Source organism: Brachypodium distachyon, chromosome 4 (assembly GCF_000005505.3).
Source record: "Brachypodium distachyon strain Bd21 chromosome 4, Brachypodium_distachyon_v3.0, whole genome shotgun sequence".
NCBI lineage: Eukaryota > Viridiplantae > Streptophyta > Magnoliopsida > Poales > Poaceae > Brachypodium > Brachypodium distachyon.
The window spans coordinates 9,156,271-9,276,447 of record NC_016134.3 but is presented as its reverse complement, the minus strand read 5'-3'; the positions used below and the strand labels follow the sequence as shown (position 1 = coordinate 9,276,447).

The following is a 120,177-nucleotide window of genomic DNA, read 5'->3' as shown; positions in this document are numbered from 1 at the left end:
CCGCATTGCCGCCTAGCTTGATTTTGTCCGCCTGCGCAGTCGATTTGGACATGGGACGAAGTGGGTACACTGACGACGGCGCGCGCGTCAATGATGTCGTGGCTCCTGGATTCGGTGTCATGCAGCTCGCTGTCGATGGAGAAGGTAACCAACTACTGTTGCCTGCGAAACCCTAGCCGGATCTTCTTTGCTATGCAAGTGTGTTTGGTAGTCCGGTGGTTTTGAGTTTGAATTTCTTCATTTGCGATGCAGTACAAGCATGCGTTCGAGGCTGAAGATTATTTACTGTATTTGGAGGGGAAGGAAGGCAATGTAGGTGAAGGTCAAGGTCAGATGGAGTCCAATTTTGTTGTGCCTGTATGTGACCTGGAAGCACAGATTTATCAGAGAGTGAGCAAGAACAGAGACTCAAACTGGAGTTTGAATTGGCATATCAAGACCAGGTGATAGAGGAATTGGAAGCCAAGATTGAAGTCGAAACGAAGAAGACAGATGAGATGAAACTGCAAGCAGAAGAGAACAAAAAGAAGCTGGAGGAGCTTAGAAGTTTAGTCGTAACTTCATTCAGTGTTGCTGTGACGTTAGGAGCAGTATTCTTTTGTCTGTATGACAAGATGTAAGCTGCTGTTGTATCCAGATATGTAAAACTGCAATATGTATCCCTTGTTTATCTGAAATGGCAGCATGGTTCAGTTTGCATTTTGAGTACTGAGCAACACCAGAATAAAACACAGCATTGCATATAAGGTTCAGAAGTGCATTTCATATAAGGTTCAGAATACCACTTCAGATTACATGTCTCAGAGAAGTACCAAAATATAGAGTTATGTCTCAGAGAACTACCACTTCAGATTACATGTCTCGTAGAAGTACCACATCACACTTCATAACAGTTAAAATTAAAACAGAAAAATAACTTAACATGGACATCTTTCAGTCACTCAGCATTTGCACCCCTTGAGGCTGTGAAGTACTGCATAAATTCATCTAAAGACGATGGATAGCGCGCGATGTGAAAACTTGTTTCTTCTACCCGATCGAAATAAGGAAGAATGTTAACCTGGGTATGCTACTGATGACAATCTTTTGGATAGCACTTGACCGGGCACGCTACTGATGATAATCTGAACCTTTTTCAGTGCCACATTGCACTCCAGCATAGATTACAAGGGATCCCTAAATACAGCTACTATCTCACGACCGTTCATCTACTCGATCAGACTATAAACTTCATCCTCCACAAGCGGCCCGTGGCAAATTCCCCGTCTCATCGTCCACCCTTCTACCCTTCGCAACTGCTAGTCCGCCTCACAGGCTCCCTGTAGATATAGGATCTGGGGAGTCATCGCCCTCTTTTCGTCTCCCATGCTCCTCTCGAATGTGCTCATGCTCCAACAGCGAGCAAGAAGACCTCAAGAAAGCCATATGAGCAGATCATTCTATTGTCGTGACGAAAACGCTCAATGTTTCGCCATTACCTTCGATACCACCTGTGCTGGCCAAGGACAGAAAAAAAAATGTCAAGTTCTTCGCACCGATCTGCCAATGGATGATACAAAACAAACAAAATGCTACTCCCTCCGATCCTAAATTGTTGTCAAAATATTCCATGTATGATGTATCTAGAAGCTTTTTAAGAATAGATACATACATATTTGGGCAAATTTGAGTCAAGAATTTAGGATCAGAGGGAGTACATCACAGTATAGCACGCACCATATGAAGGTGACTGTCATTGCAGCGGCTTCTTATCGACGAGAACTAGTAAGCTGAATATGCGTTTGGTTCACTGCAGTCGAGGAAAAACAGAATGAGGAACAAATCGCAAGGACATACCAAGGTGATCGAGGGACTACAAAGAGACATTAATGTCCAATGTACTCACGAGAGTGCACGATGCAGTTCAAGAATTTTATCTGGCACGGCATTGCTACAATAGCACTGGGGCAGTTGAAACTGCAGCGACCAGACAGCACCATTCCTCTGTGGCTGCCAACTCAAGTTTTTTGCTTCCAAGGAGATTGATCTACAAATCTAAGCAAAATCACAATTGAGATTAGCTACCAACAGTATATGCCTGACTGAATAAGGAAAAGATCAATAAGAGGGATGCACTTGCAGTTTCATCAATCATCACTGGTCAGGCAAGTTTCGCACCTAAAACAGCTGAGCAGCAGCTAAATCCTCACCAGAATTGACGTCCTGGTATAGCTTTTGCTGATCAGAACAAATTGCACTACTCTGTATTGGAAAAGAAAATGAGAAATAAATAAGTAAATCACAGAACTTGGTATAAAGATACAGAAGTAGTGCTGCGAAGATGAATATCTTACTTAAAGCAAGATACACTGCCTTGTATTAGGGAATAAAACCATTTTCGGCAGTTTTTACTAGAGTGAGTAAAGAATAATGACAAACTTAACAGAGGCAATTTCCATGCGAGGAAAGAACAATGACAAACCAATAATAAAGATAGTGCTGATTATTAGTAGGTTCTGAAAATTGCACACAGCCTACTACCTCAACTATAATTTGAACAACCTTCAGACCTGCTACTACTATGTTGTGTAATTCTGAATGTACCACATGCTATGCTACAGTCATCAAGCCGTCGAAGAATCTTAGATGAGTCAGAGAAACGACACCAATCAATCATACAACTATATTCCAAACAGATGACAAGAGAGAACAACTGGGCCTAACTTTTCCCAGTGATAACCTGAGATTATGACAGGTGAAGGCGCCTTCGATGGGCAGTAACATTCTCATGTGGCTGCTGCAGTGGCAGAAGGCTGCCTGAATAAACAACACCTTTGGCCAACAGTTTATCTGTGGCCACATGAGGCTCCCAAGGAGATGATCTACAAACTAGAATAACATAGCAATTGAAATTGAGATTCCTACAGTATATGCATATTTCAAATAGGAAAGATTAAAATGAGTGAACACTGAAAACCGTTATAGCTTTTTTTTAGATAATGAAAACTGTTATAGCTTAAAACTAGAAATAAGTAGAATATTCTGAAGTCCTGGTCAGTTCAGTAGCTTACTAAGCAATAATATGATAAGTTCCACATGATTTCAAATGCAAATCATCCCCAAGACTGCATGGCAATTTTTACAGATTGACAAAAATCTGCAGTTAGCACGGAATTTGACAAACTGCAAACATTAATATGAAGTAGTAAAACACTGAAAAGTCCTTTTATTACCATATTTATGCATGATGATCTTTTGATCCTCAAATCACAAATTTCTAGGAACAAAACCAAGTCTTCATGTGTGGCGACCAAATGTAAACCCAAAGTATGTAGAAGCCTACCAGAACAAACATAAAGAGCACCTGCACAATAAGCCAAGAGAAATGGTGAATGCAAGAACACCTGGTATATCTACCAGTGCATAAGAAAACTGCAAACCTTTAATATCAATAGTGAAACACTGAAGTCTTGTCTATTCCACAATCACCAGCCCAAATTTAAATGCAAAGTATGTAGAAGCCAATGAGAACAAACAGAAGAATACCTGCAGCACGAGCCAAGAAAATGGTGAGTAACGCCCACAGAAAGACACCTTGATATCAGTAGAAAAAAACTGAAGGCTGGTTTATTCCACAATCATTCAGTGGTGATACTTTGATCCTCAAACTCGAATTAGCAATGCACGTACACCAGTGGGTCTTGATGAGTAACGCCCACCGAAATTCAAATGCAAAGTATGAAGAAGCCTACCAGAATGAGAACTGTGTATGATGCAAAGGGAGAACATGTTGAACATGCAAGAACACCTTTTAACGGTAGTAATGTCGCATTGTGTTATCCCACAATGATCTACAACACCGAATCTTCACGAATGGTGTCCAAAATGTAAACACAAGTTGCTAAAAGCCTACCAGAACAAACACAAGAACACCGGCACAACAAATTAACATAAATGATGAATTCAGGAACAGCTGGTAACCATAGCGATGTAGCAGTCTGTGGAAGAAATTGCAAACCTTAATATTAGTAGATTAACACCAACGTCCTCATTTATTCCATTCTTAGGCCATGGTGAAATTTTGATCCTCCCACCTGAACTACAAAAGTACATCACCGAGTCTTGATGAATCATGACCCCTCGATTTCAAATGAAAGGGATGTAGAAGCGTATGAGAACAAACATAAGAATGCCTGCACAGAAATCGAAAGTAAATGGTGAATACATGACAGATTTCAGAAATTTTGTCCAGGAAGAGAAACAGATGAACAATCAAAAGGCATTGACTAATAATTACATTGGTTTTCTCTACAAGGGGCATGGAGAAACATATCTTAAACAATATTTAGCAGGAAAACTATTTTCCAATTGAGAAGAAAACTGGAAACCTGACATGCAGCGAGTATAATAGAAGTTATTTACTGAGCAGAAGTTCCAAGTTAGATATACTTACAAGATTTATGTACAGGAATGAAGCTGGACAACAGGTCATGCATATGTAAGCGAGCCTGCATGTAAAGAGTTGAGCTCTACAAGGCTAGAAGAATGTACAAAGGGAACTCCAAGGCAGAGGCCTGTATAGTAAATGGAAACAAACACTGGTGTCAGATTATTATGCAGGAAAATAGCAAGGTAATGGTGGGGTCTGGGGATGTGATGTGAACAAACAAGTAGTTGTCGTTACCTTGGGTCAGCTTCCAAGTTACAGCAAGACTTTTGGGATGGTTCCCACCAACCCCCTGGACTGCTGTTTTAGCTCCTCATTGGCACAGTCGCTGACATCTAGCACTTGCAGTGATTTGGGGAGGCCATCCTCGGGCAGCGAGACGACCGGACACCGCCAGACCATTAATTTCTTGAGGTTGGTAATCTTGTGCAGCCCTGCAGGGAGGTGCTGAAGCTTGTGGAAATCCCAAAACTCGAGTTCCTGGAGGGAGGCAAGGAGGCGAAGGGCGTCCTCTTGCTCCTTGCTGAAGCGCTCCATCTCGGTGAAGGTCCCATAAAGTATCAGGTTGGTTAGGGAGGAAGACAGGAGGCTGCAGATGGGCTCAGCAAAGAGTCCCTCTGCATCATCCGTCAGGAGCTCCTGCAGTTTGGATGAACTCCTGCATCCTGCAGCACCCGTCTGGGATTGGGAGACCATCCAGCAAAGAATCTGGAGCCGCCCCAGGCCACGGTAAAATTGCTGAGTTGCCCCCCTGTGGTAAGGAGCGGCCCCAGGCCCTCGCATCTCAGATTCTCTCCATAGTTCCACAAAATTAAACTGGTGAGAGGTGAGGTTTGAGAGGGGCTCCAGCGTCTGCATGCCTTCCAAATCCCGGAGTTCGAGGGATTGCAGGGAGGATGGGAAAAGGTGAACGGAAGGCAGGTAGGCGGATAGGAACATGGGGCAGCGCCTAATCTGAAATCTCTGAAGGGAGCACAGGGCTTGGAGCCCTCCTCTTCTTGTCTCTGTCTTGTTGTTGCTGCTGTGAGGAACACAAGTTGATTGGTCCACCAGGACCAGCTCTGGGCAATCACGGATGACCAACTCTTGCAGTGATGCAGAGAGATGGGGTGGAAGGAGCAGCAACTCATCTTCTTCTTTCTCCTGCTCCACCTTCGAAGCTCCTGACCTTGTTTCCTGCAAATCGAGCCCCACTGCCAGCCGTGTTATATTTTTACACCATCGGATTTTCAGTTTGGAGAGCCTTGGGAGGTGGATGAGGAGTTGTGTCAATTCTTTTCCACTGGCGCCACGTAATTCCTCAACCACAAGATGCTCAACAGGGAGCTGCAATTCCACATCACCGTGACCTTCTAATGGACCAACAAGAGCATCTGAACTCTCGACAACCAATTTCTTCAATGACGTCAACATCAGAAGGTGCTTCAACTCCAGAGGTGGGCATTTCTCAAGTATCAGGTTCTCAAGACCTGTTTCTTTATTGAACACTAACACATCGTCTAAGCTATGAAGATTTTCCTTCCCAACAATATTCAGTAATATTCCATCAGATGAATTTGAATACTCAAATTTCTCCAGAAGCTTTACATCTTCTATTTTCACAGAACACAAACTTCTGGTCCAAGAGATAGGAATCACTGACAAGAATTCCGGACAGTTCAATATCTCGAGCTCTTGTAGTTTGGGAAACCAATCTATGTTCCATTTTTATCTGGCAACTCCGTGAGTTTAGGGCAATTTCTGATAATCAGTACTTGTAAAACAGGAAAAAGATGAGCGGCACCTTTTACCCATTTTTCAAAACTACCCAAGTTAACAAATTTTAGCCTTGTTAACCTAGAAAAGCTTTGCTCTATAACAAATTCTTCTATTGTGGCAATATGCTTCAGTACTAGTTTGCGAAGATCCCATGCCTTCCCTAAAGAAGGGAAAGTTTTCCAAGAAACACCAATGAGATGAAAAGATTGTAGTGTTTCAACAGCAAGATCATCACCCAACAGCCATGTCGGACAAGAAGGTCCTCTGTTCCCTCTAATGGACAAAACTTGAAGATTTCTAGGTGGTTGAAGATTCTCAAGAACTACCGCTTCTAATTCAGGCTCAATATTTAGGCACTCACTATCCCAATTCAATGTTAACCTCTCCAAATAGCTTTTCTCTATCAGTTTTGTTGCGGCTGCATCTTCTTTTGTGTGTATGTTCTCAAGGTTATAGATACCAACCTCCCTTAGCTGGGTCAAATCCTCCAGTTGCTTTGGCTCATATCCTTCATTTTCTTTATTGACTTTAAATACCTTCAACTCTTCTAAGAGTACAAGTTGTCCCACATTACAAATATCAGAATGCAGCTCATCTCTTGGGACAATAAAATGACGCAATTTTGCAAGGTTGCTCATGTCTTTGGGCAAAACACAATCACCATGCCACGACTCAATATCTAGAATCCTCAGATGATAAAATCTAGAAATATCAAGTGGTAAATCCAGCTTGCTTGAATAAGAGTTCCCTAGACATAAGTAACGTAGGTGGACAAGTGCTGAAAAGTTGTGTAACATGGAATCCACAGGGTATTGCGTGATGGGCAAATGAATAACACGGAGAGCATTTGCTTCCCTAAACAAATCACCAAAAATACAGCCAAAGCTTTCATCAAATCCTCCAAATAACATCAAAGTCTGCAAGTGTTCAACTTTCAATCTCGTCTTCAGTTTTCTCAATTCACTCCTAAAGTTTTCAGCTGTATTATCATCACCTACATCACCTATGATTATAGACAAGTGGCGGATGGATGGCTCAATTTCTATGGATCCCACATTATTGCGATGCAAAGAAAGACATTCATGAGATGCAACCTTCAATGCTAAATCATGTAGCAGGTCATGCATGACATAATGCATACTACCATTAGTTTCCTCTTCTCTGAAAAACCCATGTGTGACCAAATCATTTAAATTGCTCAAACCTATATCTTCCATTCTTTTGTTCTGACCAACAGGTTTTAAAATATCTAGTCCTAGCCACAAGTTGATTAGCTGGCTGCTAGTGTACTCGTAATCTTCTGGAAATAATGCAGAATAGGAGAAACATTGTTGTTGCTGAAAAGGGAGATAGTCATAGCTAAGCTTCAAGGCAGGCATGATGTCATTGATACCATTCTCGCCCTCCCATTTTTTACTTTCCAAGACCCTTCTCCAATGACGCAAACTAAGATCCTTTCTCAGTAACCTGCCAACAGTTTTTGCTGCAAGAGGGGAGCCCTTTAGTTTTTCCATAATCTTATCTCCCGTTTCAAGCAAAAAATGGTGATCACTTCTAAAGGGTTCATCACCAAAGACATATGAGAGGAATAACTTCCTAAACTCTTCAGTTTCTAGACCTTCTATGTTTATTGAACAGTTGGTTGTTTCAACCATTAGTGCTATTGCTTGAAACCGTGTTGTGACTAGCACCATGCTACCAGTTTCTTGTGTTGTTTTGAGTGGCTGCAATAACCTTTTCCAGTCATCCTCATTACTACATTCCCATATATCATCCAACACAAGCAAAAACCTTTTAGATTTTAATCTTTGTTCAATCAACTCTTCAGTTGTACCTTCCTTTTCCCCTACGACTGGAGGGATACGTGTTTGAATCTCTTCGAGCAGCTTATCCAGATTGAAACTAAGCGAGACGCACACCCAAATCACAACATCAAAATGATTTTGCACTTCTTGGTTGTGATATATGTGTTGTATCAGTGTTGTTTTCCCAATCCCCCCTGGACCAACAATCGGAAGCACAGTTAGATCATTGCTAGAATAGTTGCCCTTGGTGATGCCATGTATGATGAAATTCATGATATGGTCCCTCCCGTACAATTTTGGTTCTATACTTCGATCTCTGGTGGTTGGACGACTCTGGAGAAAGGTTGGGGCTGTGTTAGGGCTACAAGTCTGCAGAATGGCCGTGACATCTTTACGCACAGGCTGCAGTTCCTTTATAATGCAATCCATCCTTTCAGAGAAATGAACCCGATTAAACCCCAGCTCTGGTGGATGAGCATGTGGGGAAGATGAGAAAGGAAGGAGTTTACCGAGATTGGGCATGCATCCTCTGACCTCCTCGTCAGCCTGATTGGAGTTTGGAGCTGAGGAACTGCCACGTGCCCTGTGCTTTGCACGCAACCAAGCAAAACAGCGGGCCCGTTCTCTTGCATTTTCTTGTGCAGGATCAGCAGGCCAGCACGTGGACAAACATGCCGGTTTGCCAAAAGCTTTCATGGTGTGGCGTGCATTGAGGGCGACGTTGTGCATGCCGCCCTTGGCGTGCTCATCAGCAGCGTCGTACGTTCCGTGGAGCTGGTCGTGGATGCGGACGTAGTCCAACTCATCCAGCAAGTCCTCAGCACTGTGTGCACAGTCGCGAAGCTTCTGCAGCAGCTCCTCCATGGCTGGGCCATTGAGCTTCTTCCCGCTGGCGGTTTCCAGCGTGGCCTGCACCAGAAGCAGCTCCATCTTGAGGGCCTCAATGTTGAGTCCCAAGTTCTTGCTGGCCACCCAAGACTCCAGCACGCCATCAACGACGGGGGCCAGCGCCTTGCCCACCATCCATTGCACTGCGCTGAGGGCCACGTCCATCCTAACACGCAGAAGAGGAATTGAGAGGACCTGCATCCATGAATTAATCAAGAGGAATTCATGCGTAAATATATGTAGCTGGCGTAGCAAATCACGGAGCAGCAGTAAGTAGTGTAGAGGAAATTAATTACTTGTAAAGCTGTTGTCTAGCTACAAGCACGAGAGAGATTAATACGTACGTTGACGACGGCAAAGGGCCTGCTGGTGTTGGCACGCGTGGAGCTGATGCCGGCGAGGGACACCGATTACCGGAGAAGATATTGTGTTGGTTTGAGTTGCGAGGGCAAACTAACCATTGACTGCCACATCTGATCTGGAACTGATGTAAACTGTAGGCTAGTAGTTGTTGGGCTGCACCCATCACGCAGATAAGAAAACGAAGGGGTTGGCAGGCCAACCGGCACCTCATTGTCGTCAGCGAGGAACATGATAGGCCATGACAAAATCAAGCAAGCTAGCTTGAATGAAATATTGTTTTCTAGCCGCCAGCCGGTTCTCACATGGTTACCTTTCACAGCCTCAATGTGCAGCTGCAGCATCCTTTGACAACCTACTACTTTTCTGATAAAAAATAATAACTCAACTGTTGGGTTTCCGGGCGAGGGTGTCGTACCAGGCAAATTGAGCTGGCATGGCTTCCTCTGTTGTTATGTATATCACTCAATTTGATGGCAATTGTACTTAACCAGCTGGATAAATTCTCAAACAGCATGTTATTCTTTATCTTAAAAAATATATAGACCTGATCACTGGCTGCCAATTGGTGCTCCCAATGGATGAGATGCAGTAAATTAACCACGTGCCAGCAGTGCATCCCATGGAGCAAAATTATAAAAACGAGACTCGGCTTAAGAACTCATGCTGGTTGCTTCGTGGCCTTCACGGCACTGGCGCAACGAAATGTCATGTGAATGGATGTGAAAACTTATAAGTGCCCGTGGCGTATTTAAAAGGACGCTAGAGTTTCAAGTCTCGGCCGGCTGCTTACTTTACCCTCCCTGTCTCTTTCTCGTGGTTGAAATTGCCTCGAGGGGAATAAGAAATGACAACCAATGGATGGTGACAATGGAAAGGCAACAGGAAGCTCAAGCATGGAAAGGCAACAGGAAGCTCAAGCATGGAAAGGCAACAGGAAGCTCAACCATGGAGGCATGGGATAACTAGCCACTACATACATAGCTATCTATATTTCATATTGAACTGCCGGCATTGATTGTCTTTTTGCTGTTCCACCCATGAATGAATATACATATATAAGCATACCTAATTTCCTACACGCTCCCATCACCTAATACAATGACAACATTCTGTTTAAAATATGGTTCATTCTCTACCCAAGTTGACAGCATATATATACATAATAAGAGAAAAAGGTTAAATAGCAAAAGATAAGTTGGGTACCAAGACTTGGTATGGAGTCTTCCTATTCTATTGCAGTCACCCACCTCAACTACACTACACATTGTTCCATAGGAATAAGAGGAACTTGTTCCTATTGCCTACAAAAAAAATGCTAGACAAGCCGGCATCTTCGTACTAGCTTCTTGCTATCTGCGAAATTGCTCACAGCTGCTGCTAAGCGCTATCTTTTCTTTCTGTTTTCTGCACGAAATTCCACAGAAACAAACAAAGCGACACGAAGCAGGCCCTAATTGCAGCGAAAAGAAAATAAAAAAACCCGCTCACAACTGCAGTTGCACGAACCCTTGAGCGGTAACAGAGGAACAGAGGATGGGTACCTGCGGCGGCTTCGTGCAGGCCGACGGGGGAGGGAAGCCGGGGGGCGGTCGCCGGCGGCGGAGATCCCAGCGGTTCCGTCATAAGTGCAGCAAAAATAAAGTTAAAACCAAATTGTTCGCAGCAGCGCTTGCTCTTGAGGACTAGCAGAACGGCGGCAGGGGATGGGTGCCTGCGGCTGCCGCGAGCAGGGCGACGGGGAAGGATCCCAGCGGTGGCGGACCATGGCCCGCCTTCTGGGCCGCCGGAGTTGGTGGGCGGCGGCGGGGTCAGGGTGGAGTCTCGGCGCGAACCCTGGTTTTTCGTTTCCAGATTTCTCTCTCTTCTACTGCGTGGTTTGTACCCCATTCTTGTGCGAAAAAACAAAACATGGATCCTACTGTACACTAGGCAAGTAAAGTTCAGTCACAAGCTGCTTTCGTTTCCCTAATCTGATTCACTTCACATAATATCACAGGTCAAGAAAAAGCCACATCATGCCAGAAGTTTTTCTGGACATTATCAACACCGGTAATTACTGCTGAATTTTGATTTGGTCCTTAATTACAGCATGCGAAGAAGAGCTATTATATGTGGTGTGCCAAAAGAGCATCAGGCCGAGCAGTGGAGAGAAATTTCTGAATGCAGCAAAAAAGTACACAGCCATGGCCGTGAATGCTAGTCTTGTTCTTGTCGCACTACCGTTAGCACGTACAGTATGGTAGTATGTGGGGAAACAAACCACACAGTAACAACTTCAGCTTAGTAATTCACTACCGCCATTCCGACAAACATACTACAGTAGCATCTCAGACCAGGGACTACACTGCGAACCGTGCCAGCCATATGAAGGTAAAAAAGGGACTGGCCTGGTTGTTGCCAGTGGGATGAGCCAGTGTAAAACTTAACACCTGTCCGGTTCAATGCATCCAAGGAAGGAAACAATGGGGAAGAACAAGTTATTAAGGGTGTCACCATAAGGTCAGGGGCTTCAAAATGATCCTGAGGAATACAAATCAGGCGTGCATCAAGCCAACTAACTAACGACTTTTCCCTCCATAAAAAAGATCTCAAAATCCGCCATTCCGACAATGAGGGACTTGTACCTCACCGTGCCAGCATGCGTGATTGCGCGACTTTCTCTTATTCCTCCACCCTCAAACTGGTTCCCTTCCTGACGCAAGGTAACGTCAACTTTACTGCCCTGCCACAGCAACAATGGGGGCTTCTGTATCAGCTGATCCTTCCTCTGCATTCACCACTACGTGGTTCGGGGATCAGCGACCACCGTTGACCGTACGACCTCGCTCCTCGTCTTCTGTCCTCGACTGCAACTTCTCGGCCATGCTGTTTTCCAACAGCAAGCGGTAGCTTCCACATGTGCTGGATAGCAAAGGGGCCAAAAAGAGTAAAAAACAAATAGTACTTGTGCCACCATTCCGTCAGGGCATGATGCATTGATGCCACTGTATGAACAGAAAAACTGATCGTATAGTATAGTACCTCACACCATTATGATTTATGAAGGCAAAAAAGGACCGGCCTGCTTCTTGCAGCAATTTCCGCTTAACACGGTCCGGTTCGCTGCATCCAAGGATGAATACAGTTAAGAATACGTTGGTAAGGATGTCACAATAAAGAGACGTTATAAGATCCATGTATACTTACAGATTCAATATTTGTGTGTGAGCCCACTGCCAGGCATCTCCCTCTGCATCCACCACGGAACCTGCTTCCCAGGGGATGATACCATCACACCAACCTGCTTTTTTTTTCAGTTCTTCTTTTAATTCGAAACTACTGTGTTTAAGTGTTTTCCATCATACTGCTAAATTATCTCATAACTTCTCCGAGATGAATTATCTGGTCGATATACTATATAGATCAAAGTTTACATAAGAAGTTGAAAAGAAAAATCACAAAATTATCTGGTAATCACGAATCAAGGTTTCAGGGCAGAAATTTGAGATGAACCACCTTCGAAAAGCAGCAGTTTCAGGGCAGTCAGCTGGAAAGTTTTGAAGGCCGACGACAAGATGTGATATTCTGCAAACTGTAAGCAATTCAGTAGAGATCTGACCAAGATGTCTAACCTATCTGTTGACCTCTCTGAAGAAAGGAAGAAGAAAACATGCCAAACTAGAGTAAAATGATACACTTGGGAACATTCACGAACCCTGAACTTCTTCAGTGCCACTCCCAACAAAAATTACAAGGGATCACTAAATACAATAACTGTCTCAGGTTTCAACGGTCTCCTCCGTCAGTCGCCTTTATCCTGCGCAAGTTTGCCTCCTTGTCCACCACCCACAGCCAGAGCAACCGCCACCTCCACACCTCTACCCTTTGCAACTGCCAATCACCAGCCTCGCTCCCTTTACATACAAGATTTGGTGGGGGAGTTGTCACCCTCTTCATCAGTCTTCCATGCTCCACCAACCCATTTCGATCATGTTCGATATGATTGTGCCCAATCTTTCACGGCGATCGTAGTTGTAGCACCAAGGATAAGTCAATTCAGTGAGAACCCAAATTGCCAAACCCTAGTTCTCAGGCGTTGAGTTGATCAAGATCCACTCCACGCCCAACAGCGATCAAGATCCTTTTGGATCAGCAAGCAATCATAGATTTTGATGCTCCCCTGACATGGGAACCTTTTCTATTAATCTCATGGGTTTTTTCCCTTCAACCCTAGATCAACGACCCCCTTATATAGGTGGCCAAAAAACCTGTTCGGTGGGACAAGACCCCAATCCAAAAAACACTTAAACTCTCCTAACAAAAATAATAATTAACAACAAGTCTATCTGGACCTAACTCAAACATAAAAATAAAAACACAAGACTAAAACGCAAGACCCATACCTTTAAATGTCCTTGGCCGTGCTCCCTTGGCCAAATTGAAATATACATGGAGGTGTCCTGAAATTGGGATTCACTTCACCTCAATAATAAAAGAACCAAGTTTAAGCATATGAGAAGATGGGGCTGCCGTGTCCTCATCATCCCCCCCCCCCCCCCCCAACTTGAACTGAAACCGTCCTCGGTTTTGTCTTGGTCTTCACCTTCATTGTCAACACAGGAACGTCCACTTTGATATCTTTGTCAAGCATAGAGTGCAGCACATGTCTTCTCCCCTTATGCCACAAAGAATAAACATTGGATTTGCCTTCATGCGTGCAACGCCGATCAAATTGCCACGGTCGTCCTAGCAGCACATGTCATGCATCCATACGAAGAACATCGCAGACCACCGTGTCCGCATAATTGCCCACGGCAAAATGCAAGCGTACCTTATGTGTGACCTTCAACTTCCCTGAATTATATAACCATTGCACACAATGGGGCTGTGGATGTGGCCATGTAGGCAAGGAGAGAGAGTCGACCAAACCCTTGCTGACAATATTAGTGTAGCTGCCACCATCAATAATTGGCCTGCACGTGGTGTCCTGAATGGTGCACTGGGTCTGAAAAATATTCCAATGCTGCCCTTGCCTAGCTATGCGATCACCCGGTACGCGTTGCACCATTAAATTAGGGTAATTGGCAGCAGAAGCATGCCCATCCACCAGTTGGACAGTGTCGTCAGTCTCCTCAACCAATGGATCTTCAACCTTCTCCTCATCACTAGCAGAAACATATCCATCCTGAGTAAGCAGCACGGGCACTCACGCCTCATATGCCCTCGGCCTCCACAAGTAAAACACTCCATATTAGCAGTAGAGCGAGGACAAGATACATCCCTGGACACTCCTGAAGGGGGCACCTCACTCTGAACAGCCAGAGGAGAGCGTGTAGAAGATACCTACTGGGCACTAGAACTAGAAACCTCGTTGCTTGAACGACGCCATGTGGATGGAGAAGCTGGAACTTGGAATCGTTTAATTTGCTGCTCCGCCCGCTCAGCCTGATGCACAAGATCCTGCAAATTATAGTAGACCACCATCTCCACACGATCCTGCACCTCAAGATTCAGCCCATTAAAGAAACGAGACATAGTAGCCTCCGGATCCTCGGTTGTGCCTGGACGTATCATCAACAACACCATCTCCTTATAATACTCATCAAGAGACATAATCCCTTGAGTGAGTCGTTGCAATTTATTGTACATCTCTCTCTTGTAATGTTCAGGCACAAAACAACGTCACATGAGTTCTTTCATACTTCTCCATGATGTAGGACGATTGCGCAAACGCAGAATTTGGCTCCACCAAATAAGTACATAACCAGAGAACTCAAGTGCAACAAGTTGAAGCTTCTTTTCCTCGATGTAATGGTGAGCGGCAAAAATATGATCAACACGCATCTCCCACTCCAAATATACATCAGGGGCACCTGTACCAGAGAACGGTGGTATGGAAATTTTAACGCAACCAATACCTTCATCCAATGGAATACGTGCAGCGCGACCATGAGGCTCAACACGAGCAGCATGAGCAGGTCGGCCAGCATGGTGTGGTTGCCATGGGACATAGCCAAGATCCTCCTCATACTCATCCTCAAAGCCGCCAATGTCAGGTGCGGCCGGACGACGAACATGAGCAGCAGCATGTCCAACAGCATGTGGGGGCTCCTCTTGTGCCGGCAGATTACAGAGAGTATCCGACAACGCATCAAGACGTGTGGTAATGGCCTGCAATGAAGCGTGAAGGCTGTCCGCCAAAGCATCGCAATAGTTCTTGATATAGCCACATGTATTGTCAAGGCCATCACGAACAGGAGGAGGGAGATTAGCTGCATACACCGGAAGGGCAATCTCTCTCCATGGAGGAACTACAACAGCCGAATTACCACCTTGATCAGACCTGGCCATGGTACCAGAGAGTTTGGCCAGGACGTGTGTGCCTCCAATCAGATCAGCCAAGCCAATCTATCCGTCCTCAAATCCAGCAGAAGTAACAGATCAAGAACGCCGCGATAAACCTGGGCTCTGATACCACATGATATGACTGTGCCCAATCTTTTACGGCGATCGTAGTTGTAGCACCAAGGATAATTCAATTCAGTGAGAACCCATATTGCCAAACCCCAATTCTCAGGCGTTGAGTTGATCAAGATCCACTCCACGCCCAACAACGATCAAGATCCTCTTGGATCAGCAAGCAATCACATATTTTGGTGCTCCCATGACATGAGAACCTTTTCTATTAATCTCATGGTTTTTTTCCCCTTCAACCCTAGATCAACGACACCCTTATATAGGTGGCCCAAAAACCTGTTCGGTGGGACAAGACCCAAATCCGAAAAACACTCAAACTCTCCTAACAAAAATAATAATTAAAAACAAGTCTATCTGGACCTAACTCAAACATAAAAACAAAAACACAAGTCTAAAATGCAAGAGCCATACTTTTAAATGTCCTTGGCCGTGCTCCCTTGGCCAAATCGAAATATACATGGAGGTGTCCTGAAATTGGGATTCACTCCATCCTTCTTGGGATCAACATAAGGCACCTCAATAATAAAAGAACCAAGCTTAAGCATATGAGAAGATGGGGCTGCCGTGTCCTCATCAATGTTCATGCTCCAACATCAAACTACAGGGCTTCAGGCAAGTCCATGAGCAACATTCTATATATCGATTGCGAAGAGAATGCTGACCAAATTGCTGCTACCTTCAGTAGTACATATGCTGGTAAAGGGACAGACAAGAATTGTAAGCACTTTGCCACCGATCCTCCAGGAGAAGATACAATATGAACAAAATGCCAGCACACAGGCTGTAACCACTTGTCATGCATGTGTGGAGAAAGTTGAGCCCTACAAGGATGGAAGAATGAACAAGGGGACTCCAAAGCCGACGCCTGTATGACAGATGGAGGCAAACACTGTTAGATTATTATGCAGGAAAAAGAAAGCAAGAGAACTGGTGGGAACAAACAAGGAATTATTTCTCTTACCTTGGATCAGTCTACATAGATTTCGGAAATGGTTCCCACTAAACCCCTGCATTGCTGTTTTAGCTCCTCATTGCCACAGATGCAGATATCTAACTTTCGCAGTGATTTGGGGAGGCCATCCGTTGGTAGTGACCGGACAGCTGGACACGAGCTGATCTCTAATATCTTGAGGTTAGTAAGCTTGTGCAGCCCTGCAGGGAGGTGCTGAAGCTTGTCAAAAATTATAAACTTGAGTTCCTGGAGAGAGGCGAGGAGGTGAAGGGCGTCCTCTTGCTCCTTGCTGAAGTGCTCCATCTCTTCAGTCCCACGAAGTTCCAGCTTGGTGAGGGAGGAAGACAGGAGGCTGCAGATCGGCGCAGCAAGGAGTCCTGTGACCTCATCTGTCTCGAGCTCCTGCAGTTTGGATGTACTTGGGGAGGAAACAAGCTGCAGCTGCTGCTCTTCTCTTCCTTCATCCTGCAGCACGACCTGCCTGGGGTTGGGATCCCAACCAGCAAAGAATCTGGGGCTGCCATGGACAATTAATTTGCTGAGCCGGCTCCCAGCGGTAAGGAGAGGCCCCAGGCCCTCACATCTCAGATCCTGTCCACAGTACTGCAAATCTAAACTGGTGAGAGAGGTGAGGTTTGAGAGTAGCTCCAGCGTCTCCATTCCTTCCACAAGAAAAAGCACGAGGGATTGCAGTGAGGAGGGGAAAATGTGAAGGGAAGGAGAGGAAGCCAAGTAGGCAGATAGGAACATGGGGCAGTCGCAAATCTCAAGTTCCTGCAGGGACCGCAGGGCTTGAAGCCCTCCTCTTCTTGTCTCTATCTTGTTGTTTCTGTTGGCAGCTCTCGGAGGAAGAAAAGTTGGTGGCTCCATCAGGACCAGCTCTTGGCAGAAAGAGATTTTCAACTTGCATAGTGAGTCAGAGAGATGGTCCGGGAAGAGCAGCAGCCCATTTTCTTCTTTCTCCTGCTCCACCTCTGAATCTGAATCATCTGATGCTATTGCTGACAATACTTGTTGCAGAGTCACCCCCACTGCCACTTGTGTTATGTTTCCACACCATTTGATTTCCAATGTGGAGAGCCTTGGGAGGCGGGTGAGAAGCTGTGTCAATTCCTTCCCACTAGCACCACCTAATTTCCGGACCACGAGATGTTCAGCAGAGAGCTGCGATTCCACCTCACCATGACCTCTTATTGGAACAAACAGACGATCAGTGCTATCATAAACCAATGTCTTCAATGAAAACACTTGGTCTAAGCTGTGCCGATCACCCTCTCCAGTAATTTCCAACCTCGCTTCATCGTCTGCATGTTTAAACCAATGTGTTACACGTACGAATTTCAAATGTCATTTTACAGTTCCATTATTTCAAACTACAGTGATGATCCACGGTTTGGACTATGTACATGAGATAACTTTCTTATTATTGAAAAGAATAATTGATGCGTTTTTCATTGAAACATAGCCATCAATTTGATTAGATTACTATAAAATCAAACAATACCTGTGATGGGAAGACGCGAGGACCCTGATGGCGCAGTAATCCTGATAACACAACGATTTAGCGCACAGGAAATTGGGCCGATATGTTTCTTCAAAAGAGATACGTACCCATTCGCAAAAAAAGAGATACGTACCCGATATCAGCTTGGCCGTGTTCATCTTCATCTTTTTTGGGGGGCAGATCTGGGGCTTCATCTTGAGTACCATAATATTGTTCATAATAGAGTTGGTCAACAAATTTTATGTTGACACTAACACTGTTTTCAGTGTTGATGGTGGCCATCATGTCAGACAAATATGTTGTCCTTTTGTCAGATTCATGGGCACCGATGCCCCCAAGTTTAATAGAGAGCTCCCTAAGGCTTGCCAAGTGCTTGAAGCCAAATGTTGTCCAGCTATGTTGCTTGATCCTGTTAGCATTGAAGCCTACCCTGAGCTTTTGGACATTGGGCATTGCTCCTCGCAGAAAGGACAGGCATGGTGCAGTGTACATGAACTTGAAGTACTTGAGAACTCGGAATCCCCTGTTATCAAAGATGATCCAGTCAACTCTCCGGGAAGAGAGTGAAAGAGCAGTGAGTGCAGGCAATCCTTGGAGGATATCAATATCATTCATCGAGAGCACCCGAACTGCAATCTTCAAAATGCATAGCGTTCTGAGTTCCCCAATCCTTCTGGGCAGGCTGGAGAATATGCAAATCCGCGGCAGCAACTCGAGTCTCTGAAGACGGGCTGGTGAAGGGAACGCGCTGATCAAGCCATCACAGGAAATGCTCATGCTTGAAGAGCCTGCAGCAAGTATCAGAGTTAAAGACTGCAAGTTGCCGAGTTTCTCAAGAATCGAGCCAAGGAGTTGCATATTATTTTCCACATTTTCAGTTGACTGTTCTGTAGAACAGGTGAGGTGAAGATCCTGGAGATTGGTCAGCTTGCAAAGATCTATCACATTGTCTTCTGAGTTACTGCCCAGATCAAAATACCCCAGAGTGCGAAGAGATGCCATGTGGCCAACCCCGTGAGGCAGAATACACTCGCTCGGAAGGCGGAGGTGCAATAACTTGTTCAAATGAACAATATCAGATGGAACAGCAGACAGTTTTGCATCTACTTGGAGTGTCTCCAAGTATTGTAGCCCTCGAATCTCATCTGGCAGATCAACGGTGATGATATCACATTCGATCTTCAGATATCTCAGTCGAAATAGTTCACAAATTCCAGTGAGATCGAAACTAGTCTCGTCTTGATCAGCCCAAATATGAAGAATAAGGACTCGAAGAAGTCTATAATCCAGAATCGCAGGCACACATTTGAAAAATCCACAAAATATAAGTGAACGAACTTGGGGCATTCTGATGTTTTCTGGTATCTTTGCACTTTTTGCACCTCCAAACTGGATGGACAATCGGCGAACTTTGTCAGGAAGTGCTGGAGCTGATTGAAAATAGTTCACAGTAATGACTAAATTCTCCTCCATGGATTTGTGCCTGATAAGATTCAGTACTATCTGGTGAACTGTACATGTCAACACTCTGCCATTATGATTGGTGTCCACAGCTTGGATCATTCCTCTGATGACAAGCTCATCAAAATAATCCCCTGCAATTTTCTCTGTGTCTTGCCCATCAACAGCACCGAGAAAACCTTCAGCTACCCATTGCTTCACCAACTCATCCTTCTTGATCACAGAGCCCTCTGGATACGTACTGAAATATAGCAAGCATGTCTTCAAACGAGATGGAAAATTATTGTAGATAAATCTAACAACTTCTTTCAACCCTTCGGAAGTGGAAGGTAAAGAATTTTGTATGTGCACCCATTTCTCAAGCTTAGGTTCTCTTGCTAACAGGCTGGCAATATGTAGAATTGCTAGCGGAAAACCACCACATTTCCTGATAATCCTATACGGAACTTCTTGAGAGTCTGGAGGACAAACACCTTCCGACCTAAAGATTACACTGAAGAACAGTTTTCGGGATTGATCATCATTAAGAAGTCTCATCTTGAATACATACTCTGACTGGAAACCACAGCATGCCAATGCTACATCCTCAAATTGTGTGGTAGTTATTATTCTGCTGAAAAAATCACCATGAGGAAAAGCACGGCTAATAACATCCCATGCAGATGTACTCCATAATTCATCAATTATGACGAAGAATCTGCAAAAACATATCTATATATGTTAGGTTAAGACATAAGCAACAAATAGAAAAAGTAATGAATCGACAAATGAATTTACTGCCTATCTACTGGTTATTGTAAAGACAGTAGAGAGATGGGATATCATGGCCTGATAGGATCAAGACAGTAAAAAAAATACAACAATCTTAGCATATTTTTTTTCGATTGCAGAATAAGCGACCGAGAGAAGAATCTCTCTCTCTCTCTCTCCCTATATATGTGTGTGTACCTTTTGCCTTGTAGATGTTTGATGATATTGTCAATAAGATGGTGCACATCCGAGAAGGCGGCATAATCCGGTGGTGCTTTAATTTGGGAAAGCACACCGGTGAGAAGTTTCCTCATATCTGGGTTCCGTGACATCCGCACAAAAGCCCAGCACTGGAACTTGCCTCGATACTTATCATACAAGGTTCTTGCAAGTGTGGACTTTCCGGCACCTGCAGGTCCAAAGATGGGTACCACCTTGAGTTGCTTCTCTTCCTCGAAAGCTAGCAAATCGATAAGACTGTTCATGGTGGGCTCCTCAAAACCAAATACTAAACTTCTCTGGCCGCCGCTGGCCGTGTTGATCTTCATATGGACAGGGTCATGGTCTGCAGGTTCGATGGTCTTCCAGGGAGCAAGCTGGAAGAACAGTTCCCGCTGCCTTTCGCTTGCATCCTCCACACGGGCCATTAGTTCTGAGAAAGTGATTGCAGTCTGGTATCGCCGCTTCAGATTTGTACTCCTTGTGGAGGTGTTGTTGAGTAATCTGATGAAGGCGCCGCCGCGTCGTCCTTGATCCTTTTCCCCAATCTGGGTGGGGCGCCACTGCAAGTTCTGCCTGCAAACACGGAAGCCTCCGAGACGACGAGCTGATCTTGGACGGGCACAGGCATCACCAGCACCGGAGTGATCGTCCAAGTAGTCTTCTGTGTCATAACAAAGTTCCCGAACTAGCTTCATCCACCACTTGGCCGTGAAACTGCTACCGTCTTCCTCATCTTCGGCCGTTAATTCTGACAGATTCTTGAGGGAGATGCATAGTTCCCCCAGGCCATCCTTAAGAAGCTGGATCTTAGCCACACTAACCCCCTTGGGCTGACTGTACTGGAGTTGCCGAAGAAGGGGGCCCATGCTGCCAAGGGAAGCAGTAACAGGAACATCCATCGTGCCGCCATGAAGTGAATCAGCAGAGTACTCTGGATCCGGATCCTCCATGCATATACACAAGAGGTTGATCAGTTTAATTTGTAGTCATCGATCTAGCTAGCCCCTCGCTATAGTTTGTAGCCATGCAAGAATGGAATGAAAATTAAGCACATGCAAGGCAACAATATGATCGATCGAGAGGATATATAGAGTTACCATATCAGAATCTCAATGGTGATGATGCGTAGGCGTACTATATACGTCAAGTTCTTAATTCTGAAGAGCACACAGCTCTTAACACACCCTTACTACTACTATATGAAGCCTGGCTAGGAGGGAGAGAGGGAGAGAGAGCTCCACCAGCATGCATGATCCACCTGTTGTCACCTTGGTTTTTTTGGGGGTAATAAAGAAAACAAATCAAAATTACCCACTTACAGCATAATGAATTAAATAAAACAAAATTAACCACTTGCAGTATAATAAATTAAACAAGACAAAATTACCAATACACACTTCCAGTATAATAAATAATAAATTAACCAACAAAGATGTTGCCCACTTGCAGTCTAATAAATGAAACAAAAAATGTTTACCCACTTGCAGTCTAATAAATGAAACAAAAAAATTTGCCCGCTTGCAGTGTAATAAATGAAATAAAAAAAATTACCCACTCGCAGTACAATAAATTAAACAAAATAACTTACCCACTTGCAGTGTGATAAATGAAACAAAAAACAACAACGGCAAACTGCCACTTGCCCCACTTACCCAGCAATCAATTTTATATTTGTTTCTTGACAGAACAAGTTTTTTCTTTTGATAGTACACAATATGTTCATATCAAGCTAGTACTAAGTACAATCTGCCCCCACAAAAATAGACTTTGGGATTGTTAGGACATGCACAATGTTATTATGTGTTCCACGCCATTTAGATAAAATAATAAAACATGCTATACAATAGGTTCTTTCTCAGTGTCATAATTTAAATATGATCTTTATTTTTAATAAGATAAAGATTCCAACTTTTTGCATGTTAATTATCCATCTGGCGGTACATTGGATCTATATTCTCTATTGCAGCTTGGAGCTGCAGGATTTCATGGACTATGGGTGCAACAATATGGGGATAGTTGCACGGGAGTTGTTCAACCTGTTTGATTGGCGTGGTAGCATCAGGCTATGTGGCGCATGACTTGTTGACTCTTGGGCTGGGGATTGCCTCTCCTTTTCGAAAACACACAAACACAGGAATGTAGCTACGATAAAGCAAAGCAAAAGACTATGCGATGTACTCGAAAGAGTCGAGGCAGGTATCAACCCCCAGTTCCCCAAGAGCTTGCCCAAATATGCATATCTAGCTAGCTAGGAATGAGAAGTAAATACCTCTATCTCTGCTCCCAGCTCCCTGATCCATGATATCAATCGAAGAGCTGCAAGTAGATTAATTAACAGGGACTATGGAGGTTCTAGCTTCTGTAGTCGGTGCGGTGGTGAGCACCACCGTGAAGAAGCTCTTGACGGTGATAGGCAAAGAATCAGGGAACCTGAAGCTTGATGCTGAATTCATTCAGTGGGAGCTTAGCTTGATCTATGCCACGGTTCGAGATCAGCCCCCGGATAGCACGAGAAGCAGCAATATCCGGAAAGAATGGATGGTACAACTCAGATGCTTAGCAGACGACATCGAAGACTGCATAGACAACTTCCACGTCAGGAAGAAGACCAACAGCAGCAAGAGGCAGTTTGCCCGACAGGTTGCCCAACTCAAGGACAGATCAAAGGAGATACGCAAGGAGTTTGCCACCATTGGAGATCGAACCACGGCCTCCAGTGAAGAAGTTCCTCCTCCGGCTGCTTCTTATCGCCGCATGAGGGATGCAGAGGCAGAACTTGTTGGCCTCGTGCAGAGCCAGTCAGAGGAAGGGAAGCTCAAGGTGATCGCCATTGCTGGCCTTGGTGGCTCAGGTATGACCCTTCTTGCCAAGCAAGTCTATGAGAGCGATGCCGGCCTGCAGTTCAGTCACCGGGCCTGGGTTAGTGCGGCAGGCAAGAATGCAGAGGAGATTCTCAGCGAGGTACTCAAGAAATTCCAGATCCAGAATAATGGTGCCAGTACCTCCAGCCAAGTTGAGGACAAGGGCAAGGATGATGTAGCACTCATCCAAGCTTGCCTAAACAATAAAAGGTGATCATTACATATCATTCCTTATCCTTTGTTTCTGAGTAATATTGGAGAGCAACAATATTTGGTTCGTTTCTGTTAAGCTGCTCGCACAAAAAACATAGCTTTGATTATAGTTGGTTGATTGATGAGCTTTGATTATACATCTTATTCTTGCTCACTAATTCCTTTCATTATTTTATAGGTATTTGATCGTAATTGATGATGTGAAGAAGAACGACTTGAAGGAATTAGTGTCTGTCTTCTCTTGGGCTGATGGTGTAGAAGGATGCAGAATTTTGGCGACAACAACTATTCAGCTGCCAGGAGTACCAACACGGTGCACTTGCGGTGACCGTTCGCCGCTTGCTCTAGACAGCACGGCCCATTTCTTAAAGATTGGGTTGCTGACAGAGAGTAGATTCGAGCAAGACTGCCACGAACTCGGAGCAAAGCTGAAAGCCGTGGTGGTGAGCGACTACGAGAGTCTGTGCAACCTCCTCCTCCAGGATTCGTTGCTATATTTCTGTATGTTCCCGAGTGACCATCCGGTGCGGAGGAATCCGCTGATAAGGAGATGGAGTGCCGAAGGGCTCTTGCTTGCGAATCCAGAGGATTTGATAGACCAGCAGGATGGCGGCGCCGCCGACAATCTCAAGACTCTCATCGAATGCAACATCATCCAGCCTGTGGTTGTGAGCAGCAATGGCAAGGTGAAGACATGCCAGCCTCCTTTAATGATGCTCGACTACATAGCCAAACAAGTCCATGCTCAAGCATTTCGTCACCTTGTTCTGTGGTCAGACTCAGACCAATGAAGCACAATTTGTCCGCCGCCTTTCACTCCATCCGGGCAGTGGCAGAAAGAAGGGGATGAAGAATTTGCCTGAGGATTTATCACGACTAAGGACTCTGGCGGTATTCCCTGCTGCCGCCAAAGTCTGCAGTTACAAAGATGAGTTGAGATTTGCAAAATATGATCTCCTGCGAGTGTTGGATCTCAAGGAATGTGCTGGTCTGAAGCAGAAGGATCTCAAAGGTGTCTGCGGCCTGTTGCTGCTGAGATATCTCAGCCTCGGGAATGCTATTGGCAAGGTTCCGAAGAAAATAAAGAAGCTGCAGCAGTTGGAGACCCTTGAGATGAGGAGAATCGAAGCCGTCGAGGTGCACCCGGACGTCTTTCAGCTACCCAAGTTGAAACACCTGCTTGGAAAATTCCAGTTTCTAAACGGCACTACAGATGGGAAGCTCTTGGCGGACGGTGACCAGCTGGTCCTGGAGACGCTCTCAGGATTCGTCACTGACAAATCCCAACGGTTTCCACAGCTGATGCTTCATCACATGGGGCAGCTGAAGAAGGTGAAAATATGGTGCCATCCCTCCACGAATCAAGCAGACTTTGCCCATGTTTCAGACGCCATCATGGCTTTCGTTAGTGACGGGAACCGCACGGTGATCAGCGATGATGATCGCTCCCTGTCCATTGACTTTGCAGACTGCACCACAGATTGTTCAGTGAGGCTCCTGGGCTCTCTGCAAACTCCGGGCAGACTTAATTCACTCAAATTGCATGGAGACATCCTGCAACATTGTTTGCACAACAAGTTTGTCACAAAGCTGAGGAGTGTCCAGGAGCTGTGCCTTTCAGCGACCAATCTAAGCGGAGATGCAATTCTAGACTGCACAAGTAATCTGCGTGTGCTGAAATATCTAAAGCTGATTGAACATAACCTGGGGCCCTTCAACATAAAGCAGGGGCACTTTCCAGGGCTGGAGCGGATATGCCTTGTGGGCGTGCAGGGGATAACAATCCAAGCTGGAGCTCTGTGTCGTCTCGTCTCGCTCCATATGCTCTCCGAAGCTCTACTTGCTCTTCCTGGGACTCCCGGCATCGAAATCGAACACATGGCAGTACTCAAGGAAGTAGGTCTCGATCCTCGAGTCAATGATGAGAAAAGAACTACATGGCAAGCAGCTGCAAGTGGCCACCCTAATAGGCCTGAGGTTCTGTTCATTCAAGGCCCCTGATAATGCAGGCTTAAATTAAATTAAACAGGGTCTCAGTTTTCTCTACTTCCGGCCGGTCTGCTGCTTCGCCATCTTCACCTGAAGTACTATCTTCAATTTATTAAAACCTACTCATTTTGACTGTAAATCGTTGCAACCACCTTCCACTTTGATTTCACCATGTTGCTCAAATTACCTTTACAGTTTACCGAGTACTTCCTACTGTTGAACTATTTTATTTTATTTGTTGAACGACAAGGATCCTTCCTGTTGTTGTATCTGTTATTATGATATATCTTGAGAGAAACTTTGCTATTTTCTATTGCTGTAAACTGCTTGCTTTTGCTTATTGTTAAGCTTTTTAGGCTGGCAACCGGTTAAGAGATCCTCTTTTGGAACCCGCCCTCCCTACTCTACCAATTTTTCAGCCATCACGAAAAATATGATTCTTGTTTTCATAATTGGAAGCTTTTTGGCATGCCAATAGTTTAATCAATTCTAGCTTTTTTTAGTCAACATTGGTCTACTAATGGGCAAGCATAGTCTTGTTGGTGGGACAAAGTTGTGAGATAAGACCAGACATACAAGTTCTTGGCTCCAGTTGGTTGGATTTTCTTTCTCTTACTTTTTCTTTGCTACTCTTCTCAGCTTGTACATTTCGCTACCTGCTATCCAATAAGAAGCCAGGAAGTGCAATCTCTTTCCAAATAAAACAAAACGTGCATTGTCGTCTGGGATGGGAGTGCAGCCGATGCCGGCCTCTGCTGCTGATGTCCCCCTGAGGATTGATGATGCTACCTGATTAGTTCTGCTGTAGTGCTTTGTCTTGCGGCCATTTTTGTGAGCTTGGCGTTTGCAGCTCTTATCCTTTTGGTTTTGTAGGAACTCCTGCTTGCTTCTTAGGTTTTGCCCCAAACTTGGTGTGCAGATTGCGGCACCGACAGTGGGTTTCCTACCACTGCTCAACCTGCTTTTCCGTCCTTTCCCTTCTAAAATTTCTGTAAGAGACTGAATATTTCTGTTTATAATGAATGGAAATGGGGTGAAGCCCGGTTGGAAAAAAGATTGGTGCTGTCCTTGCCGTTTGCAATCTTGTTTTATTTAACACTACACCTACGCAGATACAGAACAGAAAAGGGTAGGCCAGCCGGCACCTCCTTGTCGTCAGCTAGCTAGAAACATAAGATCAGTCGTGACAAAATTACATCAGCTAGTTTAAAATTTGTTCCTAGCTGCTAGCCGGTTGTAAAATGTCTCACTGATGAAGTAACCATACTATATATGATGGCTACCTTTCATAGCCTAATATGCAGCTGCAGCAACCTTTGGTGATTTTCAGCTTTTGTCATGAAAAATAATAACTCGATAGATGTAGCAGTCATTATCTGAAAAAAAAAACAGATGTAGTAGTGCTGGTTGCAATGCTTATATCTGTTGCATAACTACTCTATATGATCCTATCACCTAATGACATCATTTCTTTAACATATGGTCCATTATAACCAAGATGACCTAAAATCGCATTTCTAAGTTTTCAAAAAATCTGATATCCTTATATAGTGTAAACATAGATGAAAACTATATACCTACTCCCTCCGTCCCATATTATACGTATCTAACGTATTTTAGTATATAGATACATTCCTATTTAGAAAAATTTGAGCCACTTAATATGGGATGGAGGGTGTACAAATTTTTGTTAAGAAATACCTTAATCTGTGATCTGTACAAAAATCAAATAGATCTACATTTTACTATTTGAGATCTTCAAATTTGTTATTTTTGTACAAAGCACAAATCAAAGTATTTCTTAACGAAAATTTGTAGGTATATAGTTTTCATCAATGTTTACGCTGGAAACAAATTTTAGAAACATGATTTTCGTTTCCCCCAAAATAAAGGGATCCCAGGAGCCAAGATGACAGCATATATAATGACAGCAGATAAGGCAAAATGGAAAGAGGTGAACTAAAATATTTTACCAATATAAGACTGACACCTAACCTGGTGATTCCACCTTAATTGCACATGATTTATACCTAACCTGATGATTCCCGTTGCTATTTTACTATGTTCTACCCTTTTATGCAATATTTGGCTTAACATAGCTCTTGAGTGCAGTAGTACATTAATACTAACAGTTCGTATTCGGGTTGTACAATGATACGTTGAAGGTTTATTTCCTCAAGATCTTAAAACAGATGAAAGACAAACGGAAATAAGATTGACCAACAATGAAAGAAGTAGAAATGGAAATTCTAAGTGGAATTAGAAAATGTACAAAAACACCTCTTGTGATCTCCCACCAACAAAGTTCATCAAATCTAAAATCCATAGGGGGGCAGTGTATTTTGCCACTACGATCTATTCATAATACCCAACAGTAACTATTGACTACCACATCCACCTGGATCGGATTTGCACTGTAGTCTAATAGTGTTGGGCTGCACCTGTCACGCAGATAAAAAAACAGGGGTTGGCCGGCCAGCCGGCACCTCATTGTCATCAGCTAGAAACATAACCGGCTATGACAAAATCACGTCAGCTAGCTTGTATGAAATATTATTTGCTAGCCGCCAGCCGGTTCTCACATGTACCATCGATTAAGTAACCATACTTACTGTATATGATGGTTACCTTTGACAGCCTCAATGTCCAGCTAGCAAATGCTTTTATGAACAAGACTCGGCTTAAGACCTCATGCTGTGGCTTCGTGTTCTTCACGGCAGTGTCACAATTTTTTTCTGGTGCACAATAAGCGCTCATGGCAAATTTTAAAGGATGCCAGAGTTTCAAGTCTTGGCTGGCTGGTTACTTTACTCTCCCTCTCTCTTTCTCGTTGTTGCGGGGACAAAAGAAATCGTCTCGAGGGGAAGAAGAAAAGACAACCAATCGATGGTGACAATGGGAAGGGAACAGGAAGCTCAACCGTGGATGGGAAGCATGGAAGAACTAGCCACTTGGTTCCATCTTCAAGAAAGAGAAGGTTTATTAAAGTTGAATTTGGCTCTGTGCGCACATAGCTATCTACTATATTTCACATTGAACTGCCGGCATTCATTGGCTTTGCTGGTTGTCGCATGTATGAATAATTGAATACACATATATAAGCCTAATCTCTACATGGTCCCATCACCTGATGATATGGATCTGTTTAAAATATGGTCCACTCTACCCAAGTTGACAGCATACATACATAATAAAAGAAAAAGGTTAGTAAATAGCAAAAGATAAGTCGGGTACCAGTACACGGGGCCGAAGCACAATGGGCCTACCCTGATGCACAGGAATACAGGTGCAAAAAAAATCTAGTACAGGAAGACTTGTCATCAAGAAAAGGCCTACGCATCAGGTTGGGCCTGCAGGGGTGCATCAGGGCCCAGAGTTTCCAACCGCCTACACTAAGACAGCGCAGCTCGATCATCGATCTGCGGTGGGATGGATCGATCCAGATTCAGAAGAAAACGAATCGGGAGCAGAAAAACGAATAGGTTTCCTCTAAAAAAAGGAAAAAGAATCGGCAGGCCCTGCCAATCGGTTTCTTCTCTGTTCATCTTTTTCCCAATCCCCATGACGGGCATGCGATCATGCAAAAGGCAAGCGCATCGGCCTGCTCGCACAGGCACAGCCGAACGACGCAGGGGGCACAGTGGCACAGGCAGGGCAGACGGCGTCACGGCGACGTCTAACGGGGCCGACGCAGGCATCGAGTCCCTGTCCCGATGCCGACGTGCGCCCCTGCAGGCCGCGCCCTTGCCAAGGACGCAAAAATCGACCTCAATTGTACTCTTTTTACCGGTAGTGTTTCTAATCTTTGCAGTATATTTTTTTTTTTGCAAGGATTGTGGTTAGTACTTGTTTAAAAATATAAGTTTTGGCAAAACGTGAAACATTGGCCAAGGTTTATGTGATTGGTACAGTTCATTCTCTAAGGGCTTGGGCAAGTTTCCAAGTAAGTTAGTCATTTTTGAATCATTTCAGTAAGCATTTTCATTATTGATTGTCATTTCTTTGTGTTCATGCATCCTCTTCTATCATGTCCAATAAAACACACGTGTATTTAATATAGAGCCGTGACAGAGGAATAAAGGATGGGTACCTGCGGCTGCTTCGGGCGGGCCAGCGAGGAAGGGCGTGGGGGGAGTCCGCCGCCGGCGGAGATCCCACCGCCGGAGCTCGTGGTAGGCCGCGACGGCGGGGCCTCGGCTCGGCTCGGCTCGACCCGACCTTCATCCATGTATTTGAGCGCACTAAACAAACCAACCCTAGATCTATTCTCTTTCTTCTTCTTTTCCCCCAATTTCTTTCTCTTCCCGCCGCACTTAATTTTTAGATAGCAAATGAGAAAAGGATCCGTCCCCTCTCCTGCGCTAGTGTCTGAGGCGATTTCGAGGAAAGTCCCCTCCGTCGGCGGTCCGTCCCGGCTCAGGTGGCATCCTCCATGGCCTGTGGAGTCTGGAGAAAGAAGACGACCAAAAGGACTTTGTTGTAATTTGTTTTCTTTTGTAGGGTCGTTTTGCAATTCTCCCTCTACCAGCAGGAGCAGTTTTCAGAATTGCTGAAAAGCTCAACAGGATCAGTTCTCTGAACCAACAAGAACCGTCAGACAGGACCAATTCTCATGTGACATGCTTATAACATGATCGCTGCTCTCAACTAGTATGAATTGTCAGTCAGACAGGACCTTCCTCTTCCTGCATACAGAGATTAATGAGCTTCATTATATATGAACTTGATATGACCAGCACAAAAAATATTAATGTAGGAATTGAGAACTGCTGCAGGATTTCTTATGTGTCTTCAATTAACAACTACTTCGGTTCTTATGTGTCTTCAATCAATCGAAATGAAGAAAAGTAGTATGCAAGGTGATACCGTGAGATCCTAATTCGGTATAGATGAGTATGTAAGGTGGATGTAATTTCAAGACTCCAACTTCACTAATAAGATGATTTTCGTTTTATCATAGTAACCAGAGATGTTAATGGTCGAAATCATTTCAATCCAGGAACATCAAATTGTTGTCATCCTCCCTAATTCTTGTCTCATTATATCCCCAGGTCAACAACAGGAACAATCATAGGACGTTGGTTATTCCCATATATGCTCGGCATAAATAAAGATCAACAAAAGCAACAGTTTGTATGCAGTTGATGAACACTGCACGACTAAATATGTCAGGTGCAAATACCTTGGTGGCATGAGGGAACTTGGAGGGAAGAAAACTCTTGCGAAGACGACACTTTTCCTCGAGCGTGTCATCCTCAGCTCCCCCTTTAATGTAGGGATCAATTGACACTAGTGTCTCGGTATTCATATCAATGGTAACAACCGAAACCTTGTCGATGTCATCATCCATGGTCTCAGAGAAGAGAAAATGCAGCCGATCGGCATTCTCCATACTCACAAGAGGACATGTTAGAACATCTTCTGGGTCACACGCAAAGTTTGCGCAAATAGAAGGCCACACTTTATCTAATTTCATGGAAGCATCCTAACACCACACCATCTTCCCTCTCTCTGTTACTTTCAAAACATGGGAGGTTATGGTGAAACCAGTAGAGGATGTCACCGGGCCACCAAACTCGCCATCCTCAGGTCGACACAAACAAACTTGAGAAAATCACCGTCTCTGGTGACACACATGCTCCGGTACATCTCTACGTTTCGTTTGAAATCATATGAGTACTGATGCCGAGCACAGCTACGCAACTCAAGGTAAGAGACCTCAGGACTTTGTGCAAACACATCGAAGAATGAGATACCTCCGACGTAGTAATCAACCCAGCAGATGTAAGCCTTGAAGGGGAACACGGCGTCAGTCGCCCAACCACAGATATCCAAGTCTTCATGCTGAGGATGGAGGATCGGAAATCGCTTAACCTCCCACACGGCGGCACCATCAGCAGCAGCATCACAAGATGATACGCTGGCATGGAGCACAGAAATTTCAGCTTCCCTCATCGTCATCGAGGAATGAGGATGAACAGTCCTGACCAGTTCTGTATTCCAGATGCTTGGAAGCTGACAAATCCTGTCCAGATGCGCTACGGCGAAACAATCTTGTTTTCGTTCATCGCGGCCGCGCAAGATACCGGGATTTAGGATAAAACAGACGCTGCATAGTAACATCATGGCCATCATACTTGTCTTTGCCCACCAAGATCCGGTGGGTATATTCCGGAAGCCGTTTGAGGAACAGATGATGATCCGATGTGGCTACTCTGCAGAGGAAGTGGTCCTGGCAGCAGAGGCGGTCGTCGAAGGGGTCGCGGGGCTTGACCTCGTCGGTGACCCCGAAGAGGAGGAGGTCGCCGTGGGCCTCCAGGAGACTGCAGCCGATGCGGTCCGGATCCACGAGGGGTGGTGGGAAGTACGCGTAGAGGCGGGAGGTGGTTGGGGGATCGGCAAGGCGAAGAGCGATGCGGAATTGGATGCCCTGTGAGGTGGAGCTGGAGGCTGTCAATGGTGCGTCGTAGCCCTTGCTGGCCGGGAAGGGTGCGGCGGCGGCGGCGTTCCTGAGGAAGATGAAGCGGTCGAGGATCACCCAGTCCGGGAGCGCGGCGGCGGCGGCCATGAGTCCCATGAGTGGGGCCCGCTTTTGGATGTGGACCGATCAGAGACGAGCTTCTTGGCCGGAGAAGAGGGCGGGTGCTTGGTCGGAGAGCAGAGCAGCACGGCCGGATTGCTGTCGACGGCGGCGGCGAGCAGGAACCGCTCTTTGTTGTGTCTTCGCCGGCAGCCAATGGTTTGGGCTGTGGGCCGGCAAAGGAGTAGAGACGTGGGCATTTATTGCTTTGGGCTGGGCTTCAAACGTGGGCATCAACTTTTAAAATCAACTTTTATATTTTGATTTTTCAACTTTTGCTTTGATCAACTTTTAAAATTAACTTTGCAAAAAAAAATCACCTGTCCGGAGCTGGCTTTCTCCCGACGCCTTCCACGGAAGAGCGATCCACCCTCCGGATCTCGAACATCGGGTTTGGATCCGCCGGATCCCGTCGACAACAATGACCTCTGCGGCCCACGACATCAAACAGGGGAGGAGACGGTCGTCACGCGTGAATCAGGAAAGGAGGAGGCGCAGCAGCGGCTGCGGCGTATTCAGGAATAGGAGGAGGGAACGGGTGGGGAATAGAAGGAGTCACGATGTGAATGAAAACGAGTGACTAGGGAGAGAAAAATGAGTGAATACAGAAATTAACTATTACTCCCTCCGATTCGTAAAATGAGGTAGTACAATTTTTGTAGTTAAGTAAGCGACACTCTTATGAATTGGAGTAAGTACTCACTATAGTCTTCAAAGTACTCAGAAGTCCAACCAAACTAGCCGCAGGGTTTTCTTTGAGGTGAAAATTGGTGCAGGGGGCGTGCGTGGGCTGTTTGCGGTTTAGTTCGTTCTACTGTTGCCATCGACACTCCTCCTAACTAAGCAAACATCATCTTCAACTCATCAACTGCAAGCAAATTCGATCTTCACCCACGTCGATCGAATCCAACCCAACAACTAGCTACTACCCGTCTACGAATTAATCTATCTACCTACTATCCGTCTACAAATTAATCCTGCAAAAAAAAATCAACCAATTTAGAAAGAATCAATTACTAATTAATTATTTCTGTTTATGTGAATCAAATTAGTACTACCTAGACGTTGAAATCTGGTTAATGGAATCTAATCAGACATATATGCCATCTCATGTACGGAGTATATACAGTACTAACTCAATGAGTATGTTTAGTGTAATGTTATCACTTTTTTTGGTTTGAATTAGTTTCTTTGTTTATTTCTTGACAGTGGTTGGTGGTGGCTTAGATCCCATCTTCTAACCAACAACACAAGTCCTACTCCTTTGTATAAATCACTCTCCTCCTGCGCTACGTGCACCAAAGCTCGCCTACCAGCAACCAGCAAGCGCTCTCTCTGCAGAAGCTTCCAGAACCTTCCGGGAGCCCTGCCCTGCCGGAGCCAATGGCGCGCAAGAAGATCCGGGAGTACGACTCCAAACGCCTCCTCAGGGAGCATCTCAAGCGCCTCGCCGCCATCGACCTCCAAATCCTCTCCGCCCAGGTCTGTCCCTCATTGCGCAACCCTCTTCTCCCCCGATCTCAAATTTCGGAGTTTTTAAGTGATCCCTCGTTTGGATCTCTACATTTCATTTGCGTCCTGTGCTGTGCTGGGGGAGTGCTAGGATCCGGTTCTGACGACCGATGTGGCACTGAAGTGCAGGCTGCGGTTTATGAAGTGTAGGTCCTCGTTTTGGATGGGGATCTGGGCATCTTGCTCGAGATTTGTCTGGTGTTAGGCAACAGGCATTGGCAATTGGGAGATTTATCACTGGAATTTTCTTCGTTTAGGAGTAACCTGTAGCAATAAAGGTGCGATTTTGTCCATTTCAAGTATGTGAAGTGGATTGGTTGCTGCAGTGAGAAAAATGGTGGTTGCGTTAGGTGCGGCGGATCTTGCAAAACTGTTGCTTTGTTACTTAGATCCGAAGCTGTCTTGGACTGTATCTGAACTGTTTGTTGAGCTGAATTGTTTGTTGAGGTTGTTTGGTCGCCTGCATCCTTTAGGCAGGTGACAGTGACACTTGATTATTCAGCACTTCTTTCTTGTATTTCTTCTGGAGTCATCAAATAATAGGCGGGAACCAATCAACTGGTTTGAATTTTATAAGATTGTGCTATGAATCAGTCCAGTCTTAAATAATTGTTCTGAAATTTTGGTAGTTCTGATTTGAAGCAAGTGTCTCCATGTTTGCTACCTGACCAGATTGTGTTGCCTGAATTTTTTAACCTGCCACTGAATAGGTCACGCAATCAACAGACTTCGAGGAGCTAGTGAACCAGTATCCATGGCTGTCGACCATGAAGCTGGTTGTGAAGCCCGACATGCTGTTTGGGAAGCGTGGGAAGAGTGGCCTCGTGGCACTCAACCTGGACATTGTGCAAGTCAAGGAGTTTGTCAAGGAGCGGCTCGGAGTCGAGGTAACTGAAGGCCATTCTTATCCTTTGTGTGGTTGAGAACCAAGCCATTTCTGATCTGTGTACACATGATTGATTTTTTCAGGTAGAGATGGGTGGCTGCAAGGCTCCTATTACGACCTTCATAGTTGAGCCGTTTGTGCCACATGATCAAGAGTACTACCTTTCAATTGTGTCGGAGAGGTTGGGCAGCACCATTAGCTTCTCTGAATGTGGAGGAATTGAAATCGAGGAGAACTGGGACAAGGTTAAGACAGTCTTTCTTCCAACTGAGAAGCCAATGGCACCTGATGCCTATGCTCCCTTGATTGCAGCCCTTCCACTGGAGGTACCTATACTGTAACATTACTGGCCTCCATAAGTCGTGTGGTTGATTTCATTCCTTTGGCACATGTTCATAATTTCACTGTTTGTTTGGACATCAGGCACGTGGAAAGATCAGTGATTTCATTCAAGGAGTGTTTGCTGTGTTCCAAGGTACTGCAGATTTGGAGAGAGTCCACTAGTATTCCACTTGTCATTTGTAGTAATATTATTCATCAACAGCTTTCTTGGCATACCGTATTCACTATAAATCTACTCCTTTTTGCAGACTTGGATTTCTCATTTATTGAGATGAACCCATTCACCATGGTGAATGGGGAGCCATATCCGCTTGACATGAGAGGAGAACTGGATGACACTGCATCTTTCAAGAACTTCAAGAAGTGAGTTTCTTGCTTCGCAACGACATGATTCTCCATGTGGTTCTTGTATTAAATAGTTATGATGAATGTGCAGGTGGGGAAATGTAGAATTCCCTCTACCATTTGGCAGAGTTCTCAGCTCTACAGAAAGCTTTATCCATGACCTGGACGATAAGGTATTGAAATCTCGAATAATGCTTCTGTTTTTTCTTCCTTTTTCCACCTGAAGTATGAGTTACCAATATACTACTATCACTTAGGTTTTCACATGAATGTAAATACAAATACTTGCACTGAACTGTATGTTTCGTTTGGTTGTGCGCAAAGTGTGATATGTCATCTTCATTCTTTCAGACCAGTGCATCTCTGAAGTTTACAGTTTTGAACCCAAAGGGACGCATCTGGACAATGGTTGCAGGAGGTGGTGCCAGTGTCATATATGCTGACACAGTAAGCACAAGATCTTGCCTCATTTTAATTTAGCTGTCGAAGTATTCCATCTTAGCACCTGTTGACCAGAATTGGCCTGTATACATAACTAAGGTTTCCTGTTGCCCTACCAGGTTGGAGATTTGGGATATGCTTCAGAGTTAGGAAATTATGCAGAGTACAGTGGTGCTCCCAACGAGGAGGAGGTTCTGCAATATGCAAGAGTAGTACTAGATGTAAGCAATTAAGATAACCATTTATCGCACTGCTCTTCACGTCATGTAGGTTCATCTGTTAACAGTGTGATTAAATGCAGTGTGCAACTGCTGATCCTGATGGCCGTAAGAGAGCCCTTCTCATTGGAGGTGGTATAGCCAACTTCACTGATGTCGCTGCCACATTTAGTGGCATCATTCGGGCCTTAAGAGAGAAGGTATATAGGACCGGCCAATCTGGAATCCCCTTGGCACCACTGCCAGTCATCTAACTGTCACTTCTGCAATTTACATTCAGGAATCCAAGTTAAAGGCTTCCAGGATGCACCTCTATGTTCGACGAGGTGGACCAAATTACCGAACTGGACTGGCTAAAATGCGCAAGCTTGGTGCAGAAATTGGCGTTCCAATTGAGGTATGGTCTAGTTATTATCTTCTATGGCTACGAACCCTATACGAAAAGCTCATGTTGAGCTACTTCTATTTGCTATGGAAAATCTTTACCTGTTATTTTCAGAAAATGAAAAAAAACTTATTTCTCTGAAGAAAGTTAATGCAAAAGAGGGAATCCATCTGTTCATTGTTGGGGGTTCTGAGTCACTATCCCTGCATAGTTGAGCTGATTCTGTATTGAACAATTACTGCAGGTCTATGGACCCGAAGCGACAATGACCGGCATTTGCAAACAAGCAATTGAATGCATCATGGCTGCAGCATAAATCACAATGCAGTTGTGGTCTTGTGGAGTAGTTTGGCACCTGCAAACAAGAAACTGGAGGCGCCATGGCTGCGGCATAAATGGGAATGTAGTTGCAGTACCTCACCATTACGTGGTTGATTACCCTTTTTCTGAAGTTAATTAAACAAACACATAGAATGTTGTCCGAAAGCAGACACTATGGTTGCCATGCAGTAAATGAAAGGTTTAGCATTTTCTTTTTTGACCTGCTCATTGAGCTGCATTTTTTTTGGGGGTCTCACCACACTATAATGTGCTCATACACAAATAATGATGTTCCTGCCTTCTCTGGATAGCAAAACTGTATTTCCTGAACTTAGTTATCTTTTGAAGTTCAAGTGGTATGGACTTTGATATTTGTGTCAGTTTTTGCATCTTGGCACATGAGGGCTTATAATGTATTACCATAAGACTGGTAGGGATCTGTAGCAAGCATCAACTTGATTCAACTGCCTTATATCCCAATTGCTGTCTGGCACATTTAACGCTCAAAATTTATCGTTTGGATCGAACAAGAGTTCAGTGAATGAATAAAAAAAAGACCGCCGTGTTGAATTTTGACAAAAAAGCACTTCTGAGTTATATAAGAATCACGTGAGCAAAAAAGAAAATAGATAATGCTGTTGGATAGAGTTTGTACTATACAAAAAAGATAAACTCTTGCATTGCTCAATAATTTGGCCTTGAAATTAGTACAAAATTCTCAATCGGATTGGAATTAATACTGAATCACAAGATGCACCGACCCTTATATACATGTACCAGGCGCATGCTGTGAAGGCCTCCCCAACAGTTTCCAGTCAAAACAAGAACTGAGTGCAAATGAGATATGCAATGGATCACGGTTTGGTTTCCGTTGACACTGACTGTGAGCTCTAACCATTACCTACATATTAAAAGGCCTTATCAAAGTAAGCTTTGGTTGTTTACACAATGGATCCATCTAAGTGGCTATTGAGGACACCATACAAATCATTTGTGGTCATGTAGCTATTAGTTTTCCTCCAATACATCACAGATATATCGGAAAAATTGTACCGGGCATTCTTAATTTGCTTGTAGGCTAAGCTACCATGTCTCTTGGATGTTTACCTATGATCAGTATATATATGCACACTTGCAGAAAGTGGCCTTGCTGTTTGCCACATGCAACCGGTATGAACCTGATGGCCCTTTGTATAGTTGAGTCTGTTACGTACCATCCTATTTGTATGTATGGTCATGTACACTTGTCACAGTCTCTCAACACAACCAAATAAGCACGAAAGCACTTTTCTTCCTTGCGAAAGGAACCTGGTGCTTGAGGAAGAACGATGTAGATTAATTGCAGAAATTTTGAGGGCCAACTAGTTGTGCTCAACCAAAACGACAGACAATTTCTTGAAGTCTTAACCTGGTTTCTATATACCGGCCTTTCCTCAAACTGCTCTCCACCTTCTCGTAGTTACCACCAACAGTTCCTACGACTAACTATCTAGCCTTTGACAAAGCGGGACAACTCCAACAATGACGCTTCAAAGGAGCCGGTTCTAATATCTAGTTATTGGGTTGTCCTTAGTTTTTCTCCAATACCTCGTAGGTTCATACGGAGACACAGCTGGATGTTCGTGGAGATTAGGCAAAGCTTGCGATAGTTTCTCTTGCATGATCATTTCTCTTAACTGTAAGATTTTGACAAGTCCGGCCTTTGTTCCTGACGATGGGTCCGTTCCACGTCGGGAAAAAAGGCCAATTTTCGCACGAGAAAGTCCAAAAACTTTGCCCCGTAGACAGCGCGCGCAGCAGCTGAAATTCGTTCTTGACGGCCCAAAAATGTTCCTCACGGCCTATGTGCACAATCCTAACAGTTCAGCCAACCGTCACGAAGAAGTACAACGTTCCGCACAGTTGACCCTATTCTTGAAGGTTATATTGAGTTCCGTCAGGAATAATAAACAGCCGTGAAGGCAAGTCATCCACGTCGGGAAAACAAGTTATTTCCTGACGGCCCGCACGTCAGTCATGAATGTAAGTTGTCGTCAGTGATTTGTCCGTTTGGGGTGGCGGATCATCTGCGGCCAGTTATTTGGCATCTTGCGACCGTTTCTCTTCTTGCAATCTTGCCACACAAAGGGTTCTGTTACCATTCCACTTGTATGAATTACCTTGACAATTTTGCATCCGTACCACATTTTACCATGTCATGCACAATGTTTAACTACAATTATGTTCACCCTTTCAAGAAAACCCTACAATTGTGTTCTTGACTAATTAGACTGTCCTGTACAAAGGTATGTTTTGGCACCATGATTTGTGCTACTCAAGTGGCTCAATAAAATATGTGTTGCATGCATTTAGTTTCATATTCAGCAAGTTTGCACCACAATGGCATGATTCTAACCGAGATATTTTTTTTTTATGAAAAACAATAGGTCAAAGACCTACTGAAATTAAATTTTATAAATACAAAAGGTATATATGAAAACCAAGAGAATTCTGACACCGAGAGAACTGAATGATCATTATCCCTATATGTGAAAACCACTGATTTCACTGCTACTTTAACGCACACATACCGAAATAAACATCCGATCGAGCATTTTGCCGCTCTCCTAGGGTACCATCCATCCCGTTACTTCTTCGCTGCATGCTCCGGAGTAGTAAGTTTTAGTCTAACCACTGACCGACTCTAGAAGACCATGCCCGCCATAGTGGTTTTGACAATGTGTGGAGGTGTCTACATGTCAACAATACCATGTCTAAGAGTTCTTGCCCTGTTTCCTTTAGTTTTCCTCCAATACCTCACACAGATGACGAGAAGAGGGGATTCTACTATACGCGCTGAACTTTCATTGCAGCTGAGATAGGCAAATATGCTGCCGCAGTTATTGTTTCTCTCTGATGTGTTAGAGATAATCGGTCGATCGTCCATCGATCGGTATTTATATCTTCGGAATGAATAAAGCAGTCCGTACGTCGTGATGTTAGTTAATTTGCACATGCAACTGCTGTGAGCTTGATGGCAGTTTTTGCATTTCCTTGTCACACCAAATTAAAGGTGAACATTTCTGCCATCCACACACATGCTCATTCTGGTGGGCTCGCTCTCGCTCGATATCTCACTCTCTCACACACACATTTATAAAATGTTCTACATTTGTCGTGAAGTGTAATGGGCCAAGTGGCTAACAGAAAGAACTACTCCCTCCGATACATATTAGTTGTCAAAATATTACATGTATGTAGACGTTTTTTAGACACAGATACATCCATATTTGAGCAAATTTGAGACAATTAATATGAATTGGAGGGAGTAGTACATTGCTTTACAGGTGAGGAAAGATTGCAGCTGCTTGTTGACAACAGCACTAATTAAATTAGAGCTCTTCTACGGTATCCAAAAATTAATTTAAAGCGTCCATTTTTTTAATCTAACGGCTCAGATTAGTTGATACTCCCTAATACTCCAATTTAGATGTGTGGAGTATTAGAACGGAGTATTCCGAAGCAAGAGCAAAAACGTAATCCAACCCACGAAATAAAATAACCGATAATAAAAATAAGAAGGCACATCTTCTTCCTCCTCTGTCCCCCGCGCCCTCGCCTACGACGGCCAGCACCTCCCCATCCTCCTCCCTATCCGCAGCAACCTGTGAGCTCCTGGAGCACGAGCGCCTGGTGCTCGCCGGAGTGGTTGGCCTCGCGGGCGAGCGCCGGAGGTCGCGGGCTCTCGCCTCCACCAAACGAAGCCGCAGCGAGCGAGCCCGTGCGTGCTTTTCTTGCACGCCTCCACCGGCAAGCGTGGTCTCGTCGGGGTTCCGACCGGCGGCGTGGGAAACTCACGGACGCTCTGAGGCACATGCAGCGCCTCGCCCTCGCCGGCCTCTGATCCGTTCCCCATTGCCCGATGCAAAGCTCCGATTCTGAGCAGCATCTATAGTCCATCCATCAAGGAGCTCGCTGGCCACCGCCGGTTGGTATAAACAGAGGAGGAGACAAGGGTTGGCAACGCCTGGAGAGAGGACAGCGGCGGCCTGAGAAGACGAAGTCGGCGGCGCCGGCTGTCTGGCAGGGGGCGGCAGCGAGCTGGGAGAGGCGCGGCCTGAGGGATCGCCAGATCAGGAAAACAGGAAGAGAGAGGAATTTAATGTTTTCGTTTTTTATTAATGTAAAAATGTGAAAGGTCAGAAATACCCTTTCCTATTACTCCGTGTGGCCCAGATGGAGTTTTGGGTACGGTAGAAAACGCCTTGAATTATTTGTCAGATAGATCCGATCCAGTGTGATTGATATGCTGAGTAACCTCTGTATTATTTTACGTACGCAAAAATTGCATGCTAATTAACTTGAGATCTCTAGCTAGCTAGCTTGATACCAACTTCCCAAGTTGTACACAAATTAAACATGCATGCATAGACGTGAAGAATGGAGCCCGGCCGGTCAAGATGAATATCATATACGTGCATGAGCTAGCTGGCTACTCTCTTCTGGTCTCAACTTTTGTACGTAATTAACATGCATGCATGTGTTGCTTTGACATTAATTTCTCACCATGCATGGTTGCTTCATGCATGAACAATGCTAATTTGACTAGCACGAGCATTTTGCTGAAGCTCGAGCTTTCCTTTGTCGCGTGAGTCCACTTGAGCTAGCTGGGCCTCTATGGGCTATATTCCTCAGAACGATCTTGGAGCGTCTTCCTTCACAGGGCCATGGCCTGCTTCGCTAACCGTTCTTGTTAACTGTTCCCGGCCCAAGATCAGCAGCAAAGCTTATTCCGGCCTGGTTTTCTGGCCCAAATTATGGCAGTGTCAAGTCGGAGGACCCGCTGTGCCCAGATGCGGAAGAAACAACTGGCCGGATACTGTTTGCTATGCACCATTGGTCGCAGAATCATTAATTAGTCGAAGAGACAAAATTAATGAGGACGAAATACAGTACATTTTTGGTAGAATCCCATTGAATACACAACTAATCACTTCTCACAAGTCAGACTCCAAGTTTACATCCACGATTGTTTGACTCTCCGTCACAAAATGGATTACTGTGAGTTCACTTCTCACAAATTATCACAATCATCACACAAAACAAAGAATCTGAGTCTATATCTCATAAATTAACACAAACTTCACTAGGGCCGTATCTAGGAACTCATGAACACGGAATCAGGGGCGGAGGCAAGAAAATAATATAGGGAGGACCGGAATAGAAGATTGATTTATTAGGAAGGACCGAAGAATAAGAATATGAAGCTCATATGATAAAATTGCAAGGATTATACAAGAACTTAGGTAGAAATACGAAATCATAGGGAGGCGCCACTGCACGGAATTATCTTGGATTGCTGCGATGTGGATTTCTCGATTGTAGCGGAAGATGACTGCGGCGGGCTGGCGTGGCGGCAGTCGATGAAATCACGAAAAAATCAGTTAAATCAAATGATCATAAGCCATACTGATCTGGAGATAGGCCAATTGTTAAGACGTGTCATCGGCGGAACGTGATGAACACGTACAAGAAAAGCAGACCTGTTGCTTTTTGCATTTCTCCTTATGAGTCCTTTTCTTTTCTATTTAATTGGCCTAAAAATCTGCATGTATTATTAATTAAGGATAGCTAACTATAATTAACATCGAATTTGGGGCCCCTAGTTTTTGGAGGCCCTGAACAGTTGCCCACCCTGCACCTGACACTATACGGCCATGAACTTCACTGTGAAGACGGATGGTGCTGAGGCCTTAAGCCTTATCAATAACCCATCTGCTAAGCTCTCCATGTTTGGCAATAAGGTGAAACTCGTTGAAGAACTGCTGCAGCGGCGGCCTGGGATCTCGATTGTTAAGTGCTCGAGGAGCCAAAATGGTGTCAGCCATATTCTGGCGAATGTAGGAAGAACGAACCGTAACTCTACTTGCTGGTTAGGAGAGAAGCCTGATGTTGTAATGTGCGCGCTGCGCAATGACCGTGTACCTTTACATAATTAATAGATTTTCCTTCCTTGCAAAAAAAAGTGGATTCTCTAATGAAATATATGGTTACTTCAAAAAAGAAATCTGTCAAGTCCTCAGGACAGACAAATAGAAGTAGAGATGAAACCACGGGAAAACGTTGCCATGCATGGAAAAATCATGGGAACAGAAGTTTTGATTGATCCACGCCCGGCTAAAAAACCGGGGCATTGCGAAGTCCCTGACGTGCCGACCCAGAATAGAAATCCACATTTTTTGCCGTTAGCTTGGGGTAAAACTTCTGCCGCCGCTTCACTGCAGTCCCAGGGACAAGTTTTTCCCTAAGTAAAGTAATTGAGAGCCGACTGTAACATACTCGCTCTGGTTATTTACACAAGGTGCTCCGTCAGCTTACCGCTGATATTATTGTCTCTCGCATTGATGGTCCTATTTCCTTTAGTTTTCCTCCAATACCTCACAAAGCGTGCTTGACGAGCTAAGGTTAATTTAGACTGGTGTTCCTCTCTGATGCATTTGCCGATCGATCAGTAGTATTTATATGTTCAGAGAGGAAGTAACTTACGTTTTGCCGCATGCAACTAGCTCATGGCAATTTTGCATTCCCTTGTCACACCAAAGGCGAGATCATGTCTTTTGACGCACAATTGGTATGACTTTGGATGCTTTTGGATATGCACACAATTAATGACACAGCCAACATGCATGAATGCACGAAATGAGCAATGCACTACAGCCCTAAGTGTTGACGATCGATCTCTTTTGTGCTTTTTTAAGTCAGAGGATTTTGATAGAATTTTTTAGGGTATCAATGCTTAGAAAGTTTTCCTGTGTTGATCATTCGATCCGCAAGATTTGGATTCCTTAGAATTCTGGAGGAAAATTCTGTGTTATGTCAAACTCTCTTGATCAGCACACAGGAGAAAAACACTCATTGATCAGCACACAAGAGAAAAACACTCATTCATCAGCACACAAGAGAAAAACACATTGGGCTTGACCAAATAATTAGGCTGAGAGATACATGCCAATTTTTGTAGATTGGTATGCACATGTCGCTACGCCTTTATCCCTTCAGTTTTGTAATTGGATTGAAGACCGTGATTGTGTGCAGCTCCTCAATGTATAAAGGAGTACCGATCGATAATTAAATCCTGTACTGATCACCGGCTTTAGCAACGAGAAGTCTACTCTAGCTCAATTAAGTATCCTACTCGCTCCTGTTATTTACAATCGGCTGAGGCCTGCCCCGCGTAACAATACCGTATATGACATTGCTTTCCATGTTTCCATTAGTTTTCCTCCCGTACCTCACACGTGCATGAATGTTGACCTCTTCGCTGCGGCTACTCGTGTCTCCATTGGCGGCTAAGTTCTGGCACTCCAACTGGCTTGGCGGATGCCCCTCCGTCTGTCCTTCCCCCTGCTGTTTGCGCATGCACGACGCAAAGGGCGGACCGTCTCAGAGGTTCTCAATGGCTCCAAATGGGTGGATGACCTGCGCCATGACCTCTCCACCCAGCTCATTCTCGAGTTCGTCCAGGTATGGTCTATGCTCCAGCACGCTGACATCCTCCTCCTCCCTGCCGTGCCCGACACCATCTGCTGGATTATCACCGCCGATGGATGCTACTCCCCCGCTCTGCCTACAGACTGCACTTCGAGGGCCACGTCCGCTCGAACCACAAGCGCAACGTATGGCGTGCTTGGGCACCTCCAAAACTCAATTTTTTTGCTTGGCTTCTCCTCAACGATCGCCTCTGGTGCGCCGACCGTCTCCAACGCAGGGGCTGGCCCAACAACTACTTTTGCGCCCTTTGTCACCGCAACTTAGAAACCTCACATCACTTGTTCGTCAAGTGCCCCGGTGCCCGGCAGATCTGGTGCGAGGTGGCTCTCTGGCCCAACTGTTCTGGCATCGCCACCGCTATTTGCCATGCTTCGGCTTCCATTGACTCCTTCCACGAGAGGATGATCTCGGCCACTCAGTGCAAGCACCGCCAAGGGATCAAATCCATGTTCATCCTCACCTGTTGGGCCATATGGCGCGAGCGCAACTCCAGGGTGTTCAACGACAAGAAATTTTCGTTTTGCCAGATTTGTTGTTTCATTAAGGATGAGGCCCACGAGTGGGCTTTCGCGGGTGCTAAGGCCCTTAGGAAGTTACTTTGGCAACCACCTTGATTTTTTTGGCTTTTCCACGCCTCAGTTTTTCTTTCCTTTTTTCTTACTCTTTTGCCTTAGGGCAGCCTTGTAATTATTCCCTCTGCTAATACATCGAAAGGCAGAGTTTGCCGGACCTTTCAAAAAAACATTAACGAACCATGTCGGAAACTAAAGTACCCGTTGAAATACTTTTTGCCTAAAAAACGACAAAAATAGTGATTTTTGTCGACCGGCCAAAAGCAGTCCGAAACCGTGTACTGGGTGTCACGATCTTGAAAAATCATCCGAAAACCCCCAAACTATGGATTATAGCTTACGAAAATGGTCAGAACGGTTAATTTTGTCTTCTGGGCAAAAATGGTCCGGGACCATGTACCGAGGGTCACGGCATCTGAAAATCGACGAAAACCTAAAAAATATAGGCTATAGGGCACGAAAACGGCCAAAATGATGACCTTTGTCAACCGGCGAAAAGCAGCCCGGAACAGTGTACTAAGGGTCAAGATACCGGTAAATCGACCGAAAACCAATGTTATGCGTGTCGATGTCATGCAATGTTTGTGACATAAAATCTCAAAAATCTCAGTTACCTTCTATGGTCTGGACGTGGATCAGATTGTGGTAGCTAGGATATATTTTGGTACTTGTGGTGGCTTCTATTTTGCTAGCTCATGCATGTGAGTACATGGCCACATAACTTGATGTATGGATCGATATGAATTTTGAATTGTGGCTATTATTTAATTTGACTTAATTATGGTTCTTTTGTTTATGATGTCAATGCTTTTGAGGCAATTTAATATGTTGATATGATCCTGTATGTATGGTCATGCACATCTGCCAGAGTCTTCAATGAACAAAAAATGGCATAACCAAATAAGCATGTAAGGACTTTTCTTCTTCGAGAATGGCACCTGGTGCTTGAGGAAGAACAATTTAGATCAATTGCAGAAACGAATGTGAGAACAAAAACAGAGTGCAGTCGGATATAAGTATAACTATACACCCAGTGTCGATATGCCAAGGCTTCTGATATCGAGCATGGATATTAGTGCCATAGATTCTAGTTAAATCAGGAGGGAATCTTCTAATTATGTTCACTCATTGGTCATCTCCTGGCACTGCCACCGATTAGACCAGAAGAGATGCCGATCTAATTACTATCTCCTACAGCTAGGAAGCCTATATGCAAAATGCTAACTCTGAGCCATTTTCTTTACTATAAAATCTTTATCGGTTCATTCTTGAAAAAAAAAATCTTTATCGGTTGTTTCAGAAAAGGAAATTCTTTTATCTGTGAAGAATGGCCTACGGGAGAACGGAGTCAGCTACCGAACAGGTTTGCAACTCTGCTTTTGCCATACACAAACAGCGGATCGGCCGGCTGAAAAAGAGGCCATCCAAAAGCATGTGTGCCTTTTGGGTCTCCAATTCATATGCCACGACACAAGGGCTTTGACGGCCTCCAAAGAACATCTTGACGGCCTAAGGTCTACTTTTGAGTTTTGACTACTCCGAAGCCCATCGAAACCTCGCTGGTGTCGTCGTCGAGGTCTCCGGTCTCCCACACCATTGACTACGAGTGTAAGTGTCTCTGGAGCCATGCCAAGATCCTCATCACGGGCGAAGGCTCCACCTATGTTCTTGCTCTCACAACGAAACCTCCATCCTTAGCGCTGTCATCAAACAAATGAGAAGGATGTTCACACACGTTCTGAAAGTATTGCCATAGTTTCTACCCAGGTCGACGACTATTCCTCCTAACACATGTGCCACTATCTCTTCATTCCCACCTACGGTTACTACATCTAGCTATTTAGTTCTAATTTGCCGGGTTCACATCTGGCTTGGGACGACGTAGACACATTCCGACGGTATCGCTTCGATCGAGGGAGCCTTGCCCTCTGTCCATGTGACATATGTAACAAAGGTTACTGTGTTGCCCTTTGTTTTCCTCCAGTACCTCACAGATTGATGGGAAATGTTAGACTCTAGATCTATGTTCATTACGATTAGTAAATGCTAACACTCACGGTGTCTTTCCGGTGCTAGCCAATGCAATTCAGTGCCTATATATATTCACAGGAAGTGATCTTAATGTTTACTACATCGATGGATAGACTGCAAACTTACACAAAAGGTGATTCCTGCTATCATCCAATTGGTATGAAAGCACACAACCAAAAAAGCGTGTGAAAGCACTTTCTTGCTACACTATTGGCTTGAAAGCATGAGAAAGGTGTCGTAACACTCCAATAAATTTAGCAAGACTCTTCCATGTTTCAATCTCTGCGCACTACTAATCACTGCCTGTGTGCACCTGTGTTCAATCAAATAAAATGGGCCCCACCCACATGATGTTGGGTCAAACTTGTCATGCACTGCACTACTAATTAAAATGTCATGGTAAGTAGGCATCGATAAACTAGCAAGTAGGCACATTTAACTTGACAAGTAGACATTGTTAACTTGGCAAATATGCATAGTTAACCTGGGCAAGTATGTGTGGATAATCCGGTAGGAACACGTAATCTGGCAAGTAGGTGTTGGTAAATCGATGAGTAGACACAATTAAACCGAAAAGCAGACTTCGGTAAACTGACATGTCAGTAAATAGGCACAAATAAACCTTTGGCATGACTACATAGCATATGCAAAAGTGACAGTTGCTATTTTAGGTATTTGGATGTATTTCGATGAAACTGATTAAAATCGATGATGAAACATATAAGTGCAATTTTCGGAGAAGAAAAAGAAAAAAAAAAGGTAGAGCAAGATGGCTCAGAGGCCTTGGAATAAGTGTGCCACGCTGCTATATATACTGGACTGGGCTTGGGCTGCATGTGTTTGGGTGGCCCACACGGGTGCTTCAACTAAGCGTGGGCTGCACTGCACAGCTAGCCAGAGCTGAGGCGTGGGTGGCGAGCGAGAGGGAGCGTGCCTACGAACACCATCCGTGCAGAAACCGCGAATCCGAGAAGCTGGCGCGTGCTGCCCATGCTTACGTGGGGCACGCCGCCGTGGAGTCAGGTCCAAACAGTAAACAATCTGCAAGCAAACTGGTGCTCTCCTTTCAGTCGTTTGGCTGCCGGGGGCGTCTTCAATGGCGGCCAAAGTTTGCCGTTCGTGTGTTGCCTGTTTCAGAAAACAGCGACAAGAATTTACAAACGGATGAAATAGAAAAGATCATTACTTGCATGAATCTGTAGCAATCCTCCGGAATCTAGACTATGTGGTGTCCGGTGAAACTATGTGGCTGCGCGGTACAAAAATGGAGAAAAATGATCCTTATTTTCAGGAAAAAAAATTCTGGGTCTGGTGTGAAGGTTTTCTGGCCCAAATTACACAGTTTGGCTCTGTTAAGTCGGAGGACCCCGTGCCCAGATGCAAAGATGGAACAACTGACCTGATGCGTGTCTCCCAGAGATTGGAATAGCAAATGAGTAGAAAATCACGAACAGGCAAATAGAAGTAAAGATGAAGAACACATGAGGCACATAGTTTTGCATGTGAAAAAACTTTGCCAAGCAAAACCACGGGAACAGGGGTTTGGCCACATTGATTTAAGAAAATATACCTGTTCGCCCGGGTTGAAAACCAGAGTTTCTGTCATTGCTTCACTACACTTTCGGATAAACACCTCACATAGATATCCAACACTATTGCCGCTAGCTTGGGGTAAAACTTATGCCGCCGTTTCGTTGCACCGGACAAGTTCTGTTGGAATTTAGGATAATGCAAACGCCTAAACTAAATTAAATTCCTAGAAAATCTCAAAATCCCATTCATCGAGTCGGTCGGTACGGATCGTTGCTTATTCTTTTGGCAGTTGGCATATGTTGCGGACACGTAACAAATCCCGATAATTGCGGAGTCGATTTTGGTTTCCTAAACCGAAGGTTTCCTAAATCAACGTCCGTTGGTTTCCTAAATCGAAGGTTTACTAAATCAACGTCGGTATGTCTCCTAAATTGATGGTTTTCTAAACCGACGTCCGCATGCGTGCCTATATAATAAGACGTTCCCGGCCTCAGAACGAATACGCCAAAAATCCGTCGTTGCACCCACGATCCAATCTCGTTGTTCGCTGCCTTCTGCTACTCTATCCCGCTGGCTACGTGCACAGCTCGCTGGGAGAGCAGGCCTCCGGAACCCCGACCTTCGAGATCCTGTCCGGGAGACGGTCGATAAGGTTTTTGGGGAGCGTTCTTACGCGACTGCTTGCTTCATCACGTCCCTTCCTCGTCGGCTTCTTCGTCACCATGGTCAATAATGGTGATCCTGCGGCTCAGGCTGCCGCTCAGGCTGCTCAACTCCAAGCACAGCAGCAGATCGAACAACGGGCAACTGCTGCTGCCCAGATGCAAGCACAGACGCTCGCAGCTGCCCAGGAGGTTGCCAGGTCGGCTGCTGCAGCCGGCGTGAACATCGACGCCGCTGGACTCGTCACCGACTTCAACAAATTCATCAACAAGGAACCAACTCAGGAGAAGGCACCTTACCGTACGTAATCTGTTTTTTTTGTTGATTTTATTCAATAGTTATATTATGCATGCTGTGGAATTAGACGAGTTTTATCGCTTTGCGTTGCCGTTTAGTTTGTCTAGTTTGCATGACATAATATGCTACATGTTTTTAGCCATGATTTTCTGGATTAAATATTCATCGAAAATACCTAATTTTTCAACAATCCAAACACCTTATATGTGTAGGCAATTTTCGATGTCTCAATTTGCTGCTACTTTGAAACCACCTATGTTTGCTGGACTGCACTTTAAGAGGTGGCGGTATAAATGTCACATGTGGCTTGTACAACACGGTAAGACTCAAACGGTTGCTCCTGAGCAGCTGTATAAAGAGGCTTGTGTTGTAGTCGTCGGCTCGATCCTAAGTGTGCTAGGAGATAAGCTCGTTCAGGATGCCAAAGAGCTGTGGGATGCGCGACGCAAAATTCAGCACATCGATGCTGGCAGTGAGCTGTACGTCGTGGAGCGGTTCTTTAACTATAAGATGGTTGCAAACCGATCTGTAGTCGAACAAGCTCATGAGCTACTGACTATGGCTAAGGAATTTGAGCAATTCAAGTGTCCACTACCCGATAAATTTGTTGCCGGGGGCATCATCGCCAAGCTTCCTCCCTCGTGGAGGGACTTTGCTACTTTTCTAAAACACAAGAGACAGGAAATCTCTGTGGAGAACCTGATTGGGACTCTTGATGTTGAGGAGAAGGCGAGAGCAAAAGATGCTGGCCCCAAAGGCAATCCCGTGTAGGTACGTCCACTGCCAACATGGTTCAGAGGAACAACCATAACCACAACAACAGTAACAACAAGGAAAAGGAAAAAGGATTCAGCATGCCTGGTCCCAAGAACACTACCACTTTCAAGAAGAAGAAGAAAGGAAACAACAAGGACAAGGATCCTTGCTTTGTGTGCGGAGGACTCAGCCATTGGGCGAGTAACTGCAAAGAGCGCAAAGGAGGACAGATACGGCAAAAGTTTGCCAATCTGATTATTGGCAACAATGAAAATGCAGGCGGGTATGGTAATTCATTTACTGTATTTTCTGTATGTCAATCCACCGATTGGTGGGTTGATACAGGTGCAACTATTCATGTGTGTGCTGATATTTCCTTGTTTTTTTCATATCAGGCCATCAGGTCCTCAGTGACGATGGGGAACGACGCTCATGCTTCTGTTCATGGTGTTGGTTCGGTGGATCTAAAGTTTACTTCAGAGAAGATCGTGCAGCTGGGAACGTGCAGCATGTGCCCTCCATTCAGAAGAATCTTGTTAGTGGATCCCTCCTTTGCAAGGACGGATTTAAGTTAGTGTTTGCGTCCAATAAAGTTATTGTGTCTAAATATGGACAATTTATTGGTAAAGGTTATGAGTGCGGAGGCTTGTTCCGCTTATCCCTTTCGGATTTTTGTAATAAGGTCGTGAACAACGTCAATTCTGTTAACAATGAGTCTAACGTTTGGCATTCACGACTTTGTCACATTAATTTTGGTTGCATGACACGGTTAGCAAATCTGAATTTAATCCCTAAAATCACCGTGGCTAAAAGTTCGAAGTGCCAAGCTTGTGTGCAAGCGAAGCAGCCTCGCAAGCCTCACAAGGCTGCGGAGGAGAGGAACCTAACATCTTTAGAGGTCATACATTCTGATCTTTGTGAGATGAACAATGTATTAACCAAAGGTGGAAAACGTTACTTTATGACTTTCATTGATGATGTGACAAGATTTTGCTATGTGTATTTATTAAACTCAAAAGATGAAGCATTACATTATTTTAAGATCTCTAAAGCTGAAGTCGAGAATCAATTTGAGAAGAAAATCAAACAGTTGCGGTCTGACTGCGGTGGAGAATATTTCTCCAGTGAGTTTAATTCATTATGTGAGGAACATGGCATCGTCCATGAGAGGACGCCTCCCTATTGGCCTCAATCAAACGGGGTTGCTCAGAGGAAAAACCGCACGCTGACTGACTTGGTTAACGCCATGTTAGACACTACGGGTTTATCCAAGGCATGGTGGGGGGAGGCTCTATTGACTTCATGTCATGTCCTAAATCGTGTTCCCATAAAAGATAAAGAGATTACACCATACGAGTTATGGGAAAAGAAGAGACTCACACTTTCTTACTTACGGACTTGGGGTTGTTTGGTGAAAGTCAATGTGCCAATTATCAAGAAACGTAAGCTTGGACCCAAAACTGTTGATTGTGTCTTTCTTGGTTACGCTCCTAGGAGTGTCGGCTATAAATTCTTGGTTGTAAATTCTGGAGTACCCGACATGAGCGTCGGTACAATTATGGAGTCCAGGGATGCTACATTTTTTGAGAACATATTTCCCATGAGAGATATGCATAGCACATCTAGAGAGGATCATGATATACCTGCTGAACCCGACAGTTCTAAGGAACATCAAGATCATGATGTAGCTCCTGAACCCGCCATCCCAATTGAAAATTTTGAACAAATACTTGCTGAGATTCCTGAGGAGGCTGACGAAAGCTCCTACGAGGAGTAAGCGACAAAGGATTGCAAAATCCTTTGGTAATGATTTCATTGTGTACCTTGTGGAAGACACTCCTAAAACCATTAATGAGGCCTTTGCATCTCCGGATGCAGACTATTGGAAGGAAGCCATTTGTAGTGAGATGGATTCCATCATGGCTAATGGTACTTGGGAGGTCGTTGACCGTCCGTACGGGTGCAAACCCGCAGGATGCAAGTGGATATTTAAGAAAAAACTTAGGCCCGATGGTACTATTGAGAAGTACAAAGCGCGGCTTGTGGCCAAGAGTTTTACCTAGAAAGAAGGTGATGATTTCTTTGATACTTACTCACCAGTAGCTCGATTGACCACAATCAGAGTATTACTGTCACTGGCTGCCTCATATGGTCTGGTCGTCCATCAAATGGACATCAAGACAATTTTCCTTAATGGAGAGTTGGACGAGGAAATTAACATGAAACAACCTGATGGATTTGTAATAAAGGGTCATGAAGGCAAAGTGTGTAAGTTATTAAAGTCTCTATATGGCCTGAAACAAGCTCCTAAGCAATGGCATGAGAAGTTTGACAAAACTTTGACATCTGCCGGCTTTGTTGTTAACGAAGCTGACAAATGTGTATACTACCGCCATGGTGGGGGTGAGGGAGTTATACTCTGCTTGTATGTCGATGACATACTAATATTTGGGACTGACCTCGAAGTGATTGAAGAGGTTAAGGCTTTTTTGTCGAAGTGTTTTGACATGAAAGATCTTGGTGTAGCTGATGTCATTTTAAAAATGAAGCTTGTGAGAGGCGACAATGGTGAGATCACTCTGTTGCAATCTCACTATGTGGAGAAGATATTGAGCCGTTTCGGCTATGCTGATTGTAAACCTTCTCCAACTCCTTATGATCCAAGTGTTCTGCTTTGCAAGAATCACATAATTGGAAGAGACCAACTGAGATATTCTCAGATTATTGGCTCGCTCATGTATTTAGCTAGCGCAACTAGACCTGACATCTCTTTTGCTGTGAGCAAACTGAGTCGGTTCACTAAGAATCCGGGAGATGATCACTGGAGTGCACTCGGGAGGGTAATGCGCTACCTAAAGGGTACAATGAGCTATGGTATACACTATACTGGGTACCCCAAGATACTTGAGGGCTATCGTGATTCAAACTGGATATCTGATGTTGATGAACTAAAGGCCACGTGTGAATATGTGTTCACACTCGGAGAGGGCGCTGTTTCCTGGAAGTCTTGCAAGCAAACGATCTTAATAGATCAACAATGGAAGCAAAACTTTCAGCGTTAGATACATCCACTGTTGAAGCCGACTGGCTTCGAGAACACTTGATGGACTTGCCGATTGTTGAAAAACCTGTACCAGCAATTCTTATGAACTGTGACAATCAAACTGTGATAGTCAAAATGAACAGTTCTAAAGACAACATGAAGTCATCAAGACACGTCAGAAAACGTCTGAAATCTGTCAGAGCAATGAGAAATTCCGGAATAATAGCATTGGGGTATATCCCAACGGCTAAAAATCTGGCAGATCCCTTTACGAAGGGTCTATCAAGGAATGTCATAGAATCTGCATCAAGGGAGATGGGGTTGCGACCCACGTGAGTTACCATGGCGGTAAACCAGCCTATGTGATTGGAAATCCCGTGAAGTAGGACCTGGGAAACAAGTCATAGGATAACTGAGGAGAGTGTACATTCCTTATCCCACTCGGATGACGATGCATTACTTTCGTATGCTATATGGTAGGTTGTTCAACTTAATGTGTTCTGATGCGTTGCTTTAATTTGCAAGAGAGATACTGTTCTACAGAGTAGTCTCGATAGAACACACCTATATGAGCCTGACTGTTGGTCGCAGTCTATGAGATTTGGGTGGTCTCTAGTAAGCTCATGAAAAAGGCCTGGAGAATGACTTATATGTTCCACACCGCGGGGTAGGTTTCGGCAGCCCTGTACCAGACAACAACTTAGTGAAGCTCTAACACAGAAAACTGACAATTCAAGGTCTTGTCCATTGTTCAGTTGTGCATGAGTGTAGCTATTTGTTTAGGTGGATGTTCAACCTTAACCGGTCTCCACTGAGACGCTGGTATATCAAAAACAGAGTTTTGGATCAACAGCATTCTTATGTGCTTATGAGATATTGTGGGGGGTTGTTGGAATTTAGGATAAGGCAAACACCTAAACTAAATTAAATTCTTGAAAAATCTCAAAAGCCCATTCATCGAGTCGGTCGGTCCGGATCGTTGCTTATTCTTTTGACAGTTGGAATATGTTGCGGACGCGTAACAAATCCCGATAATTGCGGAGTCAACTTTGGTTTCCTAAATCAACGTCGGTTGGTTTCCTAAACCGAAGGTTTCCTAAATCAACGTCTGTTGGTTTCCTAAATCAACGTCGGTTGGTTTCCTAAACTGAAGGTTTCCTAAATTGATGGTTTTCTAAACCGACGTCTGCATGCGTGCCTATATGATAAGACGTTCCCTGCCTCAGAACAAATACGCCAAAAATCCGTCGTTGCACCCACGATCCAATCTCGCTGTTCGCTGCCTTCTGCTACTCCATCCCGCCGGCTACGTGCACAGCTCGCTGGGAGAGCAGGCCTCCGGAACCCTGACCTTCGAGATCCTGCCCAGGAGACGGTCGATAAGGTTTTTGGGGAGCGTTCTTATGCGACTGCTGGCTTCATCACGTCCCTTCCTCGTCGGCTTCTTCGTCACCATGGTCAACAACGGTGATCCTGTGGCTCAGGCTGCCGCTCAAACTTAGCAGCAGCAGGCTGCTCAACTCCAAGCACAGCAGCAGATCGAACAACGGGCGACTGCTGCTACCCAGATGCAAGCATAGGCGCTCGTAGCTGCCCAGGAGGTTGCCAGGTCGGCTGCTGCAGCCGGCGTGAACATCGACGCCGCTGGACTCGTCACCGACTTCAACAAATTCATCAACAAGGAACCAACTCACGAGAAGGGCACATTACCGTACGTAATCTGTTTTTTCTTATTGATTTTATTCAATAGTTATATTATGCATGATGTGGAATTAGACGAGTTTTATCGCTTTGCGTTGCTGTTTAGTTTGTCTAGTTTGCATGACATAATATGCTACATGTTTTTAGCCATGATTTTCTGGATTAAATATTCATCAAAAATACCTAATTTTTCAACAAATTCTGCAACTAAGTACTGGGTTTAGTACAGAGTCGAGCATCCTGCTCGCTCTGGTTATTTACACAAATTGCGCCCTGGTCTTGTCGCTGATAATATCGTCTCTTAGAATAATTGTCCTATTTCTTTTAGTTTTCCTCCAATACCTCACAAAGTACGCTAGACGAGCTAAGGTTAGTTTGGACTGGACACATACTTGGTGTTAGGCAAAGCTGTTGCTATCGATCTGATGTATTTGCTGATAGACTAGTAGTATTTATATGTTCAGAGAGGTAACTTGATGTTTTGCCACATGCATGCAACTAGCTCACGGCAATTTCGCATTCCCTTGTCACACCAAAGGCGCGCGAGATTATGTTTTTGGATGCACAATTGGTATGACTTTGGATGCTTTTGGATGAGCACACAATGAGTCACGGAGCCAACATGCATGCATGAAATGAGAAGGTGCATGTTCAGACTGTTTTCTCAGCTGCTTGTCTGGTGTTGAGGAAAATGCCGGAGCCCGGAGGAGGACAAACTAAGGATCTGAGCCCGAAGAAAGTACTTGGTCAGCACTCAGAACACAGGAGAAGTATACATCTCAATTTTTGTAGATTCATACGTCTCTTGGCCTTTATGTCTTCACTCTTGTACTTGGATTGAAGACCGTGATTGTGTGCAGCTCCTCAATGTATAAAGGACCTAGTACCGATAATTAAATCATATGTACTGATCACCAGCAAATAGAAGTCTACTCTAGCTCAAAGTATCCAACTCGCTGCTGTTATTTACAATCCACCGAGACCTGCCCCGCGTAACAATATCGTATATGACATTGCTTTCCATGTTTCCATTAGTTTTCCTCCAGTACCTCACACATGCATTCATGTTGACAAGAAAGGTCAATTTGGACTACTGAACTCTCATGGCTGTTTAGCCGACACAAATTGTTCATGTCGGATGTGTTAGACGATGGACCGATCCATCAGTTTTTATACATGTGCGAAGTAAAGGTTTTGATATTTGCTACATGCAACTGCTATGAACCCTACACACACCAAAGGTGACTGTTACCATCCAATCAGGTACACTTGCCACAATTAATTTTGTATGAACGGAGAGTCACATTAATGAACCGTGTCTGAAACATGTTGAAATAGTTTTCTCGATTAGCCTGAAACCGTGTATGGGGATCACGATATCAGAAAATATATTGACTGAAAACACAAAACCCGTGTCTATAACCCGCTAAAACTGCAAAAAAGAATCATAACCGTGTACTGGGAGACATGATATCGGAAATCGGCCGAGAGCCAAAAATTGTGGGCTGTAAACCATGAAAATGAAAAAAACGATGATTTTTGTCGACCGGTCAAAAGTGGTCCGAAACCGTGTACTGGTTTTCCCCCGGTGGGTCTCTACCATTCTTCTTTCCGGTGGTAATCCATCGCCCCGAACTTCCTAGCCTAGCTTTTGTGTTCTTTCCTCAACTTTTTATCTTTATGTCAAGTTCATGTATAACTGGCAGTGTACATAATTTTTTTTATATTAGCAGGTTAGTCATGAAGAAATGGTAGATACTTAGAGGAAAACCTTATTAAACTTCAAGATGATTAATAGATATGTTTGCAAAGTATCACTCATCATCGTAATCGCATGCACAAAGATAAACCATTTTTAATCTGATTAATGTGAGCCAAGTGGCAAGGAAAAATCACAAGTAGTTTGCTTGTGTAAATTTAGAATCCTCTCTTGAATGTTTCTCCCTCCGTCCTATAATTTTTGTACTAAAACAACGACAAGAATTATGGGACAGAGGGGGTAGTTACTTCATCGTAATCTATTGGCCTTGACTATAGCTAGATCCATTGACCCAAGTTTAATTCCTCAACACTTTGCTAAGCTCAAGGCATTGAAATAAGATTTGTCCCATAAAAATATCGGCCGTGCTATGCCTACGATAATCTCTGTCCGACGTTTGTACGACTCTACAGGGCTGCGATCGAGCTGGCTGTTTATCACTTTGTTGCTCTTTGTGTACCCAAAATCCAGGCCCATGACCAAACTGAAACCCCAAGCCCCAAACCAATTGGTCAGAACCATTCATCGTTTCTTTCTACCTGCAAGGCTGCGACCCGGCGCTGGATGGCTGCCGCTGCTGGTTCTCCGCCAATACCATGGAGCTCCATCATCATCTTTTGTGCGCCGCCGCTGTCCGCAGCAGCCTCCCCTCGCAGCCAGACGATCAGCCGTCCAAATCCTTTTCCGAAGCACCAACCAAAGAAAAAATTGGATCTTCCCCGCAGTCTTAATCTTCCAAACGCTACCAAGGAGGGGCTGATTGATTCTACCTGGGCCCGGTTGACAAGGGCTTTGGGTAATCTCCTTTAATTCCAGCCATCAGATCCCGCTCACTCCGCGCCAACTTGGGCCGCTACTCCTCGAACGATCTTGGAGGCCCATGGGCTGCTTTGCCAATCGGGGTGGCTCTCCTTTCCATCGTTTCGCATTTTGTACCGTTGGTTGCATGAATCTGTTAAGTGTGAGGACAGGCAAATAGAAGTTAAGATATTCTCCCGTTCAAAAAAAGAGGTAAAGATATTCTAAAAAAAAAAGAACAAGTAAAGATGAACAACAGGAGAGGCACATAGTTTGTATGTGAAAAACGTTGCCATGCATGGGAAACCACGCGAACAGAGGTTTTGGTCCCTTTGATCCACCCGGCTAAAAAACCGGGACCTTCTGCTGCTTTCACTACACGCTCGGATAAACACCTACACCTGGGCATTATGAAGTCTCTGAGGTGCCCACCCAAGATTGAAATCCTGATTTGAGCCAACATGCATGAATGCACGAAATGAGCAAACAAGTAAATGTGCAATGCACTAGAGCCCTAAGTGTTGACGATCGATCTCTTTTGGGCTTCTTTAATTCAGAGGAATTTGATAGAATTATTTAGGGCTATGAATCCTTAGACAGTTATTTTCCTGTGTTGATCATTCGATCCGCAAGATTTGGATTCCTTAGAATTCTGGAGGAAAATTTACATCGACTTGAACCTCTTGCAATAAATTTTTTCTGTGTTATGTCAAACACTCATTGATCAGCAGTTCAGCACACAAGAGAAAAAACTCATTGATCAGCACACAGGAGAAGTACACATCGGGCTTGACCAAGTAATTAGACGGAGAGGTACATCTCAATTTTTGTAGATTGGTATGCACATGTCTCTTCGCCTTTATCTCTTCACTTTTGTAATTGGTTTGAAGACAGTGATTGTGTGTAGCTCCTCTATGTATAAAGGAATATCGATAATTAAATATATCCTGTACTGATCACCGGCTTTAGCAACGAGAAGTCTACTCTAGCTCAAATTAAGTATCCTACTCGCTCCTGTTATTTACAATCGGCTGAGGTCTGCCCCGCGTAACAATACCGACACTGCTTCCATGTTTCCATTAGTTTTCCTCCAGTACCTCACACGTGCATGCAAGACAAGAAAGGTCAATTTGGACTACTGAACTCTCATGGCTGTTAAGCCAACACAAATTTGTTTATGTCGGATGTGTTAGACGATGGACCGATCGATCGATCAGTGTTTATATATGTGCGAAGTAAAGGTTTTGATATTTGCTACATGCAACTGCTATGAACCTGATGATAGTTTTCCATTCCTTGCTCACCAAAGGTGACTGTTACCATCCAAATCAGCTACACTTGCCAGCATTAATTTTGTATGAACTAAGAGTCTCACATTAACGAACCTTGTCGGAAACTAAAGTACCTGTTGAAATAGTTTTGTCCCTTAGCTACTATAGACCGTGTACGAGGATCACGACATCAGAAAATTGGCTGAAAACTCAAAACTCGTGGTTTTAACCCACGAAAACGGCCCAAAAAGGTGATACATGCATTTTTCACGACCGGCAAAAGAGACACACAACCGTGTACCGAAAATATGATATCGGAAAATCGGTCGAAACCTAAACTCTGTCTCTTGAAGTAATGTATTCAGGTGGGGAATATCTTCCCCCCTCAGTGATTGCCTAATAAACGACAAAAATGGTGATTTTTGTCGACCAGCCAAAAGCGGTCCGACACCAACGCTTTAGCAACGGGAAGTCTAGCTCCAATTAAGTATCCTAATCGCTACTGTTATTTACAAGGTAGATTCTACGGTACCTATGACTCCAGTAGGAAAAACAGAGGTTTTTTTTAGGAAACAAAACAGAGTATTAGGAAAGGGCACTATTGACTTTTCACATTTTCAGGAATAAAAATTAAACGAAACTAGGATCGGCTCTCTTCCCTGTTTTCCCGATACCAGGCCGTCGCCGCGCCGCCTTCCGCCCAGTGCGCGCAGGCCGCCGCCACAGTGCCCCGCCCCAGCGTCCCACCGCTGTCGTCCTTGTTAGGAATTAATCTTGTCCAAGTCTGAATAGTAGTAGGTTTGGGTTTTGGCAAGTGCTGCCATTTGTGAGTTTGAATTGGACACTAGTCCGTGTAGGTTTGGTCATGGTCTCCGACTAGGATTAGTACTTGTGTGCGTATAAATATGCAGGTAGTCAGCCTAGGTTGAGATCAAGTTTGTAACACAAGATTGTAACGTGAGATTTACAACAGAAGTAAAGACAAGGCACGACAGGTGCCTTTGGCCATAATCTGGTGATCGTCGTGTTCTTGTGCGTCTTCATGTGATTGATCTTTGGGCAAACCCAACATTTGATATTAGAGCGAGGTCAAGATTTGAAGACGCGCTTGCCCCGGGGAGGCGATTTGCTAGCGCCTCGGGGCGGGCAATCAGCGGCGGAGCGGTGTCCACGGATAAGAGTGGGCAAACGGTGGCAGTGCGCGAAGAGGTGTTCAGCGGATTGAATCGGGCAATCGGTGGCTGTGAAGTGGAGCGACGTTCAGAGAATCAAATACGACTATCGTCGCAGTGGACCGATCTCCTAGTAACGGGAGATCATCCTGGTCGTCGAAAGTACTCGACATCGGGTCAAGCTGTGTATGTACGTCCAAGTCAGCATCTGCGAGTCGTGGTTGTGTCTAAGTGCTCGTCTGTGTTGAACTCTGTTGCAGCGGAAGTGCGTCATGGTCGAAGGGCTATCCGATGAGGTGTATTGCTGAGGGCGAAGACGTGCATGCAGACAAGGTGGCGGGTGTCATCTGTGTGTCTCGACGAGAAGACGGAAGCTCAAGCGTATAGTGGGGCGGTAACCAGTGAAGGTGAGTCTTCAATGAGGACATGTCTCTACGTGGAGCTATGGGTTTAGCTAGCATGTATTGCGCTAGGTGTGGATGGTGTAGTCCATATGGAAGCTAGCGTGACTGAGAGTCTGGATCATACGTTGAGTGAGTCGACAAGTCGTGAAGCTGCGGTGAGTCAAGATCAGGGGGGCACGGAAGACGGAGTCAAGATTAAGGGGAGATTGTTAGGAATTAATCTTGTCCAAGTCCGAATAGCAGTAGGTTTGGGTTTTGGCAAGCGCTGCCATGTGTGAGTTTAGGTGAGTTTGAATTGGACACTAGTCCGTGTAGGTTTGGTCATGGTCTCCGACTAGGATTAGTACTTGTGTGCGTATAAATATGCAGGTAGTCAGCCTAGGTTGAGATCAAGTTTGTAACACAAGATTGTAACGTGAAATTTACAACAGAAATAAAGACAAGACACGACAGGTGTCTTTGGCCATAATCCGGTGATCGTCGTGTTCTTGTGCGTCTTCGTCTTCGTGTGATTGATTTTTGGGCAAATCCAACAGTCCTTCTATCGATTGCCTGTCCGCAGGTGCACTGCTGTAGGGCGGATAGCCTGGACGATGCCTTTTTGGGCCTCGGCGGGCGCCGCCATGGGTAAAATCGGGCGCCTCTTCTTCCTCAGTATTCTGGCGAAGGAAAAAAATAGAGAAAGAAATTGCCGACGTTTTCTTCCTAGCGATTTTACCCACGTCGCAAGAATAGCTCTTAATTACATCCAGCTATCTGGATTTCAGAAGCTTTCATTCCTTGCTGCATTAGGACTACGTGAGACGATTTCCAGCAATATCTCCTCGGTGGATCACCCTTTAGTTTTTTCCAGTACCTCAGTGATTGATTGATGGGGAAATATAGGAACCGGATGTTCATGGCTGTCACAAAAAAGAAACCATCGTGTCTCTTGGATGCTATCTAATGCTTATCTATATATACTCCAACAGATGGCAGCTTTACAGTAATTAGGTTGTAGTTATCATCGATCCCCATGGACCATGGTATCAGGTATGAACCGGTAAATTAACTCGCCAAAATTTTGATGAACACAAAACCGAACATGCATGCACGAAACAAATTTGTTGCATCCTGGAAGAGTCCCCAGTCCAATCTAGAGTTTGCATCCTCAGATGTCTATCGACATATATATACTGCTATGACGCACTTGACAACTTGGTACGTCTACCACAATTTTAGCCTGCCGAGCACACTAAACTGCAACTGTGTTCTAGACTTTGTAGTTGACCCCTCATACAGAACTGTTGCATATTCAGCAACCCGTTGTAAGCCTGTAACCTTAACTAAAAGTATATGTTTTGCTTACAGCATTACAACCGTAGTATTATTTTTCTTTGAGATACAGCTCATGTTGTAAGTTTACTAATCGATTCCTGTGCAAGGCTCGATATTTTCGGTGGAATAGTACTCCCTCCGTTTCGGTATACAGGGCTGTTCTCCCAATTCACCGTAACCAAGGAATACGATTACAGGAGACGAGCCAATCGAACGAAAAAAACGGCCGGCACCAGCGTAGCCTCGATTAGCGGTAATTGTGGCCTGATTGATTGGACCCGTATGTATTAACTGCGCATGCGAGCGTTTTATCAGCAAATGGGCTGGTGGCAGGAGGAGAGAGGCCGCTTGTTTAATCGGGAATTAAATGGTGTCTTTTCCTCACCCAATCAACAGCCAGACGGCTCGGGCTTCGCATGTGGAATCAGCAAAACGGCCCAGTATTCTAAAAATAGGTAAAATTGGAGAACAGCCCTCTATACAGAAATGGAGGGAGTACTAAATTGCAATAATGGTATTAATTACTTTTGCGAGGTAAATGCACCGTCAGTCTATTAACTTGGCACGCATGTGCAGATTAGTCATCGTACTTGCAAAATGCTAAATTCGAGTGTTACAACTTGGCACATATGAGCGCGCGAGGTCAAAACTACGAATTCGTGTATTTCGACGCTGACGTGAACGAAAACAATTCGATTTATTTAGAAAGGACACTCAAAATTAATATGTAAGGGGGTAAATTGCAAAATTGCGACGAAATTTTTTTCTTCCTCCTCCAAATCCCTCACACGAGGCCATCCTAGGCCGAGGCGGCCGACCTCCTGCGAACGTACATCCCCTCCACGACCCGCGCACCGGCAACCGAACTGTTCGGCGGCAGACTGGGAGACGGTGTTGGTCGAGTCGGCGAGCGCGCTTGCGACCAGCAAACGTTGCGGCAGCCTCAACATCGTTCTAAACGGCTTTAATGGCGAACGTGCAGGTGTTCTCCGACAGCGCGAGCAGCGTGACCTGCGGCTGCCCAGGGCTCTGCAGCAGTGCAGCGGCACGGCGGATTCCTTCACGGCATTGATGGCGTGGTGCCTCCGCCGGCCTACATGGTAGCATCTAATTTTAACTGAGGAGTAGATTGTGTGGCAGCAGTATGGCAAGAATGGATGCATGCAAGGAAATTCAGGGTTATGGGGTCGATGGTGAGAGCATAAAAGAAGGAGGGGGCTATTTGCAAGATTTAATGGCCTGGCTTGGTACACTTAGTCAGCTGTACGTATTTTTTACGGCAGGTGCTCAAACGTGTCAAGTTGTAACACTTGTTTTTAGCAGTTTTCATGTACAATGACCAATCTGCACATCCGTGCCAAGTTGATATACCAGCGGTGCATTTACCTCTACTTTTGCTAAATGTGAACACTATCTTTGCCAAATGTGAACAATATTTCTTGATTAAAGTGCACAAATTTTCTCGACGTACCGTTTAGTTTTACAACAGCGGTGAACATGTTTTGTGACGACGATGTGAACAATTTTGGTGAAGCTTTGGAATATTTCAAAAAAGAATTGTCGTTTTACGGTTGAAATTAAGAACTCATTGGGATAAACACGGTGGTTCAAACAAATCATATTTGGGACACTTACGAAACCAAGCTTTCTCCCGTACGCATAGGCATAACCCATAGACACACAGCTCATCGGCCGGCTGAAAAAGAAGAATGAGCCCATCCAAGCATGTGAGCCTTGTGGGTCTCGGATATTAAACGACTCGAAGGGCTTAAAAGGACATCCAGAGTTCCTGCACCTCTTCTGGCCACTACATTCAGTCGTGAAGAACCAAGTCAGATTGAGGTTCTACTGCTGCGGCTCCCACAGACCTGTCCCGCCGGAGGTTCCGCCTCGATCGTCTGCCGGTACTGGCGTGACACCATCGACGATGAGTGTGAAGAAGGGCCTGTGGAGCCGTGCAAAGACGCTCCTTGCTGGTTAAGGCTTCGGTTATGTTCTTGCTGTCACAAGGAAGCCTCCATCTTTAGCACCGTCGTCAAACAACTAAGATATAGACACAAGTTCTGAATGTATTCACATATATAGTTTCTGTCTACTACTATTCCTCTTGCTGCAAACCTACCACCTCGCCATTGCCACCTACGGTTCCTACATCTAGCTATTTAGCTCTAATTTGCTGGGTTCACATCTGGTTTGGGACGATATGGAAACATTTCACGTCTGGTTTAGGACGATATGGTAACATTTCAGCAATACACATTCAAGGAAGAGACGCATTTCCTCTGTCCATGTACCAAATGTAACAAAGGTTACTGTGTTGTCCTTTGTTTTCCTCCAGTACCTCACGGATTGATGGGAAATGTTGGACTCTAGATCATCTATGTTCATCACGATTAGGAAAAGCTAACACTCATCGTGTCTTTCCGGTGCTAGCCAATGCAATTTATATATATTCACGGGAAGTGATGATCTTAATGTTTACTACATCGGTAGACTGTGTACAAACTTACACAAAAGATGATTTGCTATCGTCCAATTGGTATGAAAAGCACACAACCAAACCAGCATGTGAAAGGACGTTCTTGCTACACCATTGGCATGAAAGCATGAGAAAGGTGCCATAACAATCCAATAAATGTAGTTAGTCTCTGCCATGTTTCAATCTTGCCGCTTGGCCATCAAAAGGGGTTCTTAATCTCGTCGTCTCACACCAATTAAAGGTGATCATGCTATAATCCAATTGGTATGAACAAGCACAATTGCCGTGCTTTGGGATGAACACAAAGCCCCAATATCATTAACAAGCGCGAGTCATGTGTTCAACTGACCGAGTCTTAACTATGAGGATGTTACTAATTAACTTGATCCAAATCCCCTCCACTGGTGATGCCTTCAGCACCTTCTGAAAGGTGCGTAGAGGACACCACTGGCGGGTCTACACGGTGACTGCTCACCGCCGCTGGCTACGGGTTCTGTACCAGTGGCGGTGGTTTTGAACCGCCACCACTACAGGTTCTGTACCAGAAGGCCTTCTCACTCAGCTGCATTAATTCTTGCTAAATAATTTCATGTTTCTTGTCCATTTTTACCTCGAACAAATGGGCATGCCAAAAGTCATTCCACATGTTTTTGATAACTTGTTTATGATGAGCTTAACGAGCGCCCGTGAGTAATTACCAAACCGAGCGGAACCTTACTTTGAGATCGTTAACGATAACGAGCTTAATGATCGATCCGAACCCTTATTGAACCGAGTACTTAACCAACTGAGTCGTTGGCTCATAGCCAGGGTACTGAGCTCCATCTTGAGGCTCTTGGAGTATTGGACAAGCTAATTGTATTGTTGAAATGAGAAACTAACATTATATATATTAGATTTGTCGTTAAAGATATTTTATTGTTTGTAACTTTTTTTTCTGCGTTTTCATTATGAATGGAAACATCGAAATTAGTATTAGGACACCCGCAATGTGCTACAAAGGTTGTCCATACGCGAAAAAGATGGTTCTTAAGGATAGTTTTATACATCGTGAAGGTCGTCCAACAAAAAAGCTTAAGGGCAACCCATAAACTTGAAAACGCAGTAGGGATAATAAAACTCTTTGCAAAAAGAAAAGGAGAACGTAGGGATAACATATAAGGATAAATGTAATTAAAACAGTGTACGTGGAGCCGGGGCAACAAGGACTACTTGTGTGGCACAGACAGACACAGATTTATTTTAGGTTTGTTGTTGCGATGATATACTGCTAGTATATAATTTCCAACATTTATTTACTGCAACAATTAATTACTACTAATAAGTAGTTTTTCTGTTGCAGTAAAATGAAGGGTTACTATATACTAGTAGTCCTATATATATCGCAGGGCAACCACATTAATTTAAGAGAGCACGCAGACTAGGCCGTTGAGGAGAGTGAGACTGCCGTCACCGCCGCAGTAAGCCCTGCCTACTCCACAGTAGCCGTGCACGCTGCAGCAGTAGCCGTTGCTGCAAGGCTTGGCGGAGCTGCAACGCTGGTCGTAGCAGGCGCCGCTGAGGCAGCCCTGGTCGCCATTGATGCTGCAGTAGTTCCCGCCGAGGCCGCACTTCTTGTCCTTGCCCCTGCAGCAGAGGTTGCTAGGGCACAGCTTCCCGCCTTCGCAGGAGTGGTCGTCGCGGCAAGGCCCGTTCCGGCAGCCGCTGCCGCAGTAGTCCTGTCCGAAGCCGCAGTAGCCGTAGACGCTGCAGCACTGGTTGTTGGGGCACGGAGAAGTCTCGCTGCAGCGGTTGTTGGTGAAGCAGGCGCCGCTCTGGCACCCGGAGCCGCAGTAGTTGCCGCCCAGGCCGCAGAAGCCGTCGCCGCTGCAGCAGTGGTTGTCGCCGCAGACGGTGTTGTTGGCCTCTCTGCCGCACTGCTTGGGGCATGGCACGCCCAGATTGATGTCCACGGCGCCGTGTACTGTTAACGGCGCCAGCGCCGCAGCAGCAAGCAGCGTACTGAGGACGACGACCTGCTGAAGCTTCGTTGTCGTCATGGCCATCTAGCTCTAGCTGCTTAACTTGCTATGCTGTGTATATAGTGCGTGTGATCTGTGATGGATGATGGAAATGTAGGGCAGTCTTGAGCCCTGTATATAGGGACTTGTTCTCCAGTATAGTACATCTCGAGTGTAAAATGATCGAGTGCTTTAGATTTTTTGGAACCAAATTAAACAGAGTGGACTCCAAATTAAACCGAGTGATGTGATCTGTAATATTTTACACAAGATCTGATACGATATGACCATCTGTCGGCCTAGCAAGCTACTCCAACTTGGCCAAGTATATCCGTCGAAAACCACCTCTACGGTGCAAACTGTGAAAACTCCATCGAAAAGGTTCGATTTTTTTTGATAAAAATTACATATGTTAGAAAAAGTGATGTTTTATATATGTGTAAATTTTCAAGTCCAAACTCAATGGCGTTTGTTAGCAGCGAAATAAACAAATTCTGCATGAATAGTGATCTTACAGTTTTTGACACTATTCATATAGATGCTATGCTATTTAGCTAGGGAAATCACCGAGAGCTAGCTACGTGGGATCAGGAGGGTCAGCGTACTCTGTAGAGCGCATATAAATTTGCAAATGTGACATCTACCTAGGTTTGACTTCTCGATATATACAAGAAACTAGCTCGTCCATGCAGGGCACGAGGGCTCCAAGTTAGTATTTTCATTAGACAAAATATCTTATGCGATATGGCGCCATCCCGTCTTTTTTAGCATGGGCCTGCATGCATGGCGCTGGCATGGCGATACCTGGGAGGACCATTAAGCCATATTTCTAATAAGGAAAAAAAGATAAAAATTTAGAGGCAACCTTGTTTAAACTGGCCTCACGACAACATGATTCTTCTATATCACCTACTATACGTCTATACCACAAACAAATTGGTTGGGACCAAACAAACCAACAGGAACATGGGATCAACACAAAGCACGGTACTCCAAGACAGTTTATTTTTTCAAACTATATGAGCAGCGGAAATTGTATAAGTAAACAATACTCGTGAAGGTACTTATGATAGCATGCATGGGGATATATTTTTCACTGGTGAAAGTTTCAAATGTTTGAGAAATATCAAAAATACGTTTTCATGTAGCGAGTTAACTATGAAACTGAAATTAATTTAATGGAAGTATGGTACGGTACCACTCCACAGTTCAATAGTACAAGAGATGGATTAACTACGATATTTAATTAGAATCGATTTCTTATTTTGGGTGTGGTAGATCGAGGAAGTCATTGCCTGCAGTTGCGGGTGAGATAATCTAGATTGAGAATTTATTAGGCGCAAATCTCCACATGCAAAAGTGGCCTGCATAGTTTGACTTTCGAAACAAAAATTAAAATGTCAAAAGTGCTCGAGGTTATGATTCGTGCACCGACGACATGTAGGCTGTGAAACCATAGCGTATTACTAGCATGCATGCATGACCCGAACAACCATATATTTTTTGCGGGTAATTCATCGAACCATAACCTCGAGCTCGGCTTGAAAGGTCGTTCAGCATGGGCTTTCAAGGAAAAGACAGCCACCCCCCCTCCCCCCCTTTATTGCGTCGACTAACTAAGCTGAAATGTCCGTGCGTTGCAACGGAACAACAAAATAAAATGATATACTCAAACAAATGCATCCAAAACATCCTCTTTTTGTTCTTCTTTGACATCCAACAAACATCCCTTTTACAAAGATTTTAATCTTTCTAAAGACTTTGTTTGTATACTCTACTCACTCAGACATACAACAATATCTTTCTTTCTGAAAATTATATAGTATCACTTCAAAAAACATTGGTACTGAATTCGGCTTGGCAAACAATAACAAGAGATAACAGCTAGCAGAGAGGATTATATACTGGTGCAAAATTATTGTTGGGTGCCATTTACTGAATGTTCTTCAATCACACGTCAAATTCTTTACTTCTAATTTCTTGAACAGATGCAACTTCCTAGGTCCAAGTCTTCGTGCGCACCGAAGCAGCACCCTATTCGCCACGACGATTTGGACTTGGACGCTGCTGTACTCCGGCCGGCCAGTGCCGCAGCTTCTCCTGCCATCCGCCGCCGCTGTACTCCGCGGCTGGCCCCTGCTGCAGCTTTTCCTGCCGCGGGACGCAGCTTAACTCCGGCCAGCCACCGCCGCAGCCTCTCCTGCGCCCAGCGCCGCTCCATCTCAGGCTGGTCAGCGATGCAGCTTCTCCGGTCAGCCACCGCCGCTTAGCAAGACCTCTAATACCGGAATCAAAATGGGATTTGGAAAACCGTCGCACCGCGCTCACGCGCCGCCTCCAAACCCCGACACGCATCTCGCGCCAAGGCACCTCCGGCGCTGCGGTGCGTCCGCACCGAGCCGGCATCAGAGCAGATGTAGAGAGGAGAAGAAAGGAGAGAAAGCAACACGGTGGCGAAGCCATGGGGTGGGGCGGCGGCGGGTGCAGCGAGATCCAGCAGGGGAGTTGCTTCCGCGCTGTCACCTCAAGCCACCGCGCACCCGCCTGGAGTGCCGTCCGCCAAGCCCCGCTGCCAGACGGGCTTTGCGTGGCTCTGACCGCCGGCGGCGGTGAGGGGAAGAGCAAGGGAGGGGAAGGGGAAGTTGCCGGCGCCTGGCGGCCTGGGTGTGCCGCCCGAGCCGCCCAAGGCAGCCGACGCGGGGCGCGCGGGGGCAGAGAGTTTTTTTTTATTGAAGAGGTACGATAGCGAACGAGGGAAGCTGAAACGGTGGGTTTGACGAACGACGAAAAAAAAAGTGAAAGGAACGGTTCGTATTTTTTAGATAGGTATAGAAAATCTTTTATCTGTTGTTTCATAAAAGGAAATTATTTGATCTCTGAGCAAAGTTGATGGGAAGGAGAAAAACCATCTGTTTCCTGTTGGTGGTTCTGAGTCACTATCCGCACATAATTGAGCTCATTTTGTCTTGAACAATTTCTGCAGGTGTATGGACCCGAAGCGACTATGACCGGAATCCGCAAACAAGCAACTGTGTGCATCATGGCTGCAGCATAAATCAGAATGTAGGCGCTTTGTAGTCAGCGTACTCGCCGCACTGGTCCTCCTAGAAGGCGGCGGCAGCCGTCAGTGCCAGAGCGCCCAGCAGGAGAACCACCATCTTCATCTTGTGAACGAATGTTACGGGGAGGCGGAAGGCCGTGGCGGCTGCGAGGAGATGGAGGGAGGCTGCAGCGGCTGCCGGGAGGAGGGAGCCCACGACGCGAGGATTGGGACAGCGACGGAGAGCGCGTGGGCATGGAGATCGGAGGAGGGAATGCGGTGGCTAAGAAACCCAGCGCAGGCGGATAGCAAAAACTGGATCGGGACGAAGGAAAAGGAGGCCAAGGCAGACGGCAGAGGTCACCGAGTGACGTGGTTATGACTAGCCACGTACTTGACTCGAGTATACCCGTCACGGCCGAGTTGGGGCCCCACAAGAAAGCCTACTACGACTTCAAAAGTCCATATGCCTAATTTTGCGACTCAAGATAAGAAAGCTTAATTAGAGTATACCTCTTTATTATAACCGACTTGAACTCTACCTAAGACCTGGCCTTCTGCATATATAAAGGATCAGGAGAGGGAGCCAAGATCAATCCAATCTAGCATAGAAGCCGTCTAGACGCATTTGCCAGATCGAATCTGTGCATCTAGCCCCCGTGGCTTCCTTGTAATCGACTCATCAATACAATCCAGACAAGCAGGACGTAGGGATATTACCTTCCGAAGACCCCAAACCTGAGTAAATCGTATCCCCTGTGTTCTTGTTATCCGACGAAATCGCCAACACATACACTCGAAACTTTCCTAGATACAAGTCCACCAATATGGACATTTCGTTACCGAGCACCTGGTCGGAAGCACGTGCGCATTCTCTGGACACTACTACAGAAATGCTTATTAGTGTCGGTCGAAAAAGTGCAGCTGCACGTCTTAACCGTTGGGTTTTTATTTACCATGTACGTTCAGTTATAATATTAGTGTTTGGCTTGAGTTGTTTTTTTGTGAGCCAAATATGAATATGTTGAAGACGTGGGAAAGTGGCTAGCAATCTCTCATCCAACGAAAGTATGAATATTTCTTCACTCGCTATTGTTCTTAATCTCCCAATACATTTTTTTATTTTTATGGCAGTTAGCCTGTGGGCCGAACCAAATATGAACTCTCGTTCTAATATATCTCTAGGGTGGCCGGCCCATTTTGTAATATCCATCGTGCAGTCCATACGACGACCCAAGGCCCGTACACGGCCCAATGAACAGAACTACTGCAATGCATCCAAGGAATCTTCTGATCGACCCAAATTAACGAAGACGACATTCTTGGCCTAGCGAGTGGCATCTGATCCAGGATGTTCTTATTATATATCTGCCTCCATGGCAGTATACTGATCCGTACAACACTCCTCCTGGCTGCAGCTTCCGACGCGAGAGACCTAGTTAACACTCCTCCTGGCTGCAGCTTCCGACGCGAGAGACCTAGTTTTCAGAGCTGGGATAGTATTTTCTTTTCTTTGTACATCGTGTGACATGCATGGAGCGCTAGATCTAGAGGGCACGCACGTATGATCATGCAGGCGATTCTCTCAAATATAATTAAATTACAATTTGGCTGGACAATGTCTGGAGTATATATAGCTTATGTTCTTGGGTATATATATCTTAAGTATGATATTTATGTTTCATGTGTGCTAGTATCTAGCTAGTGTCAAGCCAAAATGTTTTGCGCAGGACAAAAAGGTGTCAAGCCAAAATAAATGCAACGTATGTACTTGGTTTGCCTTGAGATTGGTACATTTATTTTGCAATAATTAAAATACCCTTGGATACGTCCATTTCTCGGATACAAATAAATTGATAATTTCTACTGTCACATTTTTTGTTTGTAGAATAATTTGAGTATATAGATACAATGAATTGAATTTTATAATAAACGTGTTTTCACTTTCTCATATTTAATAAATGACACAAAAATATGTATACGAACATCATGTTATGCTTTCATGAGTAAAAAATTTCATATTTGCCACTGAAAATTTGCCCATATGTCCATATGCCACTCAGAATTTCACTGTTCCAAATATGCCACTCAAATTTTGCATGGAGTACAAATATGCCACTACCGTTAGTTTGACCGCTGGTAGACCGTTAAGTCAATTGTCAGTTTTTTTGTATTGACCGAAATACCCATATGATGAGTTGTGAGCACGTATGCTGAAATTATGATGAGTTTTAGTATACTCCTTCCTTTTTTAATATATGGCGTATAATTTTTTTAATTGTTTTCTGAATTATAAACCGCGCACAGTTGCAGGCGTGGATAAAAGCCATGCATGCTGCATGCAGCTTCCTTTGGTGGTCGCATGCAGGTCCTTTTTTGCTAATTGCACAGGGCATCAAATTTTCCATGGCTGCATGCGGTTCCAGCCCACGACATGCGGCAGTTAACATGCGGGAGCCTGCAGTACTTGCGTTAATATTCGCAAAAATGTTTTACCACCTTATACAAAAAAGGGAGGGATTATTATTGTGTTGAGTCTATTATGAATTTTGTGATGTTAAGTAAAATCAAGGATAGTGCTGCTGAAAAATCAGCATATTACCTGGGGGCAAAATTGTCTTTTTATCTCTTACTTAACGGTCAACTAGCAGTCAACTAACGGTAGTGGCATATTTGTAGCCTGTAAAAATTTGAGTGGCATATTTGGAACAGACAAATTTTGAGTGGCATTTAAGCATATGGACAAATTTTCAGTGGCAAATATGGAATTATCTCGTAAAAATTTCATCGACAACCGGATTTTCTTTCTAGAAACTTAATTTCATGAACGCGTTTCTTTTAATAGTGTGTGCACGAATTTCACAAACAAAAACTTATGTAGGCATTTTTTAACATAGCTAAAAAAATATAAAAAAAATCAAGATGAGTCGGTTTCTACTATTTTACCAAAGTGCACATTTTGTTGCGATTAGGATTCAAAAAGAGATTAAGACATAAATCTATTGAAACTTTGGGGCCTCTAAGCACATGAGAGCGGGATGTCAATAGCACGACCTTGGAGAGTTTGGGTCCTCCACATAAGTCATACTAATGAAAAATTAAATTGAATAGATCTCCGATGATATGTTTTTGTGTCACACATCGTACATTTTTTCGGTCAGATCAACTTAATCTTCCGATGCGTAACATTATTTTAAAAACGGAAGCATTAACACACTGACACATAAACCCATGGTAATATGTATATTGCAACGATCACGACGAAGTAGTATATTACAACAGGGGCCGGCCGGCCGGTACATCGTTCCTGGCAGCAGAACGCGCTGGATTAATTTACCAAGATTAAGACTAAAGTTGTGGCAACGATGTATTCCATATTGCCACAGAGTACTACTTCTCTCTGCAATATTCCCATACCTGCACTACAGCACAGTTTCTTTTTCTGCTGCATTGACCGGCATGTCCTATTGCAAGCCCGAGAATTATTAACTAAGTACAACAAACATGGCAAGACACGCACTTGCCAATTACCACAAGTAGTGATAAAGGGAAGGGAAACCTTATGCACGTCCTGCACATATGCCACGATTATTTATCCGTCGTTGCAATACTAGCTAGCTCCCATGGCACGGCCAATTAGCTACTCCATGTTAGCTTCTCCAGGAAGGAGAAGCACGGAGGAGTTACTCATCATAGCATCGACATCGTCGAACAAGCCGCCGGACTTATAGCAGCCTCCGTTCTGGCAGCCTCTCCCACAATAGTTCCCGCCAAGGCCACACTTCCCGTCCGCCCCACAGCAGTAATCATTGGTACACCCCTTCCCGCCGGCCTGCTTGCCGCATGGCTTCTCAGCGCTGCAAGCTCCACTCTGACAGTTTCCGCCACAGAACTCGGAGCCGAGGCCGCAGTAGCCCCACTGGCTACAACACATGTTGTTGGCACATACCTTGCCGCTGGCCTGCTCGCCACATTTCATGTCGGCCCGGCACGGCCCGCTCTGGCAGCCGTCGCCGCAGTACTCCTGGCCGAAGCCGCAGTAGCCGTGCTTGCTGCAGCAGTGGTTGTTGGGGCAGGTGGCGCCGTTGGCCTGGGTGCCGCAGCGCTTGCTGTTGTAGCAGGCGCCGCTCTGGCAGCCCTTGTCGCAGTAGGCGGCGCCGAGCCCGCAGTAGCCCCACTGGCTGCAGCAGAGGTTGTTGGGGCACTCCATGCCGGCGCCCTGCTCGCCGCACTGCTGGGCGTTTGTGGTGGTGGTGGCGAAGGTGAAGGTGAGGAGGACGAAGGCGCTGAGCAGCAGGGTACCCTTGGTGTTCATCGTCTTCTTCATTTTTTTTTTTTGCTAGCTAGCTTTGTTGGTGTAGTGATGGACTGGGATGTGGTGGTTGTGTGGAGTGTAATTGGTGAGGAGCTAGCCCCTTTATATAGGGGTCTGTCAACTCTTCTTCAATCACGTTAATTTCATCGTTTAGTCGTTCAATGGCCATGCAAGATGTCAGTACGTGAGATAGACTTGATTTGTGATAAAATAACTAATTTGCATGCATGTGATGCGTGATCTATTTATATATGTTAAAGAATATGCATGCATTGCAAGGTTTATCTTGGTGACACGCAGCCTGATTCATTGCGGTATGAAGGGGGGTTCCCACAGCCTCGAGGCGCCCCTCGATCGAATTTTGCCATACTGGATGTTAAGTATTGCTAAATTTGAACAAAACATATTTGTGCTTGTGCACACACAGACAGACGACTCCCGTCTCTTGTGCATGCATGTATAAATTAGCTTTGTAGGACAAATGATAATAAGCTTTACATTCTATGCTTGATAAAGCAAAGCTCATATGGACGAGAAACTATCCATGTGCATGTAGTGCATGTAGGTACGGAGTTCACAACTGTTAATGCAGATCACCTACATATGATTCAGTGCCACGTCGGGATCTGTTGCCCTGCATGTGCATGCATGCACATGTATGCATGCAAGCACGACGTGTGCGATTTTCCGTACGTATAGCCATCCATGCACTCCACGTGTCGATGGCGCTACCAGTGAAGAAATTACGCCCATGCGATATAGTCAATGCTTATGCATGGGACCGATGTACTGTCGATCGTACGTCCATGCAATCGGGAGCGTACGTCCATGCAATCGGGATCTTGTCGGGGCGCGTCGTGTTCCACGAGCCGTGGACACGTATACTATATAAGATAGCGCGCACTGCGCACATAACATAAGAACGAGTGAATCGAAAGCTAAATTAATCCCACTGACCACCAAAGAAATTTACAGGCTCGCTCGGGGTACAACATCATTGCCAATACGTCTCAATATCTGCGCAATGCACAAATATTATATTCAGCGCCCAGCCCTCCTGCCACCTACCTGCCGCCCTGTAAAGGCTCCGCACCATTCTGTACCTCGAGCAGTAGTAATCGCGTCCGGCCGGCTCTGGAACGGTGTGATTAGCACCAATCTCCTCGTGGGGGATCGGACGGTACGTACCCAACCCCTGGTGCAATGGCTCCATCGAGCTACCGGACTTTTTCCTTTAGCTTTTTTTTTAAGTAACATGTAACTTTATTCAAACTCGAGAAACGTTACAGGTACAATGCATTTGATCATGGAATTTAGAAACTACGAAATAATTCTTATCGTTAAGAATTATAATGAAATCTCTCAAAAACATATTCTCCGTAGTATCATTCTTTGCAACATGAAATACTGCCAACGCTTTAAGATGAAAACGGCAATCAGACTGAAGCGACAACATAGCCACTCGTATTCCTGCACGAACTTGACTACCTTTAGAGATTTCATAAAGCCCCTTGAGTCGCTCGATCATCCAAAAAGATGAGAAGCCATGAGCGTTGAACGTACTTGGGCCGGGGATAATCCCCTAAAGATACAAGTCGTCGAACCGCAAGATCTTCACTAGAACGTCTAAGAAGGATTCCAAAATTACGAAAGATAAAACCAAGAAAAGCACTATGACACACTGACAAAAACTCAAGAGATACGTATAAACGGATTTGCGAATATACAAACCCAAAATTTGTAAGATTGGGTGCACTGAACCTACGGTGACTAAAACTCTACGGCTCCGCAGTAACGTCCGTTGAGGCAACCCCACAACAAAGCAAGAACCAGAGAACCTTTCTTCGAGATAACATCATAACATTCGCCATTGTGTTGCCAATTAAAACCAAACAATTGACATGAGCGAACAATTCCGGATACTCTTAGGAGTAATTGAGGTTCCCCACCTCGCAGCGCCAAGGTGGCACAAAACCAAAATCACACCGTGAAGGATGTTTAGTTTGTACTGATTTGAGACTGCACGTGGGTCGGATCGATTGGGCCGACGCAATGACCCAACTTTTTAGAGATGCTCGAAGATAGTCTAGTCCTGGGCCTGATGACCTCACTTAAATCGGTTCGTGTCATGCTGAACGGCCCATATCGATCTGTTCGTAAGGCCATAACGTCTCACACGACTGAACGGCCCAAGAAATGTTGAATCAACGTACGATGCATGGATAGAGGTTTCAAAACTGGGCCGGCATGCCTGACAAAAAGGACCCAAAATATCAAATATTCTTTCAGCATCATTGACCACGTGCATACGCCGTCCCTACGTTTCGCATGGATAATGCATTCTCGCCAAACCCATCCAAAAACAAAAGTACTACTCAAAACTTGATCACTTATCACGGGACAAAGAGCACAAGATTCTCGATCACATGAGGAAGATAATAAGGAAGATATTGTATATATTTCCAGGCATGTGTGAAGTACGTGGATGGATATTCCAAGGCGCACGTGGCATGCACAAAAAAACATCTTACGTACGCGTGTAAGAAAGACTTAATTATATATAGTATATTAATAAAATATGTTATACTCCCTCCATTTTATAATACACCTCATATAGATTTATGCACTTGGACTAAGACAGATCTCGTTTCTAGTGCCCGATCACTCATATTAGAGTACAACATTATATGAACAGATCAATATTGTACATAAAATCTCATTTAAGGCTGCTAGTAATTAGGTCAATTAATATACACACATCTCAATGGCATAGACATACAAAAATATTGAATAAAAACATAGCACGTACTAATGCTTATCTTTTCACCACAAAAAGTATTTAACTTTTAGAAAACATATATAAACAAATGGATACTTACAGCGAAATCGAGATATCATAAAAGAATCAGCATAGCTTAAGAGGCAATATGATAAAATTAATTATGTAATCTTTGTCCATAACCATTGGATGGAGAGTTCGGATTATGGGTTTTGAGCAATAATTCTAGTGAAACTTAGATATACGATACACGTTTAATCTGCGTGAGGGCATATCCATCCTTAATATTGTTGATCAAATAGCCTAATAACCCTAGCTTGGTGAAATTTGCATTTTAAATTGTTGCAATTAATGTAAATTTAACCCAATGAACCTTCATACACCCTATTGAAAAAATAATTTTAAAAGCCATTGAACAACTTTAGCAATCGGTCTTTGCGAAATACAAATGACGTCAAATGCGGGATTTGACCCTTGGGTGCTCAAGTTGCAACCATCTTCACTAACCATCGATATAAAGTTTAAGTTTGGTTTTCTTTTGTTGTTTTGTTTTTTACATCCACCGAGACCTATCCCATCCCGTTGAAGAAAACATATGAACGGAAATACCAAGTGATTGGCTTACATATGAGCTATTTGCGGCATATATACACATATGACTGTCATTTCCTTAGAGATAATGCCCCAGAATGACCATACTTGCATGATGCATGCTCACGTGCCCGACCTCGCTAGTAGCAGAGCACCAGAGCAGTCCATGCATTTCACGTGTCATTCAGAAAACAATTCATACATACTCCCGCAGATTCTAAATTGTTGTCGAAATATTTCATGTATCTAAACGTTTTTTAAGAATAGATACATTCATATTTAGACAAATTTTAGTCAAAAATTTAGGATCAGATAGAGTAGATCAATAATGTCACAAGCCTCAAAATAAGATCTGTCATCGGAAGCAGAGCTCAAGATATCCCCAGACGTACACCAAACGGGCACTCCGAGCAATTTCTCACTAGAACCCACATGTCCCACGCTCCACCGCATGCAGCACCCACTAATTAGCGATCCCCTTAACCACAATACCACGGATGGCAAAAAGAAAGGGAAATCAATCGTGGCAATGCATGATATACTACAATAAATTATTCGTTATTTTGGAATACTCATTATTAGGTCAAAATTATTCTGCAAGGAGAGTTGGAGTTCATCATCTTGTCTTTGGAGCCAGGGCCAGTGTTGTTGCACAGCTCTGGTTGGTGTATGATCAGATATATTTCCCCACTAACTAATATCACAATATCGTAGATTATATCCATGCTAATATATGTGTATTGCAACGATATTCTGGCGTAATACATTACAAACTCCGGTACATCCTGAGAACAGAACATACCGACTACCATGAAATCTAAATTTGTGGCAACAATAGCTATAGCTATATTACCACACACTACCTCCCCCTTGCAACATTTGGCAGTAACCTAATATTGCAAGCTAGAGAGTTATTAAGCACTACCGCAAACGGCAGTGTGCCAAAGGGAAGCTAGGGAAACTACGTGGCAATGAATCTACTGCGTGCCACGGATTTATTTGTCGCTGCAATACTCATGAACCCTTCGGAATTACTCGGTGGTGGAGTTGTTCATGATAAAGGCGATGGCATCCAAGCCAGAGGAGCAGCTGCCGCTCTGGCAGCCTGTACCACAGTAGTCCCCGCCGAGGCCGCAATGCCCGTACTGGCTGCAACAATAGTTGTTGGTGCAAACCCTGCCGCCGCCCTGCCTGCCGCACTGCTTGGAGCCGCTGCAGGCGCCGCTCTGGCAGTTCTCACCGCAGAACTCGGAGCCTAGGCCGCAGTATCCGTACTGGCTGCAGCAGAGGTTGTTGGCGCACAGCTTGCCGCCGGCCTGGCTGCCGCACTTGATGTTAGCGCGGCAGGGGCCGCTCTGGCAGCCGTCGCCGCAGTACTCCTGGCCGAAGCCGCAGTGGCCGTACTGGCTGCAGCAGTGGTTGTTGGGGCAGATGGCGCCGTTGGCCTGCGTGCCGCAGCGCTTGCTGGTGTAGCAGGCGCCGTTCTGGCAGCCGTTGCCGCAGTAGTCACCGCCGAGGCCGCAGTACCCGTGCTGGCTGCAGCAGAGGTTGTTGGGGCACTCCATACCCTCGCCCTGCTCGCCGCAGCGCTGCGCGTTCGCCCCCGCCACGGCGAAGGCTAGGACAACAAGCGTGAGGACCTTGGTTTTCATCATCTTATCCTGTTGCTTCTTCTTTCTTTTGCTAGCTAGCTTCTGTAAGTAGTAGTTGTGTGTGGAGTACAATGTGATGATAACCCGTTTAAATAGGGCTTAATCTACCTTCAGTTCTCGGTGACACCTCACCCTGCATGCAGATGTGGTTAACGATTGAGATTAATTAACTGGGATGTCCACAGTACATGCATGTGATCACGTTAATCACATACTCTCCTATTGTGTATGGATTGAGGTAATGAAAACTTAGACCCTGGCATGCGAGGCTCTTGTGATCTACGTCTATGATTCTACCTGCTTCCGATACGAGATCTTGTCTTGAAAGTGGTGGCACATTGATGCATGGACAATATGCTTTTCTATTTTCTCATGACATGTATTATCTCTCATCATATATTTTTGGTTTACTCTACCTTCAGTTCAGTGACACCTCACCCTGCATGCGCATGTGGTTAACACGATTGAGATTAATTAACTGGGAGATGCACAGTGCATATGCATGTGATCACGTTAATCACGTACTTTACCATTGCGTTTTTGGATGGATCGAGGTAATGAAAACTTAGACCCCTGGCATGTGAGGCGCGGCTCTTGTGCTCTACGTCCATGATTCTACCTGCTTCCGATGCGAGATCTTGTCTTGAGATTGGTGGTATATTGATGCATGAATAATACTCATAAGAATAATGCGGAATAAGCAATATGAGTTGTACGCATGCACACGAGGATGCAAATTTCAATTATCCTAGCCGGAAGAGCGAGGGCATCCCAACTAGGCTTACCTCTTGCAAGGCAACCTTTTGGATCGAGGTAATGAAAACTAGGCTTACCTCGCGACCATCACTGATGTAAGGCTGGACGGGGACGGGCAGACCCCCGTCTGTTCATAAGTGACGGTCGGGGCACGACCGACGTGATGTTGTTCATCACTAACGGTCGCGCCCGACCCGTTACTGATGAGCCGTGAGATATAGACCGATTTGTAGTAGTGTGTGTTCTACGTCAATGATTCTACCTGCTTCCTGTGTGAGATTTTGACTTGAGAGTGGCGGCATTGATGAATAATATTCCCTATGTTTTTCTATGTTCTCATCACATGCATTTATGATCTCATCATTTTTGGTTTCAAAAACACACACATATATGTAGAGTAAATTTAACAGAACCACACTTTTTGTGGCAGTGGTTTCACAAAACCACAGTTGTTGCTAACAGTCTCACAAAACCACAACTCTTGGGGCAGGGAGTCTCAAAAAACCCTAATCTCAATTATTAGGCGGCTTGATGGTGTTTTTGATGACCCGGGCCCACAAGTCAGTTGCCACGTCAGCCTTCCCGACCCGTCTCCAATGCCACCTGGGTCCACAAGTCAGTTGTCACGTCAGCTTTCCCTATCCGTCTCCAATGCCACGGCCCACAAGTCAGTTGCCACGTCAGCCTCCTCGACCCGTCTCCAATGCCACGTTGTGGGCCCGGGGCGTCAAAAACATCATCAAGCCGCCTAATCATCGAGTTTAGGGTTTTTTGAGACTCTCTGCCCCAAGAGTTGTGGTTTTGTGAGAATGTTAGTAACAACTGTGATTTTGTGAGACCACTGCCACAAAAGTGTGGTTCTGTGAAATTTACTCATATATGTACAACGTTATCTGATGATATTTTCAAAACTCGGAATAGTGCGGAATACACAATATGAGTTGTATGCATGCACATGGAGGTTGCAAATTTAAATTATCCTAGCCGGAAGAGCTTAAGGGCATAACAGCTAGGGCTCTTGCAAGGTAACCTTTTTCAGTTTAGACCCACGTGACATACTCTTTTCTTCTAATTTCACTTCTCTCCTCGCATTCTTTGTCCTTGTAAAACTTCTGAAAAAACATCACTCTAACTTTTTGCTCCACCTTGGCTCAAAACATATAAGTAACAACCCTTACCTCAGATGGCATGATAGAGAGATGGGCTGAGAACGCGTGTTATCAATTTTGAAAGCTCATGCAGTGCTTGAGATGCATGTGTACATTGGCTTACGGCTAGCTCTGTACGTATAAGAGTTTACTATTATATGTGTAGTCCAACTCATTGTTACCACTGCGTGGCAAGCATCAAATAAGGATCTTTTGCTGTGCTTCCGTGATATGCGGATCTAGTCTGGAGAGTCCCGCTATGCATTATCTCTTGTATAAATTAGCACGCACGTGAAACTATATAGCCAGGGCATGCACGTGTGCGATCAGTGAAAATGCATGTCGCACAATGGATCAAGTAACAGAAAAGTAACGCACACACAACGTACGGTTTCATCTAAACCCGGCCAATTGCTAATGTGTTTTCTAATTCGATGTGATTTAACTCTAGTTTCACTCCTATCATGTTTCACCACTGTGAAAGTTAGCTTACTGAGACTCGAATGAAATATTGATTGATGAATTTTCAAAAAGAATTAGTGAAACTGGTGTGAAATTCTAGTTTATTAACATTTATTTCGGTTTCACTATTTTTTTGTTCAGTTTCACTAAAAACTCTTAGCAATTTAGGAAGGGGCCTTTGTGTTCATTCATCTTATTATACCCTTTTTCTTCTTTCTTTGCTAGATAGATTGTCTAAGTAGTGGTTGTGTGTGGACTGTATGTAATATTGTAATGTGATGGTTAACACGTTTAAATTGGTGTTGATCTTCCTTCCATGTGTCCTATGTTTTTAGACCTTTCTACCTCGACCGCCACTGCCCATCTCCAAGGATTCTTTGACGGCTGCTGCTGCTGCTGCTCTGTTTTTAGACTCTGCTGTTGCTGCTCTGTTTTTAGACGCTGATGTTGTTGCTTGACTGTGTACGTTGATTGAAACTGATTTTTCATGTGTCCTATGGATTTGTTATCTTCTCTAGAATCTGCCAATCGTCGGGCCAGGCTCGGCTTTAGAATAGGTGGTCGGGCTTTTACAAGCACAGCCCAAAACCATTTTATTGCATCTGAACTCCTCGTATATGTAAGGTACTATATCGTCGCAATACATACATTACAAGCAGAGGTACACCCTGACAATAGAAAGTACTGACTAGTTTCGCTAAAAAAAACAAACAAGAAGACTAGTGAGGTTGTGGCAACAATAGTACATCCTGCAGTAGTAGAGGTACCGGCCTATAGCTAGCTAGCTACATTGCCACATACCAGCAACTTCTCCTCCGGCTGCAATATTTTCTCGTGTCTGCTACAGAAAAGGATGAGCATGTAACATTGCAAGCTGGAGAATTATTAAGAGGACCAAAGGGAAGGGGAAACCAAGTAACTCTAATGAAAACCTTGGAATGAAATTACTGGGTGGTGGAGTTGGTCATGATGAAGGCGATGGTGCCGTCCAAGCCAGTCTTGTAGCAGCTCCCGCTCTGGCAGCCTTGACCACAGTAGTTCATGCCGAGGCCACACGACCCGTACTGGCTACAGCAGTAGTCGCTGCCGCAAGCCTGGTTGCCGTTCTGCTTGCCGCACAGCTTCTCGGCGCTGCAGGCGCCACTCTGGCAGCCGTCGCCGCAGTACTCGGAGCCGAGGCCACAGTACCCATGCTGGCTGCAGCAGAGGTTGTTGGGACACAGCTTGCCTGCAGCGAGCTGGCCGCACTTGATGTCGTCGCGGCAGGGCGCGCCCTGGCAGCCGGCGCCGCAGTACTCGGAGCCGTAGCCGCAGTTGCCCCACCGGCTGCAGCAGTGGTTGTTGGGGCAGCTGGCGCCGTTGCCCTGGGCGCCGCACCGCTTGCTGGTGTAGCAGGCGCCGCTTTGGCACCCGTTGCTGCAGTATTCGATGCCGAGGCCGCAGTTCCCGTACTGGTTGCAGCAAAGGTTGTTGGGGCACTCCATGCCGTTGCCTTGCTTGCCGCACTTCTGCGCCTGCGCCGCCGCTGCGGCCAGGGCGAGGATCGCGACGCCGAGAGCGAGGGCCTTCGTGTTCATCATCTTGCTGTTCTAGATCTGTTCCTTATGCTTTGTTTGCTAGCTAGCCTAGCTTGTCTATTTATAGTTGTTTTGTGTGGAGTATATATAATGTCATGATATCACGTTTGAGTAAGGGGTTAATCCTGCATGCATATGGTTGACGATTGAGATTAATTAATTGGAAGATCCACGGTAGTGCAAGTGTATGCATGTGGCCGCATTAATCATGTAGTATATCATAATTAATGTGTCGATCGAGGTCGCCGTCCTAGCTAATCCAATCCAATTAATGAAGAGGCTCTGCTTCCATGATTCTACTTGCTTCCGAGATCTAGTCTTGAGAGCTGTGACATTGACGGAGCTTTAACTATCTGAAGATGTTCAAAAACAGATAAATATGACGTTAATTGATACTCATGATTTCTTAAAACTATAAATGCAACATGTCATATGAGTTGCACGCACACCCACAACCAGTTGAAAGTAACAAATTAATCTGGCCTTCATTCCACAAAACACCTCGGATATAATTGTTTTCATTTTTCTCATACTATATCTCGTTTTTATTTTGGCTACCACACGTGGCCAATAACTGTTCTCACTCATTTAATTTAAATCAATAATAATGATCGAGCACCGTAAACGATAGATGTCTTGGTTTAAGTGCACATATTGGAGTACCTACGGATGGAACAGTCGATCGAGAACATGTGACGTTTCTGGCAGTTAACTTGACTCTATCAATTTTAGTGCCGGAGTACGGGGTGGGATCGATCCGCCATATGAGCTTGTGACATGTACATATGTTTTCCGAAATGGGCACTGTGTATGTACATATATGACTATAATTTTCTCGAGAGAGACAAATACCCCAGAATGACCATATTTGCATCATGCATGCTAGGGAAAAGACCGTCAGAGCACTCGATGCGTCGGATCATAATGTTACAAGCCTCGCTCAAAACTAGATTTGGCTTTGGCGGTTGGTACGTACCTGGGCTCAAAAGCTACCGTATATCTCACTGCAACATAATGCAAGCTAGAGGATTATTAAGGAATAAGGACTACCCAAAGGCGCGGTACATCTATCTGGCAGCATACCTAGTAACAATGATAGTCTTGCTCTTGAACAGGTGCCCTCTCGAAACGGGCACTCAGATGACATCTGAGCAGAATTATTTGACATTTTTAATACTCATTACTACATCATGATTATTTTGCAAGGAGCATGGAGTTCATCATGATGGCGTCGAACCCGGCGGGTATTGCACTAGGCCTCTCAGGCATGCATCACACGATGTTGCACCAACCGCTCTGGCCGGTAGAGATTGCATCAACATAGAATATATCGATGCATGCTATAATATATATGTGTGTATTGCAACGATATACCGAAGTATCCCCTCCAACCGTGAACACTACTACAGAAAGGCTTATCAGTAACGGTCGAAAAACAACATCAGTAACGGTCGGGGCCGCCGTTACTAACTTCGTGTTACTGATGATGGGTATCATCAGTAACGGTCGCTCCAACCGTTACTCAGTGGCGAGCGGCCCGACCTGACCATTACTGATGAATACCAACATCAGTGACGGTCCCGTTTCCGCGCCCGTCACTGATGATATGTACATCAGTAACGGTCGCTTTGCCACATCAGTGTCGGGCGAGCGACTGACACTGATACATTTTTGGTAATTAAAAAAACAATTAAAACCACAGAAAATACACAGGAAATACACAGAAAAATATATACAGCACAACACATCACACCACAGCACAGAGAAATACACAACCACATCATTTAAAGCATACAAATGTATATAAAGCCGCATCATTTAAAGCGTATAAAGAATATAAATGTATCTCACTTCATGACATTGATTACAAAGTGTCAAAATTTCATAAAATCATATAAAGAATACAAATGTATTTCATTTCAAGTTTGAAGCTATTGTTGTGGGTGAACCCTAGTAACCACTTGTTCCACACGTTCGTAGAAGTCCCCACTAGGCTTGATGACCTCATTGTTGATGAGATGGGCGAACTCCCTTTAAATGTTATACTCGACCCATTTAGGTCGGTGTGCCATTGTCATTCGGGGCCGTCAGTACTCTTCCATTGCCGCGACTGACCTCTTCCACTCAGGCTTGAACATGCTGGCATTCTCCATAAGTATGTGACAGTAGTAGCCACAGTACACACTGCCGCCCGGCTGTTGCTGGCAAGGGAACCTGTGGTTGTGGTGAGGCTCGTCTTTATAGCCTTTACCAGCTAGTTTCCCTTGGTCGCCACTTTCCAGGCAGTGTTAATGAGTGATTTGATGGGTTTCCAGTACCGACCTCGAACACCCTTCTTCGGAAGTAGTGAATCGAAGTAGTACACCGCGGACCAAGGCAAACAAATGAGTAGTGTCACCCAATGGTCTCTGTTTTCAAAAGAAACAAAATTTAGTATCTAAGGGTGTATAAGAAAGATTGAATTAGAAAAAACAAACGGTTCCATATATAAAATCCAACTTACTCCAAATTAAGGAAGAAGAGGATAAAGTTGTGGTCCGCGTATTTCTCCAAACATGCCACCGAGTATTTAGATGCCAGGGTTCTTGAGGGATCCTTTTCTGGCTCAAGACCGATGTCACCGTAGTTGAACACCGCGGGGTCTAGAATGGCTACTCTTTTTACCTCCATTCGCCGCATTTCTCTTAATTGGTAGGCAGACCACAGCCTTAAGAGGTTGATATCAAGCTTTTGGCGGTTGAAGAGGTGGAACAGTTCGTTGAACTCTACACCAAAGGTGATAGGACGTTCCTGAATGTTTCCAGTTTCTTGGTCAAAGAAGCCATAGTCTCGTGGGATTCAAACATTGATTTGTTGGGCATGCTGTTGAGAACCAGCTGATGCTTGCATGTAGAACTGATGAAGCTCTTGCATCTCTCTGGATACGGCATGCAGGGAATCTTCGGTGACCATCGGTGTTCCAGGATAGTAAATAAGCACCCGGTCAAACTCCCTAGCCACGAAATAGGATCCGTCTTCGAATCTCTGACCTTGACGGTGGTTCTTCATGAGAATGTCAGGACTATTGTCTTCTCAGACTCCAGTTCATAGTGCATCTCATCTTGATTGACATTGGAGGACTCCTTGATGGTCTTGCCGCCGCGCCCCCTCTTTTTATGCCTCCTCTTAGTGTCCCATGCCTTTTGCTCCTCTGCCTTGTACTTGTCATCGATCTTGCGGCCACCCATGGACTCAGCGGCACCCAAGATAGAGAAGGTAGGAGGGACGCTTCCAGTCTGTGCCGACCCTGTGGTCTGGCTATCTTTGAGCTGTGAAGGCATCGACATTGCCCGCTCTTCATCTCCGTCAGCATCGACAGGAGGAAGTATCCTAGGGGAAAGGCCGAGCGGCGATTGAGAACTGCCTTTGTGGGCGGACGGAGATGGAGTCATAGAGGGCCGGTGCTGGTTGCAGAGAGATACCAAGCTCCTAGGCCACATAATGCGGTAGTTTGGACAACCTCCTAAGATATCCACGCCTTCATCCGGAGGTAGCGGGATAGCATAATCACGATGGTCGTCGACGACGGAGTCCACCATCACACTCACTTGTGTGTCGTTCATAAGAATGCCGTGCACCAGTGGCGGTGATTGTCTTTGCATCAGGCGGCCAATGGCGCCTACAGGCTTTCCAGGCTTGTCTACGTGGATACGACACTTCACCAGTGCTTGCGTGTAACAAGAAGAAGGCATATGTGTGTAAGATCTTTATTCATGAAGGTAAGGAATGAAAAAGAGTTTGAAAAGTATGCTTACAAGGATGTTGTCGCTCGGACCGGATCGTTATCCCGGATGCCCTCGCTTGGGTTTGGTTGGCTAGCGGGGGGGTTGTCCATCCTAGGAGCCGGGCTGTAACCTGGAGTGTATGTGTCATCGTCTTCCATATGTGTGTCGGAGGCGGCGCTGCTCTTTAGCAGGGTGCTCTTTCGCGGGGGAAGAGGAGGAAGGAGGTTTCTCAAACCTTCCACTCCTCCCCCGAGTATGGCGTCAAGGGCGGGGTGGTCTTTGGCCAATGCCGACACCAAATGATGGACAGCTTGCACTGCATATTCTCTTGACACACCATAGATGCTTGCTCTCGCGCCTCCGCCTTAGCTTGTTTTATCATTTCAGCAGAAGCGGGGAGCTTTTTCTGGATCCTGCTTCACTTCGGAGCAGGCGGGAAATAATCATCCCAGCAGGCCTCTTCGCCTTCGCCTAAAACACGGCCCGTGTGCTCCGCCTTTTGCAAGCCAGAGGTCACAGCCGACTCCCACCTCTTGCTCTGCACGGAGTCGGCGGATGTTTCTGACCTCTTGCTCTCCTCTCATTTGTGGGCATTTTCCTGTTATCATATAAGACAAGATGTGAGTCTATATGGATCATGAGTGTCATAATTAACGCCAAAAACAAATTAATGCACGTGAACCCTTACCGTAAAAATTTTAATAGGCGGCTGCATTGGCTCAATGCCCGCCCACTCCTCTGGTGTCATGTGCTGACGTGCATATTCTCTAGCACGTTGGTCCTCCAGCATGTTATGCACTAGAGGCACCCTGCCCGCTGCCTCGAGAATTCAGTCCTGCTTGCGCCAGACCTTCTTCTTCCCCTCTTTCCCTGCACTCCCTAGCCTGTGGTTCAAGGGCTTCCTTGCGCGCAACGCCCTCATACGTTCACTCTTCGCAATGACGGCAGGGTCAGACTATTCCTTCTTGAATTTTTCCCATTCGGCCTCATCAGTTATCGGTGGTTTTCCAATTAGCAAGACCATTCCGCACTGCTATGTTGACGGACGCTAGGAATCGCTCGCGCCACTCGTCAGTGACTTGGAACCTCCTTGCAACATCCGTGATGCACGTGTTTCTAACGACTTCGAAGATGTCACTCCACTCGTCGGTGATCTTCCAATATTTACGTGCAACGGCTCCATAGGTCGTTGCGAAGGCCTTCTGTGCCCTCTCAGGCGACTTCGGGCGGCCTCTGTCAGAGTGCCGGGTGACCACGTAACAAAACTCCTTCAAGTTGTGGCTCCCCCTCGGTAACGGTCACAGAGTAGTTGACCGTTACTAATGTGCTCCTATGCTTTTTGGACAGTTCTATCAATTTAAATTTAGAAAACCTGTCCCTTTGAAATTATGTTTGAGAAATAAATTCATGCATTTCTCTATTATTTGTGCTACATTAAATTCAATAAATTCATCACATGCATACAAATTTCACACATAATTTCACTTAGTATAAAGTTTGCATTCAAATTCAGTACGAGTACATTACAATGTGACTACTAGTGCTTCTCCTTCCTTCGGTAAGTCATAACTTGACTCGTCGCAGTAGTGCTTCCGAGGTAGGGTTTTTGTGGTATTTTCTCGCTCTCGCTCCCATCACTTATTCTTTTCCCTCTCCTTTTGATCGTTAATATCGTGCGTTCCGCTTCTTCGTCATCTGCGGCGGTCGTCGGATCATGGAAACCTTCGTAGTCTTCTTGTGAAGTAACTCCGTCCACTCGAACAATGATTCTTTTCCCTCTTCTTACTACGACGCGGCCTTTATTTGCCGGGTCGTCTATGTAGAATACCTGCTTGCATTGTTTAGCAAAGACCCATGGTTCCTCTCTTGCCGGGATTTTTCTCACGTCAACTTGTTCACGAGGGATCTCAGGAGGTAGCACCATCGTCGTGAACCTGTGACTTTCTTCTTTGTCACCTTTGTTCCATCTTACACGGAACATTGGGATCTTTGTGATCGAGTACTCCAATTCCCAGATCTCCTCGATAACACCGAAGAACGCTTTGGTTTTGCTGTTGTCGTCGGTCGCGGTCTCAGAAGTCATGACTACACCACTATTTTGATACGTGCTTTTACGGTCCTGAGACGCAGTGTAGAAGTTATAGCCGTTGATCGCATATGATTTCCAAGTAGAGACATGGTAAGCAGGTTCCCGTGACAAACATGCAACCGTCTCTTCAGATTCATTGGTCGTCTCCCTGCCGTACCAATAATTCTTCAGCCACGCTGCGAATGTTTTATTGTGCTCCTAGTGGATCCAGACTTCTCCTCTTTTAGGGTTTTCATTTCGCAGTTGTTCCATGTGCATTTCCTGATAAGGCCGGCAGCAATCGATAGTTTGTAACACAACCAAATGTGCTCTTTCAAAGTCAGCTTCCCTTCCTCTTCCATAGACATTAAGGAATGTATGTCCAAGGCCACCTTCGCCATCAAGCTTGCCCTTGTGCTGTGATTCGGGAACACCTATTGATTTCTGATCGGCCAACCAATCCGTGCAGAACTCGATGCACTCTTCTGCCCTAAAGCCTTCCACGATGCTACCTTCCGGACGCGATCTGTTACGAACGTAGTGCTTCAGAGCCCCGTTGTATCATTCAGGGCCATACATGTTATGCAGGAACGAGGGCCCTAGGGACAAGATCTCATCGCATATGTGGATCATTAGATGGATCATGATATCGAAGAATGATGGAGGGAAGAACATTTCGAATTCGCACAGAATCTGTATCATACTATCCTGCAGTATCTGGCATCGTCTAATGGTGATTGACTTCTGGGAGATGCTTTCAAAGAAGTCAGAAAGCTTCATGATTGTCTCCCTTATGTGCGGCTCCATCATACCTCTGATTGCGACTGGAAGTAACTGAGTGAGTATGACATGGTTGTCGTGAAACTTCATGCTAGATAGCTTGTGACTCTTCATGTCAACTAGATGCTTGATGCTCGACGAGTAGTTCGATGGGACTTTAATGCCCTGCAGGCACTGGCACATCCTATGCAATTCGTCTTTGTACAGGTTGTAACATGCAAGACGACACCGCGAGGTCACCGTCATGAAACCATTCTTGTCGGCTGCCGACACTTAATCTTTGCCCCACAACTCTTTTCTGATAGACATGAGTTACAGGTCCTTCCGTGCATTGGGTCCATCTTTCATCTTCTCTGGAATATTCATTAGCAACCCCAGCACGCTGTCGCATACATTTTTCTCCACGTGCATGACATCTATGCTGTGGCGGCATTCTAAATGTGCCCAGTACTCCAGGTCCCAAAATACGGACCTCCTTTTCCACACGACGCCTTCAGGTTCCTTATATTTCTTCGCAGCAATCTTTCCGGGTACAACCTCAAGATCGTTCACAATTTCGAGGATTTCCATACCAGACTTCTCCTTCGGCGCTGTCCCGTGCTTCGTCTTCCCATTGAACCTTTCCTTGTCATCCCTCCAAGGGTCTTTAGCATCCAACCACTTTCAGTGGCTCATGTAAAAAATTTTGGATGAAGCGGGCAACTTCTCCGATGTCGTGTTTTCCCCGCACTTTGTACAGGCCTTGTAGCCATGTGTCACCTGGCATGAAGTATTTCCATTCGCAGGGTAGTCTTGCACGCAGGTCAGAAGCGCTGCTCTCATCGTGAAGTACTCCCTCCTGTTTGCGTCCCAAACCACTCTGCCAGGGTTCCAAAGCTGCTTCAGTTCATCCTTCACTAGCTGCAGATACACATTTAGGTCAACTCCCGGCTGCTTTAGACCCTGTATGAGCATGCACATGTGGATGTACATTCTCTTCATGATTAACCATGGAGGAAGGTTGTAGACAAACAAGATCACTAGCCATGTTCTGTGCTTGTTGTTCATGTTTCCGAAAGGATTTATCCCGTCAGTGTTGAGACCGAGCCTCAGGTTTCTGGGCTCTGCCCCAAAATCTGGAAATGACGTGTCGAAGTTCCTCCACTGAGTCCCATCGGTAGGGTGTCTTAGGACCCCAGCTTCCTCCACACGGTATTGCCCGTCAGGATCGAATGCAGCCTGCGCCGGATCGTGATAGACGAGATACCTCGCGTCTTTAACGTTCTGCATCCAACGCTCAACTCGGCCACCTGCCACAAGATACCAGACAGTCTTTGCCGGCCTGCCCTTCATCACTTCTTCCCCATCGTCTTTGCCTATTCTGGCATTTTTCTTCTTGTATCTCGATGCACCGCATATGTGGCAGCTCTCATGGTTCTCGTACTCTCCAATGTATACCATGCAATCGTTTGGACATGAATGATGTTTCACGCAATCTAATCCAAGCGTGCATGTAATCTTCTTCGCCTCGTATGTGCTCTTGGGCAACTTGTTTGGCTGTGGAAAAACCGAAGCAAGGTAACTCTACAAGTCCGTGAAGCCCTTGTCTGACCAGCATGATGCTGCCTTCAGCCTCAAATGTTCGAGCGTCACTTCGATCACGTTGTTTTCTTCGCCAGCTCCATCATACAAGGGTGTGTTTGCGTCCTCCAACAATTTTTTGAACTGAGCAGACTCTGCCTCATCTTCGGGGTCCTCCAGCTGGTCTCGTAGGTACGGGTCATATAGCATTTCGGCAATCCTGCCACATGGAGCTCCTTCACCTTCCACATTAGCCTCCTCATCAACCCCTGTTTCTTCCTCAGAATTATTCTCCAGATCATAGCGCAGGACATCATCATCTTCGCCACCGCTACCGACATCAACCGCATCCTCCCCGTGACAAGTCCAGCGAGAATAACCTTCCACAAAACCTGATGCCATCACGTGCATCTGAACATCTTCAGGCTTCGTCATGCATGTGTTTCCACATTTGCGACATGGACAACGCATCATCACAAGTCATTTTCATTCCATATCACCTTTCGCGACTCCAAAAAAGACCGTCCATTCGGTTATCCATCAAGCATTGATTCTTTCCTTGGCATACATCCAAGAACGGTCCTTCGATCTACAACAATACACAAGAAAACACAAAGCAAAATAGTTAGCCTAATCATTGACAAGGGGATTAAGGTGTTAATTAACCGGGACTAATTAAAATTTTGAAATTAGAGACATTCAGAGAGAAATTGGAGGCCGGTGAGAAAGATCGGGAGGGAGAGAGAGCTTGCAATGGAGAGGGAAGCTCCGGGAGACGACGAGGAGGCCGCATTTTGGCCGGCGGCCGAAGCTCAAAAAATTTGAAATTGGGGAACTTCGGAGAGAATTGGAGGCGGCGAGATAGATCGTGAGGGAGAGAGAGCTCGCAAGGCAGAGGGAAGGTTCGGGCTCGAAGATCGGAGCTCGCCGGCCATGGCCAGCCAGCCGCCGGCCATGGGGATGGGGGCTGCCGGCGCGCGCGGGGGGGAGAGAGGAGGAAGGGAGAGGGAGGAGGGGTACCTGCGGGGCTCGCCGCCGGCCGAATCGGGCATGGCTTCGCTGTCGCCGGGGAAGAAGGGTCGCAGCTGGTCCATTACGACGCGCAGCGCGACCAGCTGCGGCTCTAGCCTGCGTATTTAAACCGCGACACTCATCAGTGGCGGTCGGGACACGTGTGACCGTTACTGATAAGGGAGGATACATCAGTAACTGTCGCTTTATCACGGCCCGTTACTGATGTACCACGCGAGAGCGACCGTTATTGATGTGTACCACACATCAGTGGCGGTCGCCTTTGGGCGACCGTTACTGATGCGAGGTTCATCAGTAACGGTCGTCTCTTAACGGACCGCCACTTATGTCTCTAGCGAGTTATGATGGTACATCAGTGGCGGGCGCCTCGCGCGACCGCCACTGATGTATGGCTGGGCGGGGACGGGCAGACCCCACTCTGTTCATCAGTAGCGGTCGCGCCGGACCCGTTACTGATGTGCCGTGACATATAGACCGTTTTGTAGTAGTGGAAAGAGTGTACAGACAATTAAACTTTTGTAAAAACATCCCTCTTCCTTCCATTACTGCCGCCAGTTAGTGCTTCGATTTACACCACAGGAGTTAATGTGCATGCCAAATCAATTACGAAAGAATAAAAACAAACAACAAAATTTACTTCCCGCCAGCTCGGGCCATCAGGGAGACCAGAGGGGTGTAGTTGGGCTAAATGGAAAGTTACATCCCAAAACACAAACGTCTACTCTTTTGCGGCAAATCGGTGGAGCCAATACGTCCACTCTTATATGGACAGAGAAATTGCTACATTACAAACTCATGACGTACATCAGTTATTGTAAAAAAAAACTCATGACGTACATCCTTGTTAGCTATAATCTTGATTCTTGTATCCTTCATGTTTTAGTTCTGTTTGTGTGGTTTAGGAGTTCGATTTCTGGCTGAAGATGTATGAGGCGAGATGTGCGACGTTGAAGCCGTGACATGCTGCATAGTCAAAGAGTCCAGCAACCGAGCAACGTATCAGGCAAAGTCATGGAGAGATTTCCGGTGATTAGGGGAAGTTTGTTAGGTGCATGGCCGAGATGTGAGCGTGGGGCCAAAAGCGATTCCTGCAGGGATCGATGGTGCGTGCGTGGCATGGTGGCACAAAATCAGGTCATGATTGTTGCGATCTGGTGGTGTGCATGTGTGTTATATTAGGCATGTATAGTAGAGAATTAATGGAGAGAAAAGAAAATGTTGTGGTTGTGTGAGGCAGCCCGATGCCAATCCCTGTTTCTGTCTCTCTCTTTCTTGAGTTGATTGTGTGAAGCAACTAGAGGAAGAAGAAGAGGAGCAGAAGTGTTTGCCAGTTCCTGCCGTGGCAGTCTCACGGCAGAACGGCAGACCGCAACGCCGAAGAGGAAGGAGTTCTGCAGCGGCAAACTGCAATGCCTGTGTGTGCGCAGTTCCTTCACCAGCTCCTGCCTTGGCAGGCTCGCGCCAGACAGCAGAGGGGAGCCGAGGTATTCAGCTCCTACAATCCTGACAATATATAGGGCTTGTTTGGTTTACAACCAAAGCTAACCCTACCAATATATTGGCTGGCCCGTAACATTTGGTGGCGCTGTTTGGATTGGTTCCAAAAATTTGGTCCACCCAGCCCATCTGGGGCGCGCCTGCGCTATTCCGTTGGAAGCATCGGCGAGTTTGCGGGCGACGAAAAGGTTCGCCAAATAATTGGCAGCGTTGTTCTCCCCTCTAATCTCGGGTGGGTCCCTCCCAGCCTGTTTCTTTACGTATATATGGTTGAATAACGAACACAGAAAAATCGCTGCAGGAAAATTGGGTTGCGCGTACCTTCTGTTATTATCTTTTTCCTTCTTTTTTCCCGGTAGACCTGCTATACCATATCCCAACAGAAGTATCTCCATGTTATCTCCTTGCAAGTGAGTCGGTGCATCAAAGATACCTCGATTGTCTTCTCTAATCCATTATTTACTTCCGGATCTACCTGAGGAATAAAGAAGTAGTTCGTGCTAAAGTTTTCCAAGGAATAACTTAGCATCATGCTTAAATGTTTGAGCACTTCATTGGCTGTAAACCAAATGTAGGTCTAAAAAGTTTGCCAAATAATTGGTCATCAAAATGGCTGTAATCCAAACAATATCCACTTACCAAATTTTTGGTCATGCCCTTATTTTGGTCATGCCAAAATTTGCCAATTTTTTGGTAAGACAGGTTGGGGCTCAAACCAAACAGACCCATAGAACGCACTGACTACCAAGAAATCTAGATTTGCGGCTGACATAATAGTAGCACTATCAGCCTAGCTAGCTAACATTGCCACATACTATTTCTCCTCTCAACGCAGTATTTCCTTGTATCTACTGCAGCAAGCCATAATCATGCATGCAGCATGTAATATTGCAAGCTAGAGAATTATTAAGAGAACCAAAGGGGAGGGGAAACCACGTGGCGGAGTTGCACACAATATACCCATGGAATGAAATTACTGGGTGGTGGAGTTTGTCATGATGAAGGCGATGTTGCCGTCCAGGCCGGTGTTGTGGCAGCTGCCGCTCTGGCAGCCTTGACCGCAGTAGTTCATGCCGAGGCCGCATGACCCGTGCTGGCTGCAGCAGTAGCCGTCGGTGCAAGCCTTGCCGCCGTTCTGCTTGCCGCACAGCTTCTCGTAGCTGCAGGGGCCGCTCTGGCAGTCGATGCTGCAGAACTCGGAGCCGAGGCCGCAGTACCCCCACATGCTGCAGCAGAGGTTGTTGTCGCACAGCTTGCCGCCGGCCTCCTTGCCGCACCTGACGTCATGGCGGCAGGGTCCGCTCTGGCAGTTGTTGGCGCAGTACTCGGAGCCGAAGCCGCAGTAGCCCAGCCTGCTGCAGCAGTGGTTGTTGGGGCAGAGGGTGCCGTTGGCCTGGGTGCCGCACCGCTTGCTCTTGTAGCAGGCGCCGCTCTGGCACCCGTTGCTGCAGTAGTCCATGCCGATGCCGCAGTTCCCGTACTGGTTGCAGCACAGGTTGTTGGGGCACTCCATGCCGTTGCCCTGCTTGCCGCACTTCTGCGCCTGCGCCCCCTGCACCGCCACCAAGGCCAGCAGTACCACGGCAGCGCCGAGCGGTGCGAGGACCTTCGTCTTCATCTTCGACCTTCTGTTTTCCTCTTCTTCTTTCTTGGCTAAGTATGTACTACTAGTAAGTAGTAGTGCTTGTGTGTGGACTGTAGAGTGTATATAATGTGTTGATGATATATCCCCTGTCTCGCTTAATTAAATGAGGTTCAGTGTACCATTCCCCATGTATGTGGCTAACGATTGTTCGAGATTAATTAATCTGGGAGATGCACGGTGCATGCATGTGATCATGTCAATCATGTAGTATGTAACATAATCTGTACGTAGATCGAGGTCGTCGTCTCCATAAGTGCTAATCCAATATACAATTAATGGAATCCTGGCACGAATGGCTCTTGTGCTCTGCGTCCATGATTCTGCCGGCTTTCGATGCGAGATCTAGTTTTGAGAGCTGTGACATTGATGCAGTAGATAAGACTGTCTCACCGAGTCCAAAGTCGCGTGTGGCAGGCATCCGAATAGGATCTTGTGCTCTGCTTCCTTGATACTCTCCACGTACAGTTCTGACATTGCACCAATAACTATTGTTGCAGCGAGGTAGGGAGATGTGGCCTCGGGGGAAGCTACTGCGGCTCCGGCTGCCCTGCAGAGCGACTGATGCTTCACTGGATCCAGCGGCGCTGTCGAGACCATCATGAACAACCCCACGGTTCCGGTTGCAGAATAATCTTGACCTTATGTGCCATGGGACTGATCGAAGGGAGTAGTATTGCGACTACAAATAATGTGCAGTGTAGCAGTTCCATGTCGCCACGTGCGGCTGTTTTCCTTCGTTATATTAGTACTAGTAGTTAAGTGGCCCAAATTTGTTTAAATATGAATGTATCTATGTCTAAAAAACGTATAGAAAGTTATTTAATATGGGAAGGAGGAAGTATTATATTACATGCAGGTTAATTAGTGCAGTAGGACCAAAATCTTTGCTTTAGTACGTATAGAAATATTCTTAATAGCATGGAGAAGTGTACTCATATAGCTCCAATACAAGATGCACTTGACTCTAAGCTAGTAAGCTGAAACTAGACAAATAGTCCCTAAACTCTCAATCAAAGCGAACGATGAGTTGCAACAAGCTAGGAACAAGCAGTGGCATGCAAAAGCAATTTCAAAGCAGTACTCATACACCTTTTACACCTGTCCCTAAACTCTCATCGCAGTTGGATGCATGGAACAAAATCACGTTTGGTGTGTGAGAATGGAAAGCAAAACTGCCATCACATTCATCGCAGTTGCATGTGGCATACATCAAGACACATCCTCTGAACATATAAATACTAATAAGCTAACACATCGAAGAGAACCAGTTTTTCCTAGCCAGAAACATCCAGTCCAAACATTTCTCGTCAATCTGTGTGAGGTATTAGAGGAAAACTAAAGAAAACAGGGCAACAATGGTTAGATATGGTATTGCCACCTCAGACGCGACTCTCCGGATCGTGGTAAAAACTGCGGCGAGAAGCATGCTATGTGCTGAAGTACATTGCTCTTTTCTAAAGCAGTCGATTAGTGCAAATCATACCCCTGCAAGTGTAGTGAAGAGGTGGTTGAATGCTTGGGATTTAACCCTGCGCAATTGGCGAAATTCTAGCAACTGACTTCCATCTGTCCATGGAGAGTCTTGATCTTCTTCAGCAACATCATTCCTGCCGTGGTCTTTATGTAGGTACTCACAGCTAGTGGCCTCCATCTTGACAGAGAGTGTAGTTAATTTAGCTTTGGCACAGAAAGTTGTACACTAGGCCAGCATATATTTTTGAAACAGGTGCCTTTTTTCCATTTTCAGAGGAGCCACAATGCCACATATATATAGTTGCATCTATAATTAAGTGTCTTTATTTCGACAAGTAATTCACAGGGAAGCTACTGATTCAAGCAACTTAGGGCTTTTCTGTTAGCAAAGAGGACTTGTATGTGAAATCGGTGCTCTGTTTTGCTATATATCGCTCCGGATCCTCTGATCGCAAATATAGGCTCCCCACGGCGTGGACGAGTGGACGTTGCGCCGTGGGCGTAGAGGTAGGTGCACACAGGCCTGAAGGCAGCGTGTCATGCACGCCGTGCTCACGGCCGGCGATTTTGGGCACTGCCTGAAACACCGAACTCTGCACTGATTTTCACCTGAGGGAATCTAGTTATTTTTGCGGCTAATTGAAAAACATATCTATTGATGAATTTTGGAATTGGGAACTTGTCTACTCCCTCCAATTCTAAATTCTTGACTTAAATTTGTCCAAATATGGATGCATCTATTCTTAAAAAGCGTTTAGATACATGTAATATTTCGATAACAATTTAGAATCGGAGGGAGTAATCTATAATGCGGAAGAGGCTTGATCTAAAGAATCAATCTAGCTTTGATTGATCGGAAGAAGAACTACGGGAGCCCTCCGGGGGGATTACGGAGCACGATCTCCCCGGAGGCAGCATGATGCGGAAGGTGTGGCCAAGGATCAGCGATGTTAGTCTAACCGTTCAGATACCATGTAGAAAGATGCGACTTGTGGAATCCCGATCTCTGTTGTTGTATTGATTTGAGTATCTGACCGTTATGGGGTATATATAGAGTACAAAGTAGGAAGATAGACTTGAAGTGCAAGACAATTAATTTGTTTAAACTGATTCTATCTTATGTCTCTAATCACAGTAATATTGTATCTCTAGCAGTCCCAATTAAGGGACGAACCCCAGCAAAATAATGCCGGAAGATTGTCCCTTGGTGTCCCAAACTGTTGATCTGCGTGGCGCAGGATAACCCTCGAGGCCTCTGTGCCACGGATGTGATCGTCGCTAGCATGGTTCAAAAACCTTCTGTCATCTGAATTGTACGCTCCACAAGTGTGGCAAAGCTGGATTGTTGCAAAGCTGGGTGACAGTTTAACGAAAAATGAATTAACGAATATATCCTCTGATAATTTTTTTGAGAGTACAGATGCATGACAATTAATGCAAACTGCAGGCTAATGTATGCATGCATGTTATGGCCGGTTTCACAGCCTTCCAGGTTAGATGAGTGCAAGCTAAATTCGATCTGAATCTTTACTGAGCACATTTGACTTTCTAATCTTTCAAATAAAATAACAGTAAGACCTGGAACCTCGATCTCGCATGGATGAATTTCTTTTTCAAGAAGTCAAACCTACAAGGCCCCTCTTAACTTTCATGTGGAGATTGGCGCCTAAATTTGTCAATTTAGATTATCTTAGATGCGATATTTACTTTCCCTGCGGCCGACACACACAAAATAGGAAATATTGATTATGTTAATTAACGACAGTACTGTATGTAATCTCTTCGGTTATCAATAATCTTTCTATTTGAGTTCCCAACTTCTTCATGCATGTGAATTGTTGTGTTCCAACTTCCAAGTAACTGGCCTTAAAGTTACATATTTATTGGACTGGGATCAAATTAACTTAACCGAAAACGAATAGTAGCTTCACTTTGACAAGTTCTGGTAAAATCTTCACTCGCTAGATGGACAAGAAACTTTGGGATTTCTCAAACATTCTAAACTCCGAACAGACTGTTCACCCAACACATCTGTATATTCCGATTCATTTTGCCTCAGTGGATGAGTTCCGGTAAAATGTTCACTCACTGAACGATGGACAAGAAAATTTGAGATTTCTCAAGCATTCTAAACTTTGAACAGCATTGTTCACTCAACACATCGGTATATTCCGATGCATAAGTTTTTGACGAAATGTAGCAGCGCTACTTTCATTACTTAAGAAGCAGAAACAGGTACAAAACTAATTACAAAAAAAAACAAAGGAAGGGCAAAGAGAACAAGTCTAAACATGAAAGGAAAAGACACTTCGGGTGGTCTGTTTGCGTGAAACCAATGCCTCTCAATCATGGGAAATAGCTATCTCCTTTGCATCCCGCAAACTTCCAAGCCTGGAGCTCCTAACCAATCATGGTATATTCCGATGCATAATCATAAGTAATTTCATGGAGATATAGTTTTACACGACGTACGCTATGCTAGTATATATATCTAAACAAAAACAAAAGGTGCCCTAAATAACATCTATCTGTAAACCAATGAAAGCTAGCAGCATCTTGGAGATCACCCTAACCAACGGATCTATTTGAGAGAAACAAATGAAAGTTTATACGTGTTGATCATCCGCATCATCCTCCCAAGTATAGTAGCAAGCTAGCTAGGGCACTCTCCATGCCCTGCATGAATTGATGTTGCCTCGCGTGCAAAAATGAAAGGATCGATGGTGCCACAGCTCTCAAGAACAGATCGTGTCAGGAGTTATAAAATATATAAAAAGATGACATCACATGCATATGCATATGGACCTTATTTCCAAAATGCACCTCTGCATGGCCAAGTCAAATCTCTCTCAACCCCTATATAAAGGACCCAAGACATGCCCTACATTTCCATCCATCGCCCCTAGCTTGTACTACTCTCAATAGATCTGAGCTACACATCCAGAAACTAAGCAGCTGGCCATGCCGAAGAAGGTGCAGATCCTCCTCGCGCTGGCGCTCGCCTTGGCGACGCACGCCGATGCTTATTATGTCCAGCCGGAGGAAGGGAAATGCTCCCCGGAGTGTGGCAAGGACAAGGACAACATGGAGTGCCCCAACAATCTCTGCTGCAGTGCCGGCGGCCTCTGCGGCCTTGGCAGCGCTTACTGCGGCACCGGCTGCCAGAGCGGCGCCTGCAGTGGCAGCAGGCGCTGCGGGTGGCAGAACAACGGTGCGACGTGCCCCAACAACCAGTGCTGCAGCTGGGATGGGTACTGTGGCTTGGGAGACTGGTTCTGCCGCAACAACAAGTGCCAGAGCGGCCCTTGCCACTACGACATCAAGTGCGGCAAAGGCACCCAAAATCCTGAATGCCCCAACAACTTCTGCTGCAACAAGGATGGGCGCTGCGGGCTCGGCGCTAAGTATTGCAACAGCGACGCCGGCTGCCAAAGCGGCGCCTGCTATGACGATTCAGTAACCATGGGCACCAGACAGAGCTGCCGGAACAAGGAAGGTGGTACTGGTAAAAGTTGCATCAAAAAGCAGGGCTGCACACGGCCTTGAACTATATTCTGTATGTACCATGGAGGTAGCAATTTCATGCATGCAACCAGGAATAATATTTTTAGTTTCTCTTATCACCCGCTTGTGGGAAGAGATCTCTTGTTGTAATGTTTGTTGCACTGCAATATAGCCATAAGTTTTACTGCAACAAGAAAGAATAATTGCTGCAGTAAGAACATGGAAATATTGCAACAGCAGCAAACTTTAATAATCTGTCTCCGCGGTTCACAAGTAGTCATTGGTGCCCACTTTTTAGTATTCCATGTAACTCCTACCTTTTATTTCGTTGCTGTGATGCATGGACCACCATGTTATTAATAATGTGGAATTGTCTATTCATACCTATCTTGTTTCATTTTTTTCTCGCCCAACTTAGTTAGCTTTGGGTCAACATCCACCTACTTGTATCCAACCAATCGACAAAAACTGCATCATTTTGATATTGCAATATTACGAGTAATGTGTAATTTTAGATAACCGAGATTTTTGAAATTTCAGGTGAGACCAAGAATTAACAAACTGTAGTAATTACAATATACTAGAAGAGTTCTCACCATCGCCATATGTTCTTGGATTTTAATAATTTGTCGTTGTGTGCATAAGTCGATAAAGAGCTCACGGGTTATCTTCCTCTTCTGAAAAGAAAGACACATACAACTACTCCATTCATTCAAAAATAAATGAAATTTTCAATATGACAATCATTCTTGTTATTTTTATGTAGATTAAAACCAATACATTTTATAATATAGATTCTAATATTTGCATGCATGATTTTTTGTGGAGTTTATAAACCCATTTTTTTCGGTATATACATGGACGACTCCAGCATGTAGTCCATGGGGGCTAATGCCCCCACTCAATTATGTTATACTAATGTAAATGTCAGATTTTCACCATTTATGCCCCCGCTAATTTAAGTTATAGCTACTTAAGAACGTCTGAATTGCACCCTCTTAATTGTTCCTCTGGCTCCGCCCCTGTACGTACTTGGTTTTGGAGCCTGAGCTCCAACTCGTGCGCGCAGCATGCATGTTTTATTTTTTTCATTTTTTTGTTACAAACTTTTTTTTGGAAAACAAACACAAACATTTAATAAGTATTATTGCAACATTGCATGGAACTGCAATTTTTGACCAAAAAGTCTCAGTTTTAGAGATGACCCCGGAAGTATGAAGTTTGGAGCTTTGCGCTATCGTCTGTTCTAGCCCATGTTCTTTTTTTCTTCTTCTTATTTGCACAAAGGCCGCAATTAATATGAAAAATTGGTGTAACCAAAGAGCAGCACGTCAACAGAGATGCCTTGTACACTCGAAGGTCTACTCCGAAGCAGTGGCTTTTTTATGGCTGTTTCTGTGGCATATATATCTGAAGTCTTACATATAACCGGTGCTTTTTTTTGGTTGTAAGATTTTTTATGCCTTTTTTATGGAGTTCTTAATCGTGTAAGTCATACATTAGATCGATGAGCAAACTTCAAGACCACCTCTAGCTTGTGAATGTATTATGTATATATAGACACCCATCCACCGCATTGGCTAGCATAGAGATATCGACATAATAAGTAGCGAACATTCAGTGTCTACCCAACCCTTCAATCTATCAGGTACTGAGAGAAATTAAGGGCAACAAAATAGCCTGAATTACAAGTGTTACATTGACAACCTACGTACAAGTTTCGCTGCACATGTAAAGGATATTGCTGGATTTTTCTCAAACAAGCGACAAACCACAGGATAATAAGGCCAGACAGATGCCCCTTGTTGTCTCACACTATATCGAAAGGTGCAGGTTAACCCTTCGTGGCCTCTGTTCCACTGTCAAATTGGCACTGCCATTCACAAACTTCTGTCATCTAAATTTTACGCTGGGTGGCAGTTTAACTAAAAATGCACTAACGAATATATCCTGATCTGATAAATATTTTGAGAGTATAGACAGGACAATTAATGCAAACTGCAGACTAACGTATCAATGGATATGATGGTTTCACAGCCCAGGTGAAACCAGTGCGATCTAAACTCGATCTGAATCTTTACCGAGCACATTTGACTTTCTAATCTTTGATGCAAAGAACAGTACAATTTGACTTTCTACTTAATCACTGAAGTCAGGCCTAGTGTCTCGCGTTGGATGAATTTCGTTTTCAAGAAGTCAAACCTACAAGGCCCATTTAATTTGCGTGTGGAGATTGGCGCCTAAATTGTAAATTAGATTATCCTAGCTGCAATGTACGTACTCGCCCTGCCGACATACACAAAAACAAAGTGGACGAGTTTTCGTAAAATCTGCACTCCCTTGTTGCGATTGCCCTAAACAACATCGATCTGTTTGGAAATCAATGAACCTAGGGGCTTGAGCACGCTTCATGCCTGCATGAATTAATGTTGCCCCTCGTGCAATGTAGAAAGGATCGATGGTGCCACAGCTCTCTAGAACAGATCGTGTCAGATGAGATCTTCTCTAAGAACAAAGTTGACATCATATGCATGCATGCAGATGGACCTTCTAAAATGCAGATGCATAGCCAAGTCCACTCTCACTCAACTCCTATATAAAGGGCCCAAGACGTGCCTACATTTGCATCCATCACCAGTTCACCACTAGTAGTATCTGTCATTTACACATCCAGACATATAATCAGCTGGCCATGGCGAAGAAGGTGGTCCTCCTGGCGCTGGCGCTGGCCCTTGCTGCGACAACTCAGGCCATTGCTAAATCTTCCTCCCACATGGGGAAAGTGCCATGCCCCGCGGAGTGCGGCAAGGACATGGACAACACGGAGTGCCCAAACAACCTCTGCTGCAGCTCCGGCGGCCTCTGTGGCCTCGGCAGCGCCTACTGCAGCGCTACTGCCGGCTGCCAGAGCGGCGCATGCCAAGTCAGCCCCCAGTGTGGGGCCGACCAGCTGTGCCCCAACAACCAATGCTGCAATGGCGGGCAATGCGGCCTCGGCAGCTTGTACTGTGGCGACGGCTGCCAGAACGGCCCTTGCGTCCAAGACCTCACATGCAGCCAAGGGAAGGAGTGCCCTAACAACTTCTGCTGCAACAAGGCCGGGAAATGCGGACTCGGCGACAGGTACTGCAGCAACACCACCGAAGTTGCCTGCCAGAGCGGCGCCTGCTACGACAAAATAACCACCGACAGCCAGAGGTGCGGCACGCAGAACGGTGGTTAAACTTGCCTCGGCAAGTGCTGCTGCAGCGGCTACAGCTACTGTGGCACTGAGATGGCATACTGCGGTTCTAGGTAATTGGCAGCAGGAATACAGCACATGCAGCACAGATCCTCAAAAATCTGTTCTGGATGCCATACTCGGCTGCAAACGACCTTGAACTATATGCCATGCCATAGATCGAGGTATACCTGCATATGCATGCAACAAGGAATAATATTTTTAGTTTACCCTCTGTCTATCCGGCTTGTGATGAGAGATCTCTCATACTATATTGCAATAATGTTTGTTGCACTGCAATATAACCATTAAATTTACTGAAACAGGAAAAATAACTATTGTTGCGGTAAAAACATGGAAATGTTGCAAAAGAAAACTTTAATAATGTGTCTTTAGGGCACACAAGTAGTCCTTGGTGCCCACTAGATGTTTCAGTTTTCCCTGTAATCCCTACCTTTTACTTGTTGTCATGATGCATGTACCGCCATTTTACTCAATAATCTGGATAATTTGGAAATGCCAATTCATGCCCAGCTTGTTTCCAATTATCTCAACCCAACTTTCCCATGGTGGATTGAATTGTCATTGATCCTAAAATAACTTCAAGTGGTCGGCATACATATCTTAAGAGAACTTGAAGTAATCGGCAAAACTGAGAAGGAAGTTAAGAGGTTTTATTCAGTCAGATAGATGCATATGCATGCATTGGACCAACATGAAACTGTATTAATAAGAGGTCTGATGGATTGCAATTGAAGGTGGTCAATATAGTGACCAGTAATTCTAATTCAAAGCCACACTATAACTAATTTTAGGTAGAAGGCTCTGCTCCCTGTGTGGTAGATTATGTCCTGCATGTTTTGAAAAGAAGTTCGAAAACTCTTGATTATGTACTACAGTTACAGACTTGCAGTGACAACATATTAGAAATGAAATAGTTTCAGTTTTCCTGTAATAAGGTGTCATATAAAATTTCAATGTGAAATCTATAATCCTAACCAACGAAAAGAAAATATGATCGGCATTTAAATCGCGATAGGCTCATCACATATCAGGAAGGAATATGCAGTGCTACTGAGGATAAAAAATGAGAATTATGGTTATCATATCTGTTTTGAGATAGAGAACATGTATGTACTGATGCTTATGCCGTTTGACATCCTGAAGTTGCTCTGTTCCATAAGTTGCACCTCATTTTCACTGTGCCAACAATTGGTTAATTTATCATGCAAACTGTCACAGACCGTGACTAAGCATGACGTCCTATAGTTCTATGATTGATTTAGTAAACAAAAAGAATGGGATGCAACACTGCCTTCTCTTTATACATAAGGTGAAAACAATGTACTCCCTGCGATCCTAAATTGTTGTCGAAATATTACATGTATCTAAACGCTTTTTAAGAATATATACATCCATATTTGAGCAAATTTAAGTCAAGAATTTAGGATCAGAGGAATATTAAATATGACCTTTGCAGAAATATATCTTTTATCTGACCAGCATGACATTTTTCGCACCTACCTCATCTTGCTCAGTAGTTAACCCTTTTTACAAAATATTGTATGCTGAACAGAAAACTTTGTCATGATTTCTTTCGTTGGTCAGATCATGTTCTGTAAACTGAATGCTTCATTTTGCTGCAGACTTGCTATGTACAAAATAGCTATTTGTAATTCATGTTAACTCTGAACAGATTAGTATATACAGAGAGTTCTTTTTTTTTTAACCTGAGTTTGATTTTAGATTGTGACTGACGGCACGGTCGTCCGCCTCTTCGTGGGAATGACTATCAGGATCCCTGAAAAAAATTCTCAGCGCTATCCATATTTGTAAAAGCAGGCACATTGCCTTCAAAGGAAGCAAGTAGATATGTTTTAGTTTTGAATCGACAAACACGTTGCAGAACACAATCGAGAGCCATTAATTTCAAAAAACAATGCATCGCTCATCCATGGCAAGATGGTACAGCACTATACCAGAAGCAAGTGTAACAACAAAAATTAGAGATGAGAGTCTTGTGTACCGATGCAAGCAGATCCAACATGCAGCATGCAAAATCTTCCCTGTGTACCGATGTCAGCCGCCTTCCTCCTTATTTGATCGAGCAGAACGAAGAAACGAAGCAAATTAATCCTGGGCGAGCAAAACATCAAACAGGTTTTAGGCATGGGCCAATATCAGAAATTTGAGAAACATAAGCTGTGGTACGGCCAAACAGAGAGAAAGAGAGGTCACCTGCCATTCAAAGAGGACGACTGATGGTGCTTTGATGGAATTCAAGCCGCCGTTGGGCGAAGCAGGTGCTCGGGCAGGACTTGGGCCAGAAGCCCAGGAAAAAGGAATGGAAAAGATAAGGCACAAAGTGGGCTGCAGCCCAGGAGGAAACGAAAAGGAAAAGAGACGGGAAGATGCGCCGGGTCAAGTGGTCAACGATGGGGAAAAAAAAGTTGTGTTAATGTAATCCTTGTTGTAACATAAAACTGTGATACTTTATTGTTGGTAGGCTGCATAGGTTGTAGCTAGAAGTCAACAACAGGGGTGTTTTGTACACTTTGCCACTGTAGCAGCCTTGTGTGCTGAGCAAAGACTCAGTGTGGCTACAGTGGAGGTTTGGTTTCTGTAACTGAACAAAAAGGAGAGAGCTAGCTGTGTTGCAGGCCAGAGCAAGAAAAGAAGGGCATTCGTTGCCTGGAAAAAATCCCCTGTCGCTCCTTGAGCTTTCCTCTGTTTTCTCTTCGATTTCCTCTGTTCTTGTGAATCATCGATTCAGTTTCCGAGTGTTGTGAGATCCACCAAAACCTAGCAAGATCCTGTATTCTTGCCAACATTTGGCCTCAGAGCCTGGGTTCGGAGCGGCGCGGCGGTCGCTGCTGACGATTAAGAAGGAGGAGGAGCTGCGGAAGGCGGCGGAGGATGCGATGGCGGAGGCAAAGGTGGCGCGAGCAGAGGCAGATGCGGTCAGATCTGAGCTAGAAGCACTCAAAGGGAAGAAGGTTGATGGGGAAGAGAAGTTGGCGGTAGTACCGGTGGCGCAGCCGCTGCCGGCAAGGTCGCGAGCTCCCATCAACTATCCCCAACTCACCCGTAAGAACTACACTCTGTGGGCTATGCAGATGCGTGTTGCTATGCAGTCAGCCGGAGTGTGGGATGCGGTGAGCAGCGAGCTGGTGGGCTACGAAGATGACCGTGATGCGCTGCTGGCAATATACCAGGGGGTGCCGGAGGACATGCTTCCAGCGCTCGCCCGCAAAGACACGGCGAAGTTGGCCTGGGAAGCTATCAAGACGATGCATGTAGGCCATGACCGTGTCCGTGAATCCAACCTCCAGGCACTCAGAAAGGAGTTTCAAGTGTTGGAGATGGGGGAAAATGAGGCGACTGAAGCATTCGCGACACGGGTGACCAAGTTGGTCTCGTCAGACCGCGCGCTCGGCGACGACCTGACGGAGCTTATTGTTGTGTAAAAGATTCTGCAGGCATCACCAGCGAGGTTCTTGCATTTGGTAACAGCATTGGAGCAATGTGTCGATTTGAAGACGCTGTCGGTCGAGGATCTGATTGGGCGTTTCAAAGCACATGAAGATCGATTGAAGCTTCGGTTTGGAGATCCTAATGATTGAAGCTTCGGTTGATTGTGTTTCCGACCACCCGGGGCCACCAGTCAGATGCAACGTCATCGAAAACGGGTGTCAAAAATGAGTTGGAAAGATGACGTGGCATCTGACCGGTGGTTTCGGGTTGTCGGAAACACCATCAACCGGCTTAATTATCGAGATTAGGGTTTTTTGAGACCAGCTGTCCCAAAAATTGTGATTTTGTGAGACTTAAAAATAATCGTGGTTTTGTGAGATAGCTGCCACAAAAAATGTAATTCTGTGAAATTTATTCCCAAAAAATAATCAAGGATGTATTCGTTAATGCATTTTTTGCTCAAAATGCGACCTCGCTTTGCAACAAGCATCAAGCAAAGCTCAAGCTCATGCTCAACAAGTTGCTCGAATTCGGTTTGGACAAGACCTGATTCGAGTCGCTCGTCTACAGTTCTTTTTTGAGGCAAAGACGGTCGATTTCCGTCAGTCGAGCTCGTCTATAATTCAAATCAAACAAGCTCGATCTCATCCACGACATGAACGAGCAATCGACCAGAAGACGGAGTGTGCAATCCGAGTCAGTGTGGCACAGAGGCCACAAATTAAGGGCTAACCTGCGTCTTCCGGATCAAATTTGGGACAATTCCAGCTATTTGGCGTATCTTGCAATTAATATCCATTTGATGCAGTGAAGCTTGTTGGTCATACTACTTTAATATAGAATCGATGTTCCCTCTTTTGTATGCATGTGTCGGTAGGGCATGTTATCGCGGCTAAAATAATCAAAACTGTGAATTAATTTAGGCTCCAATCTCCAGATGAAAAATAAAGGGGCTTGTACCGTTTGACTTCTCAAAAAACAAATTCATCCATGCGAGACACGAGGCTCCAGGTGGTACTGTTCTTTACTTGAAAGATTAGAAAGTCAAATGTGCTCAGTAAAGATTCAGATCGTGTTTAGGTCACACTGATCTCACATGGGCATTGAAACCATAACATATGCAAGACTACATTAGCATGCAGTTTGCATTAATTGTCCTGTCTGTACTCTCAAAAAATTATCAAAGATGTATTCATTAATGCATTTTTGTTCAGAGAGTGCGATCTGGACATCTTCAACTTGTTAGCAAGAATACAGGATCTTGCTAGGTTTTGGTCGATCTCACAACACTCGGAAACTGAATCGATGATTCACAAGAACAGAGGAAATCGAAGAGAAAACAGAGGAAAGCTCAAGGAGCAACAGGGGATTTTTTCGAGGCAACGAATGCCCTTCTTTTCTTGCTCTGGCCAGCAACACAGCTAGCTCTCTCCTTTTTGTTCAGTTACAGAAACCAAACCTCCACTGTAGCCACACTGAGTCTTGCTCAGCACACAAGGCTGCTACAGTGGCAAAGTGTACAAAACACCCCTATTGTTGACTTCTAGCTACAACCTATGCAGCCTACCAACAATAAAGTATCACAGTTTTATGTTACAACAAGGATTACATTAACATTCTCCCCCTTAAGCCTTGTTCACCAATGAACACCATGCCGATCCTTTGCCTTAGCTCCAGAAACTTGACACGCCCAAGGGACTTGGTTAAGAGGTCCGCCAATTGATCACCCGTGGCAACATGATTCAGTCCAATTCCTCCAGTTTCAACACATTCTCTGATAAAGTGATATCTGGTGTCAATGTGTTTACTCCTATCATGGTGAACTGGGTTCTTGCTCAACGAAATAGCTGACTTGTTGTCAACCCTCAACTCAACCTTCTCAGGCTCATTCCCTTCCAATTCTGCAAGCAATCGTCCAAGCCAAACTCCCTGGCAGGCTGCTGTAGTGGCTGCAATGTATTCAGCCTCACACGAAGACAATGCCACTACTTTCTGCTTTTGTGACAGCCAAGTAATTGGACTCTTGTTTAGGAAGAAGAGCACTCTGATTGTACTTTTTCGGTCATCAACGTCTCCAGCTAGATCACTGTCAGAGTATCCGCATAACTTGAGTTTTTCATCAGCTTCATGAGAATACAAACAACCAAGGTTCAAAGTTCCTCGGATATATCTCAAGATCTGTTTCACCGCAGGCAGGTGTTGCGAAGTTCCTCGGATATATCTCAATATCTGCTGACAATTCCAACAGAGTAGGAGAGATCTGGTTTGGTATTTACCAAGTAGCGCAAGCTACCCACAATACTCCTGTATTCAGTTGCATCAACTTTTTCTCCTTCTCCATTTTTGCTCAGCTTGAGTCTCTGCTCCATGGGTGTCTGACAGGGGTTGCATTCAGACATGCATGTTCTCTCAAGTATTTTAGCTGCATATCCAGCTTGACACAAAGAAATGCCACCAGCAGTTTGAGATACTTCAATGCCAAGGTAATATGACAATAGGCCCAAATCTGACATACTGAATAACTCCTTCATCTGCTGCTTAAATCTTGTGACTTCAGCTAAACATGAGCCCGTGATGATCAAATCATCAACATACACGCCAACAAGCAATACTGAATTTCCTTCCCTTCTCAGGTATACTGCATGCTCCAATGGACTTCTGCTGAAACCAAGTGATAACAAGCTTTTATCCAGCTTCACATTCCATGCTCTTGGAGCTTGCCTAAGCCCATAGAGTGCTTTTCTAAGTTTCAGTACTTTCTCTTCATGGCCTTCCTTAGTGAGCCCAGGTGGTTGCAACACATACACCTCCTCTTCTAGTTCACCATTCAAGAAAGCTGATTTAACATCTAGATGATGAACTTCCCATGCTTTTTGTGCTGCTAAGGCAATCACTAACCTAACAGTTTCGAGACGAGCCACTGGTGCAAATACTTCATCAAAATCTATACCTGGCCTTTGCACATAGCCTTTGGAAACTAGGCGTGCCTTGCTTCAGGATTTCACTAGCTGCATTTTTCTTCAGCTTGTATACCCACTTCAGGCCAATAGGTTTTGCACCTGCTGGAAGTTCCACTAACTCCCAGGTGTCATTTTCAGCAATGGAATCGAGTTCAACCTGCTGCCCCAAAAGTTTTGGTTTTGTGAGACTATTACAAACAACCGTGGTTTTGTGAGACGACTGCCACAAAAAGTGTGGTTCTGTGAAATTTACTCATTTTTTGGGGGTGCAGACAGGACAATTAATGCAAATTGGATGCTGATGCAGTCGTGCATGTTATGGTTTCAAAGCCCAGATGATATCAGTACAAGCTAAACTCGATCTGAATCTTCACTTAGCACATTTGACTTTCTAATATTAGAAAGGAAAGAACAGTACCACCTGGAGCCTCCTGTCTTGCAGGGATGAATTTTCTTTTTTGAAAAGTCAAACCTACAAGCCCCTTTAATTTGCAGGTGGAGATGGTCGCTAAATTCTTTAGATTATCTTAGCTGCAATGACTTTCCCTACCGACACAAACAAAAGAGGAAACATTGATTCTATTAAAGGTAGAACGTTATTCTCTTTTATTTTCTACATTTTTCTGTATTTCATCTACAAAACTACTTTCAGCGAAGTTCCTGAGAAATCAGTTTGTTCCAATTACAGTCCGCATGTTAATAGCCATACTTAAATAGTTAGTGGAGTGGAGACATCGGACGAAATTTCGTAATTCTTCACTCACCATATATGGACAAGTACTTTGAGATTTCTCAAACGCTAGCACAAGGCGTGCGCGTTGCTGCTACGGATTCAAAAAGTTAACCAAGTTAACCTGATCTCATTCTAGGCCTCCTTTTCGGAAAAAAGGTATGTGAGGTCTAAAAAGAGAGGTACAACGGTTCAAAGGTGAACGACCGCCACCGCCAATTTGAGTTTCTACTTATAAAGATCTGAGTTGGTGGACATCCGTTCACTCTAGTGAGACTATTCTCTATATTGATATGAATTGAATGTAATTGCCCTCGGTTTTTCAATATGGTATGAGTAAATTTCATAAAATCACTGTTTCTCAGGCAGTTGTTCCGCTGAACCACAATTAACACAAAACTGCACGTAGAGCCACACATTTTGAGTCAGTTTGTCTCGACAAGCCCGAAACCGGATGGTTTGGAGGTTGACTTGATTTCTTACATGTGAGGCCCACCTGTCATATGCTAAGTTGGCATCGACCTGACCCGTTAACCCTGTTGCTACTTATAAAAAGAGAGTTATGCCAGTTCAAAGGTGAACGGACTACCACCGCCGGCCGATTTGAGTTTCTACTTATAAAGATCAGAGTTGGTGGACGTCCCTTCAATCTACTGAGACTATTCTCTATATTGCTATGAATTGAATGTAATTGCACTCGGTTTTTCAATATGGTAAATATATGTATCACGATTTTGTGACTACAATATTTGACTGGATTCATGTATTGTATGAGAATATTGTTATGTAGCACAAAGTTTTTGAACATAAGGGTAAAAGCGCATTTAAGCAAACTTATGCAAAATAATGGTGCTCCCTCCGTTCCATAATAATTAAGCGTTTCAAATTTTGTCCTAACTTAGAGTTAGCTAGCTAGCCAGAGCACGCTATGTTGGAGATCAGCACAGCAGCTAGCTAGCTAGCCAGAGCACGCTCCATGCCTGCATGAATTAATGTTGCTCTGGAGAACAGATCGTATCAGGTCCAATATCTATATATATAAATAAAAGTTGACATCACATGCGTGCAGATGGACCTTTCCAAAATGCACATGTGCATGTCTCTCCCAACTCCTATATAAAGGGCCCAAAACGTACCTACATTTCCATCCACCAGCACTACATAGCTAGCCAGAACATCCATAATTAAGCAGCACATCCAGAACATATATATATATATATATATATATATATATATATATATATATAAAATTAAGTAGCTAGCTGGCCATGGCGAACAAGAAGGTGGTCGTCCTCCTCGTGCTGGCGGCGCTGGCCATGGCCGCCACGCCGATGCATGCCGATGCCCAGCTGCTGCCATGCCCCAAGGAGTGCGGCAAGGACAACGACAACATGGAGTGCCCCAACAACCTCTGCTGCAGCAAAGACGGCTTCTGCGGCCTCGGCAACAAGTACTGCAGCACAGGCTGCCAGAGCGGCGCCTGCAGCGAAAGCATGCGCTGCGGGTGGCAGAACAGCAACGCGACGTGCCCCAACAACCAGTGCTGCAGCTGGGATGGCTACTGCGGCTTGGGCGACTGGTTCTGCCGCAACGACAAGTGCCAGAGCGGCCCTTGCCACTATGACATCAAATGCGGCCAGTTGCTGCCTGATCCTAATCCCTATGGCATAAGGATGGAGTGCCCTAACAACTTGTGCTGCAACAAGGACGGGTTCTGCGGACTCGGCGAGGAGTACTGCAGCAACAGCACCCAAGTTGGCTGCCAGAGTGGCGCCTGCTACGACGACAAGATTACCATCGGCAAGCAGAGGTGCGGGAAACGCGACATCCCAAATGGTTCTCCTGGTAATGGTAAAACTTGCCTCAACAAGCGCTGCTGCAGCTACGCCGGCTTCTGTGGCACCAACGGGCAATACTGTACAGGAGGTTGCCAGAAGGACTACGGCACATGCTACACTAGTGTGCTTGGCAGCTTCATTAGTCTCGATGCCCTACTCGGCTGCACACGGCCTTGACCTATTTTTAATTTCTCCTCTCTCCCCAGCTTGTGGTGAGAGATGTCTTGTTGTAATGTTTGTTGCACTGCAATGTAACCGTTAATTTACTGCAATAATAGGCCAAATTAATAATTGGTGCAGTAAAAACTTGAAAATATTGCAGCAGCAGCAGCAGCAAACTTAAATAATCTGTCTCCGAGGCACACAAGTAAGTGTGCCCACCATTTTAGTTTCCCCTGTAATTCTCCCTATCTTTGATCTATGTACCCCCATGACTCAATAATTTGGAATTGCCTAATCATGCGTAGCATGTTTGAAGTTTTCTAACCCAACCTCAGGCACCCTTTTGATATTGCAATATTATGTGTGATGTGTACTTTTAGGTAAATGACTACGAATTAGAAAACTGTAGTAATCTCTCCTTACGATCGATATATATTAGCTGGGTTGTCACTACATAGAACCTAGTGACTCCATGCATCCGTCCAAAAATAAATGACACTTTCAGCACGCAGCAAGATGCAACTTAACTTTGACAATTTTTTAAATGAATATGCTGATTAAATAAAATAAAGTTTACAGAAATACAATATTTTCATGACAAATCTAATCATGTTATTTTTATCTGACTAATGTTATTTACCTCTTGCAATAGAAGTTTGCACAACAACCAGATCCCGAAGACCGCAAAGAGAACCAAGGAGCGAACACATTCTGCCCGCTCAAAATAATTTGTTCTGTTTAGTAAAATGAATTTAAAAATCATACATGCAAATGACCAAGTTTTACGTGTAGAGTTTATGTTCCATGTCAAATTATAAAATTATTAACCTGTGTAAAAAAGAAAAGACAACAAAAAAAAGATGCTTTTACCTCCTCATTGTTGTTATTTTTTATATTTGCAGATTAAAATTCAATACATTTTGTAAACATAAAATTAGGGTAGCCTGGGGCTGACATACACGCATGATTTTTTGGAAATATATAAGTGAACTTTCTAGACCCACTTTTCTCGGTACCTTCTTTGGACCCTGACCGAGGTAGCTCAAGTCATGCACGTGGGTGCTTTTATCTTTTTGTTGGGACAAATTACGTTTTGGAAAAATAAACAAATTAACATGAATTATTATTGCAACATTCCATGGTGGAACTGCAATTTTTGTCCAAAAAGTCTCAGTTTTGAGAGATAGCCGAAAATATGAAGTTTGGAGCATTGCTATCTACTCCCTCCGTCCCATATTAAGTGACTCAAATTTGCTTAAATATGGATGTATCTATACTTAAAAAGCGTCTAGATACATGTAATAAAAAGTTACTTAATATGGGACGGAGGGAGTAGTACTTTATTAGCCCATATATATTCAATTTTTGCAAATACTGCACTATTAGCAGACCAAAGGATGCCGTGTACACTGGAAGGGTACCCTAATTAAGCGCGCAGTGCCTTTTTGATGGTTTCTTTCTGCGTGCATGGAATATATATATTTCTGGAGTCCTAAATTACCGGTTCATTTTTCGAACTTAGTTTCCAAATGTTGTTGCCCAAATTCGGACATTGGCCGTTGTATGATTTTTCCGACTTAATTTCTGAATGTTTGAGTGATAGCACAATCCTCATGTCAACAAAAATAACTCCATGCAAACCTTCCAAAATCATTTAAGTGATCATATATCGGTTGATCAATGTATAGCAAACTTCAAGACCACACTTGTGTGAATGTATTATGTACTACATCCATCCATCGCATTGGTTAGCATCGACGAAAGGCCATAATAAGTGGTAGCTCATTATGCCCAAACTCCAAGCTGGGTTCGAGCAACTTGTTAAACACGAGTTTGCACTTAATTTTCTTATCCAGTGGGATCGAGCCCTGTACTCACTAGCTTATGCATGGATTGTTGCAAAGCAGGGTCGAAGTTTGAAGAAAGATGCATTAACTGAGCACATGATCGATCATGTTGAGAGTAGAGACAGGACAATTAAGAGAACGCAAACTGTATGCTAATTAATATAGTCATGCATGCTATCGTTTCGCAGCCCACATGAGATCAGTCCGAGCTAATTAAACTCGATCCGAATCTTTACTGAGCACATTTGACTTTCTAATCTTTTGAAGCAAAGAACAGTACGTACATTGAGCCTCATGTCTGGCATGGATGAATTTCTTTTTCAACAAGTCAAACCTACAAGGCCCATTAATTTGCATGTGGAGTACTACGGAGTTCTACGTTAGATTATCTTAGCTGCAATTAATTGCCCAGCAGACACACAAACGAGGAAATGTCCAATCTATTAAAGGTAATATAGCTAGCTAGCTAGTTAGTGGAGTGGGATCAAACTTAACCAAATTCGACGAGTTTGTCACACAACAGATTTGTATATTCCGATATATGCGTATATATATGGTCATAAGAACTTTGACTTGTATCGTTTTACAAGAGGTACGCTATGCTAGCTGGCATGTACGTTTATCTAGCAACAACAACCAAAAGTATACATATTGGAGAGAGATTTCCCTAGCTAACTCTCAATGAAGATATTTGAAAATCAATGAAGCTAGGGCTCGCGCTCCATGCCGACATGAATTAATATGTTGCCCCCATGCGAACAAGAAAGGATCGAGAGGGTGCCATGGCTCTCGATAACAAATCGTGTAAGATCTTCTCTAAAAAAAAAGATGACATCACATGCATTCATGTGGATCTTCCAAAATCCACATGCATGGCGAAAGTCCACTGTCTCCCAACTCCTATAGAAAGGCCACAAGACGCAGACATTTCTATCCATCATTAGTAGTATCTTCGAGAAAATTCAGCAGCAGCTGCCCATGAAGAAGAAGGTGGTGATCCTGCTCGTGCTGGCGCTGGCGCTGGCATTCGCCGCGCCAACGCACGCCCAGCTGCAGCTGCTGCCATGCCCTCCAGAATGCGGCAAGGACAAGGGCAACACAGAGTGCCCCAACAACCTCTGCTGCAGCGCCGGCGGCCTTTGCGGCCTCGGCAACGCGTACTGCGGCGCCGGCTGCCAGAGCGGCGCCTGCCAACTCACCAGTTGTGGGACCGACCGCCCGTGCCACAACAACCAATGCTGCAAGAACGAGAAATGCGGCCTCGGCAGCAAATACTGTGGCGAGGGCTGCTATAGCGGCCCATGCATAGCAGACCAGAAATGCAGCAAAGACAACAAATGCCCTAACAACTTCTGCTGCAACAACAAAGGTTTCTGTGGACTCGGCGACAGGTACTGCAAAGTCGACGCCGAGGTCGGGTGCCAGAGTGGGCCCTGCTACAACATCGACGACGTCGATGACGGTAGATCCTTTCTGGGTAGCATACTCGACTGTCTCCTACCTTGAACTGTTGAACTGTTTTGTACTCTCTCCTATAGTGTTTGTTGCAGTGCAATATTATGACCCTTTTACTGCCAACAAGGAAAATAATAATTGTTGCAGTAAGCATGGAAATATTGCAACAACAAACTTTAATAATATGTGCGCGCGTGGCACACAAGTAGTCCTTGTTGCCCCCCTGCTTTAGTTTTCCTTATGATCGTTGCGCGTGTACCACCATGTTACTTGATAATAATTTTGATTTTTAATTCCCGTTCGCAAATTTCTGTTAATTTCTTACATCTCTCAACTTTCTAGCACTAGTACAGATCAGGCATTCGCACAAGGTCTCCACCTCTGCGTCACTAAGCGATCGAGGGTATGTGATGTGGTCGTGATGGTGGTGATGTAGTTCTTGTGAGTTTGTGTATACTTTTCTCCTGATATGGTTTTTACCCATCAAATACCAGAATAATGGGTGCCCTTTAATGGAAGACTGCAATCAGACTGTAGCAGTAACATTGTTACCGGTATCCCTGCACGAACTTCATTACCTTTGAAGATTTTGAAAAGCACCTTGAATCGCTCATCCAAAAAGATGAGAAGTCATGAGCGTTGAACGTACTTGAGCTGGGGGATGATCTCTAAACGTGTAGGTCGTCGAACCGCAAGATTTTCATCGGAACGCCAGAGAAGCATTCCAAAATTACAAAAAATAAAACCAACAAAAGCACCATCACACACTAACAAAAACTCAACAGATACATATGAACGGATCTGCGAGTACACAAACCCAAGATCCACAAGATCGGGTACCCTAAACCCACGGGGATTAAAAATCTCTGGCTCCGCAGCAACGCCCGTTGATGCAGCACCACAACAGAGAAAGAATCAGAATACCTTTATTCGCGGCGTTATCACAACCTACGCCAAACAATAAAAATAGACAAACACTTCTGGATACTATTAGGAGGAACCACCTCGCAGCGTCAAGACGGCAGCCGGAGACGAGGAAAACGCTAAATCTTCAAGATAGCTAGCCGCGAACATATCCTGGACTAGGACTGGCACTTGTCTTTTGGGCCTATTGGTAGGATAGCATTGATGGGCCCTTAGTTTGCCTTCTCACCCATATATACTTAGACATACTTAAATGGGGTCCTAATTCTCGTTGCACCAGCCCATGGTGAACATGCTAATCGACTAGCTTTTTTTTTTTAGGGGAAATGCCAGCTTTATTCAACACCAACTTGAACAGGAATACAAGTAATGTTTGGGGTACTTAAAAGCCAAATACGATGACCAATAGAAAGCGGTAACGCTGCTCTAGCTAGATTATGAGCATCTATATTAAGAGTTCTCTTCTCATGTCTTAAAACAGCATCACGGAACTGCTCCTTCCTCGCCACAATATCCTTTATGATCGCACTATAATAGCAAAGATCATCTTGCTGTAGACTCTTGATAACCGTTAAGCAGTCCGAAGCAACACAAACTTTCAGATGTTAAGGTCCAAGGCCAGAGACAAGCCTTCATTACATGCCAATGCTTCAAGTACCGTAGGGTCAGTCATGCCCTCGATCGTAATCGAAGAGGCTCCCAAGAATCTTCCACATTCATCACGACAGACCGCAGCACAAGAACCTCCTGCACCTGATCTTGCAACTACATCATCCACATTAATTTTACACAAACCAGCTGGCAGAGGAGACCATCGGCTGGTGGGCGGGGCAAGGCGACCACCGCCAGGAGGAGGCCCTGGTGTCACATCATGGACAACATCATGAGTGAGAGACAAATCATCAAGGAAACGTTGGATAAACGCAAAAGTGGACAGCAGGCTTTGGAACTTCTCTTCATGTATTGCCTTCCTTCTAGCCCACCATATTGCCCAAAGCGTCGTCAAAATTATCGCAAACTCCGAAGATGACATAGACTCCGTACCTTTGCATCTGGGATAGGGTTCTGTATTATGTGCTCTATTAACTCCTCATCTAACAACGCCCAAACACACTTCGCCATCGTGCAATCAATGAGGGCATGACGCCAAGAATCTTCAGCTCCATGACAAATAGGGCAAAGAGACGACTGAGCCATATTTCTTTGGAGTCTGTCAGCTTCCGTTGGGATTGAGTTTTTCGCCAATCTCCATGCAAACACTTTGAGCTTCGCCGGGACAGGACATTTCCACAGAAGAGACCACTGCTTATGAATACCAGCAACATCCGAACACCCATCACGGTGCTCGATCCAGTCCTCCCTTCTTCTCTTCATATTAACCAGCATCCGGTATGCAGATCTCACCAAGAAAATTCCCTTCTTTTCAAAGTGCCATGCCCAAAAGTCCGGCCTGGCACTCGGCCCCAGAGGAATATTCCTAATTATATCAACATCCATTGGGAGGAAGTGTTCAGCCAGCTTGATTCGATCCCAACTTCTGTCCGCATAGATCAACTCAGAAACCAAGTCAGGCGGCTGCACAGATTTCGCACAAACTGGCCTCAACAAATGGTCCCTCGGGATCCAGTTGTCCATCCAAATTCGGGTATCACTGCCTGACCCAATGTGCTTAATAAGACCAAGCCGCAGTACTCGTTTGCCCTCATAGATCGCACGCCAAACATTACACGGGCTTGAGCCCAGGTCAGCATCAAGCAAAGATCCATCATGGAAATATTTAGCCTTGAGAACCCGGGCACTGAGCGAGTCTGGATCTTGGGGAATTCTCCACGCTTGTCGGGCGAGAAGAGCTAAATTGAACAACTCAAAATCTCGAAAACCCAGGCCACCCATATACTTCGGCATTGTTATTGCGTCCCAAGAAACCCAGGCAGTCTTCCTCTCTCCATTTTTGCTACCCCACCAAAACTTCCGAGTGAGCGAGTTTATGTGCTGACAAAGACCCCTGGGAAGAAGGAAGCATGACATAGAATATGTCGGGATCGCCTGCACAACTGACTTAATAAGAATTTGCTTCCCACCCGCCGAAAGACATTTCTCCATCCATCCCTGGACCCTTTTCCACACACGATCTTTGAGGTATTTAAACGCCCCATTAGATGATCGACCAACATCTGACGGAAGGCCCAAGTATTTTTCAGATAACGATTCATTGGTCACTTCCAGAATCCCTTTAACCTGCTCTCAGATTGCATTTGAAACACCTATCCCAAAAAATATCGAAGATTTCTGGAGATTAACCCGCTGTCCAGAGGCATTACAGTACATCTGAATGGTATCCTTGATCTGATTGCCCCCCGACTCGTTTGCTTTAAACAAAAGGAGACTATCATCCGCAAATAAAAGGTGATTGACATGAGGGGCAGACGGGGTAACAGCAACACCACGAACATCTGGGTGATTGCTCAAATTGCGAAGGAGGCAAGAAAGCCCTTCGGCAGCCAGCAGAAACAAATAGGGAGAAATCAGATCACCTTGTCTTATCCCACGAGATGGCCAAAATTGTTGTAATTTACTACCATTCAAAAGCACGGAGAAGGACACCGATGAAACTCCTCTCATCACTGCATGCACAAAATTAGCATTGATACCAAGCTTCAACATTATTGCTTGGAGATAAGACCACTCAACTCGGTCGTACGCCTTCATCATATCTAGCTTCAAAGCACAATGACCATTCCTTTTGCTTCTAGACCGCTTCATAAAATGCAAGCATTCATACGCCGTGATAACATTATCTGTGATCAATCTGCCAGGAACAAATGCTGACTGCTCGGGGGAGATAATGTCCGGAAGGATCAGCTTCAACCTATTAGCTTGAACTTTGGAAATGATCTTGTAGATCACATTGCACAGGCTAATTGGTCTATACTGCACCAATGAGTTTGGGTTAGATACCTTAGGGATTAAAACAATGAATGTACCATTAATCACTTCCGCTGAATCCTCTCCATTAAGGACTCGGAGCACGATCCTGACCACATCATCACCACAGATGTCCCAGTGTCGCTGGAAAAAATGGGCTGGGAAACCATCCGGGCCTGGTGCTTTTGTCGGGAACATCTGAAAGAGGGCCGACTTTACTTCTTCAGCACGGTAAGGAGCAGAAAGAGAATGGTTCATATCCTCGGTAACTTTTGACGAGACATGAGATAAAACTTCCTTGATCCCAATAACTCCTTCAGAGGCATACAAATTTTCATAGAACTCTGTCACCATTACATCGATCTCTCCCTGATCAGTGCATACCGAGTAAGACAAGAGATTGCATTTTTCTTGCGCCTCCCGTTGGCCTTTTGATGGAAAAAATGGGTGTTACTGTCCCCCGCCGACAACCATTCAATACGGCTTCGTTGTCGCCACATCACCTCCTCCCTGTAGTTGAGTTCGACAATTCTATCTTCCACACTCAACTCCTCTGCCGAAGGCCCCACACGGAGCGGAACAGACTTCAGGTCTTTTAGCTTAGCTTTGAGCTCTCTCAATTCGGTCCGAACTTGACCAAAGGTATCGTTTCCCCATGACTTCATTGCACCTGCAGCAACTGAGAGCTTTCGACTAAGATCAGCAACCGAGTTACACACATCAGCCTTCCAAGTTTTCTCAACCAAACTCCCTGTGTTCCTCATGTCTTTCCCACATAAGTTCGTATCTAAACGGCCTATCAATAGCAATTCTTTTATTAGATGCCTCTTGCTCATTCATCAGTAGAATAGGGCTATGGTCAGACTTCGCCGCCACCAAATGCTGAAGAGTGGCGAACGGAAACTGCAAGCTCCACTCATTCGAGGCAAGCGCCCTATCAAGTCGGACACGACAGAAATTACCTCCTGCGACCCTCTTCTCAAAAGTCCAATCCA

General features: G+C 44.9%; 13 protein-coding genes, 1 long non-coding RNA gene, 1 other non-coding gene and 1 pseudogene across 17 annotated transcripts; 8 read left to right on the top strand and 8 right to left on the bottom strand.

Moving 5' to 3' along the window:
* Positions 1 to 736: 736 nt before the first annotated feature.
* Positions 737 to 11,144, bottom strand: LOC104584432 (annotated as a pseudogene).
* A 4,724-nt stretch (positions 11,145 to 15,868) lies between these two features.
* Positions 15,869 to 29,874, bottom strand: LOC100838205 (putative disease resistance RPP13-like protein 3). Of its 2 annotated transcripts, XM_024463289.1 has the most exons (7): positions 22,855 to 23,133; positions 21,683 to 21,853; positions 20,562 to 21,529; positions 18,286 to 20,310; positions 18,153 to 18,193; positions 16,658 to 17,952; positions 15,869 to 16,561 (listed from the first exon to the last, which is right to left on the bottom strand). In XM_024463289.1, the coding sequence occupies exons 2-6, from the start codon at positions 21,683 to 21,685 to the stop codon at positions 16,664 to 16,666; spliced, it is 4,326 nt and encodes a 1,441-aa protein (XP_024319057.1). In that variant the 5' UTR covers positions 21,686 to 21,853; positions 22,855 to 23,133; the 3' UTR covers positions 15,869 to 16,561; positions 16,658 to 16,663. The 2 variants fall into 2 exon arrangements, with proteins under 2 accessions (XP_024319057.1, XP_014757975.2); XM_014902489.2 differs by lacking the exons at positions 21,683 to 21,853; positions 22,855 to 23,133 and adding an exon at positions 29,739 to 29,874.
* LOC100837906 (putative disease resistance RPP13-like protein 3) lies at positions 22,929 to 25,959 on the top strand. The gene is made up of 2 exons (XM_024454522.1): positions 22,929 to 23,656; positions 23,838 to 25,959. Exons 1-2 carry the CDS (start codon positions 22,929 to 22,931, stop codon positions 24,448 to 24,450), a joined length of 1,341 nt encoding a protein of 446 aa, XP_024310290.1. The 3' UTR covers positions 24,451 to 25,959.
* LOC112268519 lies at positions 24,506 to 25,660 on the top strand. Its single transcript, XM_024454521.1, has one exon. It carries the CDS (start codon positions 24,506 to 24,508, stop codon positions 25,658 to 25,660), a length of 1,155 nt encoding a protein of 384 aa, XP_024310289.1.
* Positions 28,535 to 30,607, top strand: LOC112272463. Its single transcript, XR_002966286.1, has 2 exons — positions 28,535 to 29,591; positions 29,709 to 30,607. It is a non-coding gene; the product is annotated as an uncharacterized LOC112272463 (long non-coding RNA).
* Positions 30,608 to 30,712: 105 nt separating this feature from the next.
* On the bottom strand, positions 30,713 to 32,472 carry LOC104584430. Its single transcript, XR_002960016.1, has 2 exons — positions 31,211 to 32,472; positions 30,713 to 31,133 (listed from the first exon to the last, which is right to left on the bottom strand). It is a non-coding gene; the product is annotated as an uncharacterized LOC104584430 (transcript).
* A 1,015-nt stretch (positions 32,473 to 33,487) lies between these two features.
* LOC100845535 (ATP-citrate synthase alpha chain protein 2) lies at positions 33,488 to 37,058 on the top strand. The gene is made up of 11 exons (XM_003577178.4): positions 33,488 to 33,710; positions 34,451 to 34,627; positions 34,710 to 34,952; positions 35,050 to 35,101; positions 35,217 to 35,331; positions 35,405 to 35,486; positions 35,665 to 35,760; positions 35,874 to 35,975; positions 36,056 to 36,172; positions 36,253 to 36,369; positions 36,602 to 37,058. The coding sequence occupies exons 1-11, from the start codon at positions 33,612 to 33,614 to the stop codon at positions 36,671 to 36,673; spliced, it is 1,272 nt and encodes a 423-aa protein (XP_003577226.1). The 5' UTR covers positions 33,488 to 33,611; the 3' UTR covers positions 36,674 to 37,058.
* Positions 37,059 to 65,407: 28,349 nt separating this feature from the next.
* Positions 65,408 to 66,144, bottom strand: LOC100837290 (lectin). Its single transcript, XM_003575611.3, has one exon. The coding sequence runs from the start codon at positions 66,047 to 66,049 to the stop codon at positions 65,408 to 65,410; it is 642 nt and encodes a 213-aa protein (XP_003575659.3). The 5' UTR covers positions 66,050 to 66,144.
* A 6,117-nt stretch (positions 66,145 to 72,261) lies between these two features.
* On the bottom strand, positions 72,262 to 73,540 carry LOC100836985 (agglutinin isolectin 3). Its single transcript, XM_003575610.4, has one exon. The coding sequence runs from the start codon at positions 73,369 to 73,371 to the stop codon at positions 72,685 to 72,687; it is 687 nt and encodes a 228-aa protein (XP_003575658.2). The 5' UTR covers positions 73,372 to 73,540; the 3' UTR covers positions 72,262 to 72,684.
* Positions 73,541 to 77,440: 3,900 nt separating this feature from the next.
* Positions 77,441 to 78,439, bottom strand: LOC100836672 (agglutinin isolectin 3). Its single transcript, XM_010239089.3, has one exon. The coding sequence runs from the start codon at positions 78,382 to 78,384 to the stop codon at positions 77,761 to 77,763; it is 624 nt and encodes a 207-aa protein (XP_010237391.1). The 5' UTR covers positions 78,385 to 78,439; the 3' UTR covers positions 77,441 to 77,760.
* A 2,855-nt stretch (positions 78,440 to 81,294) lies between these two features.
* Positions 81,295 to 82,387, bottom strand: LOC104584429 (agglutinin isolectin 3). 2 transcript variants are annotated; one of them, XM_010239088.3, is made up of 2 exons: positions 81,680 to 82,387; positions 81,295 to 81,588 (listed from the first exon to the last, which is right to left on the bottom strand). In XM_010239088.3, exon 1 carries the CDS (start codon positions 82,325 to 82,327, stop codon positions 81,692 to 81,694), a length of 636 nt encoding a protein of 211 aa, XP_010237390.1. In that variant the 5' UTR covers positions 82,328 to 82,387; the 3' UTR covers positions 81,295 to 81,588; positions 81,680 to 81,691. The 2 variants fall into 2 exon arrangements, with proteins under 2 accessions (XP_010237390.1, XP_010237389.1); XM_010239087.2 differs by having other exon boundaries at positions 81,295 to 81,585.
* An 11,210-nt stretch (positions 82,388 to 93,597) lies between these two features.
* Positions 93,598 to 94,729, bottom strand: LOC100836367 (agglutinin isolectin 3). Its single transcript, XM_003575608.3, has one exon. It carries the CDS (start codon positions 94,641 to 94,643, stop codon positions 93,999 to 94,001), a length of 645 nt encoding a protein of 214 aa, XP_003575656.1. The 5' UTR covers positions 94,644 to 94,729; the 3' UTR covers positions 93,598 to 93,998.
* Positions 94,730 to 99,040: 4,311 nt separating this feature from the next.
* LOC100835751 (agglutinin isolectin 1) lies at positions 99,041 to 100,028 on the top strand. The gene has a single exon (XM_010240688.2). The coding sequence runs from the start codon at positions 99,105 to 99,107 to the stop codon at positions 99,687 to 99,689; it is 585 nt and encodes a 194-aa protein (XP_010238990.1). The 5' UTR covers positions 99,041 to 99,104; the 3' UTR covers positions 99,690 to 100,028.
* Positions 100,029 to 102,260: 2,232 nt separating this feature from the next.
* On the top strand, positions 102,261 to 103,390 carry LOC100835442 (root-specific lectin-like). Its single transcript, XM_010239086.3, has one exon. It carries the CDS (start codon positions 102,340 to 102,342, stop codon positions 102,868 to 102,870), a length of 531 nt encoding a protein of 176 aa, XP_010237388.1. The 5' UTR covers positions 102,261 to 102,339; the 3' UTR covers positions 102,871 to 103,390.
* A 7,839-nt stretch (positions 103,391 to 111,229) lies between these two features.
* LOC100835133 (agglutinin isolectin 3) lies at positions 111,230 to 112,250 on the top strand. Its single transcript, XM_003575604.4, has 2 exons — positions 111,230 to 111,245; positions 111,280 to 112,250. The coding sequence occupies exon 2, from the start codon at positions 111,300 to 111,302 to the stop codon at positions 112,044 to 112,046; it is 747 nt and encodes a 248-aa protein (XP_003575652.3). The 5' UTR covers positions 111,230 to 111,245; positions 111,280 to 111,299; the 3' UTR covers positions 112,047 to 112,250.
* A 2,606-nt stretch (positions 112,251 to 114,856) lies between these two features.
* LOC104584891 (root-specific lectin) lies at positions 114,857 to 115,384 on the top strand. The gene has a single exon (XM_010240687.2). It carries the CDS (start codon positions 114,857 to 114,859, stop codon positions 115,382 to 115,384), a length of 528 nt encoding a protein of 175 aa, XP_010238989.1.
* Positions 115,385 to 120,177: the final 4,793 nt, after the last annotated feature.

Bases quoted from the DNA above. Each gene is read 5' to 3' on its own strand.
- LOC100838205 (XM_024463289.1), bottom strand. The intron at 20,311-20,561 runs GTACACACACAT...ATGTTTTTGCAG, and splicing joins AAACATCTACAAGGCAAAAG to ATTCTTCGTCATAATTGATG. The intron at 18,194-18,285 runs GTACGTATCTCT...TTGTGTTATCAG, and splicing joins CACGGCCAAGCTGATATCGG to GATTACTGCGCCATCAGGGT.
- LOC100837906 (XM_024454522.1), top strand. From the start codon at position 22,929: ATGGAGGTTCTAGCTTCTGTAGTCGGTGCGGTGGTGAGCACCACCGTG. The intron at 23,657-23,837 runs GTGATCATTACA...ATTATTTTATAG, and splicing joins GCTTGCCTAAACAATAAAAG to GTATTTGATCGTAATTGATG.
- LOC112268519 (XM_024454521.1), top strand. From the start codon at position 24,506: ATGAAGAATTTGCCTGAGGATTTATCACGACTAAGGACTCTGGCGGTA.
- LOC100845535 (XM_003577178.4), top strand. From the start codon at position 33,612: ATGGCGCGCAAGAAGATCCGGGAGTACGACTCCAAACGCCTCCTCAGG. The intron at 34,953-35,049 runs GTACCTATACTG...TTTGGACATCAG, and splicing joins TTGCAGCCCTTCCACTGGAG to GCACGTGGAAAGATCAGTGA. The intron at 35,487-35,664 runs GTATTGAAATCT...TCATTCTTTCAG, and splicing joins TCCATGACCTGGACGATAAG to ACCAGTGCATCTCTGAAGTT.
- LOC100837290 (XM_003575611.3), bottom strand. From the start codon at position 66,049: ATGGCCATGACGACAACGAAGCTTCAGCAGGTCGTCGTCCTCAGTACG.
- LOC100836985 (XM_003575610.4), bottom strand. From the start codon at position 73,371: ATGAAGAAGACGATGAACACCAAGGGTACCCTGCTGCTCAGCGCCTTC.
- LOC100836672 (XM_010239089.3), bottom strand. From the start codon at position 78,384: ATGATGAAAACCAAGGTCCTCACGCTTGTTGTCCTAGCCTTCGCCGTG.
- LOC104584429 (XM_010239088.3), bottom strand. From the start codon at position 82,327: ATGATGAACACGAAGGCCCTCGCTCTCGGCGTCGCGATCCTCGCCCTG.
- LOC100836367 (XM_003575608.3), bottom strand. From the start codon at position 94,643: ATGAAGACGAAGGTCCTCGCACCGCTCGGCGCTGCCGTGGTACTGCTG.
- LOC100835751 (XM_010240688.2), top strand. From the start codon at position 99,105: ATGCCGAAGAAGGTGCAGATCCTCCTCGCGCTGGCGCTCGCCTTGGCG.
- LOC100835442 (XM_010239086.3), top strand. From the start codon at position 102,340: ATGGCGAAGAAGGTGGTCCTCCTGGCGCTGGCGCTGGCCCTTGCTGCG.
- LOC100835133 (XM_003575604.4), top strand. From the start codon at position 111,300: ATGGCGAACAAGAAGGTGGTCGTCCTCCTCGTGCTGGCGGCGCTGGCC.
- LOC104584891 (XM_010240687.2), top strand. From the start codon at position 114,857: ATGAAGAAGAAGGTGGTGATCCTGCTCGTGCTGGCGCTGGCGCTGGCA.